Here is a 144,179-nt window from a genome sequence, read left to right as displayed (position 1 = left end):
CGCCCATTCTGGATCTGACTCGGGCAACGCCACACTCCCGGAAGGGGGTAACGCAGCCGAGTCTTCATCTCCCGAGGACTGAAGCTCCCCGTCCCATGCTGCGATCGACATCTGATCGTCAGGTGGGGCCCCAAAGGACACGGCTGGTCGTCCATGAGGAGGACCAGTGCGTTCCATTGGAAGCTCCAACGGCGGCAGCGCTTGAGAGGCGTGAGGGGCCCGCGGAGAATGCCTCGGCGGGGAAGCCCTCACGGTAATCCTCAGATCACTCTGACCATGCACAAAAGTAGGTTTATTCTGAGGTCCAGAATAAACACTAGTTTGGGCATTGGCGAGGGGACTGCACCTTCCTTGAGGTAAGCAAGTCTCGATCTTAGCGCTGCCATAGTCATATTCCCGCAATGAGAACATGAGCTATTCACAAAAGCTGCCTCAGCGTGCTGAACACCCAGACACGAGAGGCAACAATTGTGGCCGTATGCTGGCGCCAGGGAACGACTGCACCCAGAAACGCACAAGCTGAATGACATCCTGAAAAGGACGAACGCTTGTGTTGCTCTTTTAGTTGAAAACAAAAAATATAGAAAAGAAAAAATAACTCTCTCAGTGCTGAAGCACCCAGGGATAGCCGCGGTGTAATCGGGGTACATACTCAAAGAGGAACGACCACCGAGACTGACACATACACAGACACACACAAAGTATGCTGTGAAAACAGCAGTTGTGAGCTGTAATGCTCGCGGCCACCGCTGATCGCGCGGTAACACCAGCACTGGAACAGAGTATTTTCTCTCCATTGAAGCAGTCTTCAACGTTGCAGCAGTCTGCAGAAACACAGAGTCAAAACGAAAGCTCGGCTCCGAAGTGAAAGACAATGAGTGCGTGCACCCGCTTCCTGTTTATACCTGCACTGGGGGGCGGGGCATGTGACGCTTTTCACGCACACCAACGTTCATTGGCTCGTTCTGTAGACACTCCAAGTTGATAGGGCTCCCTGAAGTGATCCCATTACGTCGCCAAGTCGACGTCACGTCGAACGTGAGCGACTGAAAGGGAACTAATATTAGGTTAACTAACGCAAGAAAAAGGTCCTCAACTTCATAAGACAAGTAAACAGTCAGCAGTACAATAAGAAAAAAGAAACTACTTACAAACAAAACTGACAAATAAAAAGGTACAACAGAATAAAAATACAAATTAAATAAACAGTGTTTTAAGTTTTTCACGAAGATGAACTAACCGTGGTATTCATACAAGTAATTGCCTACAACACAAAATTGAATAATCAAATGTAAAATAACACTGCTACAGTCTAACTGTACACAGTAAAAATAGATTAATTCTTATTAAAGCTACTTAAGTTATTCAGTCCAATCAGTGAGTGATTTTCCTTTGTTGTTTGATTATCATTAATGACAGACTGCAGCAGGTTTATTAAGCGGCTGTCAGTTTAAGAGCTAATGCACGGATCCAATATACTGTTACACATGCGTTTTCTTTCTCAACCGTGTACGTTTACTTAAGACATAATCCGCTGTGTTTACATAAGTACTCTCCAATAAGTCATGTCATTTTGACATTTTATCCACGTTCAGCTCCAACTTGGAGCATGCACACAGAAAGCTAACGTGGGGAACAGTGTCTCTTGTTGTGGATTAATGCGCTTTTAATAACACTGCTTAATATCAAACATGTCCCGCATTTTACCAGCATTTTACAACACTCACTTGTTTGGCTGATTTGGATGTTGTGTTCGGGCTTTTAGGGAGGAACGAAAGAACACTGCTGTGAAGGAAAGGAAGATGTGCTGGACGGAATGCGGAAGTGGCGCAATAATTGTTTGACCTCAATTACCTTAATTTCATAATCGATGGAAGCCAAATTTGAAAAACAATTACGATTAATCACATAGCCCTAATTAGAACACAAGCATATTAATTAGTGCTGTCAAACGATTAAAATATTTAATCGCGATTAATCGCATTAATGCCATAGTTAACTCGCGATTAATCGCACATTTTTATCTATTCTAAATGTCCCTTGATTTCTATTTGTCTCATTATTTTTTCTAATTTTAATGCTCTTATCAACATGGAAAAGTGGATCAGCATTAAGTTTGTTCTTAGCTGTGGTCTCCATGTGCTTCTGTCTGAAGTCATCCATTGTAGAGCTTGGATCGGGCCCAAAAAATTCAAGCCCGACCCGAGCCCGTGCGCATTGTGTCCGAGCCCGGCCCGACACATAAACTGTAATTATGAGCCCAAGCCCGATTTAAACCCGTCAATTTTTTTCATACGTGGGTCGTTATAACTGACGTTCTCAACTATTTTCTATGTTACTTTCTCCCGCCCGCAACATTTTTGTCCCGTTCCCGCCCGCAAATAGACTCTTTTTTTGTAGGCTACTTCCAAATACTTTCGCCTACGTGTCGCCACCATACACATCAGCATAAATGCTCCTGATAAATTATTTGTTATTAAAGCATTAACACACAAACCACTGTTATAACATAAAAGCAAGCAGGCTACTGAGTGCATGGTTTGGCATGACTGAATGCGCGCAAAGTGCGCTCCCTTAATTCCTAAAAAGCTGACATCAGTTCATCGCAATCTCACACATCTGTTATTATCAGTGAAGCAGACTGCACAATGCATCTTTCATAATATATACACTTTGTTTGTTATAATTTGAGGATTTGCCAGCTTACAGAATTCAGCACTGAACAAAAAGTCTGTTTTGAGCGGTGAGGGGAGTCTATTTTAAATGCTTCTGATGCTTCTTCATATGTCTGTGATTGGCTACATCCCTCAACGCTGCAAACATGTTATAAAAAGAAACTCTGGCCTGTAAATCGTTTCTATTTTGTTTTAGTTGTTCTTGTTGCTTTTCTGCAACATATGAATAAAAATGTATTAGTTTTTATGTTTTATTCATAGATATTTCTAGTTTGCGGGAGTCCCGCGAATCGTTTTATTCTCCCGTATCCGCACACAGAGTGAGTGCATTACCGCTCGAGCCCGCCCTCGCACTCGGCCATCAAATCTAGTCCCGCGCCGCACTCTATTGCGTTGAGAGTGCACGTCTCTAGATCGGCGTCTCGCGCTCGCGCCATCCACTCAAAACGTACCGTTAGCCTACTACTCTTTGGCCGGCGCGCAAGCCCAAACAAGTACGTGCGGCGTGCCTGTTGTTTTGTTTCCGTCTTGCTATCCGGTGTGGTGTTGTTTGCTAGGCCAAAAAGAGCGTTAATCTCGCGATAAAAAAATTGACGCCGTTAAAATGTGTTTGCGTTAACGCCGTTAATAACGCGTTTAACGCACAGCACTAATATTAATAAAAATAAATAATAAAATTCTAAATATTTGACCATGGTACTAACACCAATACACTTGAGACTAGAGATCTCATGCCAGCTAATGCAAGAAGTAAAAGGGATAATCCACTAAGTAAGGTCAATATCCATCCCTCAAGACATGTAGGCTGTTTGGAGAACTGAGAGTCCTTTTCAGACAATTCTGTCTTGCTGTTTGCCACATGATACTTACTTCCCCAGAAGCCACAAATAGCAATCGGCGGTTAGAAGAATTATGAACTGTCAGACAACAGAATTCATTGTAATTGTAAAAAAAGTTGAAGACATGGAACAGTTAGAAAAAACATGGCATGTAGTGAGAGAAGCATTATTTTACTGAAACAACTAGTCTTGCAGGTGGACAAAGACAAAAATAAAGTGCCAAATCAAAAGAACAGCGCAATTTATCCGACATTTCACTTTAGATAAGGGATGCACCGATACCACTTTTTTCAGAATCGATCCGATCCGTTACCAAAAATTCTGAGTATCGAGTGATGCCGATCCGATACCAACACAACTCTCTGTATGTTAAACTGATACTCACTCTTTTGTATGTTAAACACAATCTACTCAATACAGACAACTTAATTATAAAGAAAAACAAATCCAAAAAATATATGATCATAATCTATGACAAAAATGCTTTTATAAACTATATTAGTGGATAATTCAGCAGTAAAATTTAGTCTAGAAAAATCATAAGTCCACAATAATTGTATAAAATCTGAACATCTAGTGAAAAAAACAAATAAGAGACAATAAGAGTAACACTAAATCTGGTAAAATGTTACACATTGCTCTTTGTATTGTAAAATACATTCATGAAAAACAAGTTAACAAAAATCAAAAAGATAAATTATTTTATATATAGCTATAGGCTACTATACAATTGAGACATGTTTTAAATGTATAGCACACCTGTTTAATGAGGCTGCAACATATGATAGATAGGCCATTAATAATCTTTCATTGCGTCACTGTATTATGATATGAAAGGCTGCAATACAGTGCGTCTTGAAGCAACATGGAGTCACAGCACGTCGAGTCCGCATTAGAGGATGACACGGGAGTGGATATTCACTCCTGTCCCGTCCCACTCCCATAGAAAGAAATCTTGTCCCGTCCCACTCCCAGACCAAAGTTTAAAAAATAATCACATCCCATCCCGCTCCTGGTAAATTGACTCCCACTCCCATCCCGCTCCTGTTTAAACTGATTCCCGCTCCTGTACCGCTCCCATATATTTTTTTCTTTAATTAGCGCTTAGTTAATACATAGAATTTGATTTAATCTGCTCTCCATCCTGTTTTAGACCAGCTGCTGAGCCCGTTTCTAGATTTTCTCCAGAAAATGGAAGACAGCTAATAAAAGAAAAACATTACATAGTTCACACCATGTCTACAATAATTTAATAAACCCAAACAGCACATAAAGCTGCATTTTACTCATTTCTTGTTGAGTAAACAATACATTTATAGTTTACATTTATAGTTTTTTTTAATTACATGTTAACGATTTTCATAAATTATGCTCTTGCATAATGAGTTCCATTACTTCTGACTTTGCGCTGTAAATCATTTTCTGCCACATCGACTTCTCCGTGGCTGTTAGCTCTCTCCATCACTGCTGTTTGAATTCCGGCGGTAAGCCGTGACAAAAAGCACTGATGGCTTCTGGGACGGCTGGGTTGTGTAGTTATTTTTGAATTGCGTTACATTGTAGGCGTATTAAAAGGAAACTACAAAATGGTGCATTTAATTTTTTCTTTTTTTGTCGTCTTTGCTATTGGTTGATTCCCGCTCCAGCCTGCTACCGTTAACCATTTATCCTGTACCGTCCGAATCCCGTGATTAATAGCAAAGATGACTCCCATCCTGCAGGAATCCCAAGGTGATCCCGTGAGATTCCCGAAAAAATGTCAGCCTCTAGTCTGCATTGAAAAGTTCAAAGCACAAACGACATATTGATGCGTAGTGTATTATACAGTAAGTAGGCTATCTATCTAGGCAAATTGTTTATTGAGCCTTTTCTTTTAACAGTTTTTTAGTTACTGTGCGCGTGAAGAACAATTATATTGGACTCTACTAGGGTGGCCATTTCCATAACACCAAAAAGGAGGACACATATAGGGGGGGGTGGTGTTGCTTGTCTCTCGCTCTCTCTGTCTTGCACGCGATACACAGTTTGGAGCTCGCAAGCTCTAGATGCCGGGAGATTTGAACTAAGGGAGCCGCTATCAATATAAGGGAGACTTGGGATGTCTGCAAACGTTCGTCGGGCGCTGCGTCCATTGGCCAAAGAAGATCGCCTGTTTGGGCCTCATGTTATTTTAGACCAAATATATATTTTTAAATTATTATTATAAAAATTACGGGGGCGGGGGGGGGGCGTTGTGCTGAGGGCACGCAAGGTCTCTCTCACATGTTCTGTCTCGCATGCGCGGCTCTAGATTCCAGGAGATTTGAACTAATTTACGGGAATCATTACGGGCAGTGAGTGAGTGGAGCTTAAAATCCGGACTGTCCGGCCAAAATCCGGATGTATGGCCATCCTATCTACTCTAGTGTTGTGATCTAACAGACACCCGGTAGAAACATGATTAAGCTACAGCAATAAAGTCCAACAAGATAAAGTTGTTTTATGTGAAACCATAGAGCTTTATCTACAGATCAAGAATAATAATAGTAACGTAGAATCATCTTGGAGAGAGTTTCATCATGTTGACTGTCGTAACCGAACGCGACGCGCTGTTGAATGCTGGAGGAAGAATGATTGACAGCCGCAGCGGAGGGAAAAGTTTATGTGATCTTGAATTTAATGACTTAAATGTTAATATCTATCTCACATTATACTATAATGGCTTGAGAACACTTGTAATATAGTGCACGAAAACTTAATGGTGCTTTATACTGTTTTTGGTGCTTTTGTGGGGCTTAACAATAACAAAGAATAGTATACGCACGATATCGGATTTGGATCGGCCTCGTCTGATAGATACCCGATCCGGCAAAAATGGCAGTATCGGAGCCGATTCCGATGCTGAGTATCGGATCGGCGCATCCCTACTTTAGAGATGAAAAAATGGATTTATAAGTGCCCATTAGTGATGTCAAAAGTTTCAATACAATGTTAATACTAAAATAATAATCATAAAAAAGCTAACAATTTCAATATTTTTAATCAAATTCAGTAATGCTATCACCATAGTAAAGCCAGCTGAGACAAAAATATTGGTGTGCACCTATTAAAAAGACTGCGGTAATATACAGGAAGAGCAGAAAGATATCCCCCCCCCCCCCCCCAAAAAAAAGACTAAATAAAGCGAGAAAACAACATACCTCTTTTCAATAATGCTAGGATTTGCGCTCACCAGGTGTGTTCTGGTACCAACATCAGCGGTGTACTCTTTGGACAGAGGAGGAAGGTTACATCTAGAGGTAGAGGAGATGAAGAGGGATTGAAGAAAAATGGTTGTTGGGAGTGATGTTCCCTGATGTTGGGATTGATGTTCCTCTGTCTATGTCATAAGCAAGCATTGTTGTTAAAAACAGCAAAGTCTTACATTTCTTAATTAAATACAGTAATGAAAGTCACAGGTTTTATTGTGTGTGATTCATCAATGCATGCTATTTGTTAGATTCTTACATTTCTGCTGTTGTGTTCCACAAAAGAAAATATGGGTCTGGAAGGACATGAGCATCTAAATAATGACAGAATCATCAGTCTTGAGAATCTAAACACTGCATGAAAAGTGGCCCATCCAGGAGCTGACACTCTAGCCTCTGGCTCACTGAAAGTCTTTGTGACTATCGGATCAAGCTCAGCACTGCCAAGAAGAAAATGGCCAAATTAAGAGACACAGCTGACCTGAGCAAGTATCAATCTCTTTATGTTTCTTTCAGCAACCATCAGTGACTGCTTTTCTATGCCACACACCCAAAACTAACCACTACCTACCCAAAAATAACCACTGCCTACATGTACTCTATTCTTCTCTTTCCCTCTTTTCCAATCCCTTAGACCAGATTCTCTCCAATATTCTGCAGGAGACTCCAAAGATGTTATTAGATCTCACTGATGCAGGGAAAGTTGAAAGTCATGAGAGATTAGGTTATGACATAAGCAGACTCGGGTAACCCACTACTCAAAAAAATAAAAATAAAATAAAATCAACACTTCACCTTACAGCAGTCAACAACGACAGACTAGCCTCTCTCCTTCCTCTTCTGTCAAAACACCTAGGTATTTAATCAGTTCGATGTTTTTCTTTCACAAAACAAGCTATTTGATATCTAATCTTGCTTCAAATACAGACATTCCACCAAGACCACCTGCTGGGTTTCAATACATCTCCATAATGGATGGCAAGAGCGAACTCCAGATCATCTTTCCTCATTGCTTTGCCGACTTATATATTGTAAATCACCAGATCCTCCAGTCCAGCCACTCTCCTTTTCATGATATACACTATACCTCACTAGCAACTGTAATGATCTGTAATGCTGCCTGAATCATAATCATACACTATTCGTTCATTGGCCAGAGGAGAACTGGCCTGAGCCTGGTTTCTCCCAAGGTTTCTTTCTCCATTCTGTCACCTGATGGAGTCTTGGTTTCTTTTTTCACTGTCGCCTTTTTTTGTTGCATTTGTTGCCATTGGCTTTTGGCTTGCTAAGTTGGGGTCATTTAATTTTATATTTAACAATATCATTACAACATTATTTTCCTGTTATCTCTGTAAAGCTCCTTTGAAACAATCTGCATTATAATAAGCGCTATATAAATAAAGGTGACTTGACTAAGCTTGATCAAAAAGGCACATAGCTTTTCCAGTGGAGATGATATGCCTGTTGTTCCAACTTGACAACCCCAATGCTCAGCTTCCATCTCTACATGGCCTTCAGACAACTTGGCCTGGATCTACATGTAGCTGCCTAATACAAATTCAAGGATTTGATTCTAGCCTTGAGAACTGCAACTGAAAATGGAGCCTCCTACCTCAATCCTACAAGAGTATGTTCCCTACTGTGCAAAACCTTCCTTTACAATGTAGCCCTTTCACTCCTCTTAGATGGAACAAACTGCCTACCTTGACCCAATTTTCTGAAACATCACTACTTTCAAGAAACAGTTAAAGTCATTCATTTTCTACAACCACATTCATAAAGATTACTACTACTAAATAAAAGATTTACTATTATAAAACCGTTCTCTGCATTTCACATTTGCTCTAGCTTGTACATGCAAATATGTTTATATATAAATTTGACATGTTCTGCAAATATTAGGGGTGTAACTATCGCAATGTCAAAATGTGTATCAACAATAGGCATCATGTATAGTTTGCACAAAATGAAAATTACTGAGAAAAAGAGTTTTAGTGTCAGTACTAAATTAAACTGCTATATATAATGTTGAATATAATGCATAATAATGCAATGGGGGAATACTTGCGGGTCCTGATAATGCCAAATGTCTTCTGTTACCAGTAAAAAGTGGCATTATTTTAAACAGCCTATATTTAGTCATTGACAGATTCCAAGCATATTCGTCTAAAATAATTTTCTATTTTCAGCTTCAGAATCATGAATATTTTTGTTCGGTTTTGGTGTCACAATTGTCCTGTGCATTGGGTTACCAGCACAAAGTCCAAGCCCTATTCATTTACGCACCCAATATAATATCAAATTTGGAATTTGAATCAACAGTACATTTCTTATTAATCTTTTACCATGTCTTGGAGTATCACATTAATACCGTATTGTGATTTCGGTATTGTGATATGTATCGAATTGTGACTTGAGGGTATCATTACACCCCTCCTTTTTTATATAATTTGACACACTCAGCCAGTCCAGAACAAGAAAATATTACCATCTTCTCACCTCATGATAAAGTCAGCTTGGTCAATTTCATTTCCACAACCACTGTGTTTTAGGACCCCTCCATTGCCCACAACTGAACACTTCTTTAGAGGAAGATGCAATGGTGTATCCTAGCAACACAAAAATCGTGGGAGTTACAGAAGTGGGTCAAATAATAAAGAGTCACACACAAATGACATTTCCATTGGTTTCTTTTGATGAATACATATTCAAATCAAGGATACTTCAATATTCATATACTCGGTGAACCTCTGACACTTTGTAAAACCCCTGGTGAGCCATTAGCATCACAGGCCAGCATTTTCATCTCACTCACACACATAAACGCTCATCATCAGACATTTTCCTTCTAAATGAGTTGTAGGATTTCCTTCAAATCAAAACCAGATTCTGACATTTTCTGAAAAAAAAATGTCTGTTTGCCAGGATTCAGAGTGTTGTGGGTATACACTGTATCTAAGGCACCCCGAGTAGTTATTAGTGTATTACAAAGTGGTTGCTAACTGTTTTCTGGGAAGTTCCAATGGTATTGCTAGGAGGTTTCTTCCTGGTCCAAGCCATGTGTGTCAATACAGAAGTAATAAGAGGTGCAGCTACATCATGTATTGGCTCTCTCACAGTTGGTATATGGTTTCAAAAGTGGCTCATCCAGTCATAATTATGATGCACTGTTTTGAGTCTTACCCAATACCTACTTTAAATACTTTATTATTATTATTTTTTTATTAATAATAATATTAAATAATAATGATAAATCAAGTTCAAAACTGGACACTTATATAATTATAACCATTGAGAGTGTAATTTTGACTGAAACAAACATATCCATTTGCTCAGACACACATAATATACATATACTACATATTATAATATTTAAAGCACTATTACAATATTACATATATTTTGGAAGAGAAAGAAAACACCTGGCAGCGCAGTATGTGTCCTCCTGCCATCATATGAGGGACACACATAATATACATATACTACATATTATAATATTTAAAGCACTATTACAATATTACATATATTTTGGAAGAGAAAGAAAACACCTGGCAGCGCAGTATGAGGGACAAAGGCCGAACCCTCTTTTTCCTTTATAACTGCTCTCTGTATTCATTTACTTAGTCTTTTTTGTTAATTGTGATAACATTTATGTACAGTATAATATGATTATGGAAACATATGTTTTTTACCCATTAATTTATCTAGATGTTCGTATGTGTCTATTGCTTAGGCAATATTGTGCTATTTCACAGATTCACCCCAATAAAGATCATTTGAATTGGAAAAAAATATACATGACATTACCATAAGCACATGGTATTTTGACTTAACCGAGATAATGTGATGAATTACACCTGTAAATCCCACAATCAATAAACCAACCAACCAATAAATCAATAGCCTTCACTTTGAAACCAGTTGGTGAATATCCCTCAGGAAAATAAGCTCTTGTATGATCAAGTGATCTAATCTGGCATGAATGATATATAATGCTGTGATAAACACATTACATGTTTTTTTCTCCAGCAGATTAAAAGGTTAAATTCAATTACAGAAAGTCTGCAGGATGCTGTTCTTCTGAAACTTAATACTGAGATTGACAGTGAGCGTTGTGTAGAACGTAAATATTTTAATGGGTTTTCTAGACACAAATGACCCATTTATAACAAATTCTACTATAAAATTATTCAGAGGAAAAAAAAGGCATTGAGTCAATGCTAATAAGTCCTCATTACCCATAGATCTCATTGAGTAAACATAGTGTAACGAGGATTACGAGGTGGGGGCTTTTGATAGTGGGTGTAGGATATTGCTTTGCACATTTGTGTGTGCATAAATGGCCACATACTCACTTGCAGCTAAATTCGGTTTACAATTCACCCTTTCGTGTTGTAAACACACAGTTCAGTTATTTACAGAAGGAACCAAAAAATGCAGGTAGTGACAAACGCATATACGAAAATTCTGCGCAGTGTGTACGGAACCGAATTGAACTACTAATTGTCAATGACGTATGATGAGAGATGAGATACAATGATGCACGTTAATATGTATACAAAATAAGAGATGCATCTCTCGTCTGTATGTGCCATGAGCCTGAATCATGTTGCCAGATCTTGCAAGCAAATCAGTAAAGAAAAAGCCCATAAAAAAAATAAAAATAAATTTAAATACTTTGTTGAAAATAAGAGGAAAATATTGCGACCCGCACCAGTTCACTTTAAAGCGGCACTATGCAGGATTTCTGTTTTTGTCAAACAGCGATCCCTAGAGTCGCTGTAGAGTACTTGTATTTAACGTTACTGTCGTAAACACCACTCACGCAGAGCGTATCTGCACTCACGGCCTCTGCACTTCATAATAATAAAGTAGCCTACCGCGTTAGGCTTACCTGAGCCTAAATGCCAGATGACACCAATAAAGTGTATCATCTACGTCGCATTATTTCGCAGGGCTCTCAAGTTTTGAAGACAGGCAAGAGTGACATCCAGCCAACAGATACATTTTTGTCATTGGTTGTTGCGTTAAATCTTACCCAGATACAATAGTGCTATTTTCTGATTGGCTATTGTGTAGCTCGACGAACAACACCAGAGGAGACGCGCTTGATTCCTGCCGGTTCCACAGTGAGAGCGGCGCGGCCAGAGTTTTGGCATATTAAATATATTATTAAATAGTTTTTCAGCATGAGAAATACAATGTGTGGGGGGAGATCATGACAAAAGACCGAAATGAGACCGAAATGAGTGACTGTCACGCTCAATGCGTGACACTTGAGAGCCCTGATTTCGTAACGTCCGTTATGATGTTGTTAGACATGATTATTGCAATTTATCATAATAGTTTGCAAATTGCGCTCATTTACACTATTTACAACATGTAGGCTTATTTATGTCCTGATAATTATGTGAGATATTGACAACTGTTCTCATGATAATCGCAGGAATCAACTTTAACAGTGAAAGACTGAGCGAGTGGGACTCTTGTCCGGTTCCTCGTTTGCCAGATTCTCGTTACCTTTTTCTTGACTCTTCCGACCGCGTTTTCTTGTTTTTTTTCGGCATTCTGAAAACGCAGGTCCGATGTTTACTCGTGTCTGACTCCTCGCTCGGTCAGTCTGCCATTTCCTCTTTATCTGTTCCTCCGACAATGCTTTTCTAGCTTTCTGCTTCTTATATGCCAGCTTTGCCATGGGACGATAGTTGTTCTTATAGCTAGCCGTATCCTGGATGGGGCGTGTATGCGTGCAGTGCCGTAAAGCAATTCGTTACCTCGCGAGACCTGATATCACACGATACTTGCTAACACTGAGGCCGGTGGCCCGCCGGCCCAAAGTTGCAAGGGTGGTTTTGCGGCTCACAGGCACCAGGGGGGTGGAAGAGACGACCACCATTCAACACGAAATCAGTAATATAAACATTACAATGACTCCAAAGCTGTTCGGTTAAGGTAAAAAAGTTACTTAGTTCTGCTTTAACTCTTTCCCCGCCATTGAGAGGATTTTTTCCCCCGGCTTTCCGTGTTTTCACTGTTATACGCTAGGGGCGCTATGGTGCATCTTCTGAAAGAGTACTGAATCTCCTGATCAAAACGCATGCAAAGACGATGCAGAAACAAGCGATATCATATGTAATTATATGTATATGTAAAATAACGAGATCATCAACATTCACAGCATATAAATCAAAACTGCCTAATGTTACTGAATGAAATGTCGACCAAGGATGAGGTATAGGACTGTGCGAGATTTGGGGGTGTTGATGGACTCGATCTACTCCATCCATGTTTTGGATCATTGTCCTGAATCCCATCCTGACGTACTCTGACAAACCAGTGATTTTCTCAGCTTTTTGCTCAAAATGTTGCCTTTCAACATTCAAGTGTTGATAAAAAAAAAAAAAAGAATGCATGAAGAATTAAATGGGTTTTTGTTTAAAAGCAGAGTTCTCTGTATATTGCATGTTCAGATATTCATACAACAAAATATACTGGGGGCCATGAAAATTGTGAAAATGATCAAAAACTCACTGTTTTTTAAAAAAAGCGCTGGCGGGGAAAGAGTTAATAACTGCATAAACCACAAAAAAGCTTATAATAAGTGGACACTGTAACATTGCAAGAGCATTCTGTGAAGCAGCTTCAACAAATATAAAAAATAAAAGACAGTCGTTGCAGTTTCGGGAGAGTCATGTTCCTCACATAGAACGATTCACTACAGCATTTAAATGCTGTTTTCACTCCTGAAACTTTACAGTGTGTATATTTGGCCAAAAATGAGCGTGGGCTCTGAGACAGTGTAGGAGGAACATTGCGACTGAAGGCGGCATGGTGCCAAGTACAGGACAATCAGGACCCATGCGGGTGTCTCTCCCATGCCTGTTTAATTTTAGAAGGCAGAGCGCAACGCTGAGCCTCATGGAGAGTGGGGGTGGAAAGAAAAAAAATCTGGACCAACTGCTCTTTCAAACACTTCCACATTCATAGCTACATTTTATAGTAAAGAAAAAAATACCAATTTTATCTGTGTTAATTGAGGTTACTGTTAGAAGCAACATGGGACTTGGGGATGATTTAAAACCACAAGTAGAAGAATGCCATTGCTTTTCTAAGCTAGTCATTTTTTGGGGGCTCACTGACTTCTATGAAAGACGGTACCTGAACAAATAACGGGTAGGTTTCATTGTTGACCGTGTGGTAATGGTAGATCTCCCCATCATACCACAAGACTTTGCCTATTGGAGAGTTCTCCTTAGTAATCGCAAACATCTTCATTGGATCACAGCATTCTGTCAGCAGCTTCCTGCCAAACAAGACAAAAAAGCAAAACAAGTGACATTAGCAGAAGGAACAACAGAAATGGGCTTGTGAAAATGTCCCTTGAATTGACTGAGAACAAGCACACATTCTTGAAAGCAGAAAGTCTTTTATTTAGCAGAACAATTGCTGTGCAATTACACAAACTAATTTGATGACCAAATTGAAAGCAAGCACAAATGGAAAAGCATGCAGGTAAAAGAATAGCCTATTCAAATGAATCATTTTGGCATCCACTGTCCAAACAGGTTCCAGTAATGTTTCACAGCAGGTCTTTGCGATTGTGACCAACAGATTTATTTCTAATTTACCAAAAGCTGTGTGATACTGACATGAATCATTTTACAACTGTAAACTTGTCCCAATAAATTTCAAACCAAAATCTAATGACACGCACACAATATACCAGTCAAAACATGACTATTTTTATGTTTTTGAAATAAGTCTCTTATGCTTATCAAGCCAGCATTTCTTTGATGAAAAATACAGAAAAAACCCCAATATTGTGAAATATTACTACAATTTAAAATAACCGTTCTCTATTTTAATATACTTTAAAACAAAATGTATTTCTGTGATGCAAAGCTGAATTTTCATCAGCCATTATTCTAGACTTCAGTGTCACATGATCCTTCAGATTTCATTTAAATATGCTGATCTTTTATCAATGTTGGAAACCGTTGTGCTGATTAGTATTTTTATATATCCTGTGATACTTTTTCAGGATTTTTTGATGAATAAATAAAAAAAAGAACAACATTTATTTAAAATAGAAATCTTTTGAGACAATATTCTCTACCGTTCAACTGTTTGGGGTCAGTAATTTGTTTTCTATTATTTTGTTAAAGAAATTAATACTTTTATTCAGCAAGGATGTGTAAAATTGATAAAAAGTTATAGTAGAGATTTGGCTAATACGGTTAGAAAAGATTTCTCTTTGGAATGTTTTGAAATTTGTCACACATTATTTTCTGATATTACTTTTATGTCAATTAAGTACATTCTCCAACTTTTTTTTCTATTAATTACCATGTCTAATGGCGTTTCTCATAACTGAGGCATTTTTAATTTAATAGCAAACTATTAAATGAGATAAATCAAACTAGGAAGCACAGGAAATGTTTTATATAAAAACTTAACATTTTAAATATATTGATCCGAAAAAAAAATTGCATTCCATTAATGAGAATGATATTGTTATGTCTCATTATGGTAATGAGAATTTGAAGGGAAGATATGCTAATGGTTATGAAATTAAATGCCACACTGCAAAACAACCATAACGTCCATAAACTATTTCTAATTTTTATTTGAAAAATACAATTCAATACATCAATCATGAGATTGACCGAACAGAATCAACCTATGTATGGCTTCACAATGGCCACCCTTTCTGGGAGTTCAGAGCGGGGGCAGATAACGTTTCAACCAAATCTTCCCCCACTGCGCATGCGCGTTCTCATAATCGGTGTCTGCACTCTGCAGTCTGCAATACTCATATCAGCATGAAAGCCAGATTACATTTACGAGATACCTAGTGCAACCAATCCATTCACTTAACTACAGTTAAAGAGACAACTGAGACTGAAATGCCACTTAAAATTCCATCACAGATAACTGACCTTGCACATCATAGATGACTGAAAAAATGAATGAATGAATGAATGTGATATTAAAAGAATGGAAATACCTGTACATATCTACTCCCGTTTGGTTTCTGCTCCATGTTTGTCCCTGCCGCAGAACCTCATCCACCATTTCCTTGTCACTGGGAAGCCTATACACGGGGAAGATATAGAACCACAACAACGCCAGCACTCCCAGAGTGGCCCATATATACCTGCTCCTGTGACATCTCAAAGACACCATTCCGTCGGTCTGATCAGACAAACGCCTAGTTCAAAAGCACGTGCTCAAGATCGACAGGTTTATTTTGGTGCCACTGCCATTAGGAGCAAAAAGCCGCTTGAATACCGTTATCCTCCTATTTCCATAACGCGGCGTTACAGAGGCCAACAGAGGTGCATCAGTGTCAGATTTCCATGTATGCATGCCTCAGATTCCTCCTCATTCCCTACAGATTTGCTGAAGGATGTTCTCACAATCACTGGCGGGATGTGGTGGATGAGGTCGGTTTCGTCTGGCCAAGCGGTTGGAATCTCACGGGGTTTTATTCGGGATCCGGATATCTTCTCCCCCCATCACTTCTAATGCAAACCGTCTTGAACTCCCCAACAAATCTGATGCCTGCGCTATACGGCTTCATTTCGCCATTATCATCGCAATCACGGTCATCATTTCGCTGTGCAAATTATTTTTTAAAGGCCTTCGCTCCCAAATCTGGCCGTGTCGGATGTAATCTTCAGAATAAATGAGAGACAAAGCTCATTTTTTTGCGAGTGCTTTAGCACGCATCATTGCCCTGGTTATTTGTTATGGTGCTGCCCCCTTCTGGTTAATCTAGTCACATGACAACGGATGTGTAGCCATAGCGGATTTACTGTATGTTGCCTACTGTGAACAAATGTATTTAAGGCGCGTTCCATTTGACAGGGTCCCTACGCAGTGTTCACTGCTCCCTACTCCCTGAACACGGTACATCAGTTGAAGTGGACTTCGCTGACAATAATCACTCATTTGGAATGCCCTGCAACGTCATCAAAGAAAGGCAACAACAGGGTCAAGCAGATTATGATATAACTGAATACATTTTTTAAATTTACTTTCCTTTCTAATTTAAAATAATATAATAGGCCTAAAGATACATTAATCACCCCAACCGTTCATAAATACTCTAGTTTGTATAATAATAACAATATTTATGAATACTCAATGCATACGTAAACTATGAGCCGTTAGAAATTTAAATTTAAAATCTCTTCCAACGGCTCTGCTCTATGGTTAGTTCAGACTGGTGACGCGATGCACAATGACAGCAGTTGGTTGATTTTCGCTCTCCACTTCCTGTTAGTAGTGGGAAGTTCGGATCATTTTACTGACTCGAATCTTTGAGTCTCGTTCAGCAAAAAGAACGAATCTTTTTTCGAGTCATTTCGTTCATTTCAGCATAATATAATTAAAATGGCATGTTAAATATCCCAACACATCTAGTACTTACGAAAATATTGATTACATTTGTAAAAAGAATAAAAATAAACTATAGGGTAATGCAGCCAAAGCCAAATTATAAGAAACCGAAATGTTTTATTAATTGATTAGTTGTTGGGTCTTAAGTTCAGGCTATTGCAGTCTGATTCTGTTAGTTCACCTCACCTCCTGATCCGAGACCTTCTTTCCTTTGCAACTTCACATTTATCAGGTTAGTTCTCCTCTCGTGTCTCGAGACATTAGCTGTCGACTCGCCAGTGTCTGACTCGGATCTGTCTGCTGGGCCGACCGTGCCGTGTGTGATACAGCAGGGCCGGAAAGAGAAATGATTAGTTCATCTTTCGAGTCTCGAGTTCGGGTTCGACCGGGTCCGAGTCTTTCGTTCTTCCTGTCAGTCCATAGAGACTATGCTGTCAGTAGCGGAAAGAGAAATGATTAGTTCATCTCTCGAGTCTCGAGTTCGGGTTCGAGTCTTTCGTTCTTCCTGTCAGTCCATAGAGACTATGCTGTCAGTAGCGGGAAGATAAATGATTAGTTCATCTCTCGAGTCTCGAGTTCGGGTTCGAGTCTTTCGTTCTTCCTGTCAGTCCATAGAGACTATGCTGTCAGTAGCGGAAAGAGAAATGATTAGTTCATCTTTCGAGTCTCGAGTTCGGGTTCGACCGGGTTCGAGTCTTTCGTTCTTCCTGTCAGTCCATGACTATGCTGTCAGTAGCGGAAAGAGAAATGATTAGTTCATCTCTCGAGTTCGGGTTCGAGTCTTTCGTTCTTCCTGTCAGTCCATAGAGGTTATGCTGTCAGTACCGGACAGAGAAAGGATTAGTTCATTTTCTTCGAGTCTCGAGTTCGGGTTTTAAATCCTTCGTTCTTTTGTCACGTGACCGCTGTTATCTCGCATCAAATACAACATTATATTCGTATTATTGACAGCGTCTGAATGTATATTGTTTTATATTTAGGAATTAAAATACAAAATATGTGCAAAACATTATCTGTAAAATAAAAGTTCCAATATATTGTCCCTGTCCTTCTCTTTTCTAAATGTTTCTTGTGCATCTGTGGTATGTTTTATTATATATTATACATTAATTAAGTACTATTATATTTAATACCTTAACTATGTGCTTGTTTGTAAAAAGGTTGTAAATTAGTAGGCTATTCAATACGGTGACAAGTCACGTGACAAAAGAACGAAGGACTCAAACCCGAAGACTCGAAAAAATGAACTAATCATTTCTCTTTCCGGTACTGACAGCATAGCCTCTATTGGACTGACAGGAAGAACGATAGACTCGGACCCGTCCCGAACCCGAAGACTCGAGAGAGATGAACTAATCATTTCTGTTTCCAGTAAAGATTCAGAACCCATATGTTGCGCAATGCGCATGCGCGGTCGACACAAAATGAACGAATCACTCTCTGAGACAACTTGGTAGTCCCGAGTCATATTAAAGATTCGTTCAAAATGAACGAATCGTTCATGAACGACACATCACTACTTCCTGTGAAGTGATGTATCGATTATCCCTTATTCCCTACGCCGTTTGCAGTCCCCTTCGAACAGAACATGTTCATTCCCTGCGGATTGGAATCTCACTTAAGATGGCGAAATACCCTGTGAAGTCCACTTCGCAGTCCACTTACGGTCGAATGGAACGCGTGACGTATGGCCAGTGGTGAACGCAAAGCATTTTGAGAATCCGCGGCACAAACAGAAGGCGCCAGACTTGATTGCATGGAGGGAAGAACGCAGTGTTCAAGATGCCGTCTACCTGCTGTGTTATAAATTGCAATAGTCCTTCTTGCACGGTTTTGAAAACGAACGCTAAGTGTTGTTTTAAGGGCATGTTTGTGTATGCTCGTAGACAGCCACTCTGAAGCGGTCAGAGGCGATTCTAAAAGATTCAAAAAGTCGTGACAGGACCTATCGTCAAAATTCTACCCACCACTCTAACTTAGTTCATCCAAAACAAACGAGACTCAAGAAAATAGAAAATAGACTCAAAAGAAAATAGACTCAAAGTGCTAAATACCTGAATTATCCTTTAAGAACGGATCAATATATTTGTTTTCCTTAATTTTAATGAACCCTAATGTATTCTCATCTGAATGGTAAATAATTGATTTTCGTATAAAATTATACTACCATTAAAAACACATTTGATTTTTTTAATCAATGTAGAATATGTAACTGCTCTGAAGAAAATAAATGAAAACCAATGCGATATGATTAATGTCCAAAAGATGTAACCCACAGACTGTTTTGAAATGGGGTTGGATAAATATGTTGCTTTTAAAACTGTGTGTTTGGTTGGGTGATAGTTTTAGGTTACAGTTTGACAAGAGTTTAGAGTGTGACAAAAGCACAATGTTGTGTTTTATTGCGAGTGTAAGTTACAAAAATATAAGTAAACACTTTGCAGTTTGAATGATAACCTCTATGAACAAAATGACGGAGTATGTTTTTTTTATGTTTCCAACTTCCACTGTTCGACTGCGCCTCTCTCTCTCTATGGCAAGCCGTTTTAGCTTAAATTGTACCCAGCCCTACTCGTCGTAATTGCATTTTTACTAGTAAGAATTCAATTGGAGAGCTCTACAATTCAATTCTTACTAGTACAATTACAATTGGAGAGTTCTCTAATTCAATTATTACTAGTAAGAATTACAATTGCAGAGCTCTCTAATTCAATTCTTACTAGTAACAATTCAATTAGAGAGCTCTCTAACCCAATTCTTACTATGGCAAGCCGTTTTAGCCTAAATTGTACCCAGCCTTACTCATCGTAACTGCATTTTTACTGGTAAGAATTCAAATAGAGAGCTTTACAATTCAATTCTTACTAGTAGCAATTACAATTAGAGAGCTCTTTAATGCAATTATTACTAGTAAAAACTGATTTAGAGAGCTCTCTAATTCAGTTCTTTCTAGTAAGAATCCAATTGCAGAGCTCTTTAATTCAATTAGAGAGCTCTTTAATGCAATTCTTACTAGTAGGAATTCAATTAGAGAGCTCTACAATTCAATTCTTACTAGTAGCAATTACAATTAGAGAGCTCTCTAATTCAATTCTTGCTAGTAAAAATACAATTAGAGAGCTCTACAATTCAATTCTTACTAGTAGCAATTACAATTAGAGAGCTCTTTAATGCAATTCTTACAAGTAGGAATTCAATTAGAGAGCTCTACAATTCAATTCTTAGTTGCAATTACAATTAGAGAGCTCTCTAATTAAATTATTACTAGTAAGAATTACAATTGCAGAGGTCTCTAATTCAATTCTTACTAGTAACAATTCTAATTAGAGAGCTCTACAAATTAATTTTTACTAGTCATATGTCTCCATTGACTTCCATTCATTTTTAATTACGGAGCTCTCTAATTTAATTCTTACTAGTAAGAATTACAATTAGAGAGCTCTACAATTGAATTGTTACTAGTAAGAATTAAATTAGAGAGCTCTCAAAGAGAATTAAAGAGCTCTGCAATTGCATTCTTACTAGTAACAATTCAATTAGAGAGCTCTGTAATTAAAAATGAATGGAAGTCAATTGAGACATACTAGTAAAAATTCATTTGTAGAGCTCTCTAATTGGAATTGTTACTAGTAAGAATTGAATTAGAGAGCTCTGCAATTGTAATTCTTACTAGTAATAATTGAATTAGCGAGCTCTCCAATTGTAATTCTTACTAGTAACAATTCCAGTTAGAGAGCTCTACAAATGAATTTTTACTAGTCATATGTCTCAATTGACTTCCATTCATTTTTAATTACAGAGCTCTCTAATTTAATTCTTACTAGTAAGTAAGGTTAGTAAGGCTGTGTACAATTTAAGCTAAAACGGCTTGCCACATTCTTACAAGTAACAAATACAATTAGAGAGCTCTCTAATTCAATTCTTACTAGTAAAAAAACGAATTAAAGATATGTACAATTGCAGAGCTCTGTAATTGAATTAGAGAGCTCTGCAATTACATTCTTACTAGTAACAACTGAATTAGAGAGCTCTCTAATTGTTACTAGTAAGAATGCAATTGCAGAGCTCTTTAATTCTATTTGAGAGCTCTCTAATTGTAATTGTTACTAGTAAGAATTGAATTAGAGAGCTCTCTAATTGAATTGTTACTAGTAAGAATTGAATTAGAGAGCTCTCTAATTGTAATTGTTACTAGTCATAATTGGATTGGAGAGCTCTCTAATTTAATTCTTACTAGTAACAATTCAATTGTAGAGCTCTCTAATTGTAATTCTTACTAGTAAGAATGCAATTGCAGAGCTCTTTAATTCTCTTTGAGAGCTCTCTAATTTAATTCTTACTAGTAACAATTCAATTGTAGAGCTCTCTAATTGTAATTCTTACTAGTAAGAATTAAATTAGAGAGCTCCGTAATTAAAAATGAATGGAAGTCAATGGAGACATATGACTAGTAAAAATTAATTTGTAGAGCTCTCTAATTAGAATTGTTACTAGTAAGAATTGAATTAGAGACCTCTGCAATTGTAATTCTTACTAGTAATAATTTAATTAGAGAGCTCTCTAATTGTAATTGCAACTAAGAATTGAATTGTAGAGCTCTCTAATTGAATTCCTACTTGTAAGAATTGCATTAAAGAGCTCTCTAATTGTAATTGCTACAAGTAAGAATTGAATTGTAAAGCTCTCTATTTGAATTCTTACCAGTAAAAATGCAGTTACGATGAGTAAGGCTGGGTACAATTTAGGCTAAAACGGCTTGCCATACTTTAATTCAATTAGAGAGCTCTACAATTGAATTGTTACTAGTAACAATTCAATTGTAGAGCTCTCTAATTGTAATTCTTACTAGTAATAATTGGAAAAGAGAGATCACTATTCAGTGCCATCTCATTATGATAATCGTGCCTCATGTTTATTCATCTGGCGTATATATTGATCTTGCGTATTTTGATATATTTATTAGGCTAATGGTACCAAAGATGTGTTGTGAATGTTATGTTTTGCTTATAGACATATTTGTGAATGTGATACATGCATGTGTGTAGGCCTACATCAAAGTGAAAATTAAGTGTATTTCCAACTCTGAACACTCTTAAAAATAAAGATTCAAAAATAGGGGTCATAGAAGAACCATTTTGGTTCCCAAAAAACCTTTTAGTGAATCGTTCTAAAAAGAACCATTTTTTGAACATATTAATAATCTAAAGAACCTTTTTCCATATAAATAAACTTTTGTTGAACAAAATGGTTCTTTATGGAGTCAATGATGCAGATAAAGAACCATTACATTAAATTTAACAGAATGATTATTTATCTTACACAAACCTTTCTCAAAGTTAATAAAAAATGTACTTTTGAATTTCTGAACTGACACTAGGTGGAATGATCGGCCAAATCATCTCAAAAAATGTTTTTTTTTTTAGAACGATTCACTAAAAGGTTTTTTGGGAACCAAAATGGTTCTTCTATGACCCCTATTTTGGAACCTTTATTTTTAAGAGTGAACTCATTAAAAATTATTGAAATTCGGTTATTAATTAAATAAACAAATAGCAAAACGAGTTGTGCGTTGTCCCCACCACTTTACAAAGCAAAGTTACGCCACTGCTTATCCCATATAATTTGCGGGATAATTAGGGCCGGACTGGGCAACAGCATAGATTTCGGGTTTGTCCCGAATTTTTCGTGACGTCTGGTCACCCTAGTTACAGTCTTCATAATGTAACAGTAGCCAAATGCAATATATATATATATATATATATATATATATATATATATATATATATATATATATATATATGAATGCAAAGGCCTATATGTATGTATGTATAAAACTTCTAACCACGCCTAATATGACTTTTATTTTGAAAAGTAGGAAATGGGTGTAATCCGTTTTGCATCTAATGAATATGAGTTTTTACTAGTAATAATTGCATTAAAGAGCTCTCTAATTGTAATTGTTACTAGTAAGAATTGAATTAGAGACCTCTGCAATTGTAATTCTTACTAGTAATAATTGAATTAGAGAGCTCTGCAATTGCATTCTTACTAGTAAAAAATCGAATTAGAGAGCTCTCTAATCGTAATTGTTAGTAAGAATTGAATTAGAGAGCTCTCTAATTGTAATTGTTACTAGTAAGAATTGAATTGTAGAGCTCTCTAATTGAATTCTTACTAGTAAAAACGTAATTACGACGAGTAAGGCTGTGTACAATTTAAGCTAAAACGGCTTGCCATAGATAGATGAGAGAGAGCGAGGAGTGTGGTGCTTAAAACATTACATTTGAACGGACGACAGTTTTCTGGTATGGTCCGACAATGTTTTCTTTAGCCCGCTGCATTTTGTAGGATTAGCCTATATTCTGTTTTTCACGCTATTTTTATTTTTTTCATGCCAGAACACTAGCCTGCTATGCCAGCCCATGTAAACGGGCCAAATATACCCATAATTCTTTGCTTTCTGATGACGTTGCCGCCCAGTTGGTCACATGTCTTAGCGATCTCTATACATGAATACGAATCACTAGCGTAGCCAGAAAAGTGTCTCTGGGTGTGCATAAGAAAAACTGGGTGTGCCTCATTTATTGTCAGATTAATTTGCAAAAAAACCTTGACCCGGCGTATCACTAACTTTACAGAATAGACTGGGCTGATGTGTAATACTCAGGCTCAGCACATAAACTAGGTACTATATAAAATATAACTCAGGGCTCAACATTAAGGCTTTGCATGTGCTTGTCGTTCGAACAAGTAAATCGGTCATTCACTTGTCCAAGTAAAAAATGGGATTTGTGTGTGTGTGTGTGTGTGTGTGTGTTTGTGTGTGTGTGTGTGTGTGTGTGTGTGTGTGTGTGTGTGTGTGTTAAATACAGTTTAGGCCTATTCTAAAGCAATATTCTAATCAGTGTTCAGTCATCTTTTAGATATTTAAATCTGCATATGTATGATATTTTTACCTTTATAAAGAGCATTTTTCCCTAATCGGTTTACAAATGCTTCATCTTTCATTTTAAAATCTTAAATTTGATCAATAAATTCAATTGAAATAATAAGAAACTATATGGCTGTTACCAATCAAATTAATTAATTTACACTGAAATATTACAACTGCATTAAATAATGTTAAGAGATTATTTTAAATATTTTTTACAAATAGAATGATAGCCTAATTTTAAGCACGAAACTAAACCACCAGTAGGGGGCGGCAGGGGACCGTCTTAATGAGTGAGTTATAGCCATTTATTCAAATGATTCATTCAAACGGCTAAATCGTTCTGGAATGAGGCAGTTGTTTAATCGGTCATTGAATCTTTGACTCAACCGATTCATTCAAAGCGCAGAATCATTCAGTAATTATGTTTTCCGGTGAGATGCGCTGTGGTTCTGCGGTGATCTTTGTTTTGAACTATTTTCGCTGCTAAAATAGAACAAAAACAGTCAATATTGTGTCTAAAATGTAAGTGACTTGATATTAATTACTTGTTTATTGAACTGTCATATGAAATCAGTATCACATTTTCAATTGTGATGGTATTCAGCACTCGTGGTCGTATGATGGTGCTTAAAGGTGCCATGTGTCAGAATTGAGTTAAAAATATACAAAAAATGAGTTACACGGATCAAAAGAATGAGAAGAAATAAGGGCGATGATGTCATTAAAAAAATGAAAAGTTATAGTGTTGCAGAGATATCAACCTGAATTAGCATGCTAAATTACTAGCCCCGACCCGACAGATGTCATAATACCAGTTTCGGCCATGGGAGGCAGTATGCGGGCAACGCAGCCAAACTGCAATACACGAATAAGTCGAACGGCTTGTGGGCGTATTTGAACCTGATGTCAATCGTGTGGAAAGTACACCCCACTACTACAGTTCAGTTCAGGGAAGAGATCGGAAGAATGGCTGAAGCCCTTGGCAAGAGACCCTTACCACAACCACCAGCTGCAGGGGAAAAAAACGCGCTCGGAATCTAGGAAAATAAAATCGGATAAAAAAAAGGAGCAGAACCAGAGTTCACATTGGCACTGCTTTCCATCGTTGGAGACAACTAATGGAAATGAAAGAAATGAGGTTTGACTCCGAACTTGCAACATTTCTTTCAGATTGGTAAGTAAGATGCTGTTAGTATTTCGCTAGAAGTTTGTTTTATATGTTTGTTTAGTTTTTTCGGGAAGTTATAACATAGAAATGTATCGAAGGCTGTTCGATATAAGTTCTGAAGTTAGCGATGGCTACATTGAAAGGTGTAATGAGAACTACGTGAGCTATATTATGTTTACTAAATTGCTTTCCTGAGGTAAATCTGACATATTTGTTCTCCAGCTATGTTATTGACCTCTGCACGCTGATTAAAAAAATTATTGGTCGGTATTATGTATGAAGAATACATTTTGGTATGTTGTAGCATACTGTATCTTTCAACAGTGTTCGTGTGTTTTTACTATTAGCTAGTAGAGATGATCGGTTCACGTGCGCTAGGGATCTGTCGTGTAACCTTAACATTTACAAGCGCCAAAACGGTATTTTTTGTTTGAATTGCGTAATAACATTGACAGAATCAGTGATGGTGAATTCGTGAGAGTTGGCAGCTCTGAATGGCGCTAGCTTGGTCAACAGCAGCGAATGTTGTCTGTCAAATTAATGTAATTCAAACTAACAATAAAAATGTAATATGAACAAAACGAATATGAACATTCACTGGTGAAGGGGAGTAGCTTGAGGATGTCATTTAAAAATCACTTGATATCAACCAATGTTCCTCTGGACTCAAAACGTCCTCTATTAGGAGTTGGCTCGGCTTCGGCTCTAGGGTCGTTGTGAAGGTGGGGCGGAGCATAGAGACTATGCCGTTTCTCGTTTGTTACTCTAGAGTAGATCAATTCACTTTCTGGAGGTAGACTGCCCCCATCTGGTATGGAATGTGGAGTATGAATTGATTTTTTTTGCGGATATTACACAAGGCACCTTTAACTGTATCATATGTTAATATAAAAACTTAATAGTTTTTAGCACACTGAAGAAGGCACGTGCTCAAACGCGTTTGTGCATATAAATAAAACGAATATGCATAGTTTTCTCCCTCTTATTTTTTGAATATAAAAACTCCCCCTTTTTTAACGCTGTGTGTTCACTAAGTTTCTTTGTGTGAACTGCGCTCATTGTTTCTATTTCTCCTCATGAGGCTGCTCGAGCCTCAACAGCACAATCTTGTCACCGTCAGACAGTCAGCGGCTGTTTTATGGAGCTACAATTGTGTCTTTATTACATGCGAGAGAATAAATGATCTGACAGAAAAAAAAGCTTGAGAGAAAAGGTTATCACACTGATAGCAAAAAAGCATTTCATGAGAGAAAAAAGAATATTTGAGAGAAAAAGTTTTCATACAAATAGCAAAAAATTATATTTGAGACTAAAAAAAGTTTTGAGAGAAGGGATTTTCTCATAGAACATAAAAAATATAAATTTGAAATTTTTAAAATTATTTCTGAGGAAAAAAAATCTCAAATATATATTTTTTGCTATCAGTGTGAAAACATTTTCTCTATTAAAAAAAGTGTTTCTCTCAAAACGCTTTTCTTTTGCTTTAGCTGTGAAAATTGTGTCATGGGCGGGGCCACTTTTTTTTCCTTTTGGAACGTTCCTATTGGCCAGTAGGGTGAGCATCGTCTTTGTCGGAGGAGAGAAAATCCTGACGTCTTCAAGGTAGAGGGGAGAGCCCGTCTGGAGGTGATGGGAAGGATGGAGGGGAGGACCCAGCATAGAAATGTTAGGGAGATGAAGGAAAAGTCCTGTCTTGGTGGTGGAGGGGGAGGATGGAGGTGGTTGAAGCGACAGCATCTGTGAACTCAGACATGTGTAAGTACCGCCCTTTTATACTGGCTATTAGGGTATGATTGGATAAATGAGAAGGTGATGCATGACGTGAACAATTGAGTCTTCCTGGCAGAACTTGCGCTAGGCTTCATTTATAACGAACCACGTATTAAAATGGCCGGGTTTAAATCGGGCTCGGGCACATAGTTATAGTTAATGTGTCGGGCCGGGCCGGGGCGGGTATGGACAAAACTGGATGTTAGCTGGCTGAGCAAGTTCAGCATCACTGAAGATTAAACATAAAAAATAGCACTCATATTCATGAATGAATGTGTATTATATTATTAGCTTGCTAATCGCTAGTAAAGCTTATTATTAATTAGCCATCATGCTAGGTAAACTTGCATGAGTGCTATTTTTTAATGTTTAATCTTCAGTGATGCTGCTACCCATCGAGTGGTGTGTGTCATCATCTTACCCAAACATTGGAGTGTCCGTGCTCAACTAAGGCAGAGGTGGAATCTATCTAGGTGAACCGAACAATGATGTAATGATTCAGTTCGACTCCCAAGACAAGACGATGCTCACCCGACTGGCCAATAGGAACGATCCAATAGGAAAAAAAGAACGTGGCCCCGCCCATGAAACAATTTTCACAGCTAAAGCAAAATCCTGACACGAGAGCAAAAAATTGCATCGAGAGACAAGAAAAGCGTTTTGAGAGAAACACTTTTTTTTAGAGAAAATGTTTTCACACTGATAGCAAAAAATATGTATTTGAGATTTTTTTTCAAAGTATTTTGAGAGAGATTTTTTTCTCAGAAATAATTTTAAAGATTTCAAATTTATATTTTTTTATGTTCTATGAGAAAATACTTTCTCTCAAAACTTTTTTTAGTCTCAAATATTTAGGGCTGCAACTAACGATTATTTTGATAATCGATTAATCGGACGATTATTTTTTCGATTAATCGATTAATCGGATAGAAATTAAATTAGATTGTTTTTATTATAACTAAATAAAACCGTAAATCAGGGTATTTATGTGTAAAAGTGTACTTTAAAAAGTGCAAAAGCCACACATTGAGTTTTACTAATATCAATATTTGCATTGTTTTTAATGATAATTGCTCATGGCAAGTTGACAAACATGATTATTGTTAAAAAAATGATATCCAACATATTATGTTTTAACACAATTTTTGTTAAAACAAATTTACACAGACATGTTGTTCAGATGTGAATATCTGAACTAAAAACAAACTAAAAACATCTAAAATATATAATTCATTTAATTTTTATTTAAAATTAATTATATATAAGGAATATAAGGATAAAGAATATTATATATATTATATATAACATATAAAAGAATAATATAAGGATAAATTGATTAAATAAATATAGAAAGACTGAAAACAATTGTGTGAACGTAGAGCCGCAGTAGATCGCGTTTGAAAAACAATTAAAACTTAGAAGACAAATGCTATAAAAAGAGAACGGAATGGAGGTAACTTTACCCAGCAAGCTAACAGGCTTGAGTAAAGGACAGGAGAAATTATGCATTAGTGCACAAGCATTCGCTGAAAACCACTGAGTACAGTGACTAAAAAACAATATTTTACTGCTGCTGTTATTAACTGCCTTTATATTTAGTGCTTCGCTTTGTAAAGACCGTTTTAATTTAACCTATTTCTGCGGTAGCGCTATTTTAATCCATCACTTACGTTGCGAGCGAACTGATTGCGCAACCTGATGCTCGAGACAAAATACAGACATCCCAAGATCCCGGAAGTCCCGGGAGTCTCCCGCATATTGATTGCGGCTCCCTGATGCCCGCGAATTAGTTCAAACTCCCGAAATCTAGAGCGCGCAAGCAAGAGCGCGCATGCGAGACAGAAGAGACTGCTCCAAACCGTGTAGCGCGCGCGCTCGGCAGAGCGCCTGAGGGAGAGAGACCTTGCGTGTGTGTGCGTACCAGTAAACGCTCCCCGTGACGTAAGCAGACCAACTAATCGATAATGACATTCGTTGACAACGATTTTCATAATCGATTATAATCGATTTTATCGATTAGTTGTTGCAGCCCTACAAATATTATTTTTTGCTATTTGTATGAAAACTTTTTCTCTCAAATATTATCTTTTCTCTCATGCAATGCTTTTTTGCTATCAGTGTGATAACTTTTTTTTCTCTCAGATCATTTATTTTCTCGCATGTAATAAAGACACAATTCTAGCTCCATACTGTTTGTGGATTGTTTGGCAGTTTGAATGTCGGCAGATATTTTTTTAACACTAATAATTTAAAAATTAAAATAAATTTTAAATTTACAAATATTGTAAGTAAACAACAATAGTCCAAGTTTAGAAAAACATTTTTATAAAGACTTTAAAAAATAATTCTGCATCTATTTTTTCACCCGTGGCTACGCCTATGATACGAATTATCAAAAACATGCTTCATTTTTGTCAAATATCCTAGCTTCTGTTTAACATGATTGTTGTTTATCCATGTTTCAGTTAAACATCTTTTGGCAGTTAAATTAGGCCTAAATAATGGTTTAAAATGAAGGTGCAGATGTTTAAAATAATACCGAAATACATAGGCTACTTTGCACGCCTGAGATGAATATCCTACTACATTTGAGTCATTCTACAATTCATGTCCATCGAGAATTATATTTTTTCTAATAATTTTCTAGAAATGGGAAAATACGGTGATTAATGTCTTATTGTCACTTGCACTTCATGTCACATGTATAGTATAGCATTCTCTGTCAGCAATATAGGATTTACATGTGATAAATGCAGGGAGACAGTCAGGATGACGGAGAAGATTTCAGAACTAGGGACACGCATCCAAACTTTAATTGAGGATAGTAAGAGTGCAAGGGCTTTAGATACTGCTTTGGATGTGACTAGCTTAGTGAACTCTGTAAATTGTTCGGTTCCGGCTGTAGAGCCCGTGCAGCAGGGCAACTGGGTGACTGTGAGATGCTGTAGTCGCGGGACAAAACACTGCCCTTCCGTTCCGATTACAACATTAAACAGGTTCTCCCCACTCAGTGAAACACACACTGAGAATCCTGTTGAATGTTCCCTAGTTATTGGCGATTCTATTACACGGAACATGAAAATAGAGACACCCGCCACCATAGTCACATGTCTGCCGGGAGTCAGAGTGCCTGACATCAAAGCGAATTTAAAAGTGCTGGCTAATGCTTATCGTAAATTCTCTAAGATTATTATTCACGTCGGCACTAATGATGTTTGACTTCGCCAGTCGGAGATCAGTAAAATTAACGTTAAAGAGGTGCGCGAACTCGCAAGTACAATGTCAGGCACTGCAATTTGCTCTGGCTCCCTTCCTGTTCGAAGTAGTGATGAGATAGTTAGTAGACTGTCCTCACTCAATGGCTGGCTGTCTAAGTGGTTAATGTAACTCTACATTAATGTAATGATAAATCACGTTTGAGATTTGTGCTGGCTACTATATACAGGCCACCAGGGCACCATACTAGATTTATCAAAGAATTTGCTGATTGATTAACTTATCAGAGTTAGTACTGGCTGCAGATAAAGTCCTAATTGTTGGGGATTTTAAGAGAGCAGCCAGAAAAATGGAGCTCAAATGGAAGAAAACAAAACTAGAGTTTTTTTCGCATTTCATGGAAAGAGAGCATGATTGCGTACAGAGAGGCCTTAAAAGCTGCTAGATCTGCTTATTTTGCAACCATATTAGAAGAAAATAAACAAAACCCTAGGTATTTATTTGAAACAGTGGTTAAATTAACTAAAAATAAAGCTTAAATCCAAGACGTTTCCAAGCAGCACAGCAATAATGACTTTATTCTTTACTTACAAGATTGATAATATCAGGGAGAAAATTATAACTTTGCAAACGTCTACTACAGTATCGCATTCGGCAGTGCATTGTAGTCTCCTTGTGGAAAATTTGTATTCATTCATTGCTATTGGAGAGGAAGAATTTTCCAAACTCATCTGAATCAACAACATGTATGCTAGACCCTATACCAAATAAGTTATTGAAAGAGATGCTTCCAGAGGTCATAGATCCTCTTCTTAATATCATTAAGTCATCTTTGTCATTAGGATACGTACCAAAAACTTTTAAGCTGGCTACGATTAAATCGCTTGTTAAAAAACGCAACTTGATCCTGCATAATTAGTCAATTACAGGCCGATCTCGAATCTACCTTTTCTGTCAAAGATACCAGAAAAGGCAGTATCCTCACAACTATGTTTGTTTCTAGAAAGAAATGGTAGCTGCAAGGATTTTCAGTCAGCATTTAGACCGTACCATAGCACTGAGACAGCTCTCATTAGAATCAGAAATTATTTGCTCTTATCATCCGATCGTGGTTCTATCTCTCAATTAGTGCTACTCGATCTTAGTGCTGCATTTGATACTATCGACCAAAACATTATTGTAAATAGACTAAAAAATTAAGTTGGGATAAGTGGAATTGCATTAGCATGGTTTAAATCATACTTATCAGATCGTTATCAGTTTGTAGCAGTAAATTAAGAAATGTCTTATCGATCAAAAGTTCAGTATGGCGTACTAGAAGGCTCAGTACTAGGACTGCTGCTGTTCACTCTGTACATGCTACCCTTAGGAGATATCATTAGGAAGCATGGCATTAGTTTTCACTGTTATGCTGACGATACTCAGCTCTATATTTCTTCACACCCTGACGAAACTTACCAATTCACAAATTTAATGGAATGCATAGCTGATAAAAAACTTTATGACTAGTAATTTCCTTTTACTTAATTCTACTACTTAATTGAAAGTCATGTGTAAAATCGCATTTTTCCATCTTAAAAATATATCTAAATTGCGTCATATCGTCACCTTCCTAAAATAATTGCCCAAGTCATTTTTTCAGGTTTCTCAGAACACACAAACCAAAACAGCCTAAGTCACACTCTTGACATAGGCAATTATACGACAGGGGTATTTAATTGCATGATCTGTTCAACTGAAGATGTGGACGATTTTACCAGAGGTGGCCAGCATCATGAGGAGATGACTTATGCAAAAAAATCATTTTTGTCAAAAAATGACTTAGGCAATTATTTTAGGAAGGTGATGATATGCTTTCAATGACAAATGCAGAACAATTAGTTCATGCCTTCATGACATCAAGGCTAGATTATTGTAATGCTATTATGGGTGGTTGCCCTGCACGCTTAATAAACAAACTGCAGCTGGTCCAAAACGCAGCAGCTAGAGTTCTTACCAGAACCAGGAAGTATGACCATATTAGCCTGGTTCTGTCAACACTGCATTGGCTCCCTATTAAACATCGTATAAATTTTAAAATATTGCTGATTACTTACAAACCACTAAATGGTTTATCTCCCCAGTACTTGAGTGAGCTCTTAACTCATAGTCCTTAACGTCTATTGCGATTTAAAATTTCCGGCCAGTTGATAATACCTAGAATATCAAATCGACTGCTGCCGGTAGATCCTTTTCCTATTTAGCAACTAAACTTTGGAACAGTCTACCTAACATTGTCTGGGTAGCAGACACACTCTTTCAGTTTAAATACTCGCTACATCATAAAAAGAATGGCATCTATGCTAATTTAAGTCTTTCTGTTTATTCCGAGGTTAACTGTAATCAGCCGGACCCGGGCCGTATCCAGATCAAATGATGGACTTGCGCCTAGACACGACCACAACCCATCCCTGAAGTGTCAGCAGAGCTTTTGTCAACTAGACTCTCCCCTGTGAAGGCCTCATCAACCAGATGAACTGCATAATATAATGTTCCGATCCAATCTGACTTCCCTCCTTTTTTTTTTTTTTTCATTTTGTCACCTGACGGAGTTTTGGTTCCTTGCCACTGTCGCCTTTTTCACCTTTTTTCGCCTTTGTTGCCATTTGGCCATTTCATGCTTTTGGCTTGCTTAGTTGGGGACATTTTATTTTATATTTAACAATATTATAACAACATTATTTTCTTGTTATCTCTGTAAAGCTGCTTTGAAACAATCTGTATTGTAAAAGCGCTATATAGATAAAGGTGACTTGACTTTAAGGATTTACAGGCTGAAACTCGTGACTACATGCAAAGGAAAATGGTCTGCAACATTCTAACACTGTGGGTGCTTCTGAATGCATGAATGAATAATTTATTTCTTTTCTTTCTTTTTCCTCTTCAGAACATGATCATTAGTAATAGAACATATTTTAACAAGAAGATAATAAAAACAAAATCTCAGCATGTTCAAAAGAAAAGAAAAAATACAGAAAAAAAAGATTGAAGAAGCTAACATATATTTACCTTCCCCTTTTACACATCTAGCCTTGGAACGGCTACTGTTTTCTCTTTACAAAATATCATAATTTATACTTATTGAGATAAAAAAAATAAAAAATAAAATAATAATAAACGTAATCATTTGAAGAACATTTATCTAAAAATAAATCACACAATACAATTATAAAATGAGAAAGAAATGGCAAGAAACAGACTGTTTGGTAATTCAAATCAACCTCTTGAAAAAGAAATGATACATCATGAGACATTTGTCCCAAGTCCACCTTAATTCATATACTTTTCTAATATAGACATTTTAAACCTTCTTTTAAATTGCACAATATGATTGCTTTCCTTAATTATTGCAGGTAAATTATTCCACAGCCTCACCCCATTGACAGATATGCACATGCTTTTGAGTTTTGTGCGTGCCATTGATTGAGAGAGATTTCCTCTCCTTCTTAAATTGTATCTACTATCTCTTTCCTTAAATCATTTTTGAATATTACTAGGAAGTACTTTTTAGCTTTGTACATAATTTGTGTGGTCTTAAGATCCACTATGTCTTTAAATTTTAATGTTTGCAATGTTAAAAATAAATCATTTGTATGTACATAATAACCAACATTGCAGATTATTCTAATTGCCTTTTTCTGCATTGTGCATATCATCTTAAGGGTGGTTTTATAGGTATTGCCCCACACTTCTGTACAATAGTGCAAATAAGAAAGAAAAAGCGCGCAGTATAAAATATACATTGTATCTCGGTTCAATATGTGTCTCACTTTACAAAATATACCATTAATCTTTGCCAATTTAGAACTAATATAGTTGACTTGTGGTTTCCAGCTTAATTTATGATCAATTATTACTCCTAAAAAGGAGTTTTCATAGACTCTTTCTACTCTGGAATTATCACACAGTACTTCAATAGTTAAATCATCGGGAATTCTACGTTTCCCAAATGTCATAAATTTAGTTTTCTTTATATTGAGAGATACTGTGTTAAAATCAAACCACAATTTAAGCTTAGCCAATTCTTTAGAGACAGTCATCAACAAATGTTGGAGATTCTCTCCATCACAAAATATATTTGTATCATCGGCAAAAATTACAAATTTCAACAAATCGGAAGTTTTAACAATATCATTTATGTATAATAAAAATAATTTTGGTCCTAGAATTGAACCTTGTGGTACACCATATATTGTATTTTGGAGCTTCGACCTTTCCTCCCCCATCTGCACATATTGTTGTCTATGTTCTAAATAGCTTTTTATCCAGTTTAGCCCTATTGCCCTAATTCCATAAATTTCCAATTTTTGAAACAAAATATGATGATCTATTGTATCAAAGGCCTTTTTAAGGTCTATAAATACACCTATAGCAAACTTCTTATCATCAATACTGGTTGTTAATTCTTCCACCAGGTCTATCAAAGCCAGAGATGTAGAACGGTTTGTTCTAAAACCATATTGACTATCAGTTATGATCCCATATTTATCAATAAAACTATCCAATCTAATTGAGAATGTCTTCTCCAGAATTTTAGAGAATTGGGGAAGCAGTGAGATTGGCCTATAGTTAGTATAAAGATTCTGTTCACCAGCTTTAAAAAATAGGGACCATTTTAGCTATTTTCATATTTGTGGGAAAATAACCCAATTTCAAAGAGAGATTGGAAATATATACTATGGGATCTACTATTACTGCAATTGATTGTTTAATTAAAAGCATATCAATATCATTACAGTCTCTTGATGATTTATTCTTAAAGTTATTAACAATATCAAGTACTTTGGTTTTATCAGTATCTCTCAAAAAAATAGTTGCTGAATTTCTTTCCTCAAAATATTGTGGGACATCGCCCTCTTGTGGAGGTATTATCTCATCGGTCAAATTAGGTCCTGCGTTCACAAAGAATCTATTGAAGCCAGCCACGACTTCATCGATGTTTTTAATTATTTTACCATTATCAATAAATTCGTTTGGAAAACCAGTACGTGTTTTTTTTCCTTCTAATAATTGAATTTAAAATGTTCCACGTACCCCTTATATTATTTTTATTAGTTTCCAGCAATCTACTATAATAGTCTTTTTTACATTTTCTTAAGATAGCTGTCAATTTATTTTTATATGTCTTATATTTAAATTCTTTCTCTTCAGTTCTATGCTTAACAAAGTCTTTATATAGAGTATTCTTTTTTTTTACAAGTGTTCATCAGACCCCTTGTAACCCAGGGTTTATATGGACGTTTAGATGTTATCTCTGATTGCTGGATTGGACAATTTTTATAATACAAAGTCAAAAAGGTATTTAAAAATTAATTGTAAACTAAGTCAACATCCCCTTCTTCATACACACTCTTCCAATCTTGAACTAACAAGTCATTTTTTAATTTATTCATGGTGTGATCTGTTCTTAATCTCCTCTGTATATTTTTTTTACTGGTATCCAAAATATAGTGTTTACATTCATGGAGTACAATTGTACAAATATTGGCAGATGGTCAGTAATATCATTTATTAACAATCCACTTTCTAAATTACTACTCATATTATCTGTCAAAATATTATCTATTATTGTTGCTGAGTGGGTGGTAATTCTACTCGGTTTGTTTATACATGAATATAGGCCTGTACTGTACATTACATCAATAAACTCCTCTATTGCAGGTGATTTACTCGGATTTAAGAAATCTATATAATAATCCCCACAGAAATAAGCAACCTTCTGCTTGGCATTCAAAACCAAGGCCTCGAACACTTCTTTAAAGTTTTCAATACCAGAGTTGGGTGCTCTATAAACACAACTAACAACAACATTCTTCATTTTTCCCATATCGATTTCCACCGTTAAACACTCACAAATATCATCAATAACAGTCGTCATACTTTCAACAATCATATGCTTTAACCTATTATCCACAAACATTGCAACTCCCCCACCTCTTTTGTTTACTCTATTCACATAATGTAATTGATAACCTTCTAGTTCAAATTGAATTCCTTTATCATGATTGAGCCAACTCTCAGAAATAGCGACTATATTAAATTGCATGGTATTATGTTGCAAGTAGTCTCTGATCTTATCAAAATTTGCATATAGACTCCTGCTATTAAAATGTACAATTGATATACCATTCTCCAAGTAAAATTTTTCCTTAAATTGGTGTTCAGTATAATAAAAACAATTTCTAGTAACTTGTTCAAAAAAATTACTTTCCGGGTCTTTCCTGTCACAGAGCGCTCAGCGACGCCTCCTCCTGGTTGCATCAGATATCTCTCTCCTGCTTACTAGGACTGCATTTCCCATTATCCTTCCCTGCTCATCTCCTGATTATCCCCTCATCATTTCATTAGCATCACCTGTGCCCCATCAGCTCCCCTTTATTTTGACTGTTCTGTTCATTGTAATTTTGTGAAGTCTTGTTTTTACCAAACCTCTGTCACAGTTTGTGTCTCTTGTTGTTCATTGCTTTGATTTATGCTGCTCACGTCCATTTGCAGCGCGCCATTCGTCGTTATCAGCATCAGGCGGATCGAAGGAGGCGTGAGGGTCCCAGATACTGACCCGGCCAGTAGGTGTGGCTTTCCACTCGAGATCTTCGTCTCAAGCTCCCATGCAAGAAACTCTCCCCTCGTTTCATTGGACCATTCAAAATACTCCGTCAGATAACCCCTGTCTCTTTTCGTTTGTAACTCCCTGCTCAGTACAAAATCTCACCCACATTTCATGTGTCCCTTTTCAGACCCGCTGTTGCCCCCAGGAGAGAGAGAAGTCTGGAAGAGGCCGCTCCTGTCCAGACTCCCCCCATTGAGGTGGACGGCGCTGAGGCTTACCGGGTGCGAGAGGTCCTGAACTCCAGACGTCGCGGCAGGGTGTTGCAGTACCTCATCGACTGGGAGGGGTACGGCCCCGAGGAACGCTCCTGGGTCAGGTCCCAGGATGTCCTGGACTCTGCATTAATCACTGCTTTTCACCGAGACCACCCAGATCGACCTGCTCCAAGACCCTGTGGTAGACCCCGCCGACGACCAGGTCCTCGCTTCCAGAGCCGCACGCAGGGGTCTTGTTTTACCAAACCTCTGTCACAGTTTGTGTCTCTTGTTGTTCGTTGCTTTGATTTATTCTTGTGTGCTTTAACTTGGATTTTGGACTCGTTTGTGAACCTCTGCTGCCTGCCTCTTACCACTGCCTGTTTGACTACGATTCTGGATTGCCCTTTTCAAGATTTGAGTTTGTATCTCCTTGTTCTCAGTTTATCTTCTCCTTTAATAAATCTCTGCAAATGGATCCGACTGTCTCCGCTTCAGTGTCACAATATCTCGTTCCTGCATAGTAATTGTTCAATTTGATCACAAACTTTCTTCCCAATCTCACACATTCTAATCAATGCACATACACACCAATGAAAGTCATAATAGATCAATTCGTCCAAGAAAAATCTAACAACAACAAGTTTTTTTTTTTTTAGAAGATATAATATTAAATTCCAACAGGTAAGCATAATAGAAAAGTGGGTTCAATATAAGTCTCTGGAACACGAAGAAAGGCACTTGGAAAAACGGTAAGTCAACCATCAGTCTGAAAAAAAAATAAAAAAAATACCTTCACAGTTTGTAGCAGTGTTGTCCCAAATAAATGTAAATCTGCTCACCACCACCAAATTGGACTCTTTATATCTGAAACAAAGTTCTATCAGATAGATCTGGGCCCCAAGAAAATGTTCGTGTTGGCTAAACAATGGCATATTTCTCCAGGTCTTTGAGGTCCCGGATTAACAGGACCTTCATCTCCTCACCAGATAAAGCATTTGTACGTATCCAAATTTTACAGTCCCTTGTCCAAGTTGAATGGATTTTCCTTTGTTTCTTCAGTGCCCTTGCATGTTTAGCTATTTCAGCATTCCCTTTCGTGAGATGTTCATTCACATACACATGCATGTCCTTTAGCTTTTTCCCTGTTTCAAGAGTTCTATTTTGTGTTTTCTGTTTACAAATCTCAAAATGATGGTTCTTTCCATTTGTCCGTTCCTTTTAGGGAGGGTATAGCAAGCAGCGATACTCTCCTTATGAATAGAGATATCCCTTTTATTGAAGAACTTAATCACCAGGGGCCTGTTTCAATAAGGAAGTTCAACCAACTCTGAGTTAAAACTTGAACTCTGAGTTGACTTACCCTGAGATGGGAAACTCTGAGTTTTCGGTTTCAGAACAGCTGAAATGAGTAAGTTCAATCAACTCTAAGTTGATTGACTCTGAGTTAAGCGCGTGCACCACAACTATAAAAAGCCATTATCGATGGAGCGCAGATATTACGAGTCACCATGGCAACAGCGTCAGACAAAAAGAGGTCTGCATATTTCACACCAGCAGAACTGGATGTGCTTATGCAAGCAAATGCAGAATTTGAACACGTATTTACAGTTTTTCTCAAATGCTAAAACACTAAACCCTATTGTCTGAACCAAATGCTCAGTTGCCTGAACCCACTGATTGAATCAATCACTCTTTTGGCAAAACTATAAGCACTTTTCACCTGTTTAGACACAACTTGCCAACACATTTTCATTGTGATGCACCCGTGCTGCATAATGGTGAGCACAGGTGACAAAAGTCAAACACAATTAAAGCAAAGGTGTCACCGCTTGAACACAACAACTCAAAATTGATCACACTTGTGGCTAATGATGTGAGGGACATATACAGTAAGCCAGTTCAGAGAGCACTGGTTTGTGAGGCCCTACAATGGACAGAAATCTGAGAGGAAGAGTTTGTGTGAGAGGAGGTCGAGGTGGTCAGCGAAGACAAAGAACAGTAATATCTGATGAAATCAGAGCTACTGTGATTGACCATGTTCTTGTCCATGGTATGAGCATGGGGGAGGCTGGACAAAGGGTACAACCAAACATCAGTAGACTCACTGTGTCCACCATAATCTGAAGATTTAGAGAAGAGAACAGGTAATTACCTTTTTTTGACATTATAATACAGTATGTAAATGTTGACAGCAATTACTGTATGACATACTATATACTGTACCACAGTATACTGTAAGTAAATATATGTTTCAGTACATCACTGTACCAATGCACTGTAGAATTGTAATGGAGGGTTGGTCTAACTGTTTGTAGGCCTGGTATTCCATGTATATTTTTTGTAACTCCATGTTCTATTTTTGTAGAATTGAAAGACTGCCACATGGGGGGTCACTAATCCTCCACACACCAAGAGACCCTAATTGTTGATATGGTCCGTGAGAACAATGCCATTAAACTGAGTGAAATTCAGCAAAAGATCATTGAGGACCATGTAAATTTTGAGGGTATCAACAGTGTCAGCCCCTCTACTGTTGATCGTGTCCTCAAGCGCAACAACTGCGCATGAAACCGCTATACAGAGTGCCATTTGATCGCAACTCAGACAAAATCAAAGAGCAAAGATTCCAGTATCTACAGGTTGGCATATATCCAGACACATTCAATGTTGATTACTCTAAGTTGTGATTTACTGTAGTGGCCTAAATCACTTTTTCCATATCACTTACAAAACTATATCTATTTCTAGAGAGGGTTTTTCAACTGGATGCAATGGAAAGACCCCATGAATACATCTACATGGATGAAGCTGGGTTTAATCTCACCAAAAGGAGAAGGAGAGGCCGTAATGTGATTGGCCATCGGGCCATTGTTGGTGTTCCTGGGCAGCGTGGTGGCAATGTCACATTATGTGCTGCCATCAGCAATCATGGGGTTGTCCAACATCATGCCAACCTGGGGCCCTACAACACTCACCAGCTCCTGATTTCCCTCAATCACATGCGAGATGCTCTGTTAGGGCAGCAGGATGAGCATCCCATCTATGTTGTTGTTTGGGACAATGTGAGTTTTCACAGAGCCCTCCAGGGTAGAGAGTGGTTCAATATGAACCAAGGTTTTATCAATCTTTGCCTTCCACCGTACTCCCCTTTCCTAAACCCCATTGAGGAATTCTTCTCCTCATGGCGGTGGAAGGTATATGAACGCCAACCTTACACCAGGGTAAATCTCCTGCAAGCCATGGGACTTGCCTGTGGTGACATCGGTGTGGAGGCACGCCAAGCCTGGATACGGCATGCCAGGGGGTTTTTCTCCCGTTGCCTGGCCAGACAAAATGTGGCCTGTGATGTGGATGAAGTCCTGTGGCCTGACCCAGTACGGAGACATGATGCTGTGGCTGAGTAATGCACTTATTTGTATATTTTTGTACTTTATTTTTACACACACACACTTACTGTACACAAGTGGCAAACGCATAAGATTTCTGTTTGTTTTTACAAGTGCTATGTGTAAATACACAAGATTTCTGTTTTGTCTTTTTGTACAAGTGCTAATTGCACAGTTTTTTTTTGTTTTGCAACATGCATTTAGCCTACAGTGAACAATAAACATTTATTTCTCCAGCTTCATGTACTGAGCATTGTGTTTTCTATTTTTCTACGTAGTGTTTAGTGACTGTTCAGTAGTGTTTTTAATTTTGATTGACTCGGGGCACGATTTGACAACATAGTTCAGTTTTGAGCACAGATTGAACTGTTTTGAGGTGAAAGTTTGGTTTTGGAAGAAGAGTCTGAGGTTTTGTGAATGTAGCTTGAAAATTGGGTTTTGTGTTCACAGTTTAGAGAAAAGGAGAGCAGCTTTCAAGAAATGTGTCTTAGCAATCGAGAAAAACTGTAAAAAAAAAAGCAACACGGCTGCAGCGGCGAAGGACAGAGAGTTAGCTTGGGAGAAAATAGCTGCTCGAGTCAACGCGTAAGTTTACATTTTAATTACTGTTATACAGTGTTGGGTGCAATGAATTACTAAGTAATCTAAATACTGTAATTCAATTAAAGACTATAAAACAATTCTGTAAAAAACAATAGTGGATTTAATATCAAATTTTAAAAGGTATAATGTTAATGTAACCTTTTCCCTCTAGTTACACACTTTGGTCAATTCAAGAATAATTCATGCAATTATATATTGTTTTTTTGAAAGCATTAAAAGTGCAGTTTATTGTCTCTCCTTATTGTTCAAGTGGTTGAGGCTGATTTGGGATTTAGAAAGTAATTAATAAGTAAGTAGGCCAAACTAGTAAGTAGACCAAAACTTTCTAGAGATAGTAGGCCTAATTATTACATTAATCTAATTAGACTTGTTGAAAATGTAATTTGTAGTTAGTAATTAAGAACAATTTTAGAGTAACTTACCCAACTGTTATAATATCAGAGGTGAAACTGGAAGAACAGTATTTTATTAAACCTAATTTAATTTTCATGTATAGGTGCAATCCTGCAGGCATCAAAAGAACACGGCAGCAGCTGAAAATGAAATATAAAAACATACTTCAATCAGGTAAGCCTTGAGCATATCATAGGTGTAGAGTAGCTACCTGGCTTTACAAACATTTGACATATTAAATGACTAAACAGCATTCAGTGTCTAGCAGTGCAGCAGCATTTATGACATAGGTCTAAATGTTCATTCTCATTTGACTTCTACTCAGCCAACAGAAAGAAGGCAGAGGCTCGTAAAACAGGGGGAGGACCTGCACCACCACCTCTGACAAATGCAGAGGAGATGGCCCTGTGCCTGAATGCTGGAAGGCCAATGGCTGAGGGAATTCCTGGAGGGACTTCATCAGAGCCAGTCACTCCCGAAGATTCAAGTACCTTCATAAAATGTAAGAGGTCTGCATATGTGTTATTTTTTATATAAACTAAATGTGATATTTCCATTTATATTACTTTGGGTTGGGTTTTTCGTTGGTTCCAACAGATTCGGAAGGTAATATCTGTCTCTTGGAGCCTCCTGTCCCAACAGAACCCCAGATAGTTGTAAGTAGCCTACTCAATACAGCATCAATTATGACAAATAGTATTATAAAGTCTACTCAATGAAATGCTCATCTTCACAGGATGACGGGGATGAAGAAACCATTTCTGCTGCCACAGAGAGGCCTACAGAGGTCATGTTAATATTATATGTCTACACATCAAACAATCTACACATTCACATTTAAATGTGGAGTAGCCTATAGAATCTAAGTTTATATCTATAAATGATCATTCTTATCTCTACCCCCCAGAGTGTGGAAGAACAGCAGGAGGAAGGTCCATCAACTTCTGGTGCACAGATAAACACAGTTCAGTGATTTACAGTAACTGCCACAGTTTAATTCTGAATTTTAGAACTACATGATGTAACTCTAATCTACTGTATTTTCAGTTGCCAGTTAAGGAGTTGTATAGACTTCTTCTTATTAAAAAGATTGAAAAAAAACAGCAAAGAACTTGTATACTTGGTCCGCCAGATCCAAAAGGCAGATCTGGAAATCGAGATTCTGAAACTAAAGCTAGAGGTGAGTGTATGGCCACAGGTGAATTCTAAGAAGTATTGAAACTATTTTAAAATCTTTTTCTTTTCAGGAAATGAAGAACACCATATAAATTGCTGTGATTTTTTGTATTAATTATTTTGTGGTTGCATTTGTAGGAAATAAAGAACACCATATAAATTGCTGTGATTTTGTGTTTTATTCTTTTTTTTTTTCTTTTTTTTTTGGTGGTGGATATCATGATTAATCTGAGAAGACATTGCGGCATATCATATCCTGGACTACCCTTCCATCCTGGAAATCTGCAGGGTTGATGGGGTCTTCCTCAGGATCTTGTAATTGTAGGGCAGGGTGTTGCTCCCCTCTAATTATGGCAATATTATGGAGAACAACACATGCCACAATAATGTCGCAGGCCCTTTCAGGGGTTACCCTGAGGTGACGTAGGCACTGGAAACGTGCTTTCAACAGGCCTATGGTCATCTCCACCCGGGCTCTCGTCCTGCAGTGTGCCACATTGAAGCGCTGCTGGGGGCCTGGTTCAGGTTCTGGGAAAGGGGTCATAAGATTTGGTCGGCATGGGTAACCCCTATCTCCCAGCAGAAAGCCATCAATCTCTCCTGTAAGAAAGTTCACATTGCTTTAGAGCTGCATAGAAATTCCCCTGTAAGTGTGTAGTGCATACATTGAAATATGTGTATAGGATATACATTACTTACCCCTTTCCAGCCTGTTGCTCAGGGTTGACTCACGATACATTCTTGAGTCATGAACAGAGCCGGGCCACTTGGCCTCCACATTTGTGATTATATATGCAGCATCACATATGATCTTGACAGTGCAAAGAATGAGAGATGTTACAGTATTGTGATTTAGTCTTTGACCATTAGAAACAGTAGGCTGTCAGTGTACCTGCACATTAATACTGTGGACGGATCTCCTGTTGACATAGTCCGCTTCATTTTCAGAAGGTGCAATGATCGGAATATGTGTGCCATCAATGCATCCAACCACATTCGGAAATCCTAAAGGGAATTCTAATTATTAGGTTACTTCCAGGGGTCGCAGCAAGATATTCTTAACTGAATGTCATTTATCAGGTAAGCCTCATTTAAACCGATTTATACACCACTGACCTGCAATCCTGTGAAACTCCTCTTTGATGACTCTCACTGGTTTGTGCCCAGGAAACAATACAAAAATTCTCAGAAAGTGCTTAAGAGCGAGGCACACTTTCCTTACCGCTCTGCAAACAGTAGCCTTACTAATATGTTCTGCATCCCAGATGTTATAAAGAAAACTTCCATTTGCAAAGAAACGTAAGGCAACGCAAAGAATCTGCTCGGATGTAAGAGCACGGCCACGATAGTTGATGTTTCTGATGTAAGGATGGATGAGATTATGAATGTATCTTATTGACTGTAAAGAAAAACGGTACCGCTCAAATAAAAATGGATAGGGATATGACAAAAAATCCACTCTGGGCCTCAAAATTCTGTCCCGACGTAAATGTAACTCCCTACGAAGTAATATAGCCTCTTCATCAACAGGATCGTCCATAAAAGGACATGCCATTTCATTCCCTTTGATGCGCTCTGCGTGACTGAAATGTGCGCAATGAATAAATGTCCCGAAAGAATCAATGAGGTGTTTAAACACCGCTTCCTCTTTAAAAAAGGGGAGGAGACCAAAATAAACTCTGGGTTTACCGAAGAAAACCTGCTCCCGACCAGGTTAGGTTCATGGTAACTGACTCTGAGTATAAGTTACCTCTCTTTCAGAAACGGGCTTGACTTACCCTGCTTTCTCAGGTTTGACTTACCTCCCATTCTGAAACGGAAAACCCAGAGTTTCCCTAATTTCAGGGTTAACATACTCAGAGTTTTCACTTAACCTCCTTTCTGAAACAGGCCCCTGCTCCTCCAGCGTCTGTTTTTCTTCCTCTGTTATATCAACTTCACTGCTCTCCCCTCGGATGACATTGGAGTAAGTGCGGTGTGTTGTTTTTAGGTCATTAATGACCATTCCTGTATATTGCTCCAAGTCATTCAACTCTTTTCTCCAACGCTTTTTCAGCCATTCCATCAATTTTCTTTGCCAGTTCTTTTAGAGCTTTCTTGACATCCTCCATTTTGAATTTGACTGGTTTTCACAGTGTTGACAAGTATTGTCAAAAGTACCCCAAAACATCAAAATAATGGGAAATACTCATAAAAGTTAAATCCCAGTATCCATATAAAGCCATAGACTTCACTTATCTACTTGGATGTCAAGTCATTTTCATGATTTTTGACGGATTCAGTTGCAGTCTCTCAATGCCATTCACTCGGCAGCCGATTTGAATATCAATTCTTCTCAATTCTTTTTTGTGCATCCTCTTTTCCTTTCCACGTGTCTCAGCTCCCCCCCCCCCCCCCAGTAGGATGCGAGGGAAGGCAGCAAGGAAAGAAAATGAGGACGGAGGAATCAAAGGAAAGCTTATTTGTATTTTGGAATATTCTTGATCACTTCACTGCGTCATCAGCTGCGCTTAAAGGATCTGTCCTTATGTTGTTAAAGTTTGGTTATTTAAGACATTTATAAATAATAAAGATTATGCAAGATGCCCTGTTGATAAATGTATGATATATGATTCATTTAAACGATTAAATTATTGTGACAGATTTTATAGAGAATTTATACATGCGTCAGTTTTCTCGACATACGCTGGGAGCTTCCTCATTCCAAGTTCCTTGCCTCCTCGCGGTGCAATTCGAGAATTGAGATGTCTTTCAAGATGGCTGAGCTTGATTGATCAGTTGCGCAAGCGCGCGGATCTAGTGCATCAGAAATAGAAAGTAGCATTCGTTCCTTTTTGACACTATTCGATTATTGAAGATTATAGAATAACGCAGTGAAACTGCATGAGCCTATAGTCGCGCAGCTCCAACCAATACCTAAGCAGTGGAGCTGCACGAACTTATGGGGAGTAAGCCCGCCAGAGCCCGCCGAAAAGGCGGTGCTATCCCTCTATATAAGAGGGCTTTCTGCCATAGGATTAGTTCTCCTTCAGCGACGATCATCTTCTCTTCGCTGACACTCCGAGACTAAAGGTGTTTTTTCACTATCTGAGGAAGCCCAGCAGCAGATGAAGTGAACTCAGCGCGCCGACAACCTGCTTTCAGCTGACAGCTTGGCGCTCTGAAAGCTAGCGGATTGACGGACTGCATGCAAGCTGATTCAGTGGTCTCCCCTGCAGCTATTCATGCCAGCATAGGTCCCGATTGCCTCCTTCTCCCCACAAAGAGAGGTTTCCCCTTTGTTCTTTCTATACGCAGACCAGTGTCCCTCTTCTGGCGTGAGCGGCCTGGTCTCGTTCCATTTAGGGGATCTGAAGAGGGTTTTCTTGATGACAGCATGTCATTAGTCAGACACATAGGGGTGGTCGGGCTCGCTAGACGACTCTGGATGAAGCAGCCCCCTGCCATATAAGGATTTGAGTGACTCTAGAGCTGAGATGGATGCTGAGTTAATCCGCGTCAGTTGAGGAAAGCAGTTAAGGAAAGCAGTTGAGGAGCTCGAATTAGAGTGGTCTAACCCTGAGGAGCCCACACACACCCGCTTGGACGAATGGTTCATGCCGGGGCGTCAGCAGGCCCCTCGTTAGAGAGTAGCACCGTTCTGCCCGGAAGTCCATGATGAGCTCACCAAGACGTGGCGCGCCCCCTACCAGGCGCGCCTTCGTACTTCTACCTCAACAGCCCTCACCGCAATTGACGGTGCTGAGGAAAAGGGGTTACGAGAAGCTAACTCCATCGGACGAAGCCGTGGCCGCGAACCTCTGCCCACCCACAGCGATCGGATGGAAAGTGAAGGTTGTCTGTCCTAGCCCTGTAGGACCACCTCCGTTCTCGTTGGTTGCGCAAACAGCTTAGCTGGAGCATCATCATTTGGACTGGGAGTAGTCTTGCTGCAAAAAGAGGGCGGTGATTGGAGACCTGTTTCCACTCCTGTGGAGCAAAGATACGTGCAGGTAGAAAAGGAGGCATTGGGGCTGACCTTGGTATGTGAGAGATTTTTTTAGTTTTTGATTGGCCATCTGGAGTCTCCAGGGTGGCAATGAACATGATGCCCTACCTCCCAGCATCCAATGTTTCTAGATGAGACTTATGCGCAGTTCATACAATATTTCTCATGTTCCAGGGATGAGCTTGTGGACTGTAGACACTCTGTCGCTAAATCACCTTAAATTCGACAGTGTTTGCTGAAATGTCATGAAAATGCGTCAGGACGGGTGGCCTGAGTCCAGTTATTATACAGGGACTGAGAAGCTTTACTGGTCTGAACGAGCTTACCTATCCATTCACGACGACCTTCTTCTACAACAGTACTTCTCAAAGTCCGGACTCCGGTCCGGATCCGGACCCGGAGGGAATTCAATCCGGACCCGCCTCCATTTCGTATTTCAAGAGCACTAATTGTGTGTAAGGGATTAAAAGTGTGGATTTCCTACTTTGATAAACGCATGTTAAAATAATTTTTTTATTTTTTGAGATGGTCCGAAATTAAAACGAAGGCGAGATATTTAAAGTTTTCCTCCGTGATTTAGTTGCCATGACATCCAGTGAGCGTATTACTTTTGACGTAATCGGGCACAACGTATGTAAGCACCGCAGTAAGCGTTTGAATGGGTGTGGAGGATGTCATTGTCCAGGAAAAGAAAAGTTGATGAAGACAATAGAGTTTTCAAAGATGATTGGTCAGAGAGGTATGCGTTCACAGATATCCCAAGTCTCCCGGAAGTTCCAGGAGTCTCCCGCATATTGATAGCGGCTCCCTGATGCCCGCAAATTAGTTCAAATCTCCCGCAATGTAGAGCTTGCGAGCTCCAAACCGTGTAGCGCACGCACGGCAGAGAGAGAGGGAGAGAGCGACCTTCCGTGTGTGTGCGCAAATGTGCGTGCGTGCCTCATGAAGCGCATGTAAGCCCCATCCAACTCAACCAAAAGACTGTGCCATTGACCAACTGAAACCTGGGTAAAGTCAATGGCGTAACATTTTGTTTTGTTATTTAAAGAGTGTGTTAGTAATGTACGCCTATAGGCAGGTGCACAATGTGCGTACATTTTGCTTATTATACACATAGGGACTCGCAGCAGCACACAAACTAGCAACTTATAAAAAATAAAAGGATTACAATGTAAAATATTCATATTGTGTATACAGGTGCTGGTCATATAATTAGAATATCATCAAAAATGTATTTATTTCAGTAATTCCATTAAAAAAGGGAAATTTGGATATTATATTCATTCATTACACACAGACTGATATATTTCAAGTGTTCATTCCTTTTAATTTTGATGATTATAACTGACAACTAACGAAAACCCCAAAATCAGTATCTCAGAAAATTTTAATATTGTGAAAAGGTTCAATATTGAAGACACCTGGTGCCACACTCTAATCAGCTAATTAACTCAAAACACCTGCAAAGGCCTTTAAATTGACTCTCAGTCTAGTTCTGTAAGCTACACAATCATGGGGAAGACTGCTGACTTGACAGCTGTCCAAAAGACGACCATTGACATCTTGCACAAGGAAGGCAAGAAACAAAAGGTCATTGCTAAAGAGGCTGGCTGTTCACAGAGCTCTGTGGCCAAGCACATTAATAGAGAGGCAAAGAGAAGGAAAAGATGTGGTAGAAAAAAGTGTACAAACAATAGGGATAACCGCACCCTGGAGAGGATTGTGAAACAAAACCCATTCAAAAATGTGGGGGAGATTCACAAAGAGTGGACTGCAGCTGGAGTCAGTGCTTCAAGAACCACCACGCACAGACGTATGCAAGACATGGGTTTCAGCTGTCTCATTCCTTGTGTCAAGCCACACTTGAACAAGACACAGGGTCAGAAGCATTTCGCCTGGGCTAAAGACAAAAAGGTCTGGACTGCTGTTGAGTGGTCCAAAGTTATGTTCTCTGATGAAAATAAATTTTGCATTTCCTTTGGAAATCAAGGTCTCAGAGTCTGGAGGAAGAGAGGAGAGGCACATAATCCACGTTGCTTGAAGTCCAGTGTAAAGTTTCCACAGTCAGTGATGGTTTGGGGTGCCATGTCATCTGCTGGTGTTGGTCCACTGTGTTTTCTAAGGTCCAAGGTGAACACAGCCATCTACCAGGAAGTTTTAGAGCATTTCATTCTTCCTGCTGTTGACCAACTTTATGGAGATGCAGAACAGTGAATTTCCAACAGGACTTGGCACCTGTACAAAGTGCCAAAGCTGGTTTAAGGACCATGGTATCCCTGTTCTTAATTGGCCAGCAAACTCGCCTAACCTTAATCCTATAGAAAATCTATGGGGTATTGTGAAGAGGAAGATGCGATACGCCAGACCCAACAATGCAGAAGAGCTGAAGACCACTATCAGAGCAACCTGGGCTCTCATAACACCTGAGCAGTGCCACAGACTGATGCCACGCCGCATTGCTGCAGTAATTCAGGCAAAAGGAGCCCCAACTAAGTATTGAGTGCTGTACATGCTCATACTTTTCATGTTCATACTTTTCAGTTGGCCAACATTTCTAAAAATCCTTTTTTTTTTGTATTGGTCTTAAGTAATATTAAAATTTTCTGAGATACTGATTTTGGGGTTTTCATTAGTTGTGAGTTTTAATCATCACAATTAAATGAAATAAACATTTGAAATATATCAGTCTGTGTGTAATGAATGAATATAATATCCAAATTTCACTTTTTGAATGGAATTACTGAAATAAATCAACTTTTTGATGATATTCTAATTATATGACCAGCACCTGTATAAAGATATGGTGGAATGTGTCTTGTCCCGTAGATGGTCTGCTTGCACGCTTTAACTTCACGCACGAGCAGATCCATTTCCTCACTAGAGAAGCGTCCAGTCTTTCCGCTTGCAAATTCCACCATGTAAATAGCGAATCCGCCATGGCACGAGCGCAACTGGCTTTTAATGGGAATGAGAAATTACACTCTGATTGTTTTTTTGCACGTTATGCCCAAAACATACCCATTACTCATTAACAGAACAGGGACTACCCTTTAAGACCATGCGCTGGGCACACCGACCATTTTTCCTATCGTTAAAGTAGCAAAAGTAGATTCTGACATGCCCTAAGTGCACTTGCGCTGTGCGCTTTAGACCATGCTCTTAGATCGTTAAAATAGGGCCCCTAAAGTCTATCTTCACACACCACAGCATCCCACAGACATTACTGAGGGATAATGGGCCACAGTTCTCATCCAGCACTTTCTCGGATTTCGCACTTACTTACAGATTCAAACATGTCACCAGCAGCCCGAAGCATCCATGCAGAGGCCGAGCAGGCTGTACAATCTGTAAAAAAACTTACCTTACTGTCATACAGGTCAACTCCTCTACTCCTCTTCACAATGGGCATAGCCCACCCCAGCTGCTCATTGGCCGGCGTCTTTGTACTACGGTGTCAAACCATCCTAGACTACTGGAACCTTTGTTACCTGATAGCGTCACCATAAGTGTTCGGGAGAGAGAGAAGTGCAGACATGAGATATTTCAACAAACGTCATCCAGTGTATGACCTGAACATGCTCTCACCTGGCGAACAGGTGTGGGTCACAGATCAAAAAGGTGTAGGGAACAGTGGTGGAGGAACATCCAACGCCACGTTCTTACCAGGTGGATGTGTCTCATGGAACTGTTCATAGGAACCGCTATTTCCTCATCGATGTGATGGAAGGTGGTTGTGACACCCAGGATGGTTTCTAGTTGTTTGATAACATTAAAGATACACAAAATGCACTGGCACCTCAAACATATTCTGTCAGTCCAAAAGGAGCATAAACTAGAACCAGATATGAGAGGACAGTCATGAAACCTAAAAGACTGGATTCATAATCACTCTACCAGGGTTGCCAACTCTCACGCATCTGGCGTGACACTCACGCATTCAGCCTCAATCTCACGTTCTCACGTTCAACAAAGAAATCACGCTAAATTAGACATTCTTCTGTGCTGTATTTTTTTTTCACTCATTTGCACTAATTTCCGAATTACTATAAGCAAGTTCAGGCTCTAAACTACTGATTGGACGACTGCATTTTCTCACGCAGAGAAAACTCGCGGACAAAGAGGACACTGACACCGACAGACTAGATAGAGAAGGTTACTAATTCTCAGCTGTCAGATTCTGTCAATATTTCCAACGTTTTGGCGCTTTTACATGTGACATATCGCTGCAGCGCGTCAGTTCAAACGGCACGTGATACAGTAGCCTACACCAACCCCCCCCCGTCAACAAATCTCACTCCAAGCAAAACTCAAAAGTTGGCAACTCTGCTCTACTGCAGCCCTAGAGGACAGCTTTCACAGAAGTCAGGCAGTTTATCCCTGGTTAAAAAAAAGAAGAAAAAAAAGGAAATGTTGCTGTGATGTTTTAAAAAATATATGTAACTGTTGGTAATGTGTTTTTCATAACTTTTTGTAGTCAGTAGTGAACAGTTTTCAGTTAATGTTCATCAGTACAAAAGATATTGTTTATTGCTCATTGTTGAGTTGTATTCTAAGCGATGTCTACTAACAATAAGATGTGAATGACTCAAAGCTACTAAACGCATTGTTTCATCTTTGTTAAAAGGGGAGATGAGGGATAATCTTTGTGGTAAAATGATAAATGGACTGCATTTATATAGCGCTTTCACAGACCTACATTATGATGACCCATATTTATTCAAATGTAAAATTGCAGAAAGTTTTCTGTGTTGGGTAGGTTAGGGAAAGGGACTAGAAAATGTAATTAGTTCAGTATAAAAACCATTACTCCTAATATGGGACATCCACATAAGGATACCAATAGCCTACACATCATATGTGTGTGACAGGGAGAGAGAGCTCGAAAATTAACAATGGTTTTATTATAGGCGTATTGAAGATTTGTATAACCAAAGAAATACTATAGTATTAAATACTACACTTTCTGAGTAGGGACTGGTTGAAAATATGTTTGTGTGTGGTGTGCAGTCTTTGTCACATCATGGCACACCACACGCTATAGGAGCAACACGATTTAACCAAATTTTTTTTTGTGGTTTCACATTTTTTAAATCTTAAAAGATTATACAAATCTTTTAGTGTGTACCCAGCATTACATGGTTGGAACCCTGTCCCTGAATACTGTGTCTGCCCATGAGGGGGCGTTGTTGGGGTGTGGAATAAATACTAGATTAAGAGTCCAGGTGTTTGTGTGCTATTTACTCATGTAATACACAAGAGAATATGACAGTTGTGAATGATAATGTGACAAGCGCTGAGTCAGTGTATTTCTTTGCCAGCTATAAAAACCTTGCATTTCCTCACGTGTTACCCCTGATTTTTAATGAGAGTAGGCATGGGCCACTGACATATGACAGTTGCTCGCCCACCTCTTCCTGTCATTCCTTGCCCTGTCACACCCAGGGCCGGCCCAAGCCTTTATGGGGCTTAAACAGAATTTTATTTGGGGGCCCATGGTGCCGCCTGCCAATATGATTGACTATTGTCAATGCTTGACTATTTGCAGATGACAAAATTCACCCATTATCAATTTTATTAGTTTTAGCTGTGTTGCTTGCATCAATGTGTGCCTGGCATGTTTTTACCCTTCTACGGTTTCAAATTGTAACAGTAGCAAACCCACAAGAGTGGCCAGGCCTTATTTTGCACTTTAATATTCAAAGTCTTACAGTACTAAGTGGTATACTCAATGTGGTGTACTAAATAAACCAGCAAACCTGGTTTTGGTAAAAAAAAAAAAAAAAAAAAAAAAAAAAAAAAAATTGTGTGCAAATGTAAAGAACAATTAACTAAATAACTTTAGATAAACAGTATCTTCTATAAAAAAACATTTAATTAATTAAATACTTAAATAAGACTCAGAAATCAGAATCAGATGGACCTGTAACCAGATAACAATAATAAATGTATTAACATTAAAGGGCCATGAAAATGAAATTTCAGCCATGAAATTCTGTTACTCATTCTCCATGTATCAATTTCTTTCTTCTGCTGAACACAAAAGAAGATATTTTGACGAATGTGTGTAACCAAACGTTAAATAAATTTGGTTACCCATATTCCTCAAAATATCCTATTTTGTGTTCAGCAGAAGAAAGAAATTGATACATGGAGAATGAAATAAAACCATGCAAATTTCTAGGTATGGTGAAGGGTATGTGATGATGTGGGGATATTTTAATTCCAAAAGCCAAGGGAAGTTTATCAGGATGCATATATCCTGGATCCATGAAATAACTTGCCTTTAAAAATAAAAATCTGTCTGCCTCTATGGGAATTCAACAGTCCTGACTTACGCAACCTGTATTTTAAGGAAGCACATTTATTTATTTACAATACATTATTCATTCACAAAGAAAATTGGTGTCATTAAAGGGTGGATTTTTCTTCACATTTTGAATTAAGGTATTAAGATCAATTTCCAAAAGATGATTTTTTATTCCTCTTTTATTAGTCAACTTTAGCATGGGTGTGTTCACTTATGCTTAGCACTGTATATTTAAAAAGCCTCTTAAATGGAAGCCTGTCATTCATCACACACATTTTCCCATGTGCAGAATAGCATGAACTTACATGTATTGTTTTGTATTCACCTAAATTAAAACAGACCAACAAACAAAGTAATGTGAACAGTTTCATCTCAACCAGACGACTACATCTAGTGGAGAATAAAAAGTAATTCGCAAAACCATATTTACAAACTTGTAACAAACTTACAAATTGCTCATTAATGGAATTTTCTATATTCTGTATGCATCATAAACAATGCTTGTAGGGCATAACTTATTTTCTTAATCATTTGGGGTCTTGAATTTACAAGGTGATTTCTGCACATATCATTTTTTTATTTTATCTGCTGGTTTTACCAGAGCGTGGAACTTTGTTTAACAGCCTCAAACCTTAATGAATGTGCAGCTCTTAATGCAATAGTCAGATGTGATTCAGTTGTAACAGATTAAGTGTAAAACAGCATGACTTACTTTTCGTGTTGATGCTTCATGTGATCCCACATCATAGATAGCTGTTAAGTTGCACTAAAAGAAATAGCAATTTAGTTAAACACTTTCAAGAAGGACTATCATATAAATTCCTAATTTGCATGTACAGTATTTCTATAAACACTGAATGTTGACAGTTCTCAAAGAAGAGTTCAACAAACCAAATAGTGCTATCTGAATAAAACGACTAACTCTAGTGAAGTGATAAAATCATCACTTACAAAACAAAATTTACAAACTTTCACAATTGCTCACGAATGGATTTTGTGTATTTATTATAAATGGTACCTTTTCAATGAATGCTGTACCCTCTTTTGTTTTTATATACTAATTTTAATTAATTTACTAACTTTCGAATTGTACATGTGTTTTGGTCACACACAGTAACTCCTGTATAAAGATTATGTTTGAAAGTTATTCAAGAGTGTGAAACTTTGCATCACAGCGGTGACATAGCCCCTAACAAAATATGTTGGCGTGTAAAAATACGCACAAAGATTCACGCATGTGCACGCATATATATATATACACACACACACACTGCAAATATTAATTATGTTAACTGAATGTCTTTTAGCACTGACACTTTATTTGTTTTTAAGGCCTTTTTCAAAATACAGCTTTAAATAAGCATTTTTTTTAAACCATGTAAAGAGGGATCTGCAACTCTGCAGATCAAATTATGATTTAATTAATCAAAATGAACTCGGCCCCCAGTAGGATGGCAAAGAACAAAGAAGTTTGGCTGCTTTGTACATTTCTTACCATCACAAACCCACTGTCAAGATTTACGAGGTCAATCTCAAATTTGTATGTTGACTTGCTGCACTGAATATATTCAGTTGGTTCAGTTGAAATATATGAAATATATGAAGCAGGGATGTTCATTTAACATTTTTTTCAGACTGACAGTTGATGCTTGTTAACCAGTCATCATCAGTTAACTGACATAATTAGAAGGTTAGATTAGAATTAAATGGAATTAGAATAGGTAAGTGTCCGTGACCATTTAAAATACCTCAAAAATGTAGATTTACATGTGCAAGTAGCATAAACAACAGAACATGGGGATTCACACACCGTCACATCAAGCACCAGCAGTGCTTCTGTGAACACAGTAAAACAGAATAAAAGTATATGATGAATTGGTCTACTCAAATGAACAAAACTAAAGTGCAAAAAATAGTACACGCTTTAGGGTCTGTTTGCACAACAGGACATTCAACTGAAAACTTTTCATGCATTTTGGCTGTTGATTTACACGAAAATGCCATTTTGGGGGCCTGAAAATGCAAGCTTTTGAAAACGAGTTTCAGAGTGCAAGGTTTTGAAAACGATGCCTTTACCATCTGCATGTAAACAACAAAACATGAATTTGTGAAAATGGTATGTCATGCACATGCGTATAACATGTTCACGTATCCGTATTATGTGTCAGCGGGGTGTTTCTGTGGGGTTAAGCGACATCAACTGCTGGCCTGGCTTGCATAAAAAAGCCTTTTTAGTGTTTATAGGGTTTGTTTGTAAACAATTACTGTAGTTGTATTTAACAATATTTGACATTTTACACACAGTTTTTACTGATATGTGTAGTGTTTATGCTGCTATTTGCACGTCTACATTTTTGAGGTATTTTAATGGGTCACGGACACTTATCTATTCTAATTCCTTTTAATTCTAATCTACCTTCTATTATGTCAGTTAACTGATGATGACTGGTTAACAAGCATCAACTGTCAGTCAGAAAACAAATGTTAAATGAACATCCCTACTTCATATATTTCAACTGAACCAACTGAATATATTCAGTACAGCAAGTCAACATAAAATTTTGAGATTGACCTCGTAAATCTTGACAGTGTGGTTGTGATGGCAAGAAATGTACAAAGCAGCCAAACAGTATCCTTATTTACCATCCGACTGTGGACTGAGTTCACATTGATTAATCACTAGAATCATTATTCACTGTATAAAGTAATGACCTGAAATTGTTATCTTAAAGAGCTATTTTATTTATATTTATACTATATATATATATTTATACTATATGTTATGAATTACAGAGATGAACCCAAGCGTAGACAGGATGCTTAACACACACACACTTTATTGTAGGACAAAACAAGGGAAAACAAAACCCACGAGGGGGTAAAACATAGACAGGACTAGGAGAGACTAAACTTTGACTAAGACTTGACAGATTACTTGACGATAAACAAACAGTAGATACGGGATCAGAACCTTCTCTCAGACAATACACTCGACAGGATACTCACAAGGAATGATAAAGGTAAGGTAACACGCTGGTAATAATGTGAACCCACAATGTCACAATGTCATAATGAAGCAAGACTTCACTGCCAGTTCATTTCCCTGTTCTCTCTCTCACACACGCACGCACGCACGCACGCACACACACAGACACACGCACACGCACACGCACACGCACACACACACACACACACACACACACACACACACACACACACACACACACACACACACACACACACACACACACACACACACACACACACACACACAGAATAGAATGTCTTGACTCAATATTTTGACTCAATATTTTGACTCAATTAATGAGTTAGTGTATGTTATTACTACTCATATCCAAAACTGCTTGAATGGCCATAAATAATTCAAATCCTTGTGTGACAGGTGTTTAAAGGTTTAAAGGCAGTGATGCATTGAGCTGTGAGACAGATACTATAATAATGCTGGTGAGCAAGTTCTCTATAACTTTGTTGGGATCATGTTTCAGAATAAATAGCATCTGCTCTGGAGCAATAGCTGCATGTCAGCAAGGTCATTAGTTTGATGTTTCCTCATTGTTTTCTTTCCTTTGTGATATTGCCATTGTGAACTAGTGTGTTTGAAATGTTACAATAAAGCTTACAAAACTTTCCAGTCTCATAAATGGTTCTTTACTAATGGTTTCTCACATTCACAGCGAAGAACAGTCATGTGTTTGTTGGTAGAGCAGACGGAATTCTTGCTTATTACAAAGTTGACATCTGACCTCTAAGTTGATCACTTCATGCACAGGCAACTTTAGAAACATGCGGAACGTGCATACAGAGTGTCGCTGGGTCTGATAATTTAGCAGGTGAAAACAGGCAAAAGGTCCCCTGTTCTTTAATTCTGAATACATTTTTCAACAAAAAAAATACCATTGTTTTACAGTTTTTTCGATTGCTAAACGACAGTGAGCACAACTGGAACTACATGTGCAAAACTCTAACTACAGTCTACACAGCAGCAGTTCATGTGGACCAAACTCTAGTTCGTTTTTCATTGCTTGAACAGTTTTCAAAACTCTACACACTTATCCCATGACTTTAACCACAACCTGCACAACGCTGTGGGATTACAGCACTTTGTTCAAATGCTAACACATTGCTGTCAAAACTGTGAACCACACATTCAAAAAACAGAATAGATTTCAACCTTGTGCTTTCAAACACTGCTGACTGCAATTTCAGCTGAAAGGTCTTGTTTTTTATTTGTTCAAATTACAGTATGTACTTTTAGTTTCTACCTTTTTTTTCTCAATACTGTAATTCCGTAAATTACTACAGATTATTGAAGCAAACTGCTTATTTTCATTTAAAGAATCTTTAATTCTTAAAGAATTGTTATGTTCAACATGTTATGTTGATTTTTTTTTACTCTGTATGAAGTCACTGAAATTGTTCAAAAAGTTTGTATTTTCTGTATTGGTGATGCTAGTGTTTTTACTCTCAGTGTGTTCTGAGGGACAGTGTGTGTTATCTCAGTGAGGGTAGTGCATAGTGTTTGGCTGCACTGAGCCTGTTTTGAGCCATGTGTTAAGAGTTGTGTTGCGTGGAATGAGTTTTGCAGGTGATGTGAACTATTTAGCTCAGGTGACTGTTGCTGTGCAGACTGTTGTTAGAGTTTTGCACATGTAAAACAGAGTGTCTGGCACTGAGTGCATTCTCTCAGTTGGTGTTATCAATATATTTTGAAATGAGTAATGACATCAATTGGAGGGCCCAATTAATTCGAATTAGGTTACAAATTTTTTTTTTACCCTCTCCCTATACGGGGCCCTGGGTAGTCAGGTCCACTTTTCCCCCCACTACCACGCCCCTGGGTAAGTATATATAGAGTGGTGAGATGGGCTGCAGCTGGTGAATGAGATGATGATCAGCTGGAGTGGATTAGGCAATGACACACACTCACGCCCACAACGCACGTGCATTCATACAACAACATAAACATGAGACGAGAAGGAAACAACGAATTTGTATACCGTGACAGTACCCCTCCTCCTAAGAACGCCTCCTGGCGCTCTCAGACTCCCTTACCTGTCGATTGTAATCATCGATGAGGGAGTGATCCAGGATGTCTCTAGCAGGTACCCAACTTCTCTCCTCTGAACCGTAACCTTCCCAGTCCACCAAGTACTGAAATCCGCGTCCCCTCCGCCTAGAGTCCAGAATGCGATTGACCGAATAAGTGGTCTCCCCATCTCGGTGGGGGAGGAACCTGGGCTGGCGGATTAATTAGAGAATGAAACACGGGCTTAATTTTGGAGACATGAAAAACGGGGTGAACCCTCCTGTACGCCGGAGGTAAATTGAGGCGGACTGCCACCGGACTAATGATCTTGGCGACAGTGAACAGGCCACTGATTTTGGGAGCCAGTTTATTAGAAACGGAGCGGAGAGGAATGTTTCTTGTTGAAAGCCACACTTTTTGACCAACGACGTATACGGGAGGCTTCAACCGGTGGCGATCGGCCTTGGCCTTGGTCCGTGCCCCCACCTGGCGGGCTGTGACACTGTGACTCATTGGGCGTGACGTCACTCCAGGCTCAGTGGTAGGCTGCTGCAGTTGCCGAAGAGCAGCCAAAGAGCACGCGAGATAGCCTGCTCTAGGTCTGCTAGCTGCTGCACTGCGTTGACAATAAATACAAAATTAAGGATAATTTTTGGCTTCAATATCTCGAGAAAAGATGACTTTACCCGTAGCGTAAGCAACTTACGCAATACAAGAGAACCTCTCGTAAGAGAACCATAGACAGTAAAAGAAATGGACACAGCGACCCCCTTGATTTCAAAGGAGAAAACTGAAGCCTGATAAGAGCACTCACTTCCTGATGGCTGAGCGTACTGCGCAGGCTCAAACTGAGCTTGACGACAATCTGACAGTTGTAAATCTTCAAGTAGCTGTGCCAAGACAAATCTGAATCACCTAATTCCTCAAAAACGTTGTTGAAATATTTTGTCCCGTTGTTTTTATGGACTCTCTATCTATGGGCTTCTCCCTTGACTTTATGCCTCTATGTCCCCCTGATTGCCTCAGAGACAGTAAAAGATTGCCTGCGAGCTTCTCCTCCTGTCTAAACGGTAATTTCTCTAAAGTGCGACAGAGAGTCACCTGGTTATGACGCAATCGTTAGCCTATTTTTACAAAAATGGTTTCTACGGGGCCATAACGTAAGATACAAAGTAATGGAGCCTAAGAGCAGGTGAAGTTCTGCTACAATGGTGGCCCCCGTGAGGCTTCAGTTTCCGCCTGATGGATTACCCCCTTGGGAAAAACCACACTTGCAAATTTGGGCCGGCGGGCCCGTATCGCGTCAGGAAGTATCGCGTTATATCAGCTCTCGCGATGTAACAAATTGCTTTACGGCACTGCACACATACATGCCCCAATCCAGGATCCGGCTAGCTATCATGGCTAAGCGGGCATATAAGAAGCGGAAAGCTAGGAAAGCATTGTCAGAGGAACAGAGAAAGAGGAAACGGCAGACTGACCGAGCGACGAGTCAGACACAAGTAAACATCGGACCTGCGTTTTCAGAATGGCGAAAAAACGAAGAAAGCACGGTCGGAAGAGTCTAGGAAAAGGAAACGAGAATCTGAGCGTGAGGAACCGGACAAGAGTCCCACTCGCTCAGGCTTTCACTGTTAAAGTTGATTCCTGCGATTATCATGAGAACAGTTGTCAATATCTCACATAATTATCAGGACATAAATAAGCCTATGCGTTTTAAATAGTGTAAATGAGCGCAATTTGCAAACTATTATGATAAATTGCAATTATCATGTCACAAATGAAAAAAACACAAATGACACAAAAAACACGAATGAAATTATACAGTAGGCCTAGGCTATAGGCTATTTACTTGTAATTTAGCTGCAATCATGTAAAAACGCTATAAGCCATCAAACGCGGTAGGCTACTTTATTATTATAAAGTGCAGAGATGCTCTGAATGAGTGGTATTTACGACAACGTTAAATACAAGTACTCCACAGCGACTCTAGGGGTCTCTGTTTGACAAAAACGGAATTCCTGCATAGTGTGCCTTTAAAAGAGGATATGTATTGATAGTAGAAAAATTGATCAGCAACGCTGCTATTGGCTGCTCATCATGGCCAAAGAGCGGGCTCAGGTTTTCTCCGCAGCAGGTTATGCTGAATTTGAAAGCGTAATTAAAACACCAGAGAACACCTCAAAATGTGCAAAAGCCAGGAGAGAGGGCTGCCAAAAAGTAGCAAATTAAGTTTGTAGTGACCATGTTAGATGTTTTTATCACTTATTACAGTATATATTTTTGTATTTTAATAATTTCTAAATAATTAATAACTTTGTTCATTGTAATGTCAGAGTCACCACCCACTACTTGAACATGGGAACAAGTAAAAGTGAAGTACTAGAATATTCTACATAATGGTAATTTGTACTACGTATAGTCTCTTTTAAAAAGGCCCTGTTAATAAATGTTTGCCTGTATATAAAAGCAACCAAGAAAAAGGCTGAGAAAAAAAGAAAAGAAAAACAAACAGGTGATGGTCCTGCACCCCCATGTTATACCCAGGCTGGCACTTGGGTTAAATGTGAACCTACCCACTGTGGAGGGCATCCCTGGGTTCAGCTCTTCCTCAGACCCACAGCAGGGACCAGTAGCAGCAACAACTTCACTACTGGTAAATGAAGTTTAAATTATCTTAGTACACTGTAAAATAATTTGTTTCTGCATTAAATTAAGTAGGCCTATAATCCAAATGGCTGGCCCAGTCATATCAACTGTTAAACCTTGAGTAGTAATGAATTGCTTTGACTTGTGAAAGTATACATGTGTGAAATGACATGTAGTTAATGTAAAAAAAACATTTTCCTCTTTTGTACAGTTTTAAACAATACACCAAAATTTTAGCTGTTCCCAAGCAAGATGTGGCTGAAGCATGTGCAGTAAGTGGACTTTTTCTAACTTTACATCAAAAGGCAAGAAAGTAGGCTACAACACTTTGTAATGCCCATTTCCCCCCCCAATGCACAGGACAGTGAAGAAACCATCTCAGGTGACTGTTTTTTGGACAAAGTATCTGTAAGTGCATAAATAACTTTAGGCCTACTTAATTTACACTTGAGTACCTATTTCTGAATGCAATATGAGTTGCACATGAGTCCACATCTACAGAAAGGCCTACAGAATAGTCTGCACAAAGCAGTGATACAGAGGTGGGCAGTGTTGTGCTTTTCCTTTTAATTTTTGTTGCATAAGGCATGTGTTGACAGGTACCCCAAACCACCCCTACCCATAAAAAATAGGGTATTTTGAAAACTTGACAACTTAAAGAAAAAAACTGGCAGTAGAGATAGAGTTGCTTCAAATGAACCTCAGAGTAAGTGCTAATATATTATTTCACACAGAGTACTACTTGCTGACCTTGCATAATATCTCTTATTGCAGGCAAAATATATCGTGATCACTGGCTTTTCTTTTCAAAGAACAATTAAAATAAAACTCAAAGAACTAAACATATTTGTCTTGTCTTTTATTAAACATTTAATGAAATGTTTTATATTTTTAAATAAACGTGTAACCCCTTCACCGATTCGTTCTTTCGACCCTCCCGGAAAGGACCACACAGAGATGAAGGCAAGACGAATGAACACCCAACACGTGTTTACTGGGATAATGTGAAATGACACCAAACAGACATGAAATACAGCTCATCCGGTCATGCAACTTAAAGAGAAATAAAATCATCCCTGACAACATTTTATTTCTGTTCGACCGGAGAGAGATTTTCCACCTACCATTCAACAGCTTGCGTAAAACTGAAGAGAAAATGGCCGATTCCACTCATAGTTTACCCTAGTCGCCTGTAGGTGTCCCCATATCCCTTTTGTTTTAGATGCACTTAATACATTATATTTCAAGAATATTTTAGGAATATTTTACAACATGAACAAAAAATTTGGCATAATTCATTACAAATTTCTTTTACCCGTTATATTGGCAATGTTGTGTAATATGGCACATGCAATGTCACAGGCCCTAACAGGTGCAACCCTTCAGCCACTGAAATCTTCCCTTTAGTTGGCTAAAGTTCATTTCATTGTGTGCCCTTGTCCTGGCTAGAGCTGCATTGTAACTGGTCTGGGGTTTGGGTCATGGAATGGGGTCATAAAACACCTGTCTCCAAGCAGGATCCTGTTGTAATCACCTGTATAATGGAAAAATGCAGTTCTGATAGGATCAGCATAAGTGTATGTAATAGTGAGCTTGATATTTATATTTTTCCTTACCACATTCAAATAATGAGCATACATGTGAATCTCTGAAAATTCTTGAGTCATTCACAGATCCTGGCCATTTTGCTTCCACATTTGTGCTATGAAACATAGTCACACACCATCTAAGAGACTTTAGTCTGTCAACTGCCTTTTTAAACATTTTTTATAATAATACTAATCAGGAATATTAAGAATCGTAATAGTAACTTGCCTGCACATTTACATTGTGATCCCCGTTTCGGTTCACAAAATCCCCTTAATTGAGACCTTGATGGGAACATGTGTGCAGTCTATGGCACCAATCACATTAAGGAAGCCCGAGGGACATATACTGTAAGTCATATTAATCAGCATGGTCATGATTGCATGATCTTCATTAAAAATTATAATGTACCTGCGTTGGCAAAAAAACAACAACAACTGCTATACAACCTTAGGTCTAAAGTGGCTTGGAAATGCCACAAAAAAACCCTAAAAACTGCTTGAGTGCCAGGTCAACTTTGCGAATGGCACGACAGACAGCACTTATCACCACATCTCCAATGTTCTCCACATCTCCAATAGTGTAAAGGAAAGAGCCACTCGCAAAGAATCTCAGGGCAATGCACACAGTTTGTGTTGTTATTAAAGCCCAACTCCGACGAGTCAAACATTTATGCGTTTCCAACAAATGAATGATGTAAACGACATCCTCACGAGTTATGAGAAAAATTATATCTCTCAAAAAAGTACACTATCGCGCTGTGCTAAAAGACCTCCGCTTATAAAGCCGGGATCTGTTAACATGAAATAAGCCTGCTCGCGAACAGGTTTAAGCTTACACACCTGTTGCTATGACAGCAAGTCCAGGATGAGCGTCGTAAAACCAAACAATCCAAGATCATGACAAATCGCCAACAATGAAATCCAGCTAACTGAGTTAGTGACGTACGAAGAACAGTACTCAAGAACCAACATGAGTTGATATGAGGTTATTTTGGAAATTAATGAATTTGAGTACTGCCATTAAAGCCATCAAAAAGTTCCAGGGTGCCAAATGCCAAAAAGGAAATACCCGGCTCTCTACTGGTTTTGCTTCAGGTCCCAGTATCACTGTCACAGAATTGTGGTTGTTGCAATGACCATTCTCGCGAAGAAGAACAGTAGCACATACAAAGTCTTTAATTAATCCACAACGAAATACACCACAGCAGACAGGGAAATTATAACAAGCACACAGTCATTGATGTGAACTGACTAAATAACAGACAGAAACTCAAGGTATAAATAGAGTGAGACAACAAGCCAAACTAAATGGTAAACCCCTGAACTTAATTAATCAAACAATGTGTTACCATGGTAACGGAACAGACCAACAGAACCAATTAGCAATGACAATCAAACTAGCACAAGACAAAACCGAAACCATGAATACTAAATAAGAGAAAACCAACTTAGAATGTGACATTCACACAGTATCAAAACTGCTCTATTATTTTACAAAAGGAAAATATTACCATAAATGCATAGACAATAAAAATTTTCAACACAAAATACAGTAAATAAGCAAATAAGTGTTTTGGTCACCAAAAAAACTGCACTACATATTGATTTACTACATTTTGCTCATCCCAAGGCGTCATATAACTGACGCTTTTTGAGATCCGTCAATATCCGACGCACGTGGCACCCTTTAGCGTCAATATGACACGCAGATAGATATGGGCCAGAAGGCGCCTCCTAGCGGTGTAACCCTAACCCGACCACAGACCTAAACCTACCCATATCTGTATTGACGCTAAAGGGTGCCTTGTGCGTCCGATGTTGACGAACGGTCAAAATATGACGCCCTAGGATGAGAATGCGTTGAATGACAGATGGATTTGGGTTTGATTGAACTCACTGTCTATTTATAAAAGCAATTTTATATGGGAAGGCATCAAATTATATAGAAAACTATATTTGACTATAGTCAAAAATGAACATATAGTGTTACAGTTTATCATTCACATTTCACATTGTTTTCCCCTGCTGTCCACAGAGAACAGACCGGCAATCCATTTTGGGTCACGACCCATCAGGAACTATTTTAAGAGGGTATATCAGTGTGTGGATGATAAATATCAATGGAGTCAATATTGTGTTTGATTATGTGTGGGTTTATGAACTCAACTCCAGTCCAAAGAAAAGTCATTGTTTATTCTTGTATTGCTGTATTGTCACAGCTTCGCAGTTGGTGATATTTCATTTCTAGAGCACTGCCAAGGCATTCCTGGCGACAGAAACTATATCTGCCAGCCAGTGGCGGCTGGGCTATAAAATCCCTTTGTCTCAACACCCTGTTGTTCTGCCTCCTGTCCGTGGCCATCAACCAGATAGATACCAGGGACGGCATCCATGCTTACTTTAAAGAATTGACTTTGATTTGAGTACATTTTCAGTTTATTGTTTCCTTATTTTCAAAGTTTCATCTGAAATCTCTTGAATTTCTTTTTTAGTTGTTCAGCAAGACGTCACAATGGGCGAGTAAGTACAAGTCTTTTTTTCAAAGGTTATTCATTATTTAGCATGATAACGTAAAGAATTACATTATTTGTTACATCCATGTAAAGTATGTGATACTGGTGCTACCAGTCACATTTATTTTTCATTTTAATGAATATTTCAGTGTTCCTATTAAATATCTCCTCCAATATTGACCAGGAGAAAGATATACATTGATATTTTATGACCACAAGCCTTACACAAACTTATTATAAAATAAAATAAAAAAGTTTACTTTGTCAGTACACATGTGCTTGAGAATCCACAACAAAGACATTATAATTTCAGAATGTGACAGCAGATGACATTTCTGGCATGGAATTGAACAAGCCACTTAAAGTGCATTATTTAGTGATCAATAAATGTTGTGAATAACTTCAGTCAAACAGTTTGATTACTCAAAATGCTTTAATAAATGCATACTGATGATTCTTTCCCTTTTTTTTGTTTCTGAACAAACGATACTGGCAGTCAGGTAAGCATTTGTTTTCCATACTGTTTTCCATATTACATAAATGTTATATATTGCTTTTAGTATTTACATAAATATCACATTAATATGCTTGCTTTCAAATGTAAACTATGTTGCTTAATTTATATGGTCATATAGCAGATACGAAGGCCTGGAAATCCAAAAATGGACATCAAAGTACGTCTTGATTATTCAAAAAATTATGCCATGCCAATCAATATTTTATCACTATTCTACCAATACCTCATTTCCCTTGCCTTTTTTAACAGCCTAAGTCAAAGATTTCAGCATCAAGGAAACTTTCTCTAAAGGTTAGATTTATTTTCATAACTTATTTCCTACTTTTTTGTGAAATTGTTATTATTAAAGCTCCTCTTCCATCTTCAATCAGATAATGCTTCTTAACAGAGCAATGGAGGATTTGGAAAACGAGAAACAGGACAGGGATGAAGAGAAAAATCGCTACCTCACAGAAAAACACCCTCCTTTGCAGTTTTCTGGACTCTCTCTGGAGGAGTTACAGGTGATACATTCAGTCAGACAGACAGAGTCAGTTGAAGACAAAACATGCTGTTTAGATTCATTCAATATTTTTTAAACCAGTTGTATTCATTAATGTTTTATATTCATCTTCAGAATCTGTGTAAGCAGCTCTACACAAAAATCGATGTAGTAGATGAGGAGAGGTATGGCTATGAGGATAAAGTTATCAAGCACAACAAAGATGTAAGTCTAAACCAACAAATAAGCAATATTCGGTATAGAGAATACCAGAGGTGGGCAACTCCCAGTCTACATTTCATGGTAAGGCCAATGTAGACACGATATTAGTTTGAGGTATTGGCCCCAAATGGGTTTGTCCATGGGTTCCATGCCAGCCCTATCTGAAAAAGTACATATGAATCTCATGTAGAATCTAACTGGGGCAAATGCAGATAGGACCAACACGGAATCACGAAAACATTTGAGGCCCATACCTCAAGCCCATATCGTGCCTACATTGGCCCAACCATGAGATGTTGGCTGGACTCTGGCCTTCAAGGTCTTCTGTAGTGCTGAGTTTGACTCCAACCCAGATTAAACACACCAGAACCAGGTTATCAACCAGCTTATTACTAAAATTAGGGGAACTTACGAAGATAGTGGACCTGAGTTACCCACCCCTGACTATTGTCTATAGACCAGAAGTCTTCAATGAGGTCCGCAGACCAGTACAGTTTATCTGTGATTAAACAAACCTGAACCAGCTAATCAAAGTCTTCGAGAGCTATACTTTTCCAGGATTGTGTATTAAAGCAGTATTTCCCAACTCTATTCCTGGAGGCACATTTACTTTACACATTTTCAAACTCTTCTAAATCAAACACACCTAAATCAACTCAACAGTTCATTGGCAGAGAAATCCTAAAATGGATGTGTCAGATAAGGGAGACATTAAAAAAGTGTACTTTTGGGGTATCTCCAGGAACAGGGTTGGGAAACACTGTGTTAGAGTGCTATAAGTGGGTGCTAAAAGCTGCTGTGGTCCTCCAGGAAAAATGGATTATAGACAACTGGTATAGACATATCAGTATCCTAGACAAAACTTTTATATTTTATGTAAGGCTGGTCATCCCCTCATGTTTGCTGCTATTTTTAGAATTGGTAGAATAATAATCATTTATTTAGCTAACCCACCTTATGTATAAATCACTTTAGATTACATGTTTCTGCATCCACACCAAGTGGTGTAAGTATATAGTCAAAAACCACAGTTGTATCTGCTATCGAAAGAAGTTACTAAGTTAGCGATTACTTGGTGCACCTTTCAGGCGTATTCCATTCATTTTAGCATCTTGGTCCATTATATCTAGAACAAGGGTGTCCATCCTGCTCCTGGAAGGCCACTTTCCAACAGTTTAGCTCCAACCCTAATTAGAAACACCTGAAACAGCTAATCTATGTATGCATTGATGAACTTCCTGGTTCAAGTGTTTTAACTTAGGGTGGGTCTGCTCCTGGAGAGTTTAGGTCCAACTCTGAGGAATCTAGATTTAGCTGGTTAGCATGGATCATGGTGATCCATGATCAAAGATGGATGTCAGATTCAGTATGGAGAAAGGACCCAAGAGCTGAGTGAGGTTGAATAGAAACGTTATTGAAAGCTAATCAACATGAAAAAAAATCAGCAGTCCGTGGAGTCCTGGAGCAAACAGCAGATATAGAATTTGAGGGTGAATCAGGATCAAAGTCAGTGACAGGCAGGGGTCAATAACTAGGAAACAGTCAGAATGAGGAACTAGGGGTGCATTTCTCATCTACAACTCGCTGCTTAACGTCCATTGTACGAGGCATTATCGGAGAACTTAACATGACTACTTTCCAAACCCAAATTTGGAGACAAAATGCCATATTACACTTCAAAATGTACTGTAAGTAAATATACTCAGTATTGGGTTTTAACATACTGCAATATCTAACCATACAAATGTCACAAAAACACTTTAAAGCGGTTTAAATGTTGGCAAATCTTACTAAGTTGTAATATTACAAATAGTTGTGGTGAGGAGGGGTGTGGTTCTGCGAGGTCTGTAACGGGAGAGAGAGAAAGGAGACGTAATAAAACGTACCAGTCCCAGTCACGCCGACCCGGTCTTCTTCCTTCCAAACGGTGAACCTCATCACACTGGTGCCGAAACCCGGGAAGGAAGAAGATCGTCGGGAGACACCGCCGGAGCTGGATTGACCGGAAGGTTCGGGCAACACCAGCTGCCCCAGCGCTGCACAATCATGTGCCTCTGAACAAGATGGGGCCGCAGGATGATCCAGAGGCTTTCCTTGACCTCTTTGAGAGGTCAGTTGAGACCAGTGGTTGGGTGCCCGAGGACTGGTCAATGCAGCTGATTCGGAGCTGCTCTCCGGAGAGGTGCAGGTGGCCACACAGCAACTACCAGTCCAGAACCTCCTGGTCTATGAAGACCTGAAGCGCGCCATCCTGCAGCGGGTTGGCCTTAGTCCTGAACAGCATCGACAGAGGTTCAGATTGCTGGACCTCGGGGAAACTGTCCGACCTTTTGTGATGGTGCAACAACTCCGGGACTCCTGCCACAAATGGTTGATGGCCGGTGGAAGCAATGTCGAGGAGGTCATCGACAAGGTGGTGCTGGAGCAGTTTGTGGTCCAAACGTCCAATGTCGCTGAACTAGGCCATCCAACTGGCGGAGGATCAGATGGTGGCATGCACCTGGGTCATTTTATCGATCAGTGTCCAGTGATGGAGGTTGGAACACTGATCTGGGTCCCGGACACTCCACAGGCCGCCCCCGATCAAGCTGGCCTGTATCAGATACCTGTGAGTATCAAAGGGGGATACGTATCAGGCAATGGTGGATCAGGATGTAACCAAACCTCCATTCATCAAAGCCTGATTCAGCTGAAGGCATTGGATAAGAGCCGCATGGTTAAAGTTTGGTGTGTGCGCGGTGATGTGGTGAATTATCCCTTAATGTGGGCACAATGTAGCATAATGTAGAGGTGGCGGTCAGCCCGCACCTCCGTCATCCGCTAATTTTGGGGACAAATTGGCCAGAGTTTAGTATCTTATCTTATCATAATTATGTGCAAATGTCTCTTGGAAGGAAGGGAAGTGGGGGGAAAGGGCCGGGCGCTCAGGTGGGAGAAGCTGAGCCGGGACCAATGGTAGATGAGCCAGGGGAACGGAGTGCTCTTGAAAGGAGAATTCTCTCAGAGCGCAATGATTTTCCCCTGGAACAGTCCCAGGACGAAATGCTCAAACATGCCTCTGAACAGGTCCGTTCCATCGACAGGCAGCTTCTCCAACCAGATCGACCACTCTCATATCCTTATTTGGCTATTTTAAAAGTAAAGTTGTATCGAGTGACCTAAGACACTCAGTCAAAACAAGATATGACTCAGGTGTTGATACCAAAAAGCTGTCAGGAAATGCTTTCATATAATAATCAGCAACACTTAATCGTCTAATGACCCGATTTTTCTGGCCGAGCATTCACGAGAACGTACGCAGGTGGTGCGTGTCTTCTCGGGAATGTCCGTTGGTAAATCCACCGGCCACCCCAAAAGCATCATTGTGCCCACTTCCTCGTATGCAGGTCCCCTTCGAACGAATTGGCTTGGACCTCATCGGGCCATTAGAATGATCTGCACGAGGGCATCGCTTTGCATTCGTTTTGGTGGAGAATGCAACATGATACCCAGAGGCAGTGCCGATATACAGTATTTCTGCAAAGAGCTTAGCGGGAGCACTGTTTCAGTTCATCTCCCGGGTGGGAATCCCGAAGGAGATTCTCACCGATCAAAGCGTTTATGTCACCGACTATTTGCAAACTTTACGAATTATTGGGCATTAAATCGATTCACACCAGCATCTATCACGCACAAACGGACGGCCTGGTGGAACGATTTAACCGCACATTAAAAACCACGATTTGGAAGTTGTGCAGGAAGACGCCAAAAATTGAAACAAATGGCTAGAACCCCTCTTGTTCACTGTGCGCAAGGTCCTTCAAGCCTCCACGGGGTTTTCCCCCTTTGAGCTTCTCTATGGGCGTCAACCCCGCGGGGTGTTAGATGTCCTTAGTGAGACTTGGGAGGAGGAACCTTCGAACAGTAAGAATGAAATTCAATATTTACTGGATCTGAGAACAAAACTCCACACATTGAGGCGGTTCTCTATGGAGAATTTGTTACAGGCTCAGGACAAACAAAGCAGGCTATACATCAGGGGAACTAGACTTTGTGAATTTGCACCGGGAGATAAAGTGCTTGTATTTGCTCCCAACTTCTAGCTCTAAATTACTTGCGAAGTGGCAAGGACCCTTCGAGGTTACACGGCGAGTTGTGGATCTCAATTATGAGGTAACGCGAACAGACAGGAATTGGGCACATCAGATTTACCATCTCAATCTCCTTAAAAAGTGGAGTGAGGCAGAATCAGTGATGCTGGCGACGGTGGTGACCGGAGAGGAAGATCTTGGGCCAGAGGCGAACAGAAAAAGGCAATCTCTCAAGCTGTGTCGATGTGTTCTTATCCCTGCCTGGGCGAACAGAGTTTATTCAGGACCATATTGAGACGGAGCCGGGCGTGGTAGTGCGCAGCCGGCCATACCGCTTGCCCGAACACTTGCCTAAAAGTTAATTCAGAGCGAATTAGAGGCAATGATAGATATGGAAGTAATAGAGGAATCCAGCAGTGATTGGGCGAGCCAGATAGTTTTGGTGCCTGAAACTGACGGCTCAGTTCGGTTCTATGTGGATTATCGCAAGGTGAACGCTGTGTCGAAATTCGACGCATATCCAATGCCGCGGGTTGACAAATTGCTTGATCGGCTGGGTACTGCTCGATTTTATTCAACAGTGGATTTAACAAAAGTATATTGGCAGATCCCCTTATCCCCTATGTCCAGAGAAAAAAAACAGCTTTTACAGCGCCATTGGGACACTTTGTGACACTTCTTTTGCAGTTATTGGTGTGGAGAGACCGGATATAAGCCGCTGTGGAGTGAGAGACGTGAGAGAGAAGGACTGTCAAAGTCAAAGTATCTTTGATTGTCTCCCCAAGGATAAATTTGTTTTGGATCTAGAGAGATTGCTACAAGAGTTACAACAGAAACGCACCACAAAAAGCACAAAAATAAGACAGTTAAAAAGACAAAAAAGTACATAGAGCATTAGGGCTGCTCAAAGGAGCTGTGCAAAATTGCAAATTACCATTTTTCTATAGACTACTTGTGCAAAATAATATTACTGTATATCATAACCATACCTACAATCACAGATACACAGTACATAAATTCATGGTCACACGTTCATCGCTGTTCATTTATGAGCTTAACTGAGAGAGGGACAAATGAGTGCTTATACCTGTTGTATTTGCACAGAGGAACCCTGTACCTCTTTCCTGAATTCAATAGCACAAACTCTGAAAACATTATCAGACAGTATGATCTTAGCCTGCTTGATTGTTGCCAGATCGAAAAGCTCCTGCGGGTTGAGGGTTGCTGGTGTTCCCATAATTTTGCCTGATGTCTTGACCATATTGAAAATCTGAGTTTTAAAATTGACTGTCAAATTTCCAAACCAGCTGGTAATACCATACCAAAGAATTGACTCTATTGTTGCTCTGTAGAAAATTAACATAATATTTTTACAGACCGCAAACACTCTAAGTCTGCTTAAAAAATAGAGGCGCTGATGAGCTCTGGCACAGACATTTGTTACATGTGTGCACCAACTCAGGTCGTTGTCAATATACACTCCTAGCTATTTAAAGGAGGACACCTGCTTGATGTCATGGCCATGGATGGCCACAGGGCTCTGATCTCCATCTGATCTGGGGTCTACCAGCATTTCCACAGTTTTGCTTGTGTTGATATGAAGTCGGTGTGAATCACACCAGTTGACAAACTTGTCCACAGCAACTTGATGGATACTTATGTTGCTTTCCTTAGTGAGCAAACTGAGAAGGACAGTTTCATCTGAGAATTTTACTATATATTTGTTTAGCTCAGTGCTGATACAGTCATTGGTGTACACAACAGGAGAGGTGAGCCGACACATCCTTGAAGGGCGCCAGTATTACACACTGCTGAATCAGACAGGGAGGAGTTGAACTTCACCTGCTGTGGCCTGTTTGACAAGGAGTAACACCATCTGATTAAGAAGGGATTGACTTTTAACTGAACTAATTTCCTAAGGATGATATCTGACTGGATTGAGTTAAAGGCAGAACTAAAATCAACAAAAAGCAGTCTATCATATGCAACAGGACTTTCAAGGTGCTTCAGAGTTAGGTGCATTATTGTTGATATGGCATCACTTGTACTATGTTTTTTTGTATAAGCGAATTGATATTTATCTAACATTTGTTCCGCACTGGGGACTCGTACGCCATAAGCAGTTGATCTGAAAGAGGGAAAAGAAAGCGGAAAGAGTTGAGCTGATCCAGCGGAAAGAGTACTGAGTGATTTGAGCTGTAGTCATTGCTACCGTAAATGCGCTGTGTGCGTGCCTTTTGTTTTGTTTATTGTGGTTTTGAGTACAAATAAAACGTATGAGTCCCAGTCACGCCGACCCTGTCTTCTTCCTTCCAAACGCTGAACCTCATCACAAGTTTATACTTTTTATTATGTACATAAATGGACCAAGGGGAACATATTTAGACAGGTTGTGAACCCAGTTTTGCTTTCAGACAGTTGAATATAACTTTAAAAAAAGTCCAGTATAAACGTTACTGTTGCCTGTCAATGGCAGCTGTCACAGAGGCAAGACAAGAGCAGTCCTCTGTCGGCTAGACCGTTCCATTTAACAATGCTCGGTCTGAAATGTGTTGCTTACAACGGAACTTGCTACAGTAATTGTCTGACAATGCTTTTGAGAAACGCACAATTGAAGCAGATGATCAAACCAGACTGACCAGAGACACAGTATGAAAGACTAAAAGAATTGACAGGACTGTCAAGACCAACAGGACAGAAGCGAGACTGACAGCGAAGGTCAATAAACACTTCAGATCCAAGGAAGAGCAGAGTGAGAGCAGATATATTGTGACTACCAATTGCTGATGCCGTACAATCACCAGATAGAGCAAGTAAACAAAAACAAAAAGGACAAAAATGAACCCAAGACCAGACAATGAGTAGCATACTTCTGAGGGTGTACCAACCAACGAACTGCCATTGAGATAAATCAGAGTTCTAAGGGATAGCATTCTCTAGGTAGCCCACGACCCCCAAAATAAAGGTGCGAGTGATTCGCGACCCCTATATCCTCGGAGGTGGTTAAAGTATACAAACATTGCGTGAAACTGTGCACACGCACTAATAGGCATACTTACAACACAAAATAACACAACAGTCAAAACAACCATTATATTATTTTATATTAAATATTAATATCACCTAATGAGATGGGTGCATAGACGTTGGAACAGGGGGGCAAGGCCGCCCCCTAAATTTACATAAGTACTAAAAAAACAATACATTTAGAGTTTGTAAAATACACACTGATGTTCATGGAAGAGGTAATAATAATACTTTCCATTATAATTCGACACGTTTTATTCATATCAGATACACATTGTGTAAGTAACTTTAATGTTTATTCTATTCTTCCAGTTCACCAGCCACTACTTTTAAGTATTTCGGGAGTGGATGAATTCACATGTTGTGATCCTCTCCCTCGTTCATTTCACCTAGGGGTTATATTTAATTACCATTTGTTCATTTCATTCATTGCAACTTGACACCAGTTCAAAACTGAGTCCCAAAAGTCCGCGCAAGAAGCATAACTGTACGTTCACACCGCCGCCGACTTGAGCAGCAAAGAAGCTGTGGGCCGTTTGTCGAGGACGCTTGTCAAAAAGTACGGGGAAGCTTATTGAAGCTTGTTGACGCTTGTTAAAGCTTGTTGACGCTTTGGCCGCTCTGACGTACCATCATTATGTTCGAGAGAAGAGAAGTGTCACAACATGAAATGTAAACAGAAAAACAAGCAATATATTGACACTAGAAACCTTTTATAATGACAGCATTTTTATGATGCCTATTCCGCATCTCAACGCACGCATACAGCTTGCCACAAAGAACCGGCCAAAGTAAGGATTGTGCATTAAACATTTGAATTGTTTATTAATAAACTAGTGTTTTCTGTCAGTTTTCGGTTCATTTATGAGATGTTCACGCGCCGGCGCCTCCGTGACCTAATTATATTGTCTACTATATTTGCTTTTTATTTATTAATCCAGTCAAGTTGTTGATGAAAACATATGGTGACTCAAGCACTGATGGACCAAAGAGCGCGCATTTTGACATTTACATTAAAAACTTGAAATATAAATTCTCAGAAAATGCATTTAATACAAATATATTGCAACGTCTGTTTATATAGGCCTACTCCGTTAATAAAGGAGTCCGGACATTGGAAACATATCAGTCCACATGCGTTTTATATTTAATATGAGGGAAATAGTCAATGCATGCATGTGTGACACAAAAAATCTTTAACCTTTAGGTAGCAAAATATTTTTTAGAAAATTCTACTAGACTAACGTCACTCATAAATCATGAAATTCCACACATCCATCAACTCTTGAGTTTTATTAAAAATATGTAACTTTTAGGTAACAAAATATTTTTTAGTAATTCTGTCAATTACACTTCTGGAAATCATCTCGCGACCCCCCCTCGCTGTCTCACGACCCCCCGGGGGGTCGCGACCCCTACTTTGGGAACCCCTGCTCTAGGTATTATGCACCTCCTTGGTAATGGAAATTTTGTATTCCCTTGATTAGATCAATGAACTTAAACTGAAAGTTCAGGATCTAGGGGGGAAGTTCAAGAAACCCGCCCTGAGGAAGGTGCGTGTGTCTGCTGATGAGATGATGAGGGCTTTGCTGGGCTCCAAACACAAAGGCTCCATGGACCTCCGTGCAAATCTGAAGTCGGTCAAGAAGGAGGATATAAAGCAAGAAAAGGTAAGGCAATAACATGAAACATATACCGAAATTAGCTAATACAAATAACTTTAGGTTTGAAGCAAACGTCATGTTGTTTACATGTTGTTTTTTGAATCTTTTTTTTTTTGGTTATAATAAGTCTCAGTCGTAACAGATACTTATATTCATCTCCACATGATGGAAATATTGAATGCCACGAATTTAACCATTTCAAATTTCACCATTACAATCCAATGCTTCTTTCTGTCAAATAGGTCTTGACCAGTGAAGTAGGTGACTGGCGTAAAAATGTGGAAGCCATGTCTGGCATGGAGGGAAGAAAGAAGATGTTTGATGCTTAAAAGCTGTCCAAACACAGCCCTAGAGCCTAGGCTAAAACAAGGCAAAATTTGGGATGTCAGTGAAAATGTAATAGAGGTCTAACCATAGCCCAATAATAGATGCACAGGCTACGCATTAAACATGTCAAAGAAATGAAACAACACACCTTGTAATAACTGTTGACTTTGCTTACATGATGGAATATCAAACATCTCGCAAGTTATTTTGGCAAGAAAAGACATGTAACCACATTCAAGGTTAATTTGGCTAGAAGTGGGTTACTCATAGCTGGACCATATCGGGTCTATAGTTAAATGAGATAGTGAAATGACTGCTATTGCTTGCTGTGTTATGTTGATCCAAACCCGAATTATGGTCTTATTTCTGTTTAACACAAAAGAAGAATTTAGAAGAATGCTAACATGCCTATTTTCAATTCAATGACATTGGCAATCAATTCTTTTAAAAATAGGATTGACATCCCTTCTCCAAAGAGTTGATAGAGAAATTAAATATGCCTTTGTAGATTCCGGTGTTTTTGAGACTTATATAGTCTGCATCCTATATTCTATATAGTCTGCCATAATTTCATTCATTATGAATGCATGTATGATGAATATAAATATATTACAAAACCCAACTCAGTATAAATTACACTGGGATATATGTGTGTTTTTGTGTGCTACATTGAAGTCTTAAATTGGCATTAAAAGTTACAGAATTGGCTTAAACTCGTTTCCCCCCTATTATTTTAGTATTCACAGTATTCAACTAATTTTGTTAAAGGTTCAACATTTTTAATAGCATTAAAATATATGAAAATGCAGACACAATGGAATATGTAATGCAACTAATATTTGAACAGTAAAACATCTTTCTTTACACTTTTTAGATGTAATCTTCAATGTATTTCTCCATGATTAATGATACACAACTGGTGCTTAAAGATGACAAATGATTATTTGTTTTGTTCAGTTAGTTACAATATGATATGATTCATGATCCATTCTTACATTCTGATTTAAAGATTATATTTCACTATGGGGAAGCTGATAAGACCAGCTAAGCTAGCAGGTTGGGCGATGGGCCATCTTCCATGGTGACAGCAGTGAATAAAGAGGTCAAGCTGGCCATTGTTTCAGTACAGCACAGTTCATGCTGTATTTTTAGTTCTGTTGTACCCCATAATCTAATCTGACTCAACCTTGAAGAGATTAGAACATTAGAAAGTCCACACGTCATTGGGAACCTAAAGCATGCAGGACAAGAAAGCTTTCCTGTTGTCACCTACATGGGTTGTTCACACCATAGGAATTTCAGATGTGGTTGCCAGCATAAACAGTGAGGTTTATGCTAAAAAAAAACAATGACAAAAAAAAAATAGATATTCTTGATCACACTTTATTTTTGGTGGTCCCTTTTGAACATGATTCTCACTTTAAGTCACTCTGCAACTACATGTCAACTAACTCTCATTAGAGTATTAGTAGACTGTCTGCTTATAGGAATAGTTCACTTAAAAATGAAAATTCTGTCATCATTTACCCTCAAGTTATTCCAAACCTGTATGAGTTTCTTTCTTCTGCTGAACAAAAAAGAAGATATTTTGAAGAATGTCGGTTACCGGACAGTTGATGTACCCCATTGACTTCCATTGTATATTTTTTCTTATAACTCAATGGGGTACATCAATTGTCCGGTAACCGTCATTTTTCAAAATATCTTCTTTTGTGTTCAGCAGAAGAAAGAAATTCATACAGGTTTGAAACAACTTGAGGGTGAGTAAATTATGACAGAATTTTTATTTTTAAGTGAACTATTCCTCTAATATCTGCCAACTTTTTTTTGTGATAGTCCCCGAACAGACATTCATCTAACTATAAGTAACATGTCAACTTATTCTAACCCCCAACCCTACCTGTCTACTAATACTCTACTAACACTGTAATGACAGTTAGTAGACATGTAGGTGCAACTTTACTTATTGTCAACAGAAAGTTTTAAAGGGACCATCAAAATAAAGTGAAACCAAATTCTGTTTGGACTCCATTTGCTGATTTTAATTCCACATTCTTGCAAATATCAACTGAAAAAGTATTTCCACTCAATCCTTTATTTTTCTTATCATAGTAACAAATTATAGTTTTCACATAATTAAATTATTTCTAACTTCAGTCGATATTTATCTCTGTAGCCTTGTGATAAGCAGGGTAATATACAGTCAGTCATATTTGCATATTTCCACTTGTTGAACATTCCAAAATAGTTTAAAAGTTGACAACAGACACTTCTGTACGTTCGCTGACAAACTGGATCAATGAAAGATTCAGTTTAAATGGTTAGTTCACCCAAACATTCTGTCATTAATTACTTACCCTTGTGTTGCTCCAAACCCGTAAGACTTTCATTAATCTTCAGAATTTTAATTTTTGGGTCAACTATCCCTTTATTTTTTTTTTTTTTTTTTTACATCTTTGTATTAGACTTCAGTAATCCTGTAATTTTTGTGTGTGCTGTTTTGGGGGTTTTAAATGGTATGACACAATGCCAGTATTGTCTTTTTAGAGCTGCATTGCAGCAGAATTAAATTCTGTTTGCATCATTGATCATTATTGTCCTGTTTATCATTGTAACGCTGCTTTGAAACAATCTGCATTATATAAAGCACTAAATGTGACTTTGCTTATAAGTTTTTTCGTTACAGGTGTGGTTTGTTTGCATGTTACACATTCCCACTTAGATAGAACGTAATGCAGTTTGTGTTTTGAACAACACAAGGAAATAAATACTTGTTATTGTTTGATTGACTAATGCTAGAGCTAAAGTAACTAAATGCAAGAGCTAAAGTAGCTAAATTGCAACTGGATACTAAAATTATTCGGTAGTAAGTTGAGAGGGTAGCGACTAAAGTTGGCATCATCTAAAGTGGTTCACACTATATTTTTAGACTATTTGTTCATTGCAACTAATCTCACTTAACCTTGAAGAACATTGAAGCACACTGTGGACTCAAAGGCACAAGAGACAAAGACTGTGGGTCTTCATACATTAAATATAAACTACTATTCAACAATTTGGGGTCAGTAGATTCCAGTAAGGATGCATTAAATTGATCAAGTGACAGTTAAACATTTATAAAGATTTCTATTTCAAATAACTGTTCTTTCCAACTTTCTATTCATTAAATAACCCTGAAAATAATGAATAATGCATTCATAATAATAAGAAATGTTTCTTGAGCACCAAATCAGCATATTATTGCATATTTATTGAAGAATCATGTGACACTGAAGACTGAAAATTCAGCATTGGCATCACAGGAATAAATGATATTTTGAAAATATTAAAATACAAAGCAGTTATTTTCAAGTTGTAATAATAATTCACAATATTGCTGTTTTTATTGTATTTTTAATCAAATAAATGCAGCCATGGTGAGCAGAAGACTTCCTTTAAAAACTTGGCCAGTAGCTAAACATACAAAAAAAGTGTGCAGACCAAGCTGAATAAATAATAGATGATAACAAAGGAAAAAGACTAGCCCACAGATGTTTTTAAAAGGTTTCCCTCTGAGTATGAGTAGTACTTTATTTTATTTGACTGTGTGAGATAGTGTAAGTGTGAAGTGTTTGTTTTACAGAAAGTTAGTGCTGGTTCACACAGAACCTGTTTTTGAGGTTAGAAACACGATAGACAGGTTAGTGGAATGAAAAAAAGCAAGGTCTAGGGAAATTTTTTTTTTTCTTTTTTAAATTGAAGTTATTTTAACTTGAACACTGTCATTCATTCGAACTCAATCAAAGTACAGTAATCTTACAAATTTTAAAAGTCCCATTCTGCTTGTATCTGCTTGATCAATTAATCCATGATTTTTCTGAGCTCTGAGTTGAATCCATGAAGCCTGAGCATTTTGTGAAAGGTGACTGTATGATTGAGTTGACAAATGATACCAGCTGTGGGGCGAGTTTTTCGCTTAACTGATTTTGGAAAAAGAAAAAGAAAAATCGTATTTAGCCTGAATTATTATTTACCCACATTCCACGTTTGGAGTGGAAATGGTGGAAAAAATTTCTCAGGTGGAGTCGTTCAACCTCTAACCCATTGCCTAAGATTCTAAAAGAGAAAAATAAGAGGTTTAAATATATATTTTAGGATAATATAATTATTATTATTTTTTTAATTTAAGATGCACTCAGTAATTTAAAACAAAAAATGTTTTTGTCGCAATAACACCTATGGCATGGATGAATGTTTACTGCCTGTTTAGTAGCCACTTCACAGTGAAGCTGTTTGCTGTTGTTTTTGTTGTTTCTTGTTTTTCAGTACACACAGTCTTACCGTTGTATACTACGATATTCAAGAAGTTTTTGCATGTTATTAACACTTGTGTATTTAGTATTTGTATTGTTTTTTTTGTTATACACTTGTTTGCTTGTTTCAGTACTTTTTTTGTGCTTTGTAAAGTGCCTTGAGCACTGCTTAAATAATTTACTGTATATATAAAGTAAATATTATTATTATTATATTAGCAGCAGTAGTAGTAGTAGTAGTACTAGTAACAAGCAATTGTATGACATGGTTAGTCATGTGATTTCAAAATGGTGGTGCCAAATCCTTGTAGAATAAAACAGCTTTTTATTCATCTCATGTGGTTGTACATCATTGAAATAATATATCTCAAAAATTCTATAATTTCTTCAACTGACAAACTCGTTCAATTAGCAAAAAATTACTGAGTGCACAGGTGTAATCAAGGAAACAATAGGAATTTTTTTGATAATTTCAACGACAATAGGCTTTCATTACCTGTCTAGTAACTCCCAGTCTTCGCCCCCCCATTGGTCTTTGAATTCTCTGGTGTTCATGCCACCAATACGGTCCATGTCTGACTTGTAGATTCCCATCAAACCATAACCAGCAATCTCCCAAAAACCTATGGAAGAGCAGAGATATTTGAGCTTACTTAATCTCATATTGGAAAAACAAATAAAGAGTACATTAGCATTGTTAGCATACACTAGATTTGCATATCCTAAAGGAAGATCTACCTGCAAAGCAGGAAAAGCAAAGTGTTAATGTTTTAGATAATCTTTAATAATAGTTTTGGTTTGGGATAAGAGCCACTTTAAAGAGTACCAGTACCATTTGGGGCTCTTGGCGAAGCACCACAATTCAACCTCATCACCACTGGAGCATACACCATCTTTCCCTCAATACAGTGTTTTCGTATACTGTTTATTACATTCACAGGATAGTAGAGGTGCAGGTCACACAGGAACAAAATACTGTGCTCATCCTGAGGAGGAAGGACCAAAATTAAAACTTTCCATTCATTAATTTAAAAAAAGTAGCTTGACAGGAGAAAGAAATCAGAAACATGAAGAGCTTTTATTGATAAAATGAGGTTACCTACTTCAACAAGATCTATTCCAGCTTGAAGGCCACCTGTTCTTTGAAAATTACCCTCCAACCTCTTAAACTTGTAACTGTATATTTGAAGTATGAATGTTGACACAATTAGCCATTGATATTGCACACTTCAAAACACACTCATATGTACAAAAAAAGTTTAAAACAAAGTATTTTACCTAGGTAATTTTGCCTTTTTGAGTCTTTTCTCAATATCTATGTCAGAGCTATTGTAGTCTATAATTATTACATTAAAGTTTTTGTCCCCAGTTGCTCTGTACAGTTTTTCCATTTCCCTGATAAACTGTATGATCCATCTGGCCTGATTCTTCACTGTTTGGAGACAAATGAAGCTTGAAAACAGTATTTGAACACATACATGGACAATATCTGATGATGCAAATCAAAGTATTATTGTATTGAGTTTATTTCGATAGTCCACTTTAGACATTCTACTAACTATAAAGTAACTTCATAAGTATAAGTAACTACATGCCAACTAGCAGTCATTAGAGTATTAGTAGACTGTCCCTAACACCTGTAGACCTAACACTTTATTTTGATGCTCCCCTAACAGACATTCTACTGACAATAAGCACTTTTTTAACTATATGTCAACTTATCCTACTAATCCAAACTCTAACACCTGTATGGAGTTAATATTGTGCCGTAATTAAACAAACAAATCCAGCATTTTGCAAACAAACTCGATCTGCTTTGTTCAGGAAAACTCGACTCGCAAACAAACTCGATTTGCTTTGCAAAGGAAAACTCAACTCGCAAACAAACAGAAAGCAATGTGCAAATACAAAGGTAAATTTGAGCAAAAATGCAGTGGAGTAACAAATATGTATTGTGTTTTACAAATATAAATAAATGAGCCTAGATAATATTTCACAAATAAATACAAACCATCCTACAAATTGCATGTAACCTTTGAACAAATACCAAATCTAGTGCATACAACATGCATATCTGTCTGTTATGATTGTGAGACACTTGGCTTTTTATGAGATCTCTCGGTTCGATTTTCTCACAAATTAGTCCTGGCAGATTTTCTCACAAATGCTTCCAGGCAGATTTTCTCACTGTAGAGCTCACACTGTACATCCCGCCAGCTTCTCTCTCTCCTTCTCCACCCCTCCCGGACGCGCAGCTGCCGGCTTCGGCCCTCACTGCCGCCGCCTCAGGGGACGAAGCTGAAGGAATGGACCCAGGTGACAGCTGTTCCATCCTGGCATCGGACAGCGAAGAGTGGTCAGGTTCTCATCACTCAGCCTCCTCCTCGATCCGGGAAGGCTACAAAGTCTACTGCAGCGGTGTATTCGGCAGCCAACGAGCCAGTAATGCAACCCGCTCGCCTGCAAATCTCAAGAGTATAACGTCTGACTATCCGGCTCATGCCGTGGTGCTCTAAGTGTAGAAAATGTGCCCACATCTCAGTGTTCACCCCTACACGCAAGCACGATACCCCAGTGTCTCTCACACTCACAGAGCCCACTCTCATAAAGCTGGCAAATGGCGCTCGAGTGCTAGATGTAGGAAATGTGCCCACAACTCTGTGCTCACGCCTACTCTCTGCCGGCTCTGTCACATGGCCAAAACAGCCTCATATTGGTCAGGTTACGAATGTAAGTTACGTGCCCGCTTACGAGCGCTCACACTTACTAATAAACGCCCGGCGCTGCTCGCGCATCACAAAGTTATCTCAAATGTTCCCCCTTGAAAGCAATCGGGACGTCACATGTGAAACAGCCAGCCATAGCTGTCAGCGAGCCACTGTATTCAAGCACCGAGGGGGCACGTGCTGCGCCCATACCTCCGGTTCAGTTTTCCGAGCCGACGAAGTGTGGCTATGAATGTAAGTTACTTGCCCGCTTACGAGCACTCACGCTTACTAATAAACGCCCGGCGCTGCTCGCGCATCACAAAGAAGGCTATAATGTCTGGTTATCCGGCTCAGGCCGATGGTGTCATAAGTGTAGAAAAGGTCTCAGTGTTCACCCCTACACACAAGCACTATACCCCTGTCTCTCGCTCTCACAAAGCCCATTTTCCTAAAGCTGGTGAATGCTGCTCGAGTGTTAGATGTAGGAAACGTGCCCACATCTACTATCTGCCTGCTCTGTTGCACGGCCAAAGCAGCCTCATATCGGTCAGGTTATGAATGTTATGTGCCCGCTCACGAGCGCTCACGCTTACTAAAAAACATCTCGCCCCAGGTGCCGCTCGCGCATCACAAAGTGATCACAAAATGTTCCCCATTCAAAGCAATCGGGACGTCACATATGAATGTAAGTTACGTGCCCGCTCACAAGCGCTCACGCTTACTAACGAACTTTTTGCCCCAGGCCCCACTCGCGTATCATAAAACGTTCCCCATTCAAAGCAATCGGGACGTCACATAAAACAGCCAGCTACCGCTGTCAGTGAGCCGCCGTATTCGAGCGCCGATTGTGCTCGCTGAGAGCCGCGCATGTGCCAGGCTATCTGAACGACGGCCCAGACAAACTGTCCAGGAACAGCGTTCCCCCAGGGGAATGGTCCCTGCACCCCCAGACAGTCCAGTTACTGTGGCGCCTTTTCGGCAAAGTGGAAGTTGACCTGTTTGAATCAAAAGACAATGCTCATTGCCCGATGTTCTTTTCAAAGAACGAGGATGCGCTGGCCCAAATCTGGCCCAGCCTCCCAATCCATACTTTCCCTCCGGTCTCTCCGTTACCACAGGTAATCAAGAGGATCAGGGAAACGCGCCACTCGGTGCTCTCGTTATATCCCCGCGGTGCTACTGCGATGGGAGAACCAATTGTGGTTTCCAGAGCTGACGCGGCTGTCACACACAGCCCCTTGGCCGATTCCGGTGAGGAGAGCCCGCGGCTCGATCTGGCATCCCTGTCCAGAGCTCTGGTCTCTGCATGTATGGTTAATCAACGGATACCCGTTGTCTTGCCAGAAGGAGTGATGAACACGATTACGCAATCCAGAGCTCCCTCTACGAGGCGGCTCTACGTCTCTAAATGGTCTGTGTTCTCCAAATGGTGTGCCGATAGAAATCTGGACCCACGGACATGTGGGGTATCGTGGTTGCTTAGTTTCCTTCAAGAGCATTCGCAGCATTCGCTGAATCAACGCACGGCCAGTCAATAGGAAGGAACGAGCTGATCATCCGCTTCCTTAGGGGAAACAGGAGGATGAATCCCCCGCGACCCCCGTCGGTTCCCATGTGGGATCTTTCCTTGGTCCTAGAGGCCCTGAAAGCTTTCCCCTTTGAACCGATAGACTCCGTGGACCTAAAGTACCTCTCGCTCAAAACCGTTTTTCTGACAGCTCTGTCATCAGTTAAACATGTGGGGGATTTACACGCGCTGTCTGTTAGCGCTGCGTGTCTTGAGTTTGGACTCAAAAGTCATCCTTAAACCAAGGCATGGCTACGTCCCTGAGGTGATAGGTACTCCCTTCAGAGTGAAGGTCATTTCTCTATCGGCTCTGCCAGCATCCGATAGTGAGAGCGATGTTAATCTCCTCTGCCCTGTCAGGGCTTTGAGGGCTTACATTACACGTTCCGCCCCTTTCAGGCGCTCGGAGCAGCTCTTTGTTTCGTTTGGTGGGCGCACCAAAGGTCTCGCTGCCTCGAAAAAGAGCCTTTCCAGATGGATACTATTGGATGCTATTGCATGCGCATGTGTCTAAGGGTCTGCAATGCCCGTTGCGCATCAGGGCTCATTCCACCAGAGGCATGGCCTCGTCGTGGGCTTGGTCCAGCAGGATTTCCATTCAGGACATTTGTGAGGTGGCAGGCTGGGCCTCCCTGTCCACATTTGTTAGGTTTTATAACCTGGAAGTTCCTGCCCTGCAGGCTAGACTTCTGTCAGTATGAGCGGTGTGTATGTCCTGTCCAGATTGCAGACTACTCTCACGCGACCTTAGCTCTCCTGGTTGAGCTACACTTTACGGTGAATATTTATATAGACCAGCAACGCCGCTCTGTATACCCTATATGTGCTTATAACATGTGCTGGTCTGCATTGCTGGCCACCTGTTTCCCACTTATCTATGTTCCCCGGGAATCCCTGGGACTCTGGATCCCTGGATGCTGGGCATGCACGGCGTTGACAATGGGTTCCTGTAGCGCAAGCAACGTACGCAATATGAAAGAACTTCTCGTAAGAGAACGTACTTGGTACCATACGTAACCTCGGTTCTCTCTAGAAGAGAGAACGAGTATTGCGTAACCCGACCGTGTAGGCGCCACGAGTGATTTTTGCTTCAGCTGACGCAGCCTCCGAGTCTGACTTTTATACGCTAAGCCACCCCCATTTTGGCGGGCTGTGACGCGTAGAGGGCGCGACATCACGGGCGAGGCTCAGTGGTAGGCTGCAGCAGTTGCCGCAGGGCAGCCAATCAGCACGCAAGATAGCCTAGGTCTGCTGGCTGCTGCACTGCGTTGACAATAAATGCAAAATTAAGGATAATTTTTGGCTCCAACATCTCGAGAAGAGATGACTTTACCCGTAGCGTAAGCAACTTACGCAATAATTACGCCCTCTTCTAGAGAGAACCGAGGTTACGTATGTAACCAAGTATGTTTTCCTTTGCAAAGCAGATTGAGTTTGTTTGCAAAATGCTGGATTTGTTTGTTTAATTATGGCACAATAATAACTCTATACACCTGACCCTAACCTTGTTAGGTTAACCCTAACCTTGTTAGAACATATAACTAACTCTAACCTTGTTAGAACATATAACAGTCAACTAACAATCTATTCATCCTCTGAGAGTTAGTTGACATGTAGTTGCAAAGGTACTTATGGTAATTAGAATGTCTATGGTGGACCATCACGAAAAAAAAGTAACAAGAATTTTTGACTAGGAAGAAACTTTCACATTGTTGTCATTCTTGTAGATACAGGGTAATTACATAGTAAGTACATCACATGACTAAATTCAGAGAGTTGTTTTTGGAAACAAAATTTCACATATAATAAACAGAATTTACTCCTGTTTATAAGTACCTTAATGAAACATATTACTATCTTAAGTAATATGCACCCTTCGAGGGTATATAAGGTATACAGCAATTTAATTTTTTACTTGTTTTTCATTCAGTTATTGAATTTCCACTTATTTTACTGCTTGATATAGCTTAATCTTAATGCATTATTATAATCATGTATTTGGCTTTTAAGAGGATATATTTTAGTGTGTTGAGTATTTAGAGTCTAAAGACATGAATTGCTCCTAGTTGAATATCGAATTTTGTTATTTTGTAAGTACAGTAATTCCAACAAGACTTGCAATACAGTTAATAGACAAATATTGATACATTTGATTATTTTCACCTGCCACAATTATATGAACAGTAGCAGATGGGTTCCAGTTGAATGCTTTTGGACTGCAGAGAAACATTTGTTTCGATGAATCTTCATCTAGTGCATAAACGTAACGTGAAACAAGAACTTTCTGAACAAGTGGCCCCACAAGTTCCAGTTCCACCAGATAACGACTGCCCACACCCTTATCTTCACGCCTTACAACATTCACCACACGCAACAGGGAGAAATCACTGTGAAGATATAAAAACATAAAAAATAGCATAACTATGTGGACTGGACACAACTACTTTGTGTGTGGTCATGTTTGAACAACAAAAAGTGCCTCAATCTTGGTGTGGCTGAAAAGGCGTGCTAATTAGGAAGTCATGTACATTCTTTTACCAGGGGTAAACTATGTAAATTATGCTTTAGTTGTCTAGAACAGGGGCTAGACAGAATCCCCAGCCACCCCTCCATGCCCTGTCCTGCCCCAACACTACACTACATGTTTTGCATGTCTCCTTAAGCAAACACACCTTATTCAGGTCATCAGCTCATTAATATAGACTTCAGGTGTGATTTACATTTCAAATGTTGCTATTCAAAACATTAACACATAAATGTTGTAAATGAATGTTCTAAATAAAGAAAAGTTAAAGTCTTGATAGAAAATTGAAATATACCTCCCCCCACCTCCACCCCCTTTTAGGCTTTTCTTGAGTGAGGAAGGTTGAAAGAGGTAAAAACTGGACAAACTTACCGTGTCTCCTCTCTTGAATGCAGTGCTTCCAAAAAGGCTCTAACGATGTACATAGCATGATTTTGGGACATCACAATGTTTCCAGCTGTTCTGCAGGAATTTACCACAACGGTAGTTTGCTTTGAAGCAGGATTTAGGGGTTTCACGTCATAGACACGCTGCCAAAAAGGACCTTCACCTGAGTTTTGTAAAATGTTTTAGAGTACTGAAATCAGCAATTATTGCATTTGCACTGTATTAAGTAATCAGAGCCAACAATTGTAAAAATAATAGTTCTTCAAGTGTTCCGTCGATCACTCTAGGTTCAGAATAAGTACTGGCTAGTTCACAAAGAACTGTCTTCATAAGAAAATTACTTTGCTGTACTGTATGGTAGCATTAATGATATGGACTAAAACCGAATGTTTCAAATGTCAGGTGTTCTTATAACGTGTTTTATGAATACAAAACAGTTTAAATGTGATTCCTCTCTCTTTTACTTTTTGTGTAATTATACTGGGATACAGCTTGTGTGCAGAAAAATGCTTGATGCTGTCAGCATATATAGAAAAAAAGACAAGTCACAAAAAAATGGACTAGGTTATTTAGATTCTAAAAATGTTTTTTGAAGTTACATAATAAGTTCTTCTCATTACCATTTATATACTGGGTTTCAACTTTATTTTATTAATTCATACTTTGCAGTCACGTGACTACCATGGATACCTGGCGGGCAACACACGCTAACAAAATGGCGGCAAACAGTGGCCAGCCAGGGGAATTGCAGCCTTGCAAATTTCCAATACTACAATCAATTATATAGTGAGGCTATTTTGTTTTCATAGCACATTAACAAAATGTTTAATGACACTAATAACACTGAAAACAATACAATTACTAAATATTAATAATATCACTAAAATGATATAGGCCTAAAGACAGTCTTTAGTTCACGAAAAGCACAACTCTGCCATCTGTGAAAATCAAAAGCAGCTTCAAAAACTTGTTTAAAAAGAAATATTCTTCTATTTTTTTACTGTCATTAATGTAGGTGTTATGATGGTGGGGAAGGAGAACCCAGGCGCAGACAGAGTACACTAAACACAGGATTTATTGACAACAAAAGGGGAAAATAATGCCCACGATGGGGTACAGCAAGACAAGGCAGAGGATAACTAACTAACAGCAAACAAACAAACAGGATCTTCACAGGACACGTAACTAAGACACGATACTCACAGGTAACATTAATCAATGACTCAACACAAAACTAAAACAATCACAGGCAGGTCTTCAGAGCATAACACCACAGCAGGTTTAACAATGAACCGACACAGGACAGCAAACACAAGGGGATTAAATAGGGGAACACTAATGACGAGGACAGGTGAAGGTGACTAGACAATAATGACGAGACGAGGATAACAAGGGGGCGGGGTCACGCAACAAGACAACACAAGCACATGGCCCACACAAAAGGCCATGTGCTTGCACACAAAACACGGGTCTGTCATGATCCTGCCACATGACCAGGGAAAATCAAAGACATGATGGCAGAATCATGACAGTAGGTCCACAAGAGAAATATTAAGCCAGTAAATTAAGATAGTCGCTATACCGTTATATCCATCGTCATCTCTGAGAGAACGCGGCGTTAATGCAGCGACAGATGCTGAAAGCTCAGTCCGTTTCGTCCGTTTCTACTTTCACTTTCAGGGAATGAGCGCGTTTACATGCATGTTCTTAACCCGATTATGCTGAATAATAGTGCATCCAATCGCACAACAACTATCTGGCATGTCGTTTACATATCAAAACACCAACTTTTGTACATTAAAACAGGCGACGTCCTGGCAAGATCCTTGATTAGTTTACTGGGTTTCGTTGCAAGAGAACGACGTTCTTGCCCACCAGCCAGTACTTGTGACGTCACGTGCAAAGTATGAATTGGAAATTGATTGTATGATTAAAAAAATCATATTGCATTCATTAAAATCCATCGTTATTTATTAATATTACTGTGAGCAGATTTTATAAAGCTGCATCACCTACAACAGTAGCCTAACACAATGGCCAAATAGCAGTTTGGCTTTTAACATGAACTGCTCATGAAATTTCATGAGCAGAATAAGACAGCGATTTCATTTTTACTATGACTTTAAGGTGTAAAATTAGTTTATCTGGAACCTTAATTTTCAGGACTAATATCAGAATAAGAGTTTTACCTGTATCTATCTTTTGTACAACAGGGTCTTCAACCTCAGTCAGGTAAGCAGAAAGTCCTTTACTAAAATAGTGAAGCATGTACAATAAATGTACCATTTTAGTTACAAACAAAAAATGCAGATAAAATTGGTGAACTAATGTGAAGAAAACAGAACAAGACAATATCAAGCAATACTGTATGCTTCATACTCTGCCTGAAATGATGGATCTTGCGTGTAAAAGCACATCTCATCGTTGAGATCATGAGTTTGCCTTGTGTAGTCATTTGGGTACACTGAAGAAAAAGTAATCTATAAGAACAAGAAACAGAGCAAAATGTATTAATTATCCTGACTGTTTACATGATCTGTCTCTTTAGACTGGCAAGTTGTCCCAATTTATACAATTTATGGATTTAATTACAGCATTTAGCCAGAAGAGTAATTTCGTCTTTCGGTAACACTTTACAGTTCAATTATTTTATTGCATATTAATCTAGGTCAAAGTTCATTTTTAAATATATGGTTCTTTGTTAACCCCCTGGGGTCGGCGGTCACGCCGGCGTGACCAGCTCGTTTTTTTTTTCTAATCAATGCAAAAGAGACTAAAAATACTCTGTTTATTTTGATCTTTCATATAAGTGTTATACATCATTCGATCCTGTTAAGTGTCTATTTTTTGTGTATACTCACAATAAAAACAAAGTGTTTTGCTTTTTGTCAAATAAAGAAAAATTAACATGATGTGAGTTTTGCCTTCTCTCTGTCAGTTAAGTCCATTCTGAAACGCTTCCGAAAATAACCTGTAACTCAGCGAATACTTGTCACACTGGCACGAGAGATTTTTCTTTATTAAGCTTGAATTCTCTTCTTTTAAATGAAGTAATATATAAAAAACAAATATTCTCAGTTTATGTAATCGGTATTAAAAAGGGGAGATGTCAGTCTTTTTCTTTTCAGCTAATTAAGTGTTGATGTGACCATGCCCACAGAGAGCGCACGCTATTCAAACGCAAGTGATCTGAAGCAAGCCATGCAAACATGCCAAAGCCCACATCAGCTGGATAAACCACATCAAGTTTAATAAGAATCTTGTACTTTACCTCTTCTTGCTATGCTGTGAGGATTAATACTATCTAATAATCCTGGTAAAATGTACCAGAAGTGCTGGTAGTTTCATTTCGAGGAGCAACGGATCCAGCTGATGTAGTAAGTTATTTATTCTTAAGTGCTTTGTTCTAATCGCGATATTAAATAGTGTCTGTAAACCGCAAAAAGACTGTTTAAATATGAATTGCGTGTCTGTGTGTGAATGAATGAATGAACGGCACAGGCACACTGTTGTTAACTACAGCTGTACAGAGCGCATCTGTGCCATTCATTCGCTCTCGTACCTACATTAGTAAACGTTATTTTTACATGAACACATCCAAACTATATTGCTATAGCCTACTGAGATGAGTAAAAATCTTGTTTCAAGATTTTAATTTTTTTTTTTATAATTCAACTTTTTTTATTGTTCAACAGTCAAAACATCAGAGTACATCATCACATTATTCAGTAATCACCTTTGCAATTACACACTCAGCCACTAGTCCCCATCAGTGGAATACAACCAAAACAAAAGCACATGAAAATTAAACAATTATTGAGCAGTCCTATTTACACCATTTGTATATGCTGCCAAAAATGATCCCATGTTTTTTTCATTTCTCCCTCATTATGCAGTCTCCCCAACATGCTCTCATATGAAGCAATTTCAATCATCCCATCAACCCAGTCTTTTAGGTCTGGGGTTTTGGGGCATTTCCAATTTCGCAAAATCATCCTGGCAGCTGTAATACAGCCACTCTTAATAAGGGTAAATTTATTTTTTGCTATGTTGGGTATGTCCAAGAAGGCATAATCGTGGTTCCACAGGTAAATTAGACCTCATCCACTCTTCAAGTACTGGCAGAATTTTACACCAGAATGGGTGAACTAAAGAACATTCCCAAATCATATGTAAATAAGTACCCTCTTCTTCATTACATTTCCAGCACAGATTATTTCCAGCTATCCCCATCCTGTAAAGCCTAGATGGTGTATAATAATATGTATTATTTTGTATTGAATGAATTTCCCCCTAGCTTCCCGTATGTTCTTACCCACATTAGATAGTATGTACCGCCACCCACTTTTATTGATATTAATCCCCAAATCCTTCTGCCATATTGTTTTCAGGTTGTTACAGGTATCTACAGTTACACTGAGCATTGATTTGTAACACATTGAAGCAGTCTGAGCTTCACGTGGCAACTTAAGATAGGCATAAACAGGGTTATTACTTGCATTAAATTTGTTCTTGACACAATGTCTAATCTGCAGATACTTCCAAAAGTTTCCTTGACCTCCAATATTGTATTTTTCACCAATTCAGAGTATTACATAAAAAGTCCGTTCTCATACAGATCACCAATTACAGTTACCCCTTTAAGGTGCCATTGTTTCCAAAACCCCCACGCGTTACCTATACAAATTTCAGGGTTATTCCACAATGATGCATATGACTGTTTATAATGTGATGTCCTGCACACTTTATGAATTTTGCCCCAAACATGTCTTGGATGTATTGTCACTGGATTTGAGTCCCATTTAGCTCCAGAGCATTGTGTCATGATTCTGTCCTGTATCCTTGTTTTATTCTAGTTCTGAGGCAGGATCATGACAGACTCAGGTTGTGTGTGCAAACACATGGCCTAATGTTTGGGCTATGTGTTTGCATTGTCTTGTGTCGTTTACCACGCCCCCTTGTTCTCCTCGTTCAGTCATTATTGTTTCATCAGTGTCACCTGTGCCCTTGTGATTATCTCCCTTATATAATCTCCTTGTGGTTGTTACTTGTTGCTTGTTCGTTTTGTATCCTGTCTGTGAGTAATCCAGTCTAGTGTATTGTCAGGTCAAGCTTATTGTCAGAATTGCTCTATGTTCATTGTCAAGTTCGACGTCTAGTTATAATCAAGTCTTGTCAGTGTTTGTTTTGCCTTGTCAATGTTCGTTTGCCCCCTTGTGGGTTTTTGTTTTCTGTTTATAAAATAAAACTGTGTTTAGAGAATACTGTCTGCGCTTGGGTTCGTATTTGAAACCGTGACAGAACGAACAAGCAATTTTTGAACCCAGCAGACAGTATGTCCCTTCCCGCCAGATGCCAGTTAGATGACCATGAGCAATGGTGGCAGTCGACTACCGCCGATATGAAGAGGGGCAAGGCTCCGTTTTCTCCCCAGGGAGAGAAGTCCCTGGAGAGATATGCCCAGGCCCTGGAGGAGAGGAGGACATTCATGCCGGAGATCCTCCTCAATTCCTACTTCATCGCGGGTCTCAATGTACCTCCTCCTTTGACTGAACGGGAGGGGCTGATCCGACGCCCGTTCCGTGAAGTGGTGGACCATGTGTCTTCGGAGGAGCTGCAGGGTCCCACTAGGACAGTGCCATCTTTCTCACTGCCAGTGATCCCGGAGGGTCGCGTCCTAGCTGTCGCAACGCTTGGGGACCATTTTCTCTCCACCTCGACTCCCGAAGCACCTCCCATAGCTGTTAGCCTCCGCGGAAAGAGAGGAAGACGGGTGTCATGGGAGTCTGCATCGGAGGCCTCTTCTACTGAGTCGGCTTTGCCTGTGGCAGTCCTTCCAGTTTCAGCAACGGCCCCTGCGGTGATCACCTCACCGATCACAAGTCCGGCTATGGCTTCTGCCCCGCGGCCAAGGAGAAAGAGGAGGAAGAGAGCTTCTTGTCCTCCGTCTCAGTCCCCTTCTGGGTCCGTGTTGGCTCTCCAGCCCGCTGCTGCTATTTCTGTCCATGTGGAGGTTGGTGGGGAAACTGACTGAGTCTAGCCCTGTCCCAGCTAAGGAGTCCAGTCCTGATCTAGCTTCAAGGCCAGCCGCAGCGCCTTTTGTCTCTGTTCCACAGTCGCCTGCTGCCTCTGTCTCAGTTCCGTTGCTGGCTGCAGCGTCCCCAGTCTTGGTTTCTGTTACGTCTCCGCTGCCAGCTGCAGCGGCACCTGCTTTGTCCCCTGTTGTTCCCCCGGTCACCCCTGCTACTATTTTACCCCGGTCTGTCCTCCCCAAGACTGTACCTTTTGTGCCTCCGCCCAGACCTGTTCGGTTTCCTTGTCCTCAGCCCTCGCCCACGTCCAGTGAGTCTGACTTTTTTCCCACCTGTCCACTCTGGACCTCCGCCTATGAACTCTTTTGTTCCCCCACCCCCCCTCCCTTGTTTGTTATTTTTATTGTCACCCAAATCCTGTTATTATGTATTCTTGTTTGCCATTGTTGTTAACTGTTATGTTTTGTTGGCTTGTGTCTATTTTGCAGTCTGTTATGTCTCATGTGGAGCGTCTGGTATCCGCTCCTTAAGAGGGGGGTTCTGTCATGATTCTGTCCTGTATCCTTGTTTTATTCTAGTTCTGAGGCAGGATCATGACAGACTCGGGTTGTGTGTGCAAACACATGGCCTAATGTTTGGGCTATGTGTTTGCGTTGTCTTGTGTCGTTTACCACGCCCCCTTGTTCTCCTCGTTCAGTCATTATTGTTTCATCAGTGTCACCTGTGCCCTTGTGATTATCTCCCTTATATATAATCTCCTTGTGGTTGTTACTTGTTGCTTGTTCGTTTTGTATCCTGTCTGTGTAATCCAGTCTAGTGTATTGTCAGGTAAAGCTTATTGTCAGAATTGCTCTATGGTCATTGTCAAGTTCGACGTCTAGTTATAATCAAGTCTTGTCAGTGTTTGTTTTGCCTTGTCAATGTTAGTTTGCCCCCTTGTGGGTTTTTGTTTTCTGTTTATAAAATAAAACTGTGTTTAGAGAATACTGTCTGCGCTTGGGTTCGTATTTGAAACCGTGACACATTGTGAAAGAATGCTAATGGGGTGAAATGGTGAGGCCAGTTTCTGTTCTATCTTGATCCAGTCCAACTCAGAATCTGTCTCGTCCCAATGTTTAGCCATTTCAAAAGCGATATTATACATCCTCACATCAGGTAGTCCAAGGCCCCCTTTGTCTCTTGGGGAGGTCAACTTGCTCATCTTAATCTTAATCGGTCTTTTTCCTTCCCATTAAAAGTCCTTGATAATTTTGTCATATCTTTTAAAGATAGGGTCTGGAATGTTCACAGGTATCATCATGGATATATAATTGAACTGCGGAGCAATAACCATTCTAACAATATTTACTTTACCCCACAAAGAGAGTTTCAGCTGTTCCCATTTGTCCACATTATTTTTTATCTTTGACAGCAGTGGTTCATAATTCAACAACATTATATCCTCCACATTCTGTGTTAATTTAACCCCAAGGTACTTCATACCTTTTGGAATCCATTAAAAGCCAAATTGGGTCACTGTATGGGAATGACAAGTTCTAGATATTGGCGTAGCTTCCGACTTATCCCAATTTATTTTGTATCCTGACGAGCTTGAATATAATTGGATAATGCTCATTAATGGAGGTAAAGATTTGAGAGGATCACGAGATAACAACAAAATATCCTTGACGAAAAAGACGAAGTCATGTCATTTGTCATCACTGCCGCTCTAGGATTTTTATGTAATAAACTAACCCAGGACCTAAAAGTATGACCGAATCCAAAATTTGACAGGGCTGCGGCCAAAAAGCCCCACTCTGTCGAAAGCCTTTTCGGCGTCTAAGGATATAGCTGCGATCGGGGTATTTTCTGAAAAATTTTGCCACATCAGATGAATTAGCCTTCTCATATTATCGGGTGATGATCTTCCTTTAATGAAGCCCACTTGGTCCTTATAAATTATACTTGGTAGAACCTTTTCTAACCGTGAAGCTAAAATTTTTGCCAACACCTTACAGTCCACATTAATAAGACTTACTGGCCTAAAATTAGCCGGATCTGCTAAATCCCTATCTTTTTTAGGTATCAGTGTTATCAATGCTTCCATGAAAGTACTAGGCAATACTTCAGCTTCTATATAGACTTCTGTTAGAATTGGGGCCACTAAGTCAGCATACTTTCTATAATATTCAGCTGGAAACCCGTCCACCCCGGCTGATTTGCCAGATTTCAAAGAAGTTATTGCAGCTTTAACCTCCTCTTGTGTAATGGGAAGGTCTAGAGACTCGGATTGCAATACATCTAATTTAGGTAACTCCATGTTAGAATTTTTTTTTTTTTTTTTTTTTTCCTCCATCCAGACTACCTGAAGATGCATATAGATGTTTATAGAACTTCTGAAAAACCTTGTTTATATCTTTTGTCAATGATACCATCGAATCTCCTTTCTTAATTGCCAGAATAATGTTAGCAGCATTTTGCTGTTTTAATTGTCTGGACAGGAGCTTGCCTGCTTTTTCACCTCCTTCATAAAACCTTGTCCGTAGTCTAAATAGAGCATATTCTGCTATTTTATTATATATCTCATGTAATTGGGATTTGTATTTACAAATATCCTGATATAAATCATTAGAGTAATGTCTAGCCAACTCCTTCTCCAGTGCACAAATTGTTGCTTCCAAGTTCTTAACCAAGTCTCTTCCTTTTTTCTTTCTGGCTGCCTGTGCAATCAATTTCCCTCTAATGTATGCTTTTGAGGCCTCCCATACAGACGCCAACTTATCAGTGCTTCCTACATTCAATTCAAAGAAGGAAGTCAGATCATCAGATAATAATGAGCTAAACTCCATCTTCCCTTTCTACCAGCTTCTCTATTTAGAGCTATCCCCAAATCCACAGTTGCATGGTCTGATAATACTATTTCTCCAATTTTACAGTCTACTACCTGATCAGTGATAGAGTTTGAAAGCAAGAAAAAATCGATCCTAGAGTGAGATTTATGGCAATGAGAAAAAAAAGTATAGTCTCTTTCTGTTGGATTTACCAAGCGCCATATGTCAGTCAATCCAATATCCTCTGTTAGCAAATGAAGGGCAGCCCTATCCCTTGGTATTAAGGGTCCCTGATATTTACTCTTATCCAGAACCCCATCCATAACCTGATTAAAGTCCCCAGCCAAAATGATTTGCCCCTCTTTGTCACAAAGAATCTTGTTTACCTTATTAATAAACGCCGGATGTGTCTTCTCGGGCCGTATACATTGCATAATATCACTTTAACTCCATTAATGAGGCTTCCTATTAATGAGGCTTCCTATAATCCTCCCAACATCGTCTTTAGTTTCCGTTAACATTAAAAAGTTCAGTTTCTTATTTATTAGGATCATAACCCCATTTTGTTTGCTTGTAAATGGTGAATAAAATACATGTCCCACCCAGTCTCTTTTGAATTTGAGCGCTACATTATCTGTTACATGACTTTCCTGCACAAAAGCAACATTCACTTGTTTATGTTTGAGATATGTCAGGACCTTTTTTCTTTTAATAGGACTTCCATATCCATTAATATTCCATGTTATAAACCTGATGTGACTACCTATGTATAATACAAATAAATCGCACATTATCGCGTGCGTAACCAGATACGCTGAGCGACTGCCCCCTATTGGGGAATGGCATACAAAACCGTGATGCACATTAATTCAAATTTAACAAACTGCAGTTGAACATTTCAAACACCAAAACTATTTTCTGCAAAATTCTATTGTTTAGAAGTAAAAAAGTAACAAATTGTAAAAAACCCTACACCCAACTTAATATCAGAAAAAATCTGAACAAAAAACAACACAAAAAGAACAGTCATACCAAACATTGAGGACTGTCTTCGTTCAAACACCTCGAGATTGCGGTCCGTGGAGGGCCGAATCCAGCCTTTCTTTAGCTGTCAAAACTGTTCCAAGACAGCACAGTTATCCTACTCATCTGCCCACCTGCTGCACCTGACCCATATATGCTCCACTTTGGCGATCTTGCAAAGAATATTTGGTCCCGTCACTCTTTTGCCCCGCAACGTTTTTTGATGAACTGCTCCGCATCCGTACTCGATGTGAACACCCTATTCTTCCCTTGCCATGTGAAACGGAGTGAGGCTGGATATGCCAGCGTATATTTCATGTTGACGCTTCTCAGCATCCTCCGCGAAGCGGTGAAATCCCTCCGTTTTCTGGCCTACTCTCTTGACATGGCGGGGAAAAATTAAATCCTGCATCCCTCCCATTCCGTCATTCCTTTTTCTTTGGCCGCTTGTAATACTTTCTCCCTGGCTGACGAACGCAAAAACTTAATCAAAATTATTCTTGGTGGTTGATCAGCACTGGGCCTGGGAGTGAGAGCACGATGCGCCCTCTCAATCTCAAACTCTCCATCCGGATCAATACCCAGTCCCTCAGATAAGATTTTACACACGCACTTGATCAATCCACCTGTTTCCAGCCCTTCTTTCAGACCAATCATCCTTACGTTGTTGCGGCGGCTCCTGTTTTCTAAATCCTCTATACGATTCCACATAACTTCCAGGTGTTTATCATGTCGTTTGCCGTCACCAACGAGCTTCGAGGTGACGTCTTCCATATTGGAGATGTGGCCCTCCGCTTCGTCCAGCCTTTCTTAGATTGCATTCACCGAATTTTTAAGGTCAGTAACAACCTCTTTTATTGATGACACGTCCGTCGCTACCATTTGTAAGGTAGAGTTCATTTTACTTATTTCGGATTAAGGGGGTGGATTGGAATCCATTGCTGCTTCAATGTATATGTAATGACTGATTATAATTAAGGTATTAATCAATATATTTCCTTCTAAATATCAAATGAATTGAATGACTTCTCTGGAGATTTTACTTTATTTATATAAGTTACCAGTGTGATTACTGAAATGTTCTTTTCATGTATTCTTTAATGTCTGTATTTGATATCTGAATGCAGTGCTTGCTTATTTAACCCAGCTTCCAGAAATGAAATAGGGACTTGTTTTGTGTTTGAGAAAGGTCTTAAATGTGTTAAAACATATAGGGGTCATTGAAGCCAATAGTTTAAGGGGCCATTTCTTTGTTAAAGCCTTTCTTTCCAGTTCGACTAAAGTTTAGCTATCCTTGAGAGAAAGAACGCATTATCTTGATGTTTTGAGAGGACTCTCCTGTTTATAGTGAGAGCCTGGCCAAATCCAACCTTGGAAAAGCTGTGTGTCGGTGTGTGTGTTATTCTTCTTGGTTACAGGTTAAGGAACCACTGGCATTATTGGAGATTGACTGAGTTGTTGTTCTGGACATGCTGGCGCCCAGCAACCCAAATCTGTGACCTGGAAGGTCATGACGTGCCTAACTTCAGCTGCATAATCGATGGAGATATGCTTCAGTCTATCTGTATATGTGTGGAAAATTACTGTGTTTATCTATTTCATAGCCAATGAGAATCATTCATCCTGTAAGCAATGACGTAGCTTAGACCTTGGAAATCGTATAACTGCTGTGATCTTTGTAACTGTAAGGGGGGTGGCCTAAGAACTCCTGTGCGAGTATTGAAGCTGACTTCTGCTGATGAAACTGCAAACTATCTTCAGTAAATATTTTCTTTAATTTTTTATAATTCTGACTCTGGGTCTTCATTCTTCATATCTGGTTCTGGGTCTTTAACTGTACACCCCCTTACAGGATAATAAGTTTTCCATCTTTAAACCTTGGTCTGTGGGCTGGGTTGATGGCGACTCATGTGCCGGCGAAGTCTGTCTGGTCGTCAAGCGGATCGTCGTTATCCCCTTAAAATACTTCGATGTAGAGGTCGACATTTGCGATCTACAGCACTCTTTTGTCCAAGTATTTAATCTTACCAAGGACACTAGTTTTGATAAAAATGTGGAGTGAATTATGCTCGAATAAATTGAAAATATTGGTGGGCCTATGGAGCTACACAACTATGCTGCCATCTTCCTCGGCGGTCCCACGTGACTCAAGATTTTTAATTTAGATTTTTTAGCAGTTTTAGAGTCCACCAGGTTTAAAAAATATATATTTAATATAAAATATGAATAATTAAATTTTTACATTGTATATTTTCATAAACTCAAACTTCTATAACGTTTTTTCTGTTTCAGTTTCTTAATTTATTTCACTTCTACAAAAATCTCTTCTTTAACCCTTTGATGCACAAGCTATGAAAACCCTCTGGGTCTTCATAATGCACGACATGGGTCTAAAAAGACCCGCATTCATTTCCTGTTATTTCAGTCACGGCTGAATGTTTCTTTGGTGAATTTTTAATCCATTTTATCATTTGTTATTCCAGGTATTCATTAAATATCTTGTTTTTGATTTCCACAAATCATTATGTTCATGTTTCCTTTCTTACTTTATAAACAAACACAGTTTTTGTATTTCTACATCAATTTTACATACACGGGTCTAAAATGACCCGTATTCATTTCCTATGTTATTTCAGTCATGCCTGAGTGTTTCTTTGCTGCAGCTTTAAAATATATGTATTTTATCATTTGTTATTCCAGGTATTCATTAAATATCTTTGTTTTTGATTTCCACGATTCATTTTGTTTTCTGTTCCCTTTCTTACTTTATAAACAAACAGTTTTTGTATTTCTACATCAATTTTACATACACGGGTCTAAAATGACCCGTATTCATTTCCTATGTTATTTCAGGTGGCTTTGACAGTTACAGATTTTGAAATGAAAAATGCGGGAAAAAAGGACTCTAAACTCTTAACACATAGAACCATTTCGCCATATGAAGGCTTATTCAAGACGATACGGTTCTTAATAGAACTTTTAGGCCTATTACATGTAAATAAGCTTTAAAAGGGGCATTCGGCAACTATTTCAACTTAATAAAACCGTTTAGAAATCATTTGGATGGTTTAATAAACTGTTCTGGTGAAAATGGCGACTTTCCCCGCTCCCCCCAATGTTCCTAGGCGGAAAACCAACCTTGCAACATGAGGACTAACGTCCCGGTAAGTTGGAAATAGGAAGTCTCGTGAGAAGTGAGAACGAGCGAGAAACACAAACTGCTTTATGGCAATTCGACATAAACACACACGCCGCCCTCAATGTGTATGAAGTATTACCTACCTTGGTAGACATAGCTCCACACAATAAAGTTGGCCGGCTCCGATAATAAAAAATGAACATGAGCAGCGGTAGAAAGGGGGAGGAGGGGCCGCAAGTGAGTTTTTTTTTACGACATTGTTGTGAAATATACGCCCCACAGCTGTAGGGGGAGCTCCTTGAGAAAACATGCGACAACAAAAGTGAAAATCAGCGAAGAAATAGCTAGAGTTGCTAAGTTCACCTTTAAAAACCCATCTTTTTTTTAATGTAGCTAACATTAGCTAGCTAGAATAGAATATGTCAACAGCTAGCTAGTTAATAGTATTGAATATGTTTCTCTTTCTGAAGTAATTTCTCACTAGGATTTAATGGTCAAGGTAACCATAGCCTAATATGTCCAGTTATCTTTTACAAAGTATCAAATATTTTCTGTGGTTAAAATTAGGGGTGTGCCGATCCGATACTCAGTATCGGTATTGCTCCGATACTAGCAATATTTGCCGGATCGGGTATCGCCAGACGAGACCATCCAAATCCGATCCGATATTGTATAGCCTACGTATGTTATTGTTATACAACACAAAAGCCACAAAAACTTTATAAAGCACTATAATTTTTTCGTGTACTGTATTCCAAGATTTCTGAAGCCATTACATATAGTTTAATGTGAGGTACAGATTTAAATCGTTAAATTAATCTTCACCTAAGTGCTTCCCTCCGCTGCGGCTGTCAGTCATTCTCAGCACTCAAACAGCGCGTCGCGCTCGGGTAAAACAGTCAACACGATGAAACTCTCTCCAAGATGAGTCAATGTTCCTATTATTATACTGTAGATATGTAGATAAAGGTCTATGGTTTGCATAAAAGGACTTTAACGTGCTGGAGTTTCACATGTTACTTTCAACCGGGTGTCTGTTAGATCACAACACAACTCCTCAGTGATCACAATACTGGAGTAGAGAGCGATATAATTGCTCTTCACACGCACATTAACTGAAATTTAAAACGGTTAAAAGGCTCAAACTAATGAATAAATAAAGAAATATATGTATATCTTACTTTTGTGCTTTGAACTTTTCAATGCGACGCGCTACACACCGTGACTCCATGTTGCTTCGAGCGCATCATTCTGCTCACGGGATGCGCATAAGGTTTCGTGACGCTCTGAATTGGAGCCTTTCATATTACAATACTTTTGCGCAATGGCAGTTTATTGATAGTTCTGTCCAATCTATATATCATATGTTGCTGCTTCATTAAAAAGTTGCGCTTAAAATTTTAAAATAAATGTATTTTAATTATATAGTATATATTTTGTCTGTATTGTTTTACAAAGTAAGGAAAATAATGTTTAAGTCAAGCTTTGATGCCTTTAACAAAAGAATAATCCCAGTCTCTTCCCCACAGTGAGGCATACAGATACAGTTTATTAGGTAATTTGGCACTGTTTTTTTAATTATTATTTTAGTATTGGATCGGATCGGTATCGGCCAATACTGAGTCCCAGGTATCGGAGGCAAAAAAAGCGGATCGTGCCACCCCTAGTTAAAATAAGACTTACACAAATATACAAAAAGCAGCTGTGTTGAGTTGTAGTGGCAGGTGAATAGTATGTAATACTATAGCAGTAAATATGTTCCTACTTGCAAAAATGTGCAAATATCAAAGGTTTCTATATGGGTCATTTTTTACCCATGTATGTAAAATTGATGTAGAAATACAAAAACTGTGTTTGTTTGTAAAGTAAGAAAGGAAACATAAATATCAATATTTAATGAATATATGGAATAACAAATGATAAAATAAATATATTTTTAAAGATTCAGCAAAGAAACACTAGGAAATTAATACGGGTCTTTTTAGACCCATGTTGTGCATTAGAAGGGTAGTGACACAAAAACAATATTTATTCAAAAAGTAAGAAAAGAAAAAAAAAGGAATTGTGATGATCAAAAACAAGTTAATTGAAGAATACCTGGAATACTGAAAGATTAAATTAATTTCTTGTAAAGATATAGAAAATAAAAACTCAGTCGGGTCACTTTAGACCCATGTTGTGCATCAAAGGGTTAAAACAAGATCAATCTTACATCTATATTCCAATGCATTCTTAAATTATAACCATTTAAGTTCAGAATGTGCATTTTCATGACTATTAAAAAAAGGGGGGTGACACTTAAAGAGTTAAGCTTCTTCTTGTTATGAGGCCCCTGCTTTTTATTAGGCCGCATTGTTAAGTCGTCTGGCTCCCTTAAACCTGCTTGGCTGCTGGTTTTAGCAAAAATGCTCCTCAGTGGCAGCATTGAGTTGTTAGGTGCACTACGTTGTTAAGCTCTTTTGATAAAGGCCTTCTCTTTTCTAAGTGAATAGTATATTTAGGCGTCTGCTCCCCCGCAGCTCTGCCCTTTTATGCAATTCCGAGTTGAAGGCTTTTTTGAGCCTCCTTGGAACTGCCTTGAATATAGAACATTGTTAGGCCCCTTCTCATCTTAGAGAGTCAACATATTGAGGCCTCCATTTTCTGAGCTGGAATTGGGCAGTAGCACTGAGTTGTAGGTTCTTTTCCAGATCCGCCTCTGGTGCATCTGGGTTGGGAGTACTTTTAAACCATTGTTTGTTCACTCCCCTGAGTTCCATCTGATTTAATAGTATCAAGTTGCTAGGCCTTCTTTAGGCCTCCCTGACAGACGTTGGATGTAGGTCGGTAGGTCGGTAGGTAAGTAGGTAGGTAGGTAGGTCGGTCGGTCGGGTCGGATCGGTCCTCTCTCTCTCTCTCTCTCTCTCTCTCTCTCTCTCTCTCTCTCTCACACAAGGCCTCCTCCGAGCTAAGAGCAGCTTGTGGCTAAGTTGTTAGGCTCTCTGTGAGCCTCCTTGGTCACTGCTCTTGAATTAGAGCGTTGTTAGTCCTCCTCTCACTATAGATATTGTTCTATTAGAGGCCTCCGCTCTTCTGAGCTCCGCCCATTATTGTGTCAGGTTGCTAGCCCTGTTATGCAGCTTCCTTGACAAGACACTGCGTCTCTGTTCTATGTATAACATTAGCTATAATGTTAGAATGCTAAGGTTAGCATATGTAAATATTTTACATATAGAGGCCGTGGTTGTACTCTAGAACCCTCCGACATCACCCACAGATAAATAACAAAACAAAAAACTTGGCGTTAAATTTGAGATGTCTGATACAGTTGTTATCGGTGCCAAATCAGCAAAAATCAGTGGTTATAAAAGAAACTGAGAAGTTTTTGTTAGAATCAGAGCTTAGTTTATGCAGAGATTAAAAGTGTTTAACTCACCAAATTTATGCCTTGATATCGTCCAATCGGTTCAGAGAGTATATAACTTGGTTTGTAATGGCATTCGGGAAACAAGTCTTTCAGGTAGGATTCATCTAGCATTTTGTCTGGTTAACGGAAATAGAACAGTTAAAATGTCATTCAGCCAATTTTAATCTTTTAATTCAAATTTCCATGTAAATTGGAGATAATGCTGACGTTTAAAGATGTGATCTCGTGGGTCTTCTCTGATATTTTCTCCTACAGGATGATGTGACAAGGGAATCGGCTCAAGGAGTCTATCATAACTTGCTTTTGTTTGAGGTATGTGCTCAATATCGCCCATTTGTAGGGAAGATTCATCTGACAAAGAAATGAGTGTACATGTTTTCACGATTTTCATAAGGAAAAAATATATTAAAGATTAGTTCACCCAAAAATGAAAATTCTGTTATTAATTAATCACCCTCATGTCATTACAAACCCATAATACTTTAATTTATCTTCGGAACACAAATTAAATTATTTAATGAAATCTAAGTGCTTTCTGTCCCTCCTTTGACAGCTACGCAACAACCACTTAATGGTAGTTGGTTTTCGGATGTGTTTCGAATCACATAACATCACATCAACAAAATTTTGAAAAACTTTGACCATTTCTCTCATCAGGCTCATAATTTTGTAATTTTGCTACAAACATACCTTCATATAATGATAAAAACTCAGAGGTTATCACAGAAAAAGTGCCATTGTCACGGTTTAAACTCCACTACAGAAGAAAAACAGAATCTGAGATCAACAAAATGTACCATGTTAAGTTGATTGTACAAGCTAAACTTTTTTTGTAACACACACAAACAGTACATACCGCTATTTCCAGATGATCAATTCCGGAATTCTGTTTTAAAACAGCTTCAAAAAAATATTTCATGTCTTTCACTAACCTAGGGAAGAAAGAGAGACTGGCATCAGTGGGGTTCTACACAGTCTTTTTTGATTATTTTTTTGAAATATCCAAAAATAAATATCTCATACAATATAGGTTTGGATATCTGGGATGCAAATTTCCAGTACTCGCCTGGAGCAGTCCATTCATTTCCTGTCTGATTCGTGAACAGACACATGCCACAATCAGAATTAGACACTCAAGTCATATGTTATATCTGTGTATAATAGTATATACCAAAAATTTAAACCAATTTGCATCTGCAAATACATTATGCAATAGCTTTTTTCTATATATTTTAGATATATAGCATGTTTAAGTATGTTCATATACAGTAACAGTATTATTAATAGAACTGACAACTAAGGCCAAATGACAAAGCCAACATGGCAGATGTAGTACTTCCAGATTTCATTCATACTACAAACATTTATACTATATTGAACATAGTTTTTTAATGGTCACAAAGATAGTTCCTCATCAAATACCTACTCAGGAGGAAAGCAAATCTGGACGCACCTGCTACTACACTAGAAGTACAATGAGATGTCTTCCACAACTGTACCTTATTTTAAGTAATCAGTAGTGTATTTAATTTCTTTAGTAAATTCAGTCCTTTGTAAGGAAGTAAGTAATTAAATAACGTGTCTGGGTTAGACGGGTCAATTTAGCTCAATTATTAATTAATTTATAGGGATAAACAGCTCACAAATGCCTCGTCCAGCGTTCAATGAACGGGCTGTAACTATCAGCTCTAAAACGGATATAAATATCCAAACTATAGTGAAACACTATTTATTAACAAGGCAACTTAGATCAGCAGTTTAAGACATTAAATCTGTAAGCACATAACACAAGACAATTATCTTTAAAATATAAACAAGACTTTATTGATTATTCTAAAACATAAAACTAATATCTAACACAAACCCACGCACACACACACACATTCATACGAGTTGCAGAAAGAAAGAGAGTGAGGAAAGAAAAATGAGTTCAAGAGTGAGATAGTGAAATCCCAAGTTTCTATATGCACTTATAAGACATGACCTGAATGAACCATCAATCATCAATTTAACCCTTCTATCGTTTCTTAGGTGGGTTATTCAATTTTATCTCAATGCACCAGTTCAGCTAAGAGTCTGGAGGTATACTTGTGTTTGTCTGTGCGTTTCTTTGGGATTCCACACACACACACACACACACACACACACACACACACACACACACACACACACACACACACACACACACACACACACACACACACACACACATATACATACATACATACACATTGTTTTTTTTTCTTTTTTTTTTTTCTTCAATTTCAAATTTAGCTTTACACCTCCCACTTGAGCTCCTGGTCAACTGACCCAAGGAGGTCACACACACTTATTGGCTGAAATCCTTTACTGTTCCTCAATGGGAATCAAAACAACCAATCTTCTCACATCCCTATGCAGAATCATAGCTGGGATCTTGTCACAAAGCTTTTTTGCTGGTTTGCCATCCTTGGCTGTTTCTGCTTGGTTTGGTTTAACAACGGAGACAGGATAGCTCGGGAATACTCTGACCATTAAATCTCCTACGGTTCCTTTTTTGTCTGAATTTACATTGACGACTCTGGCCAGCTTATACTGACCTCTTAGAGCATTCTGGTCAGCCAACCATACCACATCTCCCACGGCAACATTCCGCTCTTTAGTGTGCCACTTGTTTCTTACAAACAGGTTCGGACCTGCCTGCTGACACCAACTTCTCCAGAACTTGACTTCTTCCTGAATGATTCTTTGTCTTTTGTATGAATAGCCTTCGAAATCAAAACTTCCTTGATCCCCTCTTTTCCCAGTACGACCCAGGAGAAGAGAGTTTGGACTTATGTATTCCATGCAGTCTTCCGACTTTGTGTCCTGGCATCGATAGGTCTTTCATTTACCAAATTGGTTGCCGTGTAAAGAAAAGTTTGAAATTCCCCCCATGACATCACTCCATTACAGCCTACATTCTGGAGGGCTCGCTTAACCAGACGGACAGCTGCTTCTGCTGCTCCATTTCGGTGAGGGGAATCTGCAGGATGAATTTTCCAAGACCACTCTGTGCCATTCTTGGCTGCTTCTATTTCTATTAACTTTACTCTGTCTTGTCGCTCTAGGAAGTTGTGAAGATCTTCAAGAACAGGCTTGGCCCCTATGAAATTTGATCCTGAGTCTGACCACAGTCTCCTTGGATATCCCCTTAAAGCTGTAAATCTTTGGTATGCCAGCAGAAATCCTTCTGTTGATTGATCACTGAAAATATCAGTATGGATCGCTCTTGATGCCATACAACAGAAGACAACATCAGTATGGATCGCTCTTGATGCCATACAACAGAAGACAACTCACCAAACTTTGAGTCCCACCCTCTTCTTTACTTCATCTTTTACCAGATAAGGTCCAAAAAAATCCAGGGTTGTGAACTCAAAGGGTGCAGCTGGTTCTGACCGCTCAGGTGGAAGGTCTCCCATAATCTGTTGGCATTGCTTCGACCTTGCCTTCCTGCAGGTCACACAGTAGTCTATGGATTTCTTAGCTAGTCTGCGGCCTTTTATAACCCAAGCTTTTCTTCTTATTTTCAACAAAGTTCCAGCCACTCCTTCATGGTTTACTTGATGAGCTTCCTGAGCCAGAAGTGTGGACACATATGCATTATATGGTAAAATTGGATCTGCAGTTTTGTCCTCATTGAAGATTTGAATTCTTCCTCCACAAACAAACGGTCCAGAATTTTCATCCTTGTACACTGCCAACCTACTGAGGGTAGTATCAGGAAAGACCACATTATCTTGGGCTGCTAGAAAGAGATCTTTGAGAGCATCCTCCTGTTCACTTACTGTCAAGATAGCTTCATTGACTCTTCCCTCCAAAGATTTTACCTCCCACTTTGATGAACCCAAGGTCTTAGTTCTTATCTTCAGCCACTTCTTAACAGCTCGACGCACCCAACCAGTAACTCTGACCAGTCTGGACAATTTGCTGAATTTTTCAACATCAAGTAACTTACTTGCTACTATGCCGTCAGACGTCCTTCCTGATGGCTTTTCCTTCTGATTTTCAGGAGTGCCTGAATCTGCAATGAGGTCATTTAACTCACCCTTCTCTCCATCCTCATGAACGCTCATTTTAATTTTCTCCAGGAGGACGGAGTCTTGCTTTTTCTTAGCCAGACTTCTGGTTAATACTGCAGTGAACGCTTTCCTCTGAAGTTTGTTAATAGCTTCTCTTGCAGCAGATGCAATCTCAGCAGCTGACTTAATTGGCCAATCCTCCACTGGCCACTTCAAGAACACAGGCCCTCTCTGCCATGCAGAATCTTGTTTTAGGCCTTCTGGACTACCTCCCCTTGTGATAATATCCGCAATGTTGAAGTCACCTGGGATCCACCAGCAATCCTTAACTAGCGTAGTTGTCTGGATCTCTCCAATTCTATTAGCAAAGAAGGACTGGTAGCCATAGCTAGCTCGTTGAATAGCTCCCAACACTGTTTGGTTGTCCACCAAATGGAACCATTGGTCAATCTCCACTTGGCAATGTTTCTCAATATACTTTCTAAGTCTGGCTGCATAAACTGCACCACACATTTCAGCATTGACTGCTTCCCCTTTTTGATCTAAAGGAGTCAATTAGCCTTGGATTCAATTAGCCTCACCTCAATGCCCTGGTGTGTTTCCCACCTGAAATATGTTACAGCTCCACAGGTCTTATCGCTTCCATCAGAGAACGTTATTCCCAACGATTTTCCTTTCCAGCCTCCAGGTGTTATGCCTCTGGGAAACATTACCTTGCTTAGCTGAACATACTCCTCAAACACTTCAATGGCTTCTTCTCTGAGGTTTTCTGACAGTGGTTTATCCCATGTATCTTTGGTCAAATTTCCACGTCCTGCCTCCTGAAATGCCTTTCGTATAAGGATGGCCCCTTTTTGCTTAACCGGTGTGACCAGGCCAATCGGATCATACAGCCCTGCCACCTGACTTAGTAGCTCTCTTCTAGTCAGAGGATTAGGAGTTTTGGCCCTGACCTCCTCTTTAAGGAGGTTTTGTTCTTTTCTCATCTTCTTTTTTCACTTGGAAAAGTTAATTGATGTCATAATGTAAAGTTTATTCTCTTCTGCCAGATACCCTACTCCAGGGGCCTTGTTGTCTTTATCCCTCAACTGGTTTGGAAGTTTCAGGATTCTGTCTTCTCCTGTTGACTCTACTGATTCATCACCAGGCTTCCAACTTTGTTCTGACCGTATTTTGTTAAGAAAATCTGGGCCTTTCAGAAGAAGATCATTCATACTCACTCCTTTAAATTTCTGACTGCTGTTCCATACCAAGCGCACTGGAGTCGTAACTGAGTGAGGATTTGGTGCAATCAGGTGACTCGCATACCATACTGGTCCATTCAAGGAATTAATTGTATCTTCAGTGAGCTTGATTGCTGCCCCGCGCTCCACCATTTCATTAATTTGAGCTGTATAAGCGACTTGCCAATCTGGCTCCCTTTTGAGCTGTTTTTCTGTTCTCAGAAATGTTGCCTCTACTCCACTTCTATTATTGGGAAGGGAAGCTGGATTTTCAGTCCAGGGATATTTTGCCTGCCAATGAGGAGAATTGCTGTGAACAACATTTTCTACATAGGTAAGACACTCTTTTATAATTTCGAGTTCTCTTTCCTCTGCCAATGTCATCTCCTTACCACCTGGCTGACAGTTCCCACAGCGACAAGCTCCACAGATTGGTTCACAAGCTGCCCCAATGCTTTCCCACTTCCACCATTCCAAGAACTCACGGTTGCTAACAGCTGCAATGTTTGTCTCAGCTCTGGTTTCTTGAGGTAGTTGGACTGACTTCGACATTACTTCAAGTCCTCCCACTTTCTCTTCATATTTTGCTGCGGCTGTTCTCATTGAGCGAGCAAAATGTGTTTTAGACTCATATGCAGCTAAGTTAATTTCTTCAAATAAGTCTGGATGAGCTCCGCCTTCTGTCTTTCCCAAAGGACTATCCCATAAGACAAGATCCCCCACAACCTTCACTCTTTGTGGGGCTAATCTCCCTTCTCGATGGCTAATAAGAAGTTCAATCTCTTTAGGTCTTACCAACTCATCAAGCTTGACTTCTGGGAAGAATATCTGCAATTGCTTAGGTTTGATGACTTTATGCACTTTAGCAATTTCATCCACGCCATAACAGAGAAGCGCATGTGCTCTTTCTTTTCCCTCATCAGTCTTGACTCTGACTCGAAGAAGATATCGCTTGGTTTTCAGCTTGATGGTCGTTCCAGCAACTCCATGCACTATCAATGTGACATCTTCGCTCCTTAACCTCAACGATTCTGCAGCCTTGTGGGTTATATAGTTGGTATCTGATGCAAGATCTATCAAAGTTCCAACCTTCTGCCCTGCGTTGGCTGTCACTTCCATGAGCATCATGATGACAGCTAGTTCTCGTAGAAGTCCAACTTGAGTTTTTCCAGTGGAAGTCACTGTTGCAGCTTTGTTGGTGAAGGCATTTCTGCATCGCTCAGCAAGCTCTGGGGAAAGTTCAGCTAAAAGTTCCTCTTGCTCTGCGGTGAGCACATTTGCCTTCCTGCTATCCTTTAAAAACCTTTTCTCAGTGCCACTCGTGGATTCTCTTCTTGGACAGAGGAAATAAGGATGATCTGGGGCATTTTCTTTTCTGCAATCTCTATTTTTACAGAGGAATGTGTCTCTACAGTCTGTGTTACCTTCATGACATCCAAGGCACTTCTTACATGCTCAAATCTTCTTCAGAACAGCTTTCTTTTCAGCTAGCTTTAGCTCCTTAAACTTTTTACAGAAGAAAATCTTGTCCTTATGATTTACAGCTCCACACACAATACGCCCTCCGTCCGAATCTTTTTTTGTGGATCTTGTAGATGCATGCCTCCTTTCAAATCTATTTTCAGATTTATCAACCTTGTTGTGACTCTGAGCTGTTCGAGTTTCTCAAGAATGTCGTCCTGTTTTCTTAACTCCAACAGGAGGTCAAAGTAATTCTCTGGAGTCACACCATTGTCAGGGTCAATCATGAAGAAAAGCCAGTCTCTTTTTACTAATGCAGGCAATTTACTCTCAATAGACTTGATTACGAGAGGGTTCTTTATTGCACCAATGTTCCCAAGATCTGTCAGGTCCGATCTGTCAGAGCTTTTTCTACAGTCTGGATCAAGTCTATCACTTTTCTGGGTTGATTGCCCTTTACAGCAGGAATTCTTTCCAGTTCTTCAATAATTTCCATGGCAATTGTTACCTTGTTGCCAAATCGATTTTCCAGCACTCTAAACACATCCTCGCCGTTGCGGTAACTTGACAGCCTTAGGTCCTTAACAATTCTGTCATCCAAACTGTCTAGGAGCTGGATTTTCTTGACCTCTACCGATCCAGTTGGTTCGCCTTGTTTTTGAAAACTTTCCCAATCCTTCTTCCAGCGGAAGAAATCTCTTTTCATACCACCAAATCTGGGCAAACTAGTTGGTCTTATTCTCACAACGGGTGTAATCGGCACTGTTTGGAGAACTGTTTTTGGGTCTATAGGACCTGCAAATTGAAAACTTCTTTCAGCATTACGTGCAGTAATAAACTCACTGTTTCCTGAAACAAGTCCATTATTTTGTACTTGTAACTGCTTAACTCTGCTCTCAAAGTCCTTCTTCTCTCCTGTAGGAATCCATCGCTCCCAGCTGGATAGTATTTTGACTGCTCTACTCACAAGCTTTTCCAAGTGAATTAGTTGAACTTCATATCCTTCACAATAGGCTTTATGCCCAGCTTCACTACTTCCTGAACTTCAGCCAGCTCCTTTGTGTCATGTCTGCTATTATTGGACAAACTGATTAATCCAGGTGTGCCTGATTATTGTTACTGAGGCCAGGCACACCTGGATTAATCAGTTTGTCCAATAATGGCAGACAGGAAACAAAGGAGCTGGCTGAAGTTCAGGAAGTAGTGCAGCTGGGCATAAAGCCAATTGTCACCAGTAACAGGTATTGAAGCAGAATGATCACAAGCTTTCTCAGCTTCATGGACTGCAACAGTCAATTCCTCTTGGCCATACCTCTGCCACAAGTTAATTTGGACAATTTTTCCCACCTCTTCGAGCTTTGTCTCACAATCATTAACAGTCTTCTCAATATCTGCTGCCTGCTGCATTTCAAGCTCCACCTTCTCATCACTCTTTGCTTTAGCTTCCAGCTCTGCCAGCAATCCCATGTTATAGTAATCATTCACATCAAAAAGTGCTCTTGCACTAGAAGAGAGTTTCTGGAATTCCTTCCAGAGTTCAGATTCAATCATTTGGCTTGACTCTCGAATAAGAAGGTTAGCTTGCTTTGTAACACACATCTTTGCAGTGGTTCTCTCTCTCTTAAGTTGGTCCACCATTTTCCCCAAAGCTTCTTCTGCCATTTTATTTTCAAGTCACAATGATACGTCTTCTTAAACAACTCAATTGATTTACTGATGACTTGGTTTGACAATGTTGATTCTTGTCCTTCGCACCAGCTTTATTTTCTGGACCATCAGAAGCCTTTAATCTTCTTATCCACAAGCGTTGGTTAAGTGTCAAGTTATCAGGGTTTCTTTGCCTCAATGTCTGCCCAAACTTGAAAAAAGGCTTCAATCAATTTAGAGGGTGCATGAAATAACTCAAAGCATCTGATTCTTTATCATCGAAGCAATTTATTGAAAATCTCTCAGCAGTGACTTGATCTTCTTCTTGTACTTGTTTTCAATGATTATTTCAGATGGTTAGCTTAATAACCTATACAAAAATTAGGTGATCAATTTACACTCAAGGATATTTAAAATACAAACAACATTGTCAAACTATTCAGTGTTTACATACCAACTTAACAGAAATGTAAAATGCCAGTTAGCATGTTAGATGCTAAACTGCTAACATCAACAAACAACCTCCAAACATGCACAACATCTGTAGTCTGTAGTCACTATGGAAATTAGTCTTTTCCTACTAGTAGTGATCAATCAACTGACACTGAATGTAAACACTGAATAGTTTGACAATGTTATTTGTATTTTAAATATCCTTGAGTGTAAATGTATTAATACTGTGTGTAGTGACTGATTTATATATGTTTTTTGTATAGGTTATTAAGCTAACCATCTGAAATAATCATTTAAAACAAGTACAAGAGGAAGATCATGTCATTGCTGAGAGATTTTCAATAAATTGCTTCGATGATAAAGAACCAGATGCTTTGAGTTATTCCATGCACCCTCTAAATTGATTGAAGCCTTTTTTCAAGTTTGGGCAGAAATTGAGGCAAAGAAACCCTGATAACTTGACAGTGTGTTGGCGATGGATGAAAGTCTTAGGTGTTGGAAAGCGGGCTTTGCAGTCGAATAGCTTAAACGAAACTTTGCGGCAAAACTTAACTTAGAATCGAGACTCTCAACGGAAAAGAAAAATAGAGCTAAGAAACAGAAAGAAAAGTTAGACGAGAGTAGTTATAGCAATATACCATAAAAATAATCCATGTGACTTGTGCGCTATTGTTACGGTGTCCAGTCTCCCTGATTCCACCATTTCTCAGCCACGAGCACCCTCTCCTGAATTCTAGTGATTTGCAAACTTTCTCCCTAGTATGCATCATTGGCACTCTGATTACCTTCACCTGTTCTGAATCATATCTCAGTGCCCAGCCTTTATCTGCCTCGTTCACGGAGCGTTCTTTGGGAAGTTTTGCCTCTCTATGTGTGCATGTCCGAGCAATTCTCATATTCCTCAGTCTACCTGTTTCATCTGACCCACGCTGAATTAACCTTGTCTGATTATCCGCAGCCTGCCTCTCGACCTGCAGCCCATCCCGGATTCTGATTCTCTGTCGCCAGCCTTGACCCTAAGCCTGTCCCTGGATACTGAAGGTTCGCTGCCAGCCCCCGACATCCTGCCCGGTTCGACTCACGTCTCAGACTGCCTCTTATTATTATTATCCTGAGTTACCTTTTGTCTGACTTTTCTGTTTAATAAATCTGTTGCATATGGATCAGTCTAGACCCTCTGAGTCATTACAGCTATATTCCTAGTCAAGGTCATTTTATTTAAATGATCAGTTAAATTTTGGCAAGAAATGTTAGTAAGAAGACGACTGTAAAAATCTAATTCAGTTACTGCCTTTAAAAAAAAAAAGGATAATCAAATTGTCTGTAGTTATTTCAACTAACTTTTTAAAATCTTGCCAAGATGAATATTGTATAACTTAAAAAATGAAGTTTAAATTGCTTAAATTATTTTAAAGAGGTAAAATAATGAAAAACACCTCAAAGGCTGGCTTTTTACACACTATTTTTGTCGCAATTGGCTTGACGTGAGTTCAGCATTCACCATCATTTCTTTAATGCAATTAAAGTACTTTAAATAGTTATTTTTTAAAGCCATAAATATGGTGGTTTATTATGATTCCATTTTAAGTGGAACTTGATGCTGCTTCACGGTTTTGTGTGAGCCGGTGTCTGAAGCACGTGTGGAAAATGTAAATCTTGATTGGCCAACAGCTCGGTCAGGTGATGTAAGATCAGCACGTCACCGAGACCATAAATATCAATGAACGAAACCAGCTTCTTTGTCTTCAGGAATCCCTTTCTATGCGTGTGTGTGGAAAGTCTTGTGTGTTTGTGGGGAGCAGACATCCTTTGGGATTGTAGACTGGAGTTGATTTGGTACAGCAGAGCAGAAGTGGAGCTGTCACACCAGCAGAGTTGACCCACTATTCAATCTGGTTCAGCCTCACATCTCCATCTCCAATTGAGCTGGATGCCATGGTACAGACATGGCGAGGCTGCATCTGTATGCATTTCCCTCAATTGCTCTGCCTCATGGAGACCCTGTGAGGCTTTGTCTCGTTGAAAGCTCACCTTTGGAGATTTCCGACCAGGAGGAAATGCAGGGTTTGATTCTTTGATTGGTTTCCCAGTCACGGGGGTTGATTATCCATCCCCACCACGAGATTTGGGGACTGTGGGCCTGGTCCCTGAGAGATGCCAGCTCATAGGTTCCAGTCTATCAACTGAGGTTGTTGAGGCCAACCTAAATGCTAGAGCTCCATCCATGAGGAAACGTTATGCTCTGAGGTGGCATCTGTTGCTTCATGGTGTACTCAGCATTAAATTTACCCAGTTGGTTCATTGCAAATAAAGTGTAAATAAAGACTAAATGACAGCTTCTGATATATTTGCATAGCAATTTATTTCATTCATCTCCCTCTTGCTGGTGTACCTTTGTATTGTGTGACAGTGAAGGCGTGTTTAGCGCGGGTTTTACAGGAGTGCCGTGAGACATGATTTCAGCCTCTGTGCTTGCACTGGCCAGTGGAAAAGCGGCTAATGGGTGAAGATGGCAGAAGACTGTACATACGTGAGATGCCTTACTTCAAGTTTGGCCTAAGGTCTCTATTTGTTTTGTGTTTTCTTTCTAAGCAGTTAGGCCATGTTTGGCCTATATGTTAATTTATATTGAATAAAATGACTGAGGCTGAGGGTTGGTCCTCCAATTGCACTTTATACTTCCAGAGAAAGCATAAGCTATGTTCATCAGGCGCACTTTGTGCATGACAGTTTTGTGTTGTGAACCTCTTGAATTCAAAGAGAATAAAATAATGGCAACAATAAGAAAATAAAAAAAAAATTGCATCTTCTCATGGCATTGGAGTTTAAAATGTTTATTACATTTGAAATGTTTATTAATAAGCTAGTGTTTTCTGTTTCAGTGTCGGCTGCAAAGATAAAGTTGAAGATTCTGACTCGCCATCTTCGCAGTAGTGAACGCGCCTATAGAGAGTAGGGCTGTCAACGAATATTCTAAATTCGAATATGTATTCGAATAGTTTTAAAAAACATAATTTCGAAGATGAAAATTAATATTCGAATGTGGAAAAACACGCCCGCGGTAGCAGAGGCGTGGCTGTCTGCTTTGCGAGTGGCAAAATTCTGAATCTTAAAATGTAAAACGCATGTTCCAGCTATACAGCTAGCACAGTGAGTGTCTGGCTCACTCATTGGCTGTGCTGTGCAACTGCACATCCGATGGCGCGGGCGCCTCCAACGTGTGCGCCAATGAGCTAGCATTACATCATACACGTCAGGCACAAAACTCTTGATCAGCACTCAACATTTGTTTATTGTTGTTCATTTAAACCGTTATGAGAGAGAGAGAGAGAGAGAGAGAGAGAGAGAGAGAGGGAGAGAGAGGGGTCTGCGGTCTTGGCCATTAGTTGATTTACTTGTTTTTGTGTAAGTTAATACGTGGTCAAATATGTTTAAACTTAAATAAACTACATATACAAGTAGTTATGTCTCTTTGTATTAATTTACCTGTTATTGACCTAATGCTGACATTGACAAAATGCGCAACCAGATGTTCGAATAGTTCGAATATATGTGTTTTTTTAGAGGGAATATTCAAACAGCAATTTTGACAGCCCTAATAGAGAGAAATGCACACTTCATACGAATTAGCCTACATAAGCAGAAAGTAGCCAATTTTTTTTCGTTTTTAATTGTTTTGTTTAAAAGTAGACATTTCAAGCTTTCTATAGATATACTTTTCGTTTTTAATTGTTTTGTTTAAAAGTAGACATTTCAAGCTTTCTATAGATATACTTCTCAGGTCTGTGAGGCAAGTAGCTTATACACTGAGTTTCCAGTTCACGCCCTGGCGCCTCCATGTCCTGATTATATTGTCTACTATATTTGCTTCTTATTTATTAATCCAGCCAATTTGTTGATGAAACATTGATTGAAGATGCAATTTATACAAAACGAAATTCACTTCAAAGAAAGGCTTTCTACAAAACAAAACTTAATAAGTGTTCAAAATCATGTCTCACCCTTTCCAAATGTTTTCCGATATATTGGGCATCTTATGATCCTATGTTACTCATCTCATGCGGTTCCCTTTTCATATAATCAACATTGATGGAATTAAAAAAATAACATTATAATATTTGAAGAAATATGAAACGTATGTTTAAGGTTTTTTTAACTTATATTTCACGAGTTCACACTTACATACACTCACCTAAAGGATTATTAGGAACACCTGTTCAATTTCTCATTAATGCAATTATCTAATCAACCAATCACATGGCAGTTGCTTCAATGCATTTAGGGGTGTGGACCTGGTCAAGACAGTCTGCTGAACTCCAAACTGAATGTCAGAATGGGAAAGAAAGGTGATTTAAGCAATTTTGAGCGTGGCATGGTTGTTGGTGCCAGACGGGCCGTTCTGAGTATTTCACAATCTGCTCAGTTACTGGGATTTTCACACACAACCATTTCTAGGGTTTACAATGAATGGTGTTAAAAGGGAAAAACATCCAGTATGCAGCAGTCCTGTGAACGAAAATGCCTTGTTGATGCTAGAGGTCAGAGGAGAATGGGCCGGCTGATTAAAGCTGATAGAAGAGCAATTTTGACTGAAATAACCACTCGTTACAACCGAGGTATGCAGCAAAGCATTTGTGAAGCCACAACACGCACAACCTTGAGGCGGATGGGCTACAACAGCAGAAGACCCCACCGGGTACTACTCATCTCCACTACAAATAGGAAAAAGAGGCTACAATGAGCAAGAGCTCACCAAAATTGGACAGTTGAAGACTGGAAAAATGTTGCCTGGTCTGATGAGTCTCGATTTCTGTTGAGACATTTAGATGGTAGAGTCAGAATTTGGCGTAAACAGAATGAGAACATGGATCCATCATGCCTTGTTACCACTGTGCAGGCTGGTGGTGGTGGTATAATGGTGTGGGGGATGTTTTCTTGGCACACTTTAGGCCCCTTAGTGCCAATTGGGCATCGTTTAAATGCCACGGCCTACCTGAGCATTGTTTCTGATCATGTTCATTCCTTTATGGCCACCATGTACCCATCATCTGATGGCTACTTCAAGCAGGATAATGTACCATGTCACAAAGCTCGATTTCATTTCAAATTGGTTTCTTGAACATGACAATGAGTTCACTGTACTAAAATGGCCCCCACAGCCACCAGATCTCAACCCAATAGAGCAACTTTGGGATGTGGTGCCCTGGATGTGCATCTCACAAATCTCCATCAACTGCAAGATGCTATCCAATCAATATGGGCCAACATTTCTAAAGAATGCTTTCAGCACCTTGTTGAATCAATGCCACGTAGAATTAAGGCGGTTCTGAAGGCGAAAGGGGGTCAAACACAGTATTAGTATGGTGTTCCTAATAATCCTTTAGGTGAGTGTACAATTAGAGTGTATAAGGTTTAATGCGTATTTGGCGTGCTGTCTGGGGGGAGGGCTCCGAGCTCGGAGTTTGGCCCGAACCCACAGTACTCCCCCCGTTGTAAGTGTATTTAGGACTAGAAGTGAGGAGATGGGGTGGTGGAGGGATGCGGTTAAACTGTCAAAGAACGGAGGAAAGTTTACCTTGTATATATACACCTCTTGACTTGTTGATTGAATTTATGAGCAGAGTGTGCTCCTCTCGTGTCTAATTAGGTTTGATTATCTGAGTGTCTTCCACGTGTGTTTAATTAGGTTTAATTATCTGAACGCGCTCCTCCCGAACTTTGTTAATAAAACATTTAAGCGTCACACTGCTCCGCTTTGTTCACATGCTCTGGTGTGTAGCCTATACATGTATGTGTGTATACATGTGGTGTAAGGGATGCGGTTTTTGAATAATAATCTAATAACACCCAGCGATCTTCAAATATTATTTTTGCTAGAAATCTCCATCCCTACAAGCTATTTCCAGATTTTGCCAGATAATCACTTTACCTCTACCATACTTTTAACAGACTTGGAAAGTTTGTGATTCTGTCCTTTCTTGCATTGTCTTGAGCCATCACTTTGCCAATTATATGCTATATTGTTAGTAGCCTGGATAGCCCACAGATATTAAGCTACATCATATCGCCTTCTACTGGATGTAAAATGCTCTGTTGTACAATTTGTCATTTTAGAATGTTAAGTTCTACTTCTGTAGTTATTTTGGTGAAAGTAACTCAAAAGTAATATAGGAGTAATGTAACATTACAATTCTGAGACCGTAATATTGTAAGGTAAAGAATTACTTTTAAATAACAGTAACAAGTAATATTTAATGCATTAGAGTTTGGAAGTAACTTGCACAACACTGGTTCTAACTAAGGGTGCACCATTACAAGTTGTTTGTGCTGTGGCAGGCTGTTCCTGTCGGCATACATTCACAAGTTATGGTGTTGTTTGGATAAGAATTCAACCCCAGGACATCAGGTCATAAGTTTTGATTATTTCTCACTTGCTTATGATGTGCATACCATCCTTTGCCTGTAGGTGTTAATACTGTACTCAAACTGTGAGTCTGTTTTTGGCATTAAACTAAGGGTACGCCCTTTTGAGATGTTGTGTTGTGGTGGATTATTCCTTCCACACACATTCATATAGTTCCTCAGGTGGATGGTTTATACCTCAGGATTCAGGTATTTTTGGGTTTATAAAATGGAAGACATAACTTTATTGGCTTGTTATTTCTCTTCGCTTATGAGGCGAAGAATGTTCGAGAATTATTGAGAATGTTGTGTTCTCTCAAGTGGGGTTTATAAATGCATTGAGTTAGTGTTCAGTGATGCATAGAGTTTGACAGCTGAATTATTCGGTTATGTCTGATGAATCGATGTGTTCACTTACTTGGGGCTGAACAGGCAGTGAGATGGAAGTAAAAGTGTTGATAAGTCGATGCTACTTCCTGTGTCAGTGTGATCATTGTAAAACACAACATTTGGCGACGCGGATGGCTGATATCGCACTACCACCGCCTGCTCCTTTCCTCGCGCTACCTGGTGAGCCTCCGTTCCCTGGACTCGCTGGTTGGAGTCCTTCGAGACTTTCATCTTGGCAGTGGGAATGACTGATGTGAGCACAGCCCGCAAAAAGGCGCTGTTACTACATTGCTTGGGAGCCGAGGGTCATCGTGTGCTGGGAACGCTTGAGTCAGGCGTGGAACTGCTGACCGCACACTTTGCGCCCGTACAGAGCGCGCTCTTGCGCCGTTTTATGTTCCGCCAAAGACAACAGCTGCCCGGTGAGTCAGTGCAACAGTATGTAGCCAACTTGCGTGGATTGGCCAGCACAGACAAGTTCGGTGCGTTGCAGGACGAAATGATTCACGACCAGTTAATTGAACATACCAACAACGCAAAAGTATGTGAAACTCTGCTATTAGAACCGGATGATTTATCACTGTCCCAAGCGATCACCATCGCATTACAAATACAGAGTGCAGCTGCATGTGCGTCGGCGTTGACTAAACAGCAAACAATCACGGACTACCCAGCCCCCTCCCCCATGCCCAGATTACAGCCTAGTCAGATCGGCACATTGGCTGCAGCAGACTCCTCTGCAGTTATGCTACTGATATGCCCGCAGCGGTCTCGGCCACGCCCACAAACACCAGCGTTGCGGCCCTGTTATAACTGTGGATCTTCATGTCATCCGTCTAGAGCGCAGAACTGCCCAGCCCGTGGCCAAACGTGTCGCAACTGTGGCAAACGCAACCATTTTGCTTCAGTCTGCCGTTCTGCTCCAGCTGAGTCACCCACTATCATTCACAATGTCTACTCTGGGCCAGTCTCATTTAAAGCATGCTCAGTGCGCTTAAATGATGTGTGTATCCCACTGCTTTTGGACACTGTTGCCAGGGTGTCTCTCTTGAACATGCACACATACAGTTGTTTTTTCGGAGCGCTGCCACTGTCGCCACCCTCTGCTTCACTCTGTGGCTATGGCGACTCAAAGATTGACCTAGTGGGTTCCCTGCAAGCGAATGTTGGGTATGGCACCAAATTGGTAACCGGCTTTACCTTCCATGATGCCCGTCGTGGGCCCAATCTGATGGGTCTGGATTTGTTCTCGGCTCTGGGATTCTACCTGGTGGACACAAAGGGAGCTGCGATCCTGACAGTCTCCACGCCTTGGCAGCAAAAATGGTCGTCCCTGTTTGAAGGCTTGGGGTGCCTCACTGCTTTTGCCCATCAACCTCTCCTGAACCCTGCTGTTACACCCGTCATCCAACCACTTCGCCGCATTCCTCTGGCTTTCCGTGATGGTGTCTCAGTTGAACTTAAGCTGCTTCTGGACGCTGGCATTATCGAACCAGTGGATGCATCGCCCTGGGTCTCAAACCTGGTGGTGGCTCAGAAGAAATCTGGGCCCTACGGGTGTGTGTCGACCTGCAAGCTGTGAATAAGGCAGTGATCCCGGACAGGTTTCCACTGCCTACCTCCGAAGAGCTCACTGCTCAGTTTCATGGCTCAACCGTGTTCTCTAAACTGGATCTCAGACAGGACTACCTACAAGTGCCTCTCCACCCCAGCAGCAGGAACCTCACAGCCTTTGTGACCCATGAAGGTGTGTTTCGTTACACACGCATGCCGTTTGGACTTAGCTCCGACCCCAGCTGCTTTCAAAAAATCATGGTGTCGGTATTGGCTGGTATACCGGGGGTGGCCATTTACCTGGATGATGTGGTTATCCATGGGCCTTCTCCAGTGAGTCATGATGAACAGTTTTTGCAGCCCTAGCGGAACACAAGCTAACCCTCAATGCCGAAAAATGTGTTTTCTCCTCACCGTCCATTGAGTATGTGGGTTTCCGACTGTCGGCGGATGGCGTCACACCACTTCAGTCAAACGTAGACGCTATACTGGCAATTCTCGAACCCAGCTCGGCTGCACAGCCGCTTCTTGGGCATGACTGGTTACTATCTAAAGTTCCTCCCTCATTATTCTGCTACCACTGCCCCACTACGGCATCTGCTGCGTAAGGATGAGCCTTGGATATGGTCACGGGCATGCTCTGAGGCGGTGCAGGTGCTCAAGGTGCAGCTCACCACAGCTCCAGTGTTGGCACATTTCGATATCTCTAGCCACATCTTGGTGACCTGCGATGCGTCGGCTACAGCCATAGGAGCAGTGCTGTCACAGACTCAGCAGGGCGTCGAGAAGCCCATTGCCTTTGCGTCACAGGCCCTCAATCAGACGGAGCAGTGGTACTCGGTGGGGGAACGTGAAGCATTAGCCTGTATCTGGGCCTGCGAGAGGTGACACTTGTACCTCTATGGCCGCGCTTTCACCCTGAGGACTGATCACCAGGCCCTGACTGCACTGCTTTCTACATCTGGGACAGGCCACAGACCACTGCGGCTACACCGCTGGTCTGACCGTCTTCGCCAGTATAACTTTGACCTGAAGTTCACCCCAGGCAGAGACAATGTTGTGGCTGATCTACTGTCCCGCGCTACTCCATCCCACCCTGTCATACACACAACCACCGACACGGACCAGGTGGAACGGGACATTGTTCAGATGTTACACACACCCCTCCGGGGCGTCGTATCGTTACAAGAACTGAAGGACGCATCTTAACATGACCCGATGCTTTCTCAACTCCGTGTCTATATTCTGAACGGCTGGCCTCATGAGATATCGGAGGAGCTTGCAGCATTTTCCAGAATAAAGCAGGAGTTGTCCTGCTGGAACGACACCTGTGTGGTACGCGGCCTCTGCACAGTCATCCCCAGCACCCTACGCGCACGGGTCTTGGCAATGGCTCACGAGGGCCACCTTTGTATTGTGAAGCTGAAACAGCGCTGCAGAGACCGGGTTTGGTGGCCGGGGATAGATAAAGACATTGAGGCCCTGGTGAAAGACTGTGCCGCCTGCCTCTTGAGCGGAAAGACGGGTCACCAGGCTCCCCCACCCTTACAACCTCTTGCTTGGCCATCACAGCCATGGGATCACCTGAAGCTGGACATATGTGGTGAGATACAGGGAGTTCCTCATCACCAACGCTTCCTAGTGGTTGTCTATGACCTGCACTCGAAATGGCCCGAGCTCATTGCCACCGGCTCTGTGACCTCTCTGGTCATAATCAACTTTCTGGACTCTCTGTTCTCCCGCTGGGGCCTCCCAAATACTATCACTACGGACAATGGCCCGCAACTGATCTCGGCCGAGTTCACCACATACCTCAAAAACAAGGGTATTCGCCATATCCGCACGGCATACTATCATCCCCAAGCTAACGGTGGTGTTGAATGCTTTCACCAGTCCCTGAAAAACAGCCTCAGAGCACACCTGTTCCAGGGATGGACCTTCTCACAGGCCATCCGCCACACACTGCTGCACTACAGGGCCACCCAACACTCTACAACGGGGGTCTCTCCAGCTTTCCTCATGCTTGGCCGTGAGCTCCACCTTCCCCTCCACAGGCTCAGCCCAGCACTGCCTCAGTGCCCACTACCACAGGTCAGGAGCTCAGTTGAACGCCAGCAGAGGCGGATGAAGCAGAAATTCGATCTCTCAGCACACGCAAAGGCCCCTGACATACAGGCCGCAGATTGGGTCAGGGTTCGCAGGCCTCACAGAGACCACAAACTCGCTTCGTACTGGACTTCCCCTCTCAAAGTTTGTCATCAGCTGGGCCCGGCCACCTTCTTGCCCAGTGATGGCACGCGGTGGCATGCAAGCCGTCTCCGCAAAGTACGGGCCCTGGCACATACGACAGGTGTCAGATCTCAAGCCACACCCTCAGCTTGGCAGGATAACCCGGCGTGTCAGCCAAGACCTCATATAGCTCCTGCACAGGCTCCAGGCATCCCTATCAACCTCCCAGCTGAGATGTGTGCTTGTCCATCACAGGCTGCCCAGCCTCATCCTTGTGTTTCACCGCGGCCTGTTCGCACTCGTTCTCGGCCGGGGCACCTACAGGACATTGTACCTACATCAACATTTCATGTCTGAAAACCTGTAGGAGGGGGGGAAATGTTGTGTTCTCTCAAGTGGGGTTTATAAATGCATTGAGTTAGTGTTCAGTGATGCATTTTGACTGTGCTGAATCATTCGGTTATGTCTGACGAATCGATGTGTTCACTTACTTGGGGCTAAACAGGCAGTAAGATGGAAGTAAAAGTGTTGATAAGTTGATGCTACTTCCTGTGTCAGTGTGATCATTATAAAACACAACAGAGAAGTATTCTAAGATTGTGCCCATTTAGTCTAGACAATTTCAGTTACCTGTGAGACGCTCCATTTGGAGTGTATGTCTCTTGGCTTTTCTAATTAATATGCTTTTATATGTTTGTGTTGTGGCAGGCTAGTGCTTTCCACATGCATTCATGGATTTTTTTTTAATTGGACTGACATCTGGCCTTGACTTATTTGGTTTAATCCGTACCTTAGACCAAAAGGTGTGTAGTAGTGCATACCTCAAAACCTTGTTGGTTGGGCAGTTTTTTAGTATGGCGATATGGGTATTAACGTTCCCATAGCGCCAATGACAGAGTGTTGAGTTCAGCATGCTGACATTACGTCACCTAACTACGCTGTTGGCCAATCAAGTTTTTCACTCGTGCTTCAGACACTGGCTACCAGAGTAGCCGGCTCCCATAGTGTAAACGTCTTGAGCATCTCTTTCCCTATCAAGGAACTGGGTTACATATGTAATTGTTGTGCTTTTAGTCCTGTTTGGAACTTGACAACACATGGTCACTACAAACAGTTACTTTATGGAAAACAGCTGTGTGAAGATTCATAAAAAAGTCTCATATTCTGTTCCATGGGTTTGGAATGACATCAGGGTGAGTAAAGACAGAATCTTCTCCCACTAGTGTGATACATTGCATAATTTTATATTCAGTTCCATAGTGAACCTCACCCACTCAACCATTTGAATCTCTCACCCACTTGAATCATTCACACCAGAAATTACCTCTCCAACATAAGCGAGAAGTTGAAGGTTTTCTGGACTTTCGTTTAAACTGAGCCAGAACTCAGAGTTATCATCAGAGGCAACAGCAAAAATATATTCTTCTATAAACATAAAAACATCAATGTATTTGTTTATTTCCTCTAAATGTGTATAATTACATTCAATATACAAAAAAACTTTTATTTTCATGCTGGTCCTACCAGTTTCTGAAGGATGAAGGTAGCCAAAGATTCTCAGACCATAATTGCTCCATTGAGGGGACACAGCAAGTCTGCTCACCGTAGTACGCACCTTTACAAAACACAGTGATATTATATTATACACTGAGACTATCATTGTTAATAGTATACAACTAAATGTGTGTAGAACTAACATTGGGAAATAGGGGATAGAGCAAGTTATTCCTAAGTTGGTCAAGGGATCCGCCGCAACAGTCTTCAAAAACGTGCATATTCACTCGACCCTGAGGGGAAGATAAAAACGCACCATAAATAAGCAATCAAACTGTTGTTGTGAATAGGCACCGATAAAATGCAATAGTTGCAATTTATGAATATATGTATCGGTGTCACTTCCTTGAACAGCAGCCGTCACTCTTAAAAATAAAGGATAAAAGTGGTTCTCAATCTTTTTAACTCGATTATCCCCATAGTCCAACACAATGTAAGATATGTTTCCTCCAGTATTTCTGCTGTAATTGTGACAAAGATGCTTGTTTTCCAAAATTGTATATAACAGAAATTAGGAGTGTTGACATATTTACATGTTGATTGTTTTAAGCATTTCAACAAAGCTGTATTATTTTAATATATTAATAATGATAATAATATTAATTAAATTAATAATAATGATATAGTAATCTTATTTTAATTTTGGGGGAACTTTTTGTATATTGTGTAATGCTTAAACATTTTCTCCAGAGTTTAGTACCTATTAGTGGGCCAGTGAACCAATTTCAATTAATCTTTTTATTGAACTGGTACAAAATAATCAATTCACTGAGATGACTAAAAACTCACCAATCCCAAATGCATATTATTTTGCTGCAGACTTGTATTGTAAATTACATTTGTTTTATGCAATATGAGATCTTTCTGCAACTATCTAATCTTTAAGTTTGAGTTAGTTGTTCCTTTCATTTACCTTTTCTTTGACATGCTTATTTAGTTTATTTACAATGTACAAATTCAATTTTTACACCCTATAGCCCATAATTAACTTAAAATAAAATAAATAATAGTGTAATGTATGATATTTTTACTCCTAAAGGATGGCGTTATATGCAATTAATGTTGGATTCAGATATAACAACTGATTGCTTTGTACAAAATGATATTGGGGGTTTTATACAAAGTTGTTTTGTTTTTAAAAAAATGTGTCAGTCACCATCTTGTGGTTGCTTACTTTGTCAAGAGAAAGTTTTTCAAAACTGTAAAGGTCACCCATGGGCCCAACAACGGAATCCAACGGTGTGGGTGAAGGTATAATGCGTGTATGTCTTTTCGCTCCAGTGAAGTTCACCTTATTTATTAGAATTCAGGGATGCAAACACATGTATGGTCAAAAAAGAGAGAGGTTATCGAAGTACTCGCCCCGCGGCAAATATCCATAATTGTGATGAATTTAATCCTTTGTAAGTTATCATTTTGCAATGTAATATTACAGTTAACACATTTAAATATTACATAAATGTATTATGTATTTTTATTAAACTTTGAGTGTAATGAGTGTATGAATGAGTGTATAAATCAGCAGCAAAAAGTAATTCTTGAAAAAATCTGCACAGTAATTTTATAAAAACCTAAACATGTTAATAAAAATAAATTACTATTGGTAGTCTTATAAAATTCAATCATGCAATCATACATTTCACAATTTTATATTTATATATGAATGTCAAGAATTCAGAAGTGTATATATTTATATAGCCTACACTACACTACACAGAAATACTATACAATTAAATTACACTTATTTTAAATGTATTGTACAGGATAGGTATAAAAAAAATATAGGCTTTTAATAATCTTTCAGTGCGCAAAACCATGAACCCTTCAAAACAGCGCAAAAAGTGCGTATGCGCATCGCGGGTGCAGAATGATGTGCTCAAAGCAACATGGAGTCACAGTGTGCAGTGCTGCGCTGCACAAGTACGCATTTAAAAGTTCACGGCACAAAGCGAAGAAATGTCGAGCGCACAAATCCTAGTGTATATCTGTCCAACAGTTTATTGATTATTTGTTTCTTCACAGTTTTAAATTCCAGTTATTGTGCGTTTGATGCCAATTCATAGTCCTTGTGCTAACAGGCACGGTAGCGAGTCGTTTAAAAACAGCAACAAACATAATATACAAATACACAAAATAAAGTAATTTTATGCAAATCCACAGCCTTTTATCTACAGATCAAGCACTATAATGTGAATATATCATATTGGAGAGAGTTTTACCGTGCATCCTGCTGTAACCGGACGAGGCGCATGCGCTGTTTGAATACTGAATGGAGAATGATTGACAGCCCCAGAGGAGGGAAAACGAGTTTCCGTAAACTTTAATTTAATTATGTAAATAGACTTCTGTCCCTCACATTAAGCTATGGAATGGCTTCAGATGACTTTGTGAAATTATAATAAGACCCTCTCAGTCTCAGACCCAAGTCACCCAAACTGACGTGAAAAAAGCGTGAGGCGCCGAAAAGCGCGCTGTTTGCATCCCTGAGTATTTAGTTTCAATATTACTTTAGCTCTACACTTAATCGGACTCCAAATTTTGAACGTGTTTCTTATTAGCCTAGAAAATAATCATGAGTATTGATTTTGATTTAATTAAGATCTTTGATTATTCTGGGTATCCCATAGGCTACTTTCAATTATTTGTTCATTAAGGGACCCGGTGTCGTGCCGAAAAGTGATGGTCCGCTGAAAATTGATTGCGCCCAGTCTCTTTACGTCTACAGCTGGATCAAAACAGAAATAACGTGCAAACAACCATCAGTTTATGTCCGTGGTAGGCCTAATAGCAAAGGTATGTCTGTGTGATACTTTAACGTTTCTTTTAACATAATAATAACAATTGTGGCCAAATAAGTGTTTGCAGGTTATAGCTTAATGAGGTATGACATTTACGTGATTATAGGAAATAATAGAAGCCTGTTGTTGCCGTTGGAATACGTGTTTGTATTTGGAAAACGGACTGTAGCCTATAATAAAAAATAAAAAAGCCAGAAATCGTAAGATCTCCTTAATGATGAGCTCCATGCTCCATTCATTAGTGCTTTCGGTGTGATCTAACCTGGACAGTGATTTGCGGAAACACCAGACTACACATTAATCCATACTATAAAAGTGACTTTAGAATTGTCACGTTTTCTATGTGTTATTAGTTCAGTTTTGTGATCTTGTTTCCCCCGTCTTTGTGATTTTGGTTCAGTCCTGTTAGTTTTCCCGCTCCTCGTTTGTGTTCAGTTTCTTCACCTGTGTTCTGTTTATTATCCCATTAGTCCCTGTCCATTTAAGACCTGTGTTTTCCCTCAGTGTTTGTTTGGTCGACGTCGATGTAAGGTTGTGTGTTTTTGAAGTCCTGGAGTTTCCTTTGTTTCTGTCTGTTCCTGTAAGTTTAGTTTGTAAATAAATCAACTATACTTCAGTTCCCGTGTCCTCGTCTTCGGCATCCTGCAACAACCCTGACAGAACGACCAACCTATTAAAAAAAAAAAAGATGAGCCGAAGGAGGAAGAACAAGAAGGTGAGCCCCATGGAAATACCAATCCTTTTCCAGAAGGAGCTCTCTCTTGAGGAGTATGCGGGGCGTTACCTAGACCTCTATGATGACATGACTCAGGATGAAGAGGAACTGAAACAGAGTTTCTGGGGTGGTCTGAGAGACCCGTTAGCCCAGATAATTCTGGTAAAGGACCTAAAAATGTCCTTCTTGGAGTTTGTGGATCACACGCTGTGGGCGTGTGGATCCAACTACCTCGTAGAAGATCTCCCACTCCAGCCAGTTCCAAGCCCGCCAGCGCCTGAGCCCATCGCCTGCCCACCAGCGCCTGAGCCCATCGCCTGCTCGCCAGCGCCTGAGCCCATCGCCTGCTCGCCAGCACCTAAGCCCATCGCCTGCCCGCCAGCGCCTGAGCCAATCACCTGCCCGCCCACGTCTGCTGATCCAGAGACTGTTCCCATACCTCAGCCAGTGTTTGTTCTGGAGCACACCACACGTGAGTCCACACGAGAGGACACAGCGCTGATTGTGATGTCTGCGGCGATTCTGTGTGTGTGGGCTACACGCACATCAGTTCTGGCCCATGAGTCCAGTTCCGAGTCCCATGATGTGCTGGCCCCGTCCAGTTCCGAGTCCCATGATGTGCTTGCCCCGTCCAGTTCCGAGTCCCATGATGTGCTGGCCCCGTCCAGTTCCGAGTCCCATGATGTGCTGGCCCCGTCCAGTTCCGAGTCTCATGATGTGCTGGCCCCGTCCAGTTCCGAGTCCCATGATGTGCTGGCCCCGTCCAGTTCCGAGTCCCATGATGTGCTGGCCCCGTCCAGTTCCGAGTCCCATGATGTGCTGGCCCTGTCCAGTTCCGAGTCCCATGATGTGCTGGCCCCGTCCAGTTCCGCGCCAGAGCCCGTTGATCCTGTGCCAGAGCCCGTTGATCCTGCACCAGAGCCTACTGATCCTGCACCAGATGCACCAGAGCCCACTGATCCTGCACCAGAGCCCACTGATCCTGCACCAGAGCCTACTGATCCTGCACCAGATGCACCAGAGCCCACTGATCCTGCACCAGATGCACCAGAGCCCACTGATCCTGCACCAGAGCCCACTGATCCTGCGCCAGTCCTGTCCGGCCTAGAGTTTCCTTTGCCGCTGGTCCTGCCCAGGCCAAGACCCTCGTTGCTGCCGGATCCCCCCTTTCCTGTCAATTTCTCCATTAAAATTTTGGGGGGGCGCCCACCCGAAGGGTCCTCACCGCCATGGCCAGCCGAGGGGTCCTCACCGTCATGGCCGCCCGAAGGGTCAGCTCCACCATGGACACCCGAGGGTCCGACAGCTCCGCCTTGGACGCCCGAGGGTCCGACAGCTCCGCCCTGGACGCCTGAGGGTCCGACAGCTCCGCCCTGGACGCCCGAGGGTCCGACAGCTCCGCCCTGGACGCCCGAGGGTCCGACAGCTCCGCCCTGGACGCCCGAGGGTCCGACAGCTCCGCCCTGGACGCCCGAGGGTCCGACAGCTCCGCCCTGGCCACGCCCACAGCCGGGTCCGACAGCTCCACCCTGGCCACGCCCACAGCCTGCTCCGACAGCTCCGCCCTGGCCACGCCCACAGCCTGCTCCGCCCTGGCCACGCCCACAGCCTGTTCCACCCCGGTTCCCCGAGCTACCAGCTCCGCCCTGGAGGCTTCCCGTCCCTGCACCACCATGCCCTCGTCAGCCTCAAGGGCGCCCACCCTCCCACCCCTTTGGATGTTATACGGCGCGAGGACGCGCCTTCGGGGAGGGGGAGGTTCTTTCACGTTTTCTATGTGTTATTACTTCAGTTTTGTGATCTTGTTTCCCCCGTCTTTGTGATTTTGGTTCAGTCCTGTTAGTTTTCCCGCTCCTCGTTTGTGTTCAGTTTCTTCACCTGTGTTCTGTTTATTATCCCATTAGTCCCTGTCCATTTAAGATCTGTGTTTTCCCTCAGTGTTTGTTTGGTCGACGTCGATGTAAGGTTGTGTGTTTTTGAAGTCCTGGAGTTTCCTTTGTTTCTATCTGTTCCTGTAAGTTTAGTTTGTAAATAAATCAACTATACTTCAGTTCCCGTGTCCTCGTCTTCGGCATCCTGCAACAACCCTGACAAGAATAATGCAGAATAAATCAAATTTAACATTCTATTTGTCAGGTAAAAATGCATCATGCCAATTACACAAATAAATGATTGATGATACACTAAATGATGATGATACACTATTAACACCAGACAGAAGGAGATTCACGTCACCAGATGGAAAGAAGCGTAAATGGATGGAGAAGCATAGGTTACTGTAAAGCTACGTCTTAGTTGGTGCTTATCTTGGCGAAAGCCGAGTACAAATCAGCATGAAGTTTTAACATCTACTCTTGTGTAATGGAAATCATGAAGATCTGGATACGTCCAGTGACTGCGGTGAATAGTGCTGCTGGCAACAAGGGAAAGACCTTGTGACAGCCTGGAGAGACAGCTGACAGGAGGAAAGAGACCCCAATGGGGCTGGTAAGGGTTAGCTACCCTTGTCGGCAGTATCCAGCTCTGTGTTTACAGGATGCTGTAGACACCCGCCCAAGGCTTCTGAAAATTAAAGAGGAAAATATCCCTAGAGTCTGCGAGAGCAGGGGCGGAAGATGACTCAATGGTGGACAACATGGTTAACGACTTTGGAATGGAAACGGATATGAGTATGGAGAGTACTTCACAAAAGACTAGTTCAGGTTCAGCAGTTAGCAAAGCCATTGAACTCCAAGCTTGTGTCTGTGGCTGGAGCAAGGCGACAACGGTCAGGGGTTTGAAGATTCATCAAGGGAAAATGAAATGCTTGAGGGAGAAGGGACAAGGGCCTCGCATTGATCAGTACTTCTTACGGAGTCAGTCAAGTCAGTCGAATGAAATCCAGCGACAGGAAGCAAACCACAGTTCGCAGGATATCAGCACCCCTGTCATAGAGGAGATGAGGGTTTGCACAGTTAGTGATGAACACATTGATTCTTGTGAACCCGGTCAGACTAACCAGCATAAGAGAGAAAAGAACCTCAACGGGCATAGGCCTGGAGTTAGATGGCCAAGAGCTAGTGAGAAAACTGCATGGGACACGGTAAACACAGATCTATGCTTTGCATTGGAAAGATTAACTGGTACAATTGAAAAGAAGCTGGATAAATTTGGGGACATCATTTACGCATATGGAAGTGAGAGGTTTGGTGTGGAAAAAAGGAAGGAAAAAGTACAAACTACTCCTGGATTGTCTAGACGGCAGCAGAAAATTGAAGGGTTAGTTAGAGAAAGGAGACAGCTGAGGAAGCAATGGAAAAGAGCGGAACAAAGTCAGAAGGAGGGACTCAATCTCTTACAAAGGGCCATAAAAGATAAGCTAACATTACACAGAGCTGAGCGCCTACGTAAACGCTACAAAAAGAAGGAACGTGCGAGGGCTAATTTCTATAAAGATCCATTCAAATTCATAAAGAAGTTATTCACCAGTGAGAAGAATGGCACTTTAAAAGCATCTAGGGTTGAGCTAGAGAGATATTTGGAGGAAACGCATACAGATGCAAAAAGGCATGAGCCTATGTCAATTCCGTCAGACATCCCAACTGTCAATCCACCAGAATACCAAATGGAGGTCTGTGCACCTAAGTGGAAAGAGATAGAGCAGGTTGTGAGAAAGGCAAGGGCTTCATCATCTCCAGGGCCTAATGGAGTTCCGTACAGAGTGTACAAGAGTGCTTCAGGAGTTCTAAGGATTCTGTGGAAATTGATAAAAGTGGCTTGGGAAAAGCAGGTTGTACCTAGATCATGGCGCCGAGTAGGGGGAGTCTTTATACCCAAAGGAAAAGATTCTACAAGCATCAGTCAGTTTTGCCCTATTTCACTATTAAACGTCGAAGGCAAAATTTTCTTCAGCATTATTGCTCAGAGATTGTCAACCTACCTATTAAAGAATGGCTTCATTGACACTTCAGTTCAAAAAGCGGGCATTCCAGGATTCTCAGGATGCTTAGAACATATCAGTGTTATCTGGCAACGAATACAATCAGCTAAAAAGGAGAGGAAGGAGCTCCACGTGACATTCCTGGATTTGGCTAATGCATATGGTTCAGTGCCACATGAGCTTCTTTGGGCATCATTTGATTTTTTCAGGGTACCGATGTCGATAACAAATTTAGTGAAAGCCTATTTTGGAGATTTGCAATTTAGTTCCTCAACTCCAGAATTCAGCACTACATGGCAATGCTTAGAGGTTGGAATAATGGCAGGATGCACCATTTCTCCACTGGCTTTTACCATGGCAATGGAAGTAATCATTAGGGCATCAAAATGGGTAGTAGGAGGAGAGCGCTTGGCTTCTGGGATGCGACTACCACCAATCAGAGCATACATGGATGACATGACAACCATGACTACAACGGTAGCCTGCACTAATCGGTTATTGGGGAAGTTAACAGATAATGTTGAATGGGCACGAATGCAATTTAAGCCCTCTAAATCAAGGAGCATCTCAATAGTTAAAGGCAAGGTAGTAGATAAAATATTCTTCATTAATGGTGAGGCAATACCAACAGTTTCTCAGAAGCCAGTGAAGACTCTAGGGAGATGGTACGATGGGGATCTAAAGGACACAGTTCGAGTGGGAGAAGTTAGACGACAAGCAGTGGAAGGGTTGAAGAGCATAAACAGCTGCACTCTACCAGTCAAACTAAAACTCTGGTGCTTTCAGTTTGGTCTACTGCCAAGGTTGCTGTGGCCACTGACTGTGTACGAGGTTTCTTTGACAACAGTGGATAAGCTGGAAGCGTTAATAAGTTCATACATCAGGAAATGGTTGGGAGTTCCATGCTGCCTCAGCAGAGTGGGACTTTATAGTAAAGGAGTATTGCAGCTGCCAGTCTCTGCTTTAACCGAGGAGTTTAAGTGTGCCAAGGTCAGACTGGAAATTACTTTAGCAGAGTCACGCGACAAATGTGTAAGGGAGGCAGCCCCTGTGGTAAAAACTGGTAGAAAGTGGTCAGCAAAGAAATCTGTAGTAGAGGCAAAGGCTGACCTTCAAATTGGGGATATCATGGGACAGGTACAGCATGGAAGAGGTGGTTTTGGGCTCAGTTTAGCTCCTCCTAAATGGCACAAGGGTGGGTGACACCACCCACAGAGGACAACAGGATTCTCCCTTAAATCAGGGGGGAAAGGAACAGAGGAGGGAGAGGGGGGTGCAGAGAAGGAAGGAGAAAAGTTTGGACAAGACAATGTCCCGTGCTCGGTTTTAGAGATCTTCTTTCCAGGGTGCGTTTTATTGCTTTATTGCAGGGTGAGTTTTATCTCAGATTTAGACTGAAAATTAAATCTTACAGAAAAAAAAAAATTCTTACAGAATATTAAAAAACATAAATCAGAATTCTGTTTTTCAAATTTAAATCACAATTAACTTAATAAAAGTAATCATATACACACCTGATGTGTTTTGATTGGCTGTTGGTCAACAGCAATATTTTTTTTTAGGAAAGTCACAGAAAAAAGAAAATATTTATTTTAAATTCAGGGAAATAGTACAAAGATTGTTGACTCTTGTTCAGAAATTGTACATAAATTGTGATGACATACCTCAACATGCTTATGACAATGTCAACAATCTTACCTGCATCCTCTGTGCCTCAGGAGATTCATTTTCTAGAGGGGATTTCCTTTTGTAGATATCGTGGCTCACATTTCTTTTTACAGGCTCTTGAGGATGCAAAAATATTCAAAGCAAAAGTATACAGTAAGTAAAGTAATGCATCAACATGTGGATTCTTTACATAGTGGATTTACATTACTGACAGTGGCACACATCATTTATGAAGGAGCAGTTCAAGAGAGAACTTTTAATTATTTTGCACGGCCCCAGCCTAAGGATTTAAACTCTATGTGATGGCCATACAAAAAATTGGGTTGTCAGTGGTTTTCAGAATTTGTTGTTGGTGTATAGGATGGCCTGGATGAGTGTGAGATTTCCCGGCCTGAAATGTTGTCTCAGTCCTGCCCTGTTCTACATGCTGGTTTTTCAGACGGGATACATCCATTAGCTAACAAAATTTAAAATGTAAATCCTTTTTTATTAATGGATTAATATTAAAATATTAGAAATATTAATAAATAATAATAGTCATTAAGTAAATAGTATAAATTAATATTTTATTAATTGAAAATGTTTAATCTTAAGCGTAGCGTTAGTTCTTGCAGGTTATGTTAGTCAACTTGCATCAGCTGACTCTCAGCTGATCCACGTCTACCTATAGGAATATGACGCCTATCACTGTATACATATATAAGCTCCTTTAGTATTATCAGCAGCTATCGCGTTTCTCAGGAGCTAATTAAATGGCAAAATTCAGCAGGCAAACCGCATCATCTCACAAGGATTCATGCAATCAGGAATTTAGCGAGAGGAATTTGTTTCCCACAAGGATTTCACCTCAGATTAATTCAAGTTCGTGTTGTTGTTTTTTTAAACATGCTTGTACACGTAGGATACACGTGCTACACACAGCCTACGACGTAGCTACGGTGTGAGTTCGACGCAGAAGTATATATTGGACTATAAATAAAGGCTATTTGGTAGCTAAAAATGCTTGTTTTAAAGGATATCGAGTTGCTGTATTGAAAACTGCTTGCTCTAAAAGTTGTTAGTTGTTATTGGAAACATTGTTGTTTTAAGGTTATTTAGCCCAGTCGTTATTTGGAACATGGCTGTATTTTAGGTTTATATGGTGTCATTGTCACATGATGTGCTAAGCTTATCAGGTATCAGCAATATCCTGTTGTTTCAGCAACTTGCTATCAGTATTGTACTGGTGGTTGCTAGTGCAAATGTTATCGAATATATGCTTGTTACTTAGGCTTCTAGTATTATTGCGCATACTGTCCTAAGCAACGTGCTGTAGTAATCAAACATTGTTTTAGGCTTAGTTGCATTTAGAAAATGCATGTTCTTTATTCTCTCCGATTATCGCAACCTGCTGTGTTAAAGCTAGCACAGGGGGTGGTGTATGGGGACACACCTATGACGCAAGGTCTCTCCTTTGCTTACCTCTCTGCCGTGCGCGGGCGCGGTTTGGAGCACAATATCTGTCTCGCATGCACGCTCGCATGCACGCTCGCTCTAGATTACGGGATACTTTAACTAATTTGCGGTATAACTAGTCGATCAGGAGTGGCTCAACAGGTAGATATATAGATAAACTCATATTTCAGCCATTTGACCAACCGGGTTGACACTTCAGCATGAGAAATCGGGGGTGTGGCGTGAGAGCGTGAGAATTTGGCTGACCTGTGGCAACAGCAGCAGCCTATCGAGAGAGGCTTCGCGCCCAATAACGTCACGTCCCGCCATAATAGGCTCGGCCTTGGCCTATAAAAATAGCTCGACAGGCTGATACAAACTGATTTTCATCTCTTCAGCGAAGCACTACTGCATCGCTGGATCCGGAGTGAGAAGCCGCGCCGTCTAAGAGTAAGCCTTCTGCGGGACGAGCTTTCGAGCCTGAAGCCGCTGGCCTTCACCTCGCCGCCTGAAGCCGCCGTACCAGCTACGCTTTCCGTCGTTTATTTCCTTTTACTCTGCTGGGAGTGTGTGTTCTCCGTCGCGACTCACACTCTCTCTCTCTTTATCTAAAAGAGCTGCGTCTTTTTAAAGCCGCACTCAGCGACGGGGACCACCATTTCATCTGCGTTTCCCGCCAGGGTAAGGATAATGCAGCTATCGCGCTCGCTGACGGCGGCTGCCATCATTGCAAGCTATTGCCATGGTGACTCTGAGGACGCGCCTGGCATTTTTTCTCAGAGTCTGCACTCCCACCCGCTGTAGTGCCGCACTGTACTCAGCGGGTCCCTGAGCCTTCTTCAGCCCGTGAAAGCTCGCTGGTTCGCCCGCCAGCTTCACCAGCTTCAATCGAGTCGCTCACTGACGGCCGCCGCCTCCGCCTCCGCCATTATGACGACGAGATATCTACATCTGTAGAGAAGGCCAGCTGCTCTATCCTGGCGTCGGACAGTGAGGATTGGGCGAGCTCTGTGGACCTCCCCCCTTCTGCCCGCGAGTCGTCAGGGAAACGGGCCAGCATCAAAACCGCGGCTAGCTTTCTTTACGTTATAAGAAAGCTACCCCGCCCCCCGTGGGCGTGTGTCACCGGCGAGATGAGGAAAGAGTGTGTTTTAGTCCCGCCGAGGCCGGACCAATCTACATTTCTCAAACATTTCTCAGCTCCTCTTAGTTTGAGCGGCTGAAAATGTCAATATTGCAGCAATGAGCCTGTTGGATAACACGCACTCCTGCAAACAAACGCAGACACACACAAAACTGTGATGACGTTCTCTTATCTGCTTGACGCCCCCCGTGGGCGTGCGTCAACGAACAAAATGAGGAAAGAGTGTGCTTTAGTCCTGCCGAGGCCGGACCAATCTCCATTTCTCAAACATTTCTCAACTCCTCTTAGTTTGAGCGGCTGAAAATGTCAATATTGCAGCAATGAGCCTGTTGTATAACACGCACGCCTGCAAACAAACGCCGACACACACAAAACTGACGCTCTTTCCCCCTGTAGCTCAGTGGCGAAACCCAAAGCCTTCGCACGAGAGACCCGTGTTCGATCCCAGCTCTCGCAGCAGATAAAATTTAGTCTCGCCGCGGCCAGACTTCCACCGAAACTTTTCGCTTTTCAGTTCCAGGAAATGCGACTGTTCCTGTGTATTTTGCAGTAAACAAGCCGGTACCATGGCCCGCTTGCCTGCCCACAAATGCCGTTCCCACGGCGACCCAGAAAAATCATATAAGCAGTGTATTTTCTGGTATTCCGGCCACAGCCGATGGTGTTATGAGTGTAATAAAAATGCCCACAGCCCAGTGTTCATTTCTACACACAAACACAGCCCGCCACAGTGCAGGGCTCTCACAAATGAGATCGACTCATGTCAATTGTAAATGAAATGTAGTGAATGTGCCCACAACCCAGTGCCCCCAAACACTACACACTGCATGTACCACGGTTTCTGTAAAACGAAACCAACACACATACAGTCAGCTCAGAGTCTTCCTAGCCTCCTAGGAAAACGACGGTGTTTAAGTCTCGCCGCGGCCAGACTCCACCGAAACTTCTCGCTCGTTCAGTTCCAAACAATATGACTGTTCCAGTGTATTTCGCAGTAAACAAGCCTGTACCACAGCCCGCTTGCCTGCACACAAACGCCATTTTTACAGCGACCCAGATAAATCCCAAAAAGAGTTTATTTTCTGGTATTCCGGCCATGGCCGATGGTGTAATGAGTGTTGTAAGAATGCCCACGTCTCAGTGCCCATTCCCACACACAGACACAGCCCGCCACAGTACAGGGCTAGCATGAATAAAGTCGACTCATGTCGATTGTGCATTAAATCTAGTGAATGTGCCCACGAAACAGTGCCCACAAATACTACACGACGCATGTCCCTCTGTTTCTGTAAAAACGAAACCAGCACACATTGAGTCAGATCAGGCCGACGGTGTTCTCAGTGCAGTGAGTGTGCCCGCTGTCCCGCACCTACATTCCCTCACAGACATGCTAGACCCCACGGGGTTCGTCCCGCTCGCTTTCTCTCGACAAACTGTCATAGAGAAGTCGAGCGCGGTCAGGCTGCCCGCAGTGATCAGCGCGCCCCCCGCCTCGTAAACTGCAAACACAGTGTTTATTCTCAGCACACCGGAGCTCTCCAGCCACTGCTATGCCGCGGCCAGAGCCCAGATTTCATTCTACCCCTAGCTATTCACGCAGATGCGTGGGCAAAGCTTCCCGGGGTATCAGAATGGGTGTTGAACACTATAAAAAGAGCCTATTCGCTACAGTTCGCTCGACGTCCCCGCCGTTACACGGCGCGAGTCGAAACCACGGTAAACAACGAAGTATCTCATCTACTTCGAGCCAAAATAGCGAAACTACTGAGCAAAGGGGCCATAGAACCTTTATCTCAGGCTCAGAACGAAGGGGGGCTATACAGCAGATATTTTCTGGTACCGAAAAAAGACGGGGGTCTCAGACCCATTCTAGATCTGCGACAGTTGAACAGAGTGCTTGTGAAGCGCCAGTTCAGAATCCTGAGGCATGTGAGTTTTGAACTACTTGGACGATTGACTGATTCTTGCTAAATCACACTCAGAGCTCATAGAGCACAGAACCACATTACTCGAGCATCTCGAGATTCTGGGTCTCACAGTCAATTGGGCGAAGAGTTCGCTGTTTCCCAGCCAGAAAATGTATTTTCTGAGAACAGTGCTGGACTCGCTGTCTATGACAGCACGTCTGTCGCCGGAGCGCGGACTGGACATTCAGCGCGCCGCGAAATCCTTCCGCCGCGGCTCTATAGTCCCGCTCAAAAGGTTTAAAAAAATTCTGGGCCTCATGGCCTCAGCATCTTCGGTCCTTCAGCTGGGCCTGCTTCGCATGCACCCACTGCAGTTATGGCTGAAAGCGCGAGTTCCACCCCGGGCATGGACCTCTGGTCTGTTTCGCCTCAGGGTCGACGTGAAATGCGTTTCGGCTCTGAAACCCCGTCATCTAGACGGCTCTATTCCTCGAAATGGTCAGTGTTCTCTGCCTGGTGTCAAGCTCAGGGCTTTTCACCCGTAGACTGCAGGGTTACAGAAGTGCTCTCCTTCCTTCAGAAGCTGCTGGATAAGGGCAGAACCCCATCCACGCTCAAAGTATACGTGGCGGCCATAGCGGCGTTTGCAAAACCGACGTCTGGCCAGTCACTGGGGAAAAACGACGTGGTCGTGCGATTCCTCAGGGGAGCTCGGAGGCTGAATCCTCCCAGACCCCCCTCAGTCCCTGTGTGGTACCTTTCTACGGATTTCGGAAGCCATGAAAGGTGCCCCATTCGAGCCAATCCATTTGTCAGACATGAAACATCTGTCTTTCAAAACGGTGTTTCTTATGGCTTTCGAGTCAGTTAAGCGCATAGGGGACTTACAAGCGCTTTCAGTAAGCGTGTCATGTATGGAGTTTGGGCCTAATGACTCAAAAGTCATACTCAAACCAAGGCACGGGTACGTGCCCAAATCCCTCAACACACCGTTCAGGGCCCAGGTTATTTTCCTTCAGACAGACCGAGCAGCTTTTCGTTTTGTTTGGCGGACGCTCCAAGGGACTGGCCGCATCAAAACAGAGCCTATCCAGACGGATAGTCGATGCCATAGTGCTGGCTTACACTTCTAAGGGCCTGCATTGTCCTTTGGGTGTCAGAGCGCACTCCACGAGAGGCGTGGCCTCGCAGTACGCACGTCATGTTGCATTGTATTCCCCATAGCGTAAGATATTATGCAGTACGAGATACTCTCGTAAGGGACCGTTGGTATTTATGGAATGGGCCACCGGAGGAAAATAGGGGAGGGTCATGTATTTTATTCTTTGTTGAGGGGAGGGTCATTCAACTTTTTTTAGTCTAGGGGGAGGGTCACCCAACTTTTGTATTCATGAAAACAGCAAAATTTCAGAGTGGCTTGTTTGGTGAATATTTTTTCCATGTAGCTTTACGTAGCTCTCTCGGTCTTGGACCCCCATCGCTATCAGATGGGTCTGACCCAACAAAAATCCAGTTTGGCGCTGTCTGACAGTGCGCGCGCACTTCAGTACGCGCTCAGAAAAAGTGCATCATGTACAGAACGCCAATGACATGTTTACCCCCCATCGCTTTAAAGCACGAGCAAATAATGAACTTTTGTGATTGCAAATAAGTGCAGTGTCCTGTGAGTGTAACTCTACCGCGACATTAACATGTGATATGAATGTACGTTGCGTGTATTGGGACTGAGGCGCCAGAACTGCAGCTGATAGAATGTGCGCTGTACGATACTACCATATTTTAGTTTCCATTCTTATGTGTTTCCACAAAGATGTTAGTGAGTAAATCTACTGAAATTGCCACAATAACAGTGGAGTGTGATGTGTTAGACGTAGGGCTACCACATTTTTAAATTACTATTAGAATTATTTTAAGTTAACATAATAAAATATGCAGACCTACACCAAAAAAAAAAAAAATAGTTGAGGATAAATTCTTTAAAATTGGGCAATTCCATCGTTATGGATGTGAAATTTGCAGTCAAAACTTGAAATATAAATTATCAGAAAATGCATTTAATACTGAATCTGTTTATATATCCATATCCCTTAATGAAGGAGTCAAGACATTCGAAAAATATCAGTCTACACATGCGTTTTATATTTAATATGAGCAAAATACACGTGACGTGACGCAACAAATATTTTTTTATAATTCTACGAATTAGGCTACACTGCACAAAACAAAAGTAGGCTAATAACCGGATGAAGAAGGGTCGGCCTCCACAGAACATAAAATATTATTTTTTATTTTATTTTTCGTGTTCGCATTTATGAGGAAAAAAACAATGTTACGGACGTGACAGTTCTCCGTTACGGACATGACCGCTCTGAATGCGACTTCAGAAAGCACAAAGCCTTTATTTAATGTAAAATTCATTTTTTATCAAATGTACCTTAATTTTAACTAATGTTTCATCAACCAATTAACTGGATTTAATAAATAAGAAGTAAACATAGTAGAAAATAGATCATCATGACACGGAGTCGCCGGCGCGTGAACTGGATTCTCGTCTCATAAATGAACGGAAAATCAGCGTATAATGTAGCTACTTGCCTCACAGACTTGAGAAATATATAGAAAGCTTGATGTCTACTTTTAAACAGAACATTTAAAAACGAAAAACAGACTCCTCTCTGCTTATGTAATCCGTATGAAATCTGTATTTCTCTCTGGCACGTTACTGTGAAGATCGCAGGTCAGCATCGTCAACTTCATCTTGAAGCCGACACACTGACACAGAAAAAACGTGTTTATTAATAAACAATTAAAATCTCTCCTTGCTATATTTGACATATTCATAATCATTACTTTTGCCGGTTCTTTGTGGCAGCTTTAAGATAGGCCTACTTCATTGGGAGCGCCATCCTTGTTACATGAACGCGTCACCACTGCATCAGCACCGAAAATCTAAAAATGTAAAATCTAAATCTAAAATAAAACATTATGATACGAACCGAATTGTAGGTTTGGTCTATCGTTACAGCCTTAGAAAGATGAGAAAGCAGGAGTTTAGTCGTCTGTCATGGTTGTAAAAAAACGATGGCTTTCTGAACATCTTTGCCAAGCGCAAAGATGTCATGCCTTTTTCCAGGGGAGGGTCATGCCTTTTTTCACAATCATTTTGGAGGGTCATAGAAAAATGTATTACTGGCGAAGGGAGGGTCGTCTTTTTTGACTACAGATCTCAAAACTCCTCCGGTGGCCCCTTAAATAAATAACGAACAGTCCCTAAGTGAACGTACTCGGTTACTAACGTAACCTCGGTTCTCTCTAGAGAGGGAACGAGTACTGCGTATTTGCCATGCATACAACAGCTCTGGCTCGCTTCAGCGATGAAAACCAGTTTGTATCAACCTGCCGAGCTATTTTTATAGGCCAAGGCCACGCCTATTCTGGCGGGACGTGACGTAATTTGGTATCACGTCACGCAGGGCCTCTCTGGATAGGCTGCTGCTGTTGCCACAGGTCAGCCAATATGCACGCGAGCCGCCTTGCCTATGTCTGCATGCTGTCGCAACGCGTTTTACATTGATTCAAAATTAAGGATAATTTTTGGCTTCAATATCTCATGGAAAAGAGGTTTTTCCCATAGCGTAAGATATTACGCAGTACTCGTTCCCTCTCTAGAGAGAACCGAGGTTACGTTAGTAACCTAGTACGTTTTCATGCCCCCCAAAACGCAGTTGTCCTGTAAATAAACACCCAAATCGCATAAAGTTTTCCATTTTTAGTTAAAAATGGTGTGTAAATGCCCCCTCAGAGGAGACCAAGCGATTTTCTGATGCACTGAAAGTACAGTCCATCAGTTTGTGTATTCCTCCTTGAGATTTTATACATGTGAGATCAGGGAGTGCTACTCTCTACCAGAGCAAAAGGAACATCATCAAAATATTAGAATAAGAATTATTGACACTAAAGTAAAAGGTCTGTTCTTTTCCATAGGCTACTTATGCACTATATTCCATATGTTCTGAAACTGATTAAATGATGACCTGCAACCTTCCCTCTAATATTAGTTTCAAGTCAAAGTCAGTCAAGTCATGATTTTTAACATGGAATCTCTGAAACCGGAAAGACAACTAAATAGGCTTTATAGATAAATAAAGAGTGGAGTAGCTGAACATGACAAACCTAATAAAACATTACATCTTACTTACATAGCCTCGTACAGTAATTCATGTATGAATCTGATATTTTATAATTGGCTGTTTGAAGAAATCAATTATATTCCTCCTAGTCTCGTGCTTTAAGAAAAACTAAAAAGCATAAAAAAAATCAGCCAAAAAATTAAATGAATCCAGCCTAAATAATAAAATAAAGGTGACTCACCAGTAGTTTTTTTCAAAAACAAAAATTGTCTTGCATCCACATGATTTGCTCCCAAGGATATGAAAACATAAAATACAATACAAATAATGAGTAGATAAAATGAATATAGCATAGTCTTGCGGTGGTTAAAAGCTCTCACAACATACATTTTGCTAGACACTGAGCCTAGTATGATGCACAGCATGTACTTCAACTTTCAGTCACACACAAAAAACCGGCTTAACAAGATTGTGATGTTGTATAACGAGGGTTAGTTAAATGGCCTGAGGGACTGTTTGTTTTTTATTTAAGGGGATACCGGAGGAGTTTTGAGGTATATCGTCAAAATACACTTGCCTGGGTCCTTCCTCATCTGCATCTCCTGCCACAGCACCCTTTTCACTACGGAAAAAGGTCTGTTCATTTGGCGCATTTATCTGCCTCTTGTGCCAAATTTTTTTTTCTTTTTAATTCTTATTTTTCGGCCCCACCAATTTCTTTCTCTTCTTTACTTCTTGCATTTTTACCACCAGTCTCTGTTGCATTCACACAAACCCACCAAACCTGACCAAAAGTAAACTCCTTTAATCTGCGCCTAGTTTGGGTTAATGTAAAGGTTTTCAACGGCTCTGGTTTGAGCCAATCGGATGTCAGGAAAAATGAGGATCAGTCCAAGTTGGGAGGGGCTGCTCGTATCCCCCCTCAGATTGAAAGTATTGGTTTGGCCCAGTCTGAAACACACACACAGCTGAGCTGTGTGTTCTGCTGCAGCTGAACGGCCGGCCAGGCCGGTAGCGTATCATAAAAAAAATAAAAACTTTTTGACCACCGGCCGGTTCTTCGGCCTGAAATAGACTGGCCGTTCGGGATTTTTCCCGGTATTCCCGATGGCCAATCTGCCCCTGGCCGAGCTGATAAATGGTCAGTGTGGCGCGCGGTTCAAATTAGTTTCGTTCCAATTTTGGCGCATAAACATTATCGAACATTTATCGAACTCTTGATATCATTTTATCGAGAAAATTATATCGCGATAATTATCGTTATCGTTTTATCGCCCAGCCCTACTTGTCAGTGAAAAAAAAGTACCGCACGAAAGAATTCACTTACCGCACTCAAAAACAGCTTTCTGGCTTTAACTCCAAAACGGCATGATGTAAATAAGGAAGGTTTTCGTGGGTCTGGTCAGCATTGCGTGTTGTACGCGCTGACGAAATTTGACGTACATGACGTGAGTGGTTTTCAAGGAAATCTCAATGGTTCATCCGTCCTGGGTTTCAATCGTCCCGGCTCTCCCCTACATGAGAGGACACTGGCTCCACTCGGAGATTGTAGAATCTTGCGAATGTGTTGGCTGTCGCCCAGCCTGCAGCTCTGCAGATATCTGTCAGCGAGGCACCATGCGCTAGAGCCCAAGAGGAAGCCACACTCCGGGTGGAGTGGGCAGTCACACCAAAGGGACATGGTCGATCTTGCTGCTGGTATGCCAAACCAATGGCGTCCACTATCCAGTGAGACAACCTTTGCTTGGAGAGAGCCTTTCCCTTCAGCTTCCCACCATAACAGACAAAAAGCTGGTCTGAGGTCCTAAAACATTGCGTTCTATCTTCGTAAGCACGGAGAGCACGTACTGGAAAGAGCAGTGCCAAGGCTGGATCTGCCTCCTCCCAGGGCAGCGCTTGCAGGTTCACCACCTGATCCCTGAAAGGAGTGGTGGGAACCTTGGGCACGTATCCAGGCTGGGGTCTCAGGATCACGTGAGAGTTAGCCGGCCTGAATTCTAGGCACACTTCGTCAACCGAAAATGCCTGCAGGTCCCCTTACCCTCTTGATGGGGGCCCAAAGTGACCAGGATCGCTGTCTTCATAGACAGGAGCTTAAGCTCCACTGATTGCAATGACTCAAAGGGAGCACTCTGCAGGACAGATAACACCACTTCTCTTTTCCCAGTTGACCCAAAGGCCCAAATGGGTGAGGTGCTGGTGCACCAGATCCCTGTATTCACAAACCTGGTGTAGGGTATGGACCAATCAGACACATACTAATTATTCATTATATACAAAGGTTTATGAAACTCCTCACACAGCCCAAATGAACAAACACAAGGGCAGAAACAGTGTCAGGTTACAGGGCATGATAAGGAGATTTTACGACCTCCGAGGAATGTGGCCACATACTCAAGAGAGAGACTATGAAACAGAAACCCTCTTTAAAACAGACTTTGCTGCATTAATCATAGACTTACTGATCTATAAATGAACATGCGTAAAACTTTGAAAGAAACAGTGTAAATGGTTTACTGTCTCGTGTACTATTAGGTATATATTATGGTATGTATCCTGGTATACAACCAACTAACGATCAA

The 144,179-nt window shown here is 40.3% G+C and overlaps 3 protein-coding genes across 3 annotated transcripts in view; 1 reads left to right on the top strand and 2 right to left on the bottom strand.

Moving 5' to 3' along the window:
* st8sia1 (ST8 alpha-N-acetyl-neuraminide alpha-2,8-sialyltransferase 1) overlaps window positions 1-16,705 on the bottom strand; it is a 25,357-nt gene extending 8,652 nt beyond the window's left edge. The window contains exons 1-4 of the mRNA XM_077233956.1: window positions 15,749-16,705; window positions 13,900-14,044; window positions 9,241-9,350; window positions 6,694-6,786 (exon numbers count right to left, since the gene is read on the bottom strand). Coding sequence (XP_077090071.1) covers window positions 6,694-6,786; window positions 9,241-9,350; window positions 13,900-14,044; window positions 15,749-15,927 — 527 coding nt within the window. The 5' untranslated portion in view covers window positions 15,928-16,705. The remainder of the gene's footprint in view (window positions 1-6,693; window positions 6,787-9,240; window positions 9,351-13,899; window positions 14,045-15,748) is intronic.
* A 47,847-nt stretch (window positions 16,706-64,552) lies between these two features.
* On the top strand, window positions 64,553-75,751 carry tnni1d (troponin I, skeletal, slow d). Its single transcript, XM_077234020.1, has 7 exons — window positions 64,553-64,741; window positions 65,366-65,404; window positions 65,497-65,538; window positions 65,619-65,750; window positions 65,864-65,953; window positions 74,535-74,717; window positions 74,954-75,751. Exons 2-7 carry the CDS (start codon window positions 65,393-65,395, stop codon window positions 75,038-75,040), a joined length of 546 nt encoding a protein of 181 aa, XP_077090135.1. The 5' UTR covers window positions 64,553-64,741; window positions 65,366-65,392; the 3' UTR covers window positions 75,041-75,751.
* A 2,498-nt stretch (window positions 75,752-78,249) lies between these two features.
* On the bottom strand, window positions 78,250-142,143 carry b4galnt3a (beta-1,4-N-acetyl-galactosaminyl transferase 3a). The gene is made up of 19 exons (XM_077234007.1): window positions 141,839-142,143; window positions 133,013-133,098; window positions 124,026-124,115; window positions 123,853-123,943; window positions 123,653-123,753; window positions 103,950-104,017; window positions 103,783-103,858; window positions 103,617-103,683; window positions 103,134-103,277; window positions 102,936-103,042; window positions 88,896-88,996; window positions 88,706-88,767; window positions 86,502-86,679; window positions 85,769-85,992; window positions 80,609-80,762; window positions 80,434-80,506; window positions 80,163-80,316; window positions 79,827-79,953; window positions 78,250-79,133 (listed from the first exon to the last, which is right to left on the bottom strand). Exons 1-19 carry the CDS (start codon window positions 142,020-142,022, stop codon window positions 79,031-79,033), a joined length of 2,190 nt encoding a protein of 729 aa, XP_077090122.1. The 5' UTR covers window positions 142,023-142,143; the 3' UTR covers window positions 78,250-79,030.
* Between the last annotated feature and the right edge of the window lie 2,036 nt (window positions 142,144-144,179).

The sequence above is a fragment of the Siphateles boraxobius genome, unplaced genomic scaffold, assembly GCF_051911475.1.
Source record: "Siphateles boraxobius isolate OS27281-9 unplaced genomic scaffold, OSU_SipBor_1 19, whole genome shotgun sequence".
Classification (NCBI taxonomy): domain Eukaryota; kingdom Metazoa; phylum Chordata; class Actinopteri; order Cypriniformes; family Leuciscidae; genus Siphateles; species Siphateles boraxobius.
This window is presented reverse-complemented; position numbering and strand designations above follow the sequence as displayed.

What these genes read in the sequence shown, in the direction of transcription:
- tnni1d (XM_077234020.1), top strand. An exon ending in CAAGGAAACTTTCTCTAAAG is followed by an intron (nt 65,539 to 65,618) that starts GTTAGATTTATT and finishes ATCTTCAATCAG; the next exon opens with ATAATGCTTCTTAACAGAGC. An exon ending in TTATCAAGCACAACAAAGAT is followed by an intron (nt 65,954 to 74,534) that starts GTAAGTCTAAAC and finishes TCCCTTGATTAG; the next exon opens with ATCAATGAACTTAAACTGAA.
- b4galnt3a (XM_077234007.1), bottom strand. Translation starts at nt 142,022, where the DNA reads ATGCTGTGCATCATACTAGGCTCAGTGTCTAGCAAAATGTATGTTGTG. An exon ending in CTGAGGCACAGAGGATGCAG is followed by an intron (nt 124,116 to 133,012) that starts GTAAGATTGTTG and finishes TCTTCCCCTCAG; the next exon opens with GGTCGAGTGAATATGCACGT. An exon ending in GATATCAAGGCATAAATTTG is followed by an intron (nt 88,997 to 102,935) that starts GTGAGTTAAACA and finishes TTGTTCTTATAG; the next exon opens with ATTACTTTTTCTTCAGTGTA.